Raw genomic sequence first — 113,899 nt, 5'->3', positions numbered from 1 at the left:
CCCCCCCTCTTTCCCTTTATCCCACCCCCCCATGCTGTAAGGGGGGACCACTAGATCAAAGAGAAAGGACACAGAAAAGGCTTATCTGTTGTTGATTTTAGGCTTACGCTCAAGCACAGGGTTCTAGAAATGTGTCAAGGAATTACAGGGTTGGATCATTGAATCTCCCCCTTTTCATCCTTTTTTAATGCGTTTGTTCTTCCAGGTCTTTGAAACTGGGGGGTGTTCTTGTACAGTTTTGAGGGGTGCTTTGAAAGTGAAAGCAACAAGTAAGAGCAGATAAGGAAAAAAAAAATGTCAGAGGGTGTTAAGTAAACAAACGCACCAAATGTGACAGAGAAGAAATAGCAAACAGGACTGTGGTTTCTCTGGTGGCATTCTGCAAGTTTGCTTCCTTGCTCCAACAAAAACCCAGCAGATTTTAATCTTTTCTCTTCCCTCTCTGCTTGGTCTTTAACATTTCAATTTCGAACTCTGCAAGAGGTACGATTCTATCTCCATCTCCTTCAATGGCAGTATTATGCCAAAGGGGAAATTGGACCTTAAGGGCAGGCACTTTCCCTGCTGTAGATCTTATTAAGTACGTCCCTCCATAATACAACCCAGCTTGACTCTCCGAGACCACACCCCTTCATAGAAACAGACCTGTCAATCACAGCTTCCTGGCAGGCGCTCTGACATGGTCAACTATGTCAACTATGATTGGCACCTCGTAGGATGTGTGCAGGCTCTGAGGGAGTATACAGAAAGGCTGGTGTACCACCGGGAGAAATTCTTTTCCGCACCGCTGCTCGGCCAGAGTGTTGTGTGTGCATGTTTTAAGTTGCTGAGGTCTGAAGGCTGCTGTTTGCCACACAAAGCAGTTTCAGTGGAGAGAAGCGAGGCTGGATGTTCACCATTATAATATTCAGAGTCGTAGTATGCAGATACGCAATCCTGCACAGCATCCTGTGGAACAGATACAACGCTTCAGTGGTTTCCAAACGCTCTCAGTGGACCCAAATTTCCAAAGTAATTTTCCTTGCAACCCAAAATTGTTGTTGTAGACTACTGTGCAGGCCGGTCTAATCTTTCCAGGTTTTAGAGGAGTAAATCAGCAGCAGATAAAAAAATGTTTAATTTGGCCTTCTGAACCTCAGGAAAGTTTGGCATAAAGGGAACTACAGTATGTAATGTTTATCTTTTTTTTTTTTTACTTTATTATAAATGAGGTCAACATAAAGGTCGATTGAATGAATGAAATGAATGGTGGGACAAACTTTGGGACAAGGCCAAAGTCGTAGACGACAGAGGTGTTTACGTTTTATTGTACGTTCAGCCAGTGGGGCGGCTGACAGTTTGTTTGCCACGGACAAACTTTAGCGGCATTTGGTTCTTCGTGGGTGGTGATTTCACCGTTGACACTCTGCACGCTACAAATGGACGCAGTGATGATGTGAAAGTCAGTCCACCAATTTGCTTAAACTGTCGTTAATACCTGAATTTACAATGATGTTAGTTCCTGTTCATAGTTTCAGCTCCAACAGGCCCAACAGAACTGCAAAGCAGATGGAAAAAAAACGAGCTGTCACGCAGAGGCCTATAGCTTTCCGTCTGCATCTGTTCCCGGGTCCCGCTCAGGAGACGGCCAGCTGTGGAGGCCGAGTGAGAAGTTGAAAGGAAACTTCAGCTGCCCTGCGAATCTCACACCATTACTCAGGATGAATCAAAAGAGGAACACTTTGGTCGAACAAAAGGAAAAGCGAGAGAGTGAACGAAAAAGTGAAACCAGCTGTCTGGAAGTGCCTCATCTTTACAACGGTGCGGCGGCTAAACGCTCAAGTTTGACCACAATCAAACGCTCAATTTGCCTTTACAGGAATATCAGAGATGTTCCGCCAAGGTCCGATTTTTTTAGGGGAAGGGGGCCGAGTTGGGCTGCCCTCTTGTATTTGTGCCTTTAAAATATATATGAGGTGTAGCTAGTGCAGACAACAAAGGCCCCCTCTAATTCTTTCCTTTCCTGAGGGGTTGGAGCACACACTGCGCCCACATCAAGCCTCCAGACTTACCCCCACCACGCTATACAGGTGCAACTTTAAAAGAGCTCTCGTTCAAGGCGGGCTGGACGCCTGTAGTTAAAAAAAAAAAAAAAGAAAAACTTCTATACGTCTCTCTCCCTCATGTTTCTTTTCCCAGCACTCTTTTTTCTCTCGTGTGATCATTTTAAGGTCAGGGGATTTTTTTCTTGTTGCATCTGATGCCAGAGCGCTATAACTCTGACTTTTGCACTCCATGCTATCGGTTGCATGTCATGATGATGATTGAGGAATGGAGCATGCAGGTGCTCTAGCTCTGAAGGAGAAAGCATGCAGGTTAAATGTGAAGAGAGAACAAAAATGATTGAGCCAAGTGTTCAGTATTGTTTTGTTCCAACAGGATATTCTTTTAGACGTGCAGTGATTGACGCCAATCAAACCATGATTCTGAAATGCTGCTACCGATTACACTAAACGAGGAGACAATGCAAGACACTGATTAAAGAATGGATTTGGATTCACCATCAAATATTTTATAAACCACTGGACGTCGAACTTGAGGAACCCTGCAAGGAGTCAAGAGTGCAAATTTAAATGCCTAAAAATGAAATAAACATAAACAGACCCACTGTCCTGCAGTGAAGATGAGAACAGAGACACAAACAAAGTGAAAGACAGACAGAGACAAAGTCAAAGAACATTTAGCTTCACAAAAGACTTTTCACGAATGAAGTTCAGCTACAGATGAAGACTCTGAAGACTTCAAACACTAAACAGAGACAAAAATTACCGTCCGTCTTCTCCTGCAAGTGCTTCTCAGCCTCCCCTCGCTTCGTGTATGTATGTATTCGCGCAGGCCGATGATGTCAGCCAATGCTGCTCTCAGATATTCTGTGGACTTTGTGACTTTCCGTCTACGATCCAAGTCACAGATAACAAAATTGTCAGGATGCCATTAAAACAGCAATAAATCCCCCCCTGATTAGGGGAAATTGTAACTCATCATGCTAAAGGTTGCTGCTCTTCTCTGACTCTGTACCAGACAAGTTGATCTAGTATTGACCCAAATAGGTCTATAAAACAGATAAGGGTATCTTGCATCCTCAGGAAGTACACCCCATAAACGCTCTAAGAGTTTACAGCCCCTAAAAGTGAATAACAAACTTGCAGAGGTCATGGATTGAACTGTATTGTTGAATTTAGTTGTTTGTGTTGTTTTGTCCAACAGGATGACTTCCTGAGGAAGGGAAGTGGGCCAATGTGTATTTTTTATAATGTACTTGCCAACATTTATGAAAGTGTTTTTTAATTCAAACCATCCATTTGAGTGCCTGGAGCTGGATTTTATGCTACTATGGATGAGGGCACAATGTTTTCCCATTTAAAATTACTTATTATTATTATTATTACCCCTTCAAGAACACTAGTTGGTGTAGGGGACACCAGAAATGCTCCTTTTATAATTTCTTTTCAAGCCGATTTCCTTGTTTTTGTTGGAAAATGGTTAGAATGAATCACCTTATGTCAGCATGGAGTCTTTTTACCAGAGCAGATATGGTACATCTCTTTTTAAAAGACACATCACGTAATAAACTAGAAGGAATATAGGTATTTATACCGGCTTCAAAAAGACTCAAGATCACCAAGAACAACTAAATAAGAAAAAAAAACTGAAGGAAAACAAACACACAGAGAGAGAATAGAGTAAAATAAAAGTAATATAAGAGTCAAATTTGAGACAGATCATGTGACCAATATATTCACTGTAAGAGAAGTGCACCCATTTCCTTTTAAAGAGGATAATTTCCTGATGCTGAATTTAATAACTTTGCAATCCATCATTTTCCCGACTGGAAACCCAGTGAAACAGGAAAATAGAGCTATAGCCTTGAATGTTAATGAGACAGGCTAATCAACGGTCAGCTATTATTCAAGCAAAGGTCGCGCTCCCTGCAGAGGAAGTGCACCGCTATCATCAATCTGCTCAGAAGGGCCCGCATGAGAAAGGAGCTGGAGGTCGTGGGCGGGGTTAAAAGTTTAGTGCACTGTAGGTGCCAAACAGTACATTCAATCCCTTCACACCCCGCCACCACCACCATCTACATGTCAATGGACCCTACGTGTTGACTTGGTATGTTCCACTTCCACAGGAGCCCATTGTGGCCTCGTTGTCATTTATCATTTCTTCTTTGTCATCCCACTTTTTCCTTCCCTTCCTCAGTTTTGACTAAGTTGGCTGTCTGGTTCAGGAGAGGAGGGAGGTCTGCTGGTAGGGGAGTGGGTGACGGGGAGGGGGGGCGGAGGAGGAGGAGGAGGAGGATGGGGGGGGGTAAGACACATTGAGTTTGCCAAGTCAGGCAGAACGATCGACAGGAAGCCAGGCAGGAAGGAAGACGAGCCTCTCCCCATGAAGTGCCATTGTTTATGTGACGTGACTTGAAGCAGCCAAAAGTGACTGGTGGGCTCCTCGGCTGCTCTGACCCACTTCTCAGAGTGGCACAAAACACTCACAGATGCAAAATACAAAAGAAGAACAGCTTTTTTCTCTTCAAATAGTGCAACACAAACTTTGGTCTAATGATAATGAGTTGGGTAAACTCACCACATGGAGTTTAGAGGAATATAGCATTGGTTTACAAATTTGCAGGTCCATATATATTCACAGTGTACTTTACATCACAGTGTGTTGTACCAGATGTGAATTATGTGTAAGTTCTCTAAAGAAAAAACTAATTAAAAATTAATACAATTAAAAATTACGATAAAATATTTTATGACCAAAATATGAAGTCTTAATTTTTTTAGTTTGCAAATTAATTTTGCTACATTTTGCATGATTTGGGGTTTAGATTTGATTTTTATTTTGAACATGTAAAAAAAGTAATTAAATAAGAAGAAATACAAGTAAGACAACAAAACAAGGATACCCAGCAAACATACATGCAAACTCTCAATAAACAACATAACTGAGTATTTCATGTCCGAGGAATAAGTGAATACTTATCAAGTCCTACCCCTTTAAAATATTTTATCAATAAACTTAATGTTAAACATAAATATTCCAACTTTACACCCCAGTGTAAGTTACCATATCAAATCAATCATATTAAAACAAACAAAACAACACAAATGATCAAACATGTCCTATACGTCCGACGTGTGGTTATGGTTGGGGCTACTGGAACATTTCGTGAAGGTTTGGTAAAGATCAGGGGTTTTGTTCCTGAATGAAAGTAACCTTGAAGCATCACAAGTTGATATTTAACATTTTGAGTCTGCTAACCTTAACCATGCTATACAGTATGTGCATATCTTAATTGACATATCTTTTAGAGAAGTTTTATATTTACTTTTACTTGTGTTCATGCACCACGGACTACATACATCCTTCAGGTGAAGTCTGTCCTTCTCCAAACTTCACCTTCCACACCTTGGATATCTTAACCATGTATTTATCATTGATATTTCCCAAACCATTACCAAGTGCTTTGAGTTGTTTAAACATAACCATGAAAGTCTTAATCTTACTTTTGTTGCCAGGATGGAGGAGACATTGAAGAGTAGAAAAGAAAAATGCTGGACATTTTTTGCAGATATATTAATTAATAATTAATAAACACAATACCATACAACATCAAACTTCCTACAAAATCCCCAACAAAATGTCATTTGCAAATGCAAAGTAGTTGGCTTGCTTTGTAACATACTTTTTAGCCTTTTGGTCAAATTTGGCACATGCACTTCACTTACACACAATTCACTCACAAACTGTCACAAGTTGGCTTAAACAACCAATAAAGCATCACAAAGGTTTAAGCCCCGCTCCTGTTCATCTACTACCAAATCAATCAGCTTCTCTGTCCCAAAGTGACATTCCATTGGTTCACATTGATCCCTCACTGTTTTATGTCCCGCCCCCCAACATCCTGTTTAACCAGGAAATAAGATTATCTCAAAGCTTCACATGGCACATCACTGTAAAATGAAATGCCACCAAACATTTCTAGCCCTTGTTCACCCTGCTAGTCATATGAAGTCATATGAAGTCCACTCGTTTCCTGTAGAGTCAAAGCAGTGAAGGGCATGTAAGTTTATGTGAACTCAGCAAGCTCCTTCACTGAGAAAAGTGATTTTGCCAGTTGCACCTGCTGATGATTTTAAAAAATGGACAGCAAATTGACTCCAGACATTTAAATCATCCACGTTCTTTGCAACTTTCAACATCTCAAGAGACACGTCGGAGAGTGATTTCACCTGTGGAACTGCACGTAAGATCTAAAGTCAATCATTGTGTTGGAGATGGTTTTGATTTTGTTTGTTTTTCAAGTGAGTCTTACTGAGTTTGTGCTGTCTCACTGTTCATTATGAACAAAGTACCTTTATGAAATGCAACTTAGTGTTAATGTGTGATTATTGTTTCTACTGGTTGTTTATTGGTTATCTGTTTACTTGTAGGGGACAGGGCACATGAATCTACATTGACAGTTAGCTAAAGATCTAATTTTGTACCTGTTGTCTCAACTAAAAGCACACAAAACACAAAGAAACAATCATTTGACAACAGAAATAAGAATAAAATCCATTTTGATTGTTTCCTCTGCAGGTTTTGTGAGGGTGAGGCGGTTCACCTGGACCTCCACCTGCTCTACAGGGAGAAAGATGTCTCCATCTGCTCACCAGTCCACCGCTGGAATGCTCTCCAGCTCCCGTCGAGCTCTTGGCCTCATCCTTCCCGACTGATGATCATCCAGATAACATTATACCCTCCGACCAATCAGACGCCTGTATCCGCACGTCATCCCACAGGTAGGCTTTCCAGCAGACGAGTTCGGAGAAAGAGCGCTGCTTTTATTAAGAGCCAACCAATAGGAGCGCGGAGATGTGATCCAGGGCTAAAACAGGGCCACCTGTGTTTTGTGGGGTTTGTTGAGGTAAAGTTGAGTGAGGATACAATGTTCCGGTCTGCATATGGCTCCTGTGTCTGTTCTTTTAGCGCAGACAGACAGATGTTGTTTTGCGTGAAGAAGGGCGCTTCAACTGCCTCACGATGAATAGAAGGCCTGTCCGTTGCCCACAGAATACTGACTTTGATGAAGACGCAGTTGGCGTTGAAACGTTAGGCTTTAAATAAAGTTTACTGCCTTAAGTCCGTGTGCTCCAGTGTGCTTTGGACCTGCTCTCTGAAGTCTCTCCTGTTACAAGATGTTGTTTTGCACTTGTGTATGAAGCTGGTTCTATTCTATCTGCTTTATTTCAAAGTATTCAGTTTATAGGAGGTGTTGAACGCTGAATGTATAGAGGGCAATAATAAGTTGCTGTTGAATTATTATCATGTGTGCACCACAAACAGAATCCCATTCACTTCTATTGTATGGGAAGTAGTAGTGGGTTGGAGTCTGATAGCTCAAACCAAAAACTGTCTGAAAGGCTAAATCACAATACAGGCAAGTGAGACAATTAGGGCTGTCAATCGATTAACATATTTAACTGTGATTAATCACATGATGGTCCATAGTTAATTGTGATTAATTGCAAATTAATCGCACATTTTTTATCAGTTCAAAATGTACCTTAAAGGGAGATTTGTCAAGTATTTAATACTCTTATCAACATGGGAGAGGGCAAATATGCTGCTTAATGCAAATGTATGTATGCATTTATTATTGGAAATCATTAACAACACAGAACAATGACAAATATTGTCCAGAAACCCTCACCTGCATTTAGCGTAAAAATATGCTCTAATCATAACATGGCAAACTGAAGCCCAACAGGCATCAACAGCTGTCAGTGTGCTGATTTGAGAAAATATGTTTTTTCCTTTGTGATTTAGGTGAAACAACCCTTTAAAACATGCCTATCCTCTGCAAAATACATATTGCACTCTAATTTTAGGCTGTTTTTGACTCTCTGATGGGAGCAGTATGTCCTTCAGATAGTGAGTTTAATCTTGACAACTTTACTTTCCTGTGCTTTTCTGAACTTTCTCTCACTCCTTGTATTGTCCCGCCTGGTGCACCCTCTCCATCTGGCACCTAAGCAGTATATAACACATCATAAAATATATTTGCTAATATTATTTGACCCAGGTCAGTGTTGCGAAACACTAACCCTTGCAGTTTGCTGTTAAATATTGGACTCTACTCTTTGGAACTGTAGTGCGAGCCCACTCCCTCCCGTCCCTTCACCACCTCCACCACCTTCGCCTGCCTCCTCCTCCTCCTCCTCCTCCTCCTCCTCTCCCTCTGTGTCCAGTAGGGACCAAACAGACGGCCTGTGTTTGTTTCCCCTCTGGTCTTTCCTGATTGCGCGACCAGGCAGATTCCGGTCGGCTCTAATCTAGCCGTTAGACAGCCACCGAATTAACGAGAAAACCCATTTGACACACATGCTTCCACTTTTCTGTTGTTGCCTCCCCCCCCCGAAGTCTGCTTAATTCATACAATTTCGCCTTCATTAGGCTGCATTTCAAGCTGCGGGGCACAGGTAATGCAAAGCATTTCCCCCTTCAAATTGTAGGCCCTAGCTTCGGTTGCTAGGAAGTGGAAGAGCCTCAATTGCAGCCATTTCCTCGCCAGTGTACTGAGAGGTCCTATTACAGCGTTTAGGTCAGGGCAATTGGTGTCATTACAGGCAGCCAACTTCCCTCCACCAAAGTAATGAATTAGCCCGAGCTATTTGGGCTGTATGATTGCAGTTGCCAGGGGAGATGAGTATGAAGTGGGGGGATAATTATGGTATGTATCCCTGAGCTGATGTGTGCTGGTGTGGGCCAGCCACAGGGGCGGTTTCCACACTCGTGTAATGGCTTAATGTAGCTGCTGACAGGCAGCCGGGCAACATGGAAAGGTGCTACTGTGCTCTGCTTGTGGACTGTGACTGACATGCCAAACCATGCCAACCTGTTTCAACCCTGCGGCTCATTTACTTTAAATGGCTCAGTCCAACGTCCAAGAGCCATGTCTGCTCCGAAATGTCCATGAGGGATGAATAAAGCTGATTGAATATAATTGTTTACAGAGCCCCTTTTAAAGATAATTTGTATGGTAATAGAGTGGAACTTTATATTATCAGTTTTTGTGCTCAAACTTCATTAAGAGCTCTAGTTTTTTTACAAGCTGTTTAGACAGGCAAGGAAACCATTAACTCTTGGAACACTGATAAATTACCCCCGTAATAAAACAATAGTGAACTTTGATTGCACGATTTCATAAAAAGCAGCGAAAACAATAACCAGGAGGTGCTACTTCATTTACACCGACGGCTCCTGGAGGGGCTCTGTAATAAAAGTATCGATGATAAATATGCGGTTTGTATGCAGTGGATGCTTTAAAAAAAAAAAAAAAAAAAAATGAAACAAATACAAGCTGAATAAACTTTGACTAATTTGAAGACAACAAGGAGGCTAAAAGCCTGGGGTTTTGCAGCACACAGCTGAACTGCGAGTGCCGTGCTCGGTGGCGGTGGCGGTGTCGGGAGGGTGGAGGGGGTTGCTTGTTTTCTCAATGGGAAGTCGAGCGCTGCAATAGGAACACTGCCAGAAAAAAGGCTTCACCAAACAAAGAGGCCGGTAGGAAATAATGCTGGTCGAGGCTTGTTGGGCCATCTATGGGCTTCTTTCCAAGCTGCTGTAACCAGCTATAAGTCTTTTTATGGGGACACCCCGAACAGGGGGCCCCACCGAGGACAGGAACTTTTACATTTCTGCTTGAATGGGACCTCTGCCAGGGGCTGAGTTCAAAGTGCACTTTCCAGTCATTTCATTTAACTACTTTGTGTATTTGATAGGCCGGCAGTGAAGCACAGGACCTGAAGTAATATTCCCTGATTCTCAGTCTGAGGGGAAAACGGGACAAAACCTCGTAAAACTGTGGGACTCTGTCTCTTTGTGCACACACACATGCACACACAGGCATTTAATTTTCTGCCTTTCAAGCCTTCCCTCTGCTTTTCCTCTCCATCCTGCAGATCATATCTCATGTCAGTGAGAGCAGAAAAAAAAGTGCAGCCTGATTATTTCTCAATACAAACACCATGTGTCTGCTGCATCCATACGTCTGTCATTGTGTCTCAGTGCAGCTGCTTTTTACTTCAATTTTCATGAAATTTCCTCTCTTTTGGCAAAAAAAAAGTAGTTTTTGAATGATAACAATTCGATATAATGCATTATTTATCTTCAGCAATCTGATTCTTTCACACAAGTTCATTCTTTAAAGGATATGTCCTTTTGTTTTGGTTATGAACGCTGACGTCTAACAATTTCACCTCCTTGGTTAGAGAGGGATTTTGCACAGAAGTCCAACTTTATCCACAAAAACCCTTTGAAACCAAACCAAGTTTTTTTTACACAGCCTTCTCATATCACAAGCCCACCGTGGTTTTGATCAACACATGTAAGAAATTTGGTTAAAAAAAAGAAAAGTTACTGCTTCACACTGTGGCATAGTTACTGTAGTTTTCCTCTGTAGAACGGGCCATTTGCTAAGCAGCTGCATATCTTGCCAGCGATCAGCACTAAGCCAAACTTTCATCCTATCTCTGCTGGTAAGCCACTGTCGCTGGTGTTCTGCCAAATGGCACCAAAAACAGGGAATCTGGACAACGCCACCTGGTGGTCCATGAAGCTCTGGCAAGAACTTGAATAAAATGACCATCATTCACTACTTAAAGCAAAAATTAATGTTTTTCAAAAGCAGTATCGGCTGAGGAAATGGCACTCCACAATATGTTTAAAATGTTTTCCTCATGTTTATTCAAGTGTTTTTGGACATATCTTTATTCATTTTTTGTTCCATAGAGCACCAAAGTGCTTATCACATGACAAATCCAAAAGCTTAACATTCTTTTTAGCTGCTTTCATTGCATTACAATCTGAATATTTTTGTACACATATCACATTGGATAATTATTGAATGCCTCGATTAATTTTAGAAAAATATATAATATCTGCAATGAAAAGTATCCATTTGATCGTTCCACGGTCAGGCGGTTTAGCAACGCAAAAGCAGCGCAGAAAAGGCTTCATGCTCATTGAAAACAATTACAAAAAGCCTGCTAAAACACGCTCTGCCTGATCAGGGCCTAAGAACGGTGAATATTGATGCAGTTGAGGATATCTGTAAAACATATTCAAATTCTATTCACAACTAAATTTCCTGTTCTAATTAGGCTACTTAACATACTTGCCTTTGGGCTGTTTTTCTTATTTCTTTCAGATGTGGTGTTTTCATACAGCGCAGATATGGTTTTACTTCTATTATGTCGTCCTTTGATTTAGTATTTTCAGATGCAGTTAATATATAGATACTGTCAAAACAGTGAACATCTCACGGATAACCTCTGATATATGATTACATAAATGAAAAACGGTTCAGACGGTACATCCAACTCATTCTTGCCTTTTTGCACCAGATGGAGAGAGTATTTCCACAAACACAAAGAGTACCAGCGACTTCAGCCAGTGTAAACATCAAATCACTGTATTCTCCTGTGGCTCACAGCGTATTTGGAACAATTCAAGCTATCCCTCCCGATGCAATAAGAATGAATGAGTTTGTGTCATCTCGAGCTGTGGCCTGTAATGGATGGTGTGTTGTGAGGATGAAGTCATACTGCTCACAGTGTGAGAGAGAGAGTTTCACTTCCTACCTTTGGAAGAGTATGAGGTTAGCGTGACAGCTTGATGGATGGGCTTTTTTTGTACACACTGCTTGCGGAATAAGATGATTTCATGTGGTTGTGAGGCCGCCCTGTTCTTGTTGCTTTGGAGGGCTGCAGCAATTAGCACAGTCACCCATTACATCCACTGTATGATAGGGCTGCAGCGTGTCTGAGTGGGTGTGAGCATGTGAAATAGAGAGCTGCAGTATGTTGTTTTGGAGATGTGAATGTCAAACCTCACGGGACATAATTTTAAAACCACACTTAGTTTCAGAAGACTACTTTTGGCAAATGTTTGCAGTGACAAGTGAAATACGCGTTCGAGCTTTGCCAGTAAACAATTCCGAGATGTTCAGTGCACGAAACAAAGCAGCATACCATGAATTATTGGATTTCATTTTGCTGTATGAAATTAAGAAATGGAACTGTCCACTCCCATAATCAATCAAACTTTAGGAGGAGGATTACTGCAGTTTGACTCATTCAAAATATGATGTGATCATCATAAGGTACAAACAACAACAAGCTCATATACGTTGATGTACTAATTTCCTAACAGGAAGTTGTTTTTGTACCTCTGTGTAAAGTCTTAAGTCAGGGAGGATGGACGGCCAAGAAAAGTGCGTGACTTGAACGCCCAAACTTGAAAAAGTAGTGACATTGTGTCTTTGTCCTACTGGGGCGACAGATCAACAAATACTCATATGAGTTGCAAAAAAATGCTGTTTCAGTACATTTAAATAATAACACATCATCTCAGACCTTGCCTGACAAATTGATCTATGTTATAATGACTTTTCTCTCTCAGACGCGCTGTTATACATCTGCCAAGCCTCCAAGAAAGGATGTCAAGATGGATGTTTGAAAGTGTCTGACTTTGACAGCTTTGACAGATGGATCGACAGTTTCCATGAATATATAAAAAGACAACAAATAATCAAGTCAACTATAACTTCCTCCGATTTGTCTTCTTCTTCTTCTTCCTCCTCCTCTTCTTCCTGGGCCCTTGCCACCATTCCACCTATCCTTTAGTTATTTGACACTGCAGGAGACGCCAGGCATTCAGGGCATTCTTTGTCCCTGGAGAAAGGAGGAGGGAGACGGGGGGTGAGGCAGTAAGGGGGTGGGGTGCAGGAGGGGAGACAATGCGAGAGGTTCCACTCCGTTCGGCTTCAATAAGAGCCCCCCCCACCCCTAACACTTTCCACACACACACATATAGCCACACACTCCTCGACCACCTCCCAGCTCACGGAAGGGGCGGAGTTGAGGGCAGCGAGGCAGTGTGGAGTTAGAGGAAGGGGGGGAAAAAAAGAAAGAAAACGCACCCCTCCACCACCATCCGCCCCCTTTCAGTGTTCCGTGGGATGCCAGCATGTCCTGAGCCCCCTTTTTTCCCACAGGGAGCGAAGAAGAAAAACACTCCTCTTCATAGAGCCCACCTCTCTTCTCCGTGCTTCAATGACTGAGTTTGACTTTGGCATCAGAAGCCATTCGGTCGGACTTGTTGTGATTTATTATTATCCTCACCTGCTCCGCTCCACTGCTTAACACAGATGGTGCCCAGGCTTGAACGGCCCTCCAATTGTGTCATTTCCTTCTCGTATTAAAGAATGATTCCCGCTTATTACAACTTGGGTCTTACATCCGTAGCTTTGGCCATCATTCATATTGGAGTAATGACATTGTGCTCACCTGCTGTGTGCTCACTTTTGGTTTAACCTCTGAATAAAGTTGTTTAAAGCGCCAGTGTATAACATTTCAGAGGATGTATTAGCAGAAATGGAATATAATACTCATAACTATGTTTTCTTTAGTGTATAATCACCTGAAACTAAGAATCATTGTGTTTTTGTTAGCTCAGAATGAGCCCTTCATTTCTACCTAGGGAGCTGGTCCTCTTCAGAGTCTGCCATGTTTCTACAGTAGCCAAGAACGGACAAACCAAACACTGGCTCTTGAGAGGGCCTTTCATGTTTTTACGTTACCTGAAGGTCACCGTAGTTCTCTGAATTGTGAAACTGTGGTAACGTGAGCCTTAGAGTGCAAAACTGTGGTACCGCCAACCGCCGTCTGACTTCCGTTGCTCCTATAAAGTAGTGTTATTATGGTAAGGATGGCCTCTGAGTGAGGCGAGCAGAGTTACCACGGTTTTGCACTCGGCGGCTCACGTTACTGCAGTCTTGGAAAGGGAGGAGTGAGGGGAGGGGTACTCAGTTGGTTGCAATCTGCAACCACACCACTAGATGCCACCAAATCCTACACACTGTACCTTTTTAAATAAGCTGTTTTTAACTAACTTTATGTACGTGTTTGCGCTGTAATATCATTAGCGCAATATCCGTTGTGAATCGGACCTTGTGACGGGGCAGATAGCGGTTGCAAATGATGCACAGTTCAAGGGGCTATCAGCAGCCGCAATCCATTCTTTGTGAATTCACCCCTCAGTACGTAAAACTTTAACACCATTAATGATGTCCTGCTCCAGAATCACCAACTGCATGGCGATCACACTTCTTGGTGTAAAAGCACAATTCATGTTTATTCTGCTTTCCAGAGACTGTTGTTGAGACACTGTTGTGTTGGTCAATATTACTGCCTTCTTCTATTTAGTGTAGCAATTGTTGTTGGGATCGTCTGTGCCGAAAATCATTGGTGCTCATTGTTTTCAAAAAGCCAGTCAAGCTGTATGGGTGGTACTGCCTTTGGACTTCTTTAATTGATAAAGTTTGTATTCCTCTCTGTAAGAAGTGTTACTGGGTGGTACTGCCTTTGGACTTCTTTAATTGATAAAGTTTGTATTCCTCTCTGTAAGAAGTGTTACTGCTGTAGCGGTTGCTGCTTAAGCAAACTTTGCAGTGTTTTCTTCTTTTTGTACCCAATAAATCCGGGACATGAAGTCACTTTCTTTGCCGCAGAGGGCTTTAAGAGGATACCAGTTGCTGTGTGGGAAAATGGTGTAGTCATGGTTCTTGTGTGTACTTGTCTGACCCCAGGAAATGTGAAAGCTTTCATTAAGTGATGATCAGCAAATCAGTAATGCAGGGTACTTATTTCCAGATCAAAGTTGGACTACTTCTTTAAATTGCTCCTGAAGTCTCTGGATATACATGATGTCTGTTTTTCATTCATAGATGCTGAATGTGTTGTCTAATAACGTCATGTGTGGTTTCTCATCTTCCCGACATTTCATATAGAAAGGAATGTTTGTGTGGAAAGATAAAACCAAATGTTTTTTATTGATTTTATCTGTGAAAGGGGAAGTAGCATTCATATTTTTCAAACCACACTTGTTCTAAAGACTTCCAAAGAGCAGCAGTGCACTACCTTTACAAAGGAAAGTCCCAGTAATGACATAATGGCCATCTTGGCTGTTTACACGGTTCTCAGTACTGACGTAATGCAATTTGTCTCTATATATTAAACTGGGCAGACTTGGAGGCAGATGCCCACTCTTATTACAGAGAAAGCAGAGCAGGAACCAATAAGTCTTTTTGAAAAGAAGAGGAAAATGAAGGAGCCAGCTACAGTTAGCGCTCCAACATGACAAAAAGCCCAAGTAGAATGTAAAAATAATCCAGCATAAAATAATTCCATCCCAAATGGTCTTTTAAAGACATGTTACGGACGGTAATCATGAATGTAAGCGACGTCAGCCAACCTCAGCCTCAACTGGGACATCCAGCGTTACTCTGTGGCGTAAAAATTACAGCCGTGGCCGGAAACGGGGAGTTACTGTTTTATCTGACCTGAATATTAACATTCTTCCGGAGCTGCTTCGTGAAACCATAAACCTGTGTTTAAAAAATATCACTGCTGTCATGGAAAACCCACATATCTGCAAAATGTGTTTTTTTTTTTTTTCAGGAATGAGGAAAAGAATGCTTATTATTGTGTTTTCCCCCAGTACAGGCAGCACAAACACAAAGGTTATAAACCTTCTTCAACATATACAAAATCATGTCACCCTGATGATTTAGATTTTTGAAAACATGGAATGCCTGATTTATTCCTCTACACACCAGCTGCTCGCCTTTTGACCTTAATGACCACACTCACCTGTTGTGGCTTGGCTGAAATTCCTCTCATATAAATATATAAATCTAATAAGGTCTAAAAAAAGAAACTGTACACCATTTTTATTTTCAAATGAAAAATAAAAAGGAGGAAAGGAAAAATGCTTACCTGCTTTCTTACCAAGAGTGACATGAGGATGTATACCACTCTCATGACTGTGTGGAGCTGCCAGTCTTTTTTCCAATATTGGTAACACTTTTATTTTTTAACAATCTTTGTAAAATGAATTATCAAAGGAATGCAACTTGCGTTTTTTCTTTTTTATGATTTATAGCAGGCTGTTCTATTTGCAAGTTATGTTAGTGACGTTTGGGATGTTACATACTTATTTTAAGCCCAACCATTAATAGTGGTTTTGTTGCCTAACCCTAACTGCGGACGTTACCATAGCTTTGTTGCGTGGTGTACTAATGACACACCAGAAGCGGCGTACAAATGACACGCATGCAGTGAAAAACGAGGCCACAGTGAATATAATGTGACCCCCGCTTGAGGTTCAGGGGGTTAAGTTCATAGTTAGACCCAGGAGGTGATTAGCCTAGCTTAGCATAAAGACTGGAAGCAGGGGGAAACGGCTAGCCTGGCTCTGTCCAAAGTTCAAAAGTACACCGGCTCCAGCTCCACACTAAAGCACAGACACAAAAGTAGTATCGGTCTTCTCATCTCATTCAAAGATAAGTAATAAGCAGTAATGATCAAGGTTTGAGGTAAATTATTATAGATGAGGAAACATGTTCTCACAGACACATAATAAACACAAAATATGCATATATATCAACTGATTCCAACAATTAATATTTAAGGTGAAAATACTTGCAAAGAATGTTTCTATTATAAATCAAATTCCCGAGGTGTGTCAGACACTTCTTTGGCAATCATTGCCTATTGGACTTCCTCTTTCTCTATCAGTGTGATTGATGGATCCATAAAGCAATAAAAGCACTACCAGTAGGAAATGTATTTTACATTGCTTCTTTTTTTGTATAAAGGAACCTTAAGAGGAAGCAATGCAAGGAGATATTGTGTGGCTGCATTTTGCACTCCTGCAACAGGACTCTACACACTGCTGCTGTAATGCACCGATGTTTCTTTATGCAGCATTCAAAGAGCACAATCTAGTTTTTTCGTGTTTATGAGTAGTTTAAGATCAGATTTCAGGCATTTGTGGATGATGTGTTCAAAAAATACTGTTGGTGCCGTTCTGTTTCTTCCAGTTAGTCACTTTTGATTAACTAGTGCAACACGTTGCTCAGTATTTTGCCAGAATCTGCATCAAGCTAGACTGACTATCCGAGCTTTGGTTAAACATGTTTTTAGTTTGGTTGTATCATCTCTATATTTAAAGATGTGTGTGTGTGTGTGTCTGTGTATAACTGTATGTGTGTGTGAGAGGCAGAGAGGGAGAAAGACGGAGTCAGTCCCAAAGGCCTGCAGATAATAATAATGTTACAGGAGGAGGACTGTGGTCTGCATTCTGGAACAGTTTATTAGGGGGAAGTCTGCAATTACATATTTTCTGGGTAAACATTAACTAGCTCTGTATCGCAGGCCTTCACAACAACAGCAGCTTGGACTGTAACATGCACAGAGCGTATACTGGTATGATTCACTTTTAGAACAGTTGCCGAGAAAGGGGCCGAGCACGACAGTCTGCTTTATTTTAGCAAACTATTAATCTGATGCTGGTAGTTTCCAAAGGAGTCTGTTTTGACAGCTTTGGGGTTTAACCCAGGAAACCTCATGGAATTAAAGGATAGTACTAAATTACTGCTAAAAATACTGTAAATTAGCATTTCAAGGATTTCTTTTAATGATGTGAGTCTCCTGGATAATTTAATGATATTATAGCTTTACGGTATGGCCATTGGCTATTAATGTCCCAACTAATTTTGGAGAAGTTAGTGTTTTACGTCAGTTTGGTGAATGTCTCCTAAAAACCACAGTACCCGTTGACCACAGCGGCTGTTGCTATGGTGAAGATGTGTGAATCAGAGCTGCAGCATATTCACAAAAGAAAACACTGAACCATAGTAGCTAAAAGTATCTAACAATGATCCAGAATCTAAATGTGAACTGACTTAAGCCTTGATCATACTTCAGTACAGACACAGATGTGGACAGCTGCAGACTTACCTGCAGCCATGTTCCACACATCCATACCAGAAAACATGATGTCGTCCTCCTGACAGCAAGAAGAGCTCGATCCCGACCTCCTATATGGCCATGCATAAACCGTAAATTGGCCTTTAAAGTGTTATATTAAATGGTAAACTTGGGTTTAATCTCGTAGCTCCTGCCATCGGTTCTATCAGTAATGATAATATTGCACTCACCAAAGTTACAAATGAAGTTGTTGCCAGATTAGCTACAACTTCATTTGGATTTAAAGGCATAATAGCTTACAAATGTCGTCTTTCTCTTTCTCCCTCTCTCTCTCTCTCTCTTTCTCTTTCTCTCTCTCTCTCTCTGTGCCCATCTGAGGGCAATTTCCAGACCGGGGCGTTTGTGATGGATCTCTGCCTTTCAGGTGTAATTATTTTAAGAGAGATTGAGCTGTTAAGCACTTGAAAAACATCACAGAGGCTCAGTGAGTCTTTACGCTTTCCGTTGCGTCTCTGAGGTCCCTAAAGGGGGACGGACTCCCCCAGCAGGTCCTGCACCCGGTGACGTAACACATTACTGTATGTGACAGCAGCAGGATGTAAGAACTGAGTACGGAGTAGTCCGAAATATTGTAAAAAGATGCATGCAAAAAGCGAATATACCGCTGACCATCATGTAATTCATTAATGCATTACTGAACTAGTCCGTAGTCGTGTCAGGCCTCAGTTACACTAATGCCTCCGTCAGTTACCATGGAGCTGCTCTGTGCTCTTTTCAGCAGTTGCTCACCCTGGGCCTCAGGACAAGGTAAAGAAAAAAAAAAAAAACATGCTGCCGTTAGTGGGCTGAGTTCCTCTCAGTCCAGCTAACATATTAACCCCCTCCACCCGCCCAGACAAGCTTTCATTTGACTGATCTTATCTCACCAGAAAAGGAAATTGGCTTTGATGACTTCCATAAGTGAAAGAGAGTGCAGGATAAATGTCATGTTCTTTCTCTTTAACCCCCAACCTCCACCTCCACCATCCCTGCTGTCACCCTCCTCTCCCCTCCACCACTCCTCCTCTCCCCCATTCTTTTATTTATCTACAGTATTTTACTCTTAACTATTTTAATCCTTCTTATTTTTCTCCTGTCAGGTATTACATAGACAGAGCAAATGGATATATGACATGGCAAACATGCAGGCCTGATAAATGAATTAGCAAGGCAGATGAGTGAAAAACCTTTTATGAACATGTCATTTGTCTCTGTTTGAAGAAATCCGGCACCAAATTCATCACTTCACTTCGACTGTGGCTCAGAAGTAGAGTGAGTTGTCCACTAATCGGAAGGTCGGCGATTCAATCCCCGGCTCCGCCAGTCCACATATCAAAGTGTCCTTGGGCAAGATACTGAACCCCAAATTGCTCCTGAATGCTGAGACATTTCTTTGTGAATGAGAGTTAAGATTAGATCCTGATGGGCAGGTTGGCACCTTGTATGGCAGCCTCTGCCAACAGTGTATGGATGTTTGTGAATGCTGACATGTAGTGTAAAGCTCTTTGAGTGGTTGAAAGACTAGAAAGGCGCTCTATAAATGCAGTCCATTTACCATTTACCAAATCATCCTATTAGACATTTGTGTCAAATTGACATAATTAGCATGTGAATTCTTTAGTTATGGCCAAAAATGTGTTTTGTGAGGTCACAGTGACATTGACCTTTCACCACCAAAATCTAATTAGTTCATCCTTGAATCCAAGTGGAAGTTTGTGCCAAATTTGAAGAAATTCCCTTCAGGCGTTCCTGAGATATCGCATTCACGAGAATGGGTCAGACGGACGTATATTTATGTTCTTCTCCAAAACGTAATCAAATAAATCTCTGAGGTTTGCTTGTCCAAGAGGTCAGAGGTCTGGTTCAGGCACAGAACAGCAACCCTGGAGCAGGTGGATTCATAACCTGCTCAAAGGCTATACGGGACGGAGAGGAAACAAGGTGTGATTCTTAATGGAGCTAAATTTAGATGCTTGTTGACAGTTCAGCATCAAACCATTTCTTGTTTGGGTGTGGTCTAGAGGACTATTCGGATATTGTCAGTCATGTAAATCAGTCATTAAGTTTCAAATGCTTTTATTGTTATAGCTTCCTGACAATCAGTGCATTGTCCTAATGTTTGCGGTTAACCCCGCCCATCTTGGACCTGAGGAGGCTAAAACAAGCCATGTAAAAAAAACATTTTTACAAATGCTTTCTGAAACAGGTCTGAGCAGTGCAGCACAAAAGAGCTCACTGACAAGTGGCTGGAAGCAACATCACATTGTGCTCAATGCAAAAAGCATCTTCAGTCATTAACTCTGTTCTCTTGCAAGGTCTGTGCTGTATTTCATCATAAATCCCCTCTTTGCTTTCATTACAACAAAATGTGTTACGCTCTGCTTCTTCCTATCTTGAATACGTGTTGCAGGATTGTGAATCCTTAACAATGAACGTTTTTGTAGTTTTTTTCATATTGGCATCATTTTGATTGTCATTTTTGGATTTCAGACAGCTGCTAGTGCGGTGTGGCAGAAAGACATTCAGTGAGTCCAAATTCCTAGAACCACATTAGATCAGATGAACACGATGTAATAATATAAAACAAAGGTTTTTTGAAACTGTATTGAGTGTAGCTGTGGTTATAAACTTTCCTCAGCGTGAAATGGTTGTGTGTATACAAGCATTTTCTGTGTGCATGTGTTTCATAACAAAAAGTATCACAAGCTTTGCTCAATTTGACAAAAATGATATCTAAACCTACATGAATGAAAGTAATCCACATTATACAGTTGACCAATAATGATATATATGTAATTTTAAAACTAACAAACACAGGACTTTAACCCAGGACAGCACTGTTCCCATGTGAAACTAAAAGTAAACATTGACTTTACACTTGTTACGTAAGAAAGTCCGCTAGGGGCGGTTGTGATTTATTTACGCTAGTTACATTGTTACGGTTACGTTGTTCGATTCGATTAGATTGTTTATTAGCCACACGACCAATGCTGGTGGAATTTGGTTTTGGTAGTATTATGTTATTCTCTGCAGCACAAATACATAATCAGCTAATCATGGTAATGCATGTCAGTGGTATGTCGTTATGTTATGACTTTAACACAAACCATGATCTTTTTTCTAACCATAACCAAGTAGTTTTGTGGCTTAAACCTAAACAATCATTTCACAATGTTAATCACGTGGCATTGCTAGCGTGGTACGAGGCTGATATGAAACTTATTTATGAAAAATATTTTTATACCTCCGTGCTGGCGACGCATTATTTTTTTGGTTTGTCCATACTTCTGTCTGGTCCATTCTCGTAAATGCAATATCTCAGGAACGCCAGGAGGGGATTTTCCAAATTTGGCACTAATGTCCACCTGGACTCAAGACAGAAGTGATTAGATTTTGGTTGTCAAAGGTCACTGTGACCTCACAAAATATGTTTTTGGTCATAACTCAAGATTTCATATGCTAATTATGACAATTTCACACAAATGTCCAACAGGATTAAATAATGAAGTGATGACATTTTGGACAGACATGGATGTAAACTGCAACTTTACTGGTTGGCGGAGGAATGCAACTGTGAGGCGGTAATTCTAGTTGCTTCAGAAACGTTGAAATTCAACGTATCTGTGGTTTACAGAGACGTGCAATGCCAAAAAAAAATTCTGGCAACTTATATTTCAGTTCTCTAAAATCTCTTTAAAATGGATACACACCATTTTAATTAATATTTCTTTGCGTATCAATGCATAAAGCCTTGATGTGTACACACATGTCTGTCTTTCTTTGTCCTTCCAAAGTGGCCTTTTCTGCCTGTAGACTGGAAACACCTTTCCTCCTCTTTCACCCTGGACAATAGCAAAGAGAAGCAAAGAATTTCTATTTGTCCACATCCTTTGTCATGCTGTATTAGTGTTATTTCCAACCACCTGAGCCCATCATACTCGATCAAGGGCAATCTATACACACAAGTCAAAATGATTCCATTAATAAGTCAGCTCCGTGGTATTTAAGCGAAGCTTGGGATTTAAGACTTCCTCTTTGCTCGGTGGAATTCGCCCGGCCTTTCGAAGCTACCTTTGTGTGACTTATGTGCCTCCGGTGGATTAGGAGTACTCAAAACCCATTTAAATCACAATCCTCTGCGTTCCAAAGCAATGCTGGAAGGACAATGTAGTGTAGAGAAAAAAAAAGGCCCAACAAGTACTAGGCTGATAGTTATAAAGCAGCCATATTCCAAAGAAGGGCCCATGAATAAAAGTGCAAACCCCTCTATTAGGGGGATGTGCCTGAACTTGAGCTGAAAGGAATGTTTTGGATTCACAAGGATCCTGTGTGTGAGACTTTGTGTATGTGGTTGTATGTGACTATGAGGTTTAAGTGCATGTGTGTCTGAGTGCATGAGTGTGCTGTAAAGCTCTGCATGAATAGATGAATTGACCTCAGGTTAGCATGTTCCATGTATACGCAGGGATTCAACATTTTAGTGCAAAAACTAAACTACTCATGCACAGCTGCAGATTGCTTCCAACATCATCGACTTTATGCATATAGCTGATATCATCATGGAAGATGGCTTCTGTGTAAAAACATCTGTGTAATAACTCTATATAGCTCTAGCCATATATGTTCTTATCATGAGAGACTGTTTGTGTGCCTCCTCACAAGCAGCTTGTGTTTGTGCGTCGCATGCGCGGTCAAAAAAAAAAAAGCGAGGCTGTTTCCTTCTGAAAAATGCTGGGAAAGGGACATAAATCTCCCCGGCTCCCGGTGGGACGTCACGGAAAACGGAGACCTTAAAGGCAGGCAGGCTAGCAGCTCGGGGGAGGAACGCAAACATCAATCGTGGAATCCAAGGAGAACGTGTTCTGGGTCCTGTCGGATGCTTAAGACCAGGCCAGGAAGTGTGTGTGTGTGTGTGTGTGCCTGAGCATGCTTGGCTTTTCTCCCTCTATGTGTGTGTGTGTCTTTGTGTGGATGCGCACTGAGAGTTTAAGTGTGTGTGTGTAGACTCCGCTGAAAATGCCTTCCCAGACTCCCCTCTTCTGGGGTGGAAACGGGCAATAAATAGCAGGGTATCTCCTGGCGGCGGTCCAGCAACCGAGGCCCTGGCAAGGAAGTGACTCATTTCAGCGGAGAGAAAAGGAGGGGGGGGGGATAAGAGGATTTTTGTGTCTCTTATTATCAGTCAGCCAAGGCAAACCACACTGGCAGGCCAAAGAGGGGAAGAGAAGGGGAGGAAGTGTGGGGGGGAGAGAAGGGGAAGGTGGCCGGTGGAGGTGGAGGAGAGAGGAGGCACTGCCAGTGTGATAGGGCCTCTGCTGCTGCTATTTGGCTCTTTTTAGGAACTGACTTGTGACCTTCCGTGTGCTCCGAGCCAAGAAGCATGCTGGGAGAGTTTGTTTGCTAACACCTGAGCGATGAATGCTCGCCATGCAGATTTTGGGTGCGTTTTGCTTAATTTAAAAAAAAAAAAGCTTTGGTTAAGGAAAGTGTCTCTTCCTTTTAGATTTGAGTTTGTGTTTTCAGCTGGTAAAAAAAAAAGCTCTGACTGAGCTGCCTCTGTTTTCTAAGCCAAAGTGTTTCAGGTAGGTATGTAAAACACCTGAGTAGACAGTGAATGCTGTTTTATGTGATTGTGGTCATTGCATTGCATGTGTACGTGTGGATGAGGGGCTCAAAACTGGGCTGGAATACTTCTAAAGTTAGCGGTGTGTACATGTATAGTCAAACTTTACATTTTTACTTTAAGGATAATTACTGATGAGGTGGTTCTGATGAGATTTTACTCACTGAAAAGACTGTATATAAGAAGTGGACAAAGTCACTGTAACGTCACCCATTGGTTTGTGCACTATGGTTTTGAAGCCTCGAGTTCGGCATTTTGGCCGTCACCATCTCGTTTTTTTTTGCAACCAGAAGTGGAAAGGGTGGAGCTAAGTACAACCGAACGCTGAATAAGACATTTTTAGGTGACCAAAACTGGACAACGCCGTAGTAGCGAACTGTCAATCACTAGGTAGCCACACCCTAAAGCATCCCCTGCTTTATGGTTTATTTGACTCTAAATGGGACCATAATTTACTAAATGAACATCATGCTGTATTGAAGAAGACATGAAACTAGTGATTGAGACCATAAACTCATGTTTACAATGTTTACTAAGGTAATACATCAAGTGAGAAGTATAGCTTCATTTTCTCAATCATACAAACAATACCCAGTCTGTCCACTATGAATGCCCATTCGATTTTGCAGGGATACTTCCAAATAACACATTAAAGATTAACATCAATTAGGAAAACGAAATGCAAAGAAACTTACATAGGGAATCTTGTTAAAACTAATTTGCAGCTCCGTCAAACACAGCAGTGTTTTCAACCAATAACCAGCACCACTTACTACTGATAAGCTGAAACTGAAAGGACAGGCACATCACAGTAGTGAGACACAGAGATGGAGAGAACATTAAAAAATTAGTATCTGGCTGATTTCTATCTGGCTGTTGTATCCACAGCAGCAGCAGCAGCAGAATGAGCCTCCTGTTCCCATTATCGACATTACACATCCGGTCTGAAGGGGCCTTTCAACTGCATAATCACAAGTCACACAATGAAAAGCCACCACTGTTAAGCAATGAACACCTACCTCCACTCTGTCCCATCTGAGTTCCCAGGTGGGTGTACAATATGGCAGACCTTTGTTCCGTGTGTGTGTGGAAAAGCACACACTGTCAACACGGGAGAGAAAAGCTAATATTTACCACGTATGGCCTCGGCTTTAATATTAGCTAGAGGCGCTAGTCGAGGGAGAACAGAGGTCTCACTCTGGTCCCACTTCCTGCCCGAAAGCAATATCCAAAAATGTGTTTTTTAAGTTTGTATTGCTTTATTAGACAAGATAGAGTGGAAAGTATCAGGTAGGGTAAGAAATAGGAAGGAGTAAGGCAAGGCAAGTTGATTTATACAGCACATTTCAGCAACAAGGCAATTAAAAGTGCTTTACATAAAACATTAAAAGCATCTAGAAACACATACAAATAAATAAATAGAAACAATAGAAAAGGCTGGATCCGATCCCAGCTGACATTGGGCGAAGGCGGGGCACACCCTGAACAGGTCGCCAAATTAACACACTTAAGTTGTACATAATCCGTAAACCACTTTTGAAGGTGCTGTGTGTAGGATTTGGCGGCATTTAGCGGTGACGTTGCAAATTGCAACCAACTGAATCTCTTCCCATGTGCCAAAGGTGTAGGAGAACTATGGTGGCAGACAAGAAGACGGCATCTGATTGGTTCTTTCCAAGCGGACCGCGAGGCAGTGATTGGTAGACGTTTTTACAGGATTACAGCAGCTACAGATCACAGCTCTTTTCCGGTCCTTTTTCAGAGCTCATAAGTAATGGATCGCTGTCGGGGTGTAAAGACCATTTCAACCAATATAACAAATGGTGGAGACTGGATAACATCATCAACCCTGCCTTTAAGTAACACATATCATGAGTTGCAATCAGACCCACAGCATTACGCAGATCAACCAGGAACTCCTGCTTCCTTGTATTGAGGTTTCTGTACTAATTAAGTCTTATATTGGGCCTAAATTGTACTATTATGATTTGTAAAATTCACTTTTACCTGCTATCAGCTTAAATTTCACAGTGAAAAAGTGGGTAAGAATCATTAGTATGAATCTCCCATCAGTTGCTAATCAGAGTATCTGCAATTCAGACAGGGGTCTCAAACAGGTTGAATTTCTACAATTACATGATATGTAATGTCTCTGTCCCTTCGTTTGTACAGTACATACGGCCTTACAATAGCTTTGTCGTAATCCAATCCACACAGCAAACAATCTGTGCATATTTTCCCCCTCTCTGCTCCTGATCCCAGTTCCAAACAGGAAATGATCTCGGGGCCATTTCTATCCTCATGGCCCGGACCAGCGGAGTGCATATTCAAGACATACTGGCTATGTCCCCCGTCTCAGGAAAGAACTCCAGACAAGTTCTTGTCCAAGCATTTCAGCTAAATACCGCATGAAATGAGTCAAGCTGTGGGGCTCTGGCTCGGGACCCACATCAATATCCTACTCATGCCGGTGGCCAGGTGTTGAGGGGAAACTCTCAATTGAATATTGTATCCAGCTTTCTGGGGAGCTCGGGGAGCTGTATCTTGTGTGGATATTCGTTTCTCCGCCTCGCTATGCGCCCCCGTCTCCTCTCCTTCCGTCTTGTTTTTGGCATTCCTCCGATCCGGGCCGAGTGCAGTCTGCTGTGGCTCCCACTTGCACACCTGCCACGAAGAAACAGCTGTGGTCCGGCACAACATCATTAGTGCAGCTGAAAGAGAAGGAAAGGCCTGCGTAGCCGTTCCCCCCTCTGTTTACTCTCCCGAAGAGTTCAACTCCAGGGCATCTGTACAATGGACAAACATTTTTACGATAAAGACGTGCAAAAAAAGTCACACCCCCCCCCTCCCTGAGCTCTTACGGCTAGGACGTGTAACACGATCGTGACGAAACCTGTGGGAGAGCAGGGGTGTTGAAAGAAAATGTTATACCTCAACACAAATATGTCCTTTTGGGGTGTTCACTCCCCACAGCTGTACAGTGCATGGCTTTAAGGGCAACCCTTGTGCATTTATCCCTACACAGCTTATATTGCTCCATAGCCATGACCAGGGGTTTTTGGTAAAGCGTGAAAAATGAACTCTCTTAAAATGAGCTTTTGACGCTCACAGGCTTGCCTCTTAACACCAGACCCGAAATCTCTCATCAAGCTGCGTATTTACAAGCAGTCAAGAAACAACGGGCATGTATCGCATACTGTATATTGCTGTAATCGATACGTCCTCAGTGAATGCGGAGGACAAGGAGAGAGGAAGTGCTTCCATTGATTTGTAAAGATACTGGAGTGTAGGCCTCTCTTAACAGCCTCTGTTCTTCCAGAAACGGAGGAGGGAGATTTGACCCCTGTGGGTACCAAGGGCTGCTCCGGAGAGCAGACGCCAAGCCACAGACCCAAGACTCCACTGTAAAAAATATCCGTTTTAACAAGTCACTTCACTTTGCTTTTACCCCCTAAGAGTGATATTTTAAATGCAATTATAGAAATTACAATTAACGTCTCTGATTCAAATCATATAGTTAAGTTAAGCACAAGGATTTGTAGGCACTGACTATGTAGTTGGTTTGTACCAATGATGCAACATTAAGGCAATGATCGTCTTCAGTAAATTCTGTTGTGTTCAGTTTGGTAAAAAACTAGACCTATAAGCACAATTTAAAAGGTAAATGGCTCAGCAATACTTCTCATAGCAGAGTTCAGGCGGGTATTCTTGAAAAGAATTAAACATACGATGTGTCATCCAAACGGGTCGGAAGTCAAAAGTGTTTATAGCTGTTGTGAACAGCCACATTTGAAAGCAGGGTGGGAAGACAGCCGTCCTATAGAGGGTCGAGATGTGATAAACATTTAAATTTGGGAATAACGCTGCCATGCACACTTTCACATTGACTGATGAATTAGCAAAGTTGTGCTTGAGGATTCTGTTAAGGATTTATTTGTTCACGTACTGAAAACGACTACAACTCTTAACAAAAAACGACCACAATGCAAACTGCAGGGTTACAGATGCTGCTTCCATTAACTTGCCAATGGTAGTGATTAGCAATTATTTCCATTTGTCTGAGCACTTGAATGACTTCTCACCTTTTAAAAAAGAATGCATAAAATTGAGATTGAAAGTTCATTCTTGACCTTGGAAGCCAGCCCTGACTCCTAAAAATGACTTTCCCAACTGCATTGTGAATTGCATTGTTCGAGGGAAACATATTTTGTCCTGGATTACGTTTGTTTTTGATGTATCACAAATGTTTCTAAGGATAGTCCATGAAAGTCTACGTAGGAAGGAGGTCGGCTGTTCGTGTCCCATGGGAAACCAAAAGTCAGCGTCCAATGTTAGGTTTGTTTACTTGTTTCCTCCTGTTTTCATTGGATTGATATGAAAATATCATTGAACAACCATTTAAAGCCATTTATGGTAGTGATGCACTTGGATGGCTTGGTGTCATTAACCAGATAGCTGCAACCCAACAAATCTGATCAACAGTTCTCAATAGCAGAGTAAGGAGAGTGAATGTACGCTTTATTAGTGTTCCACTCCACTCCACATGGTTATGATAATATATAATTAAGAAAAAAAACAACACTGATTCCAACTTTAAATTAGTTTTGCAATTTCATGGTCGCCATTAGAGGCCGATAAAAGTTAGACGACTTAATCCCATTTTTAAATCATATCATTGAATGAAGAAGTTTGGTAGCGTGATATGATTTTATTTCTTTTCCAGTGCAACTTTGCTTATTAAAGAAATACTAAATTATTGGAAAAAGTGATAACGAGGTTGATTACTCCACTTATTTCAAGGTGATGTCACTTGGCTGACGGATTTTTCTGGAAACAGTTGTAGAAAAGTGAAATCATTTCTCTTTCCTGTTAGCTGGTTTTCCTCCCGTAAAAAAAGGAAAAAGAAAAGCCATTTTAAGACTCAACACAAGATTAAATAACCTGTTTAGATGAATATTTCTTGCAGTGGATACCTACCGGAGAAAATCAATCCGTCACCACGCGCACAGGAAGGAAGCCTGGGCTGGGGAGAGATACTGCTCTTAATGACATGTCTCTGTGTGCCTGGACCAGAGGGGGAAGTAACCGGATATTTAAACAGAGATAAGAGTGTGTGCCAAAGGGGCCGGGATTGGATATGACTGAAACCCCATGGCAACCGGCCGGGGCTATCGGATATGGAAAGGTAAATAGTAATGCAGCCGTAGCATGTTTTAATGCTGTAAATTAAAAGCTCGTGTAACATTCATGCGAGGGTGATATATAGGTGGTTAGCTTCTGCCAAGTTTTCATTAGTGATTTCCTCCGTGCTTTTAGCAGCGGGCTTGTTTTAAATCAAGATTTGGAACATGCGTTTTGGCTCATCAGGATCTGTAAGCAGAAATCAGATATGCTGTATTTCCAAGCAAGAACGTTCACTGCCATACTGTGATGAAGGAGATGAAAGCATCATTTACTTAACCCCACTCAGACAAGAGCAAGAAAGGGGATGAGGAAAATGTGTGTTGGTACATACTGGGAAAGAGACCTTGAAGAAAAAGAAACTTGGAAGTTGTGTGTTTATCTAACCGATATCTGTGGCGGTTAAAGTCCACCCCCCTCACTCTTACCTTATACTGTATATACTGATACCATCTACTCCTACATCTCCCAGAATGGCTTAGACATCTCCCAGAGAACAGGCCTGAACTTGTTCTATCCAGCTGTGGGTTATAGGAGTTACTCACAGCTTAACAGTAACCTGTGTTGTGGCTGCATTGCATTCTGGTCTGTTGAGGCTACTGTGGATGGAGGAATTGGTATCTCTGCCTCTTATCTCACTGTAGGACCAGTGAAGACTAGAACCTCTTCTTTCTGATTCTTTGTCCCCGTCAAAGTTGATGTTTATAATTGATTTTCTGTAATCAAACCTCTCAGATGATGTTAGGTGATGTTTTTTGACCAATGAAGGCTGTGATACTACAAGGAAAAATACTCCAAAACGGACAAAGACGGACACAATGGACGAAGACAGTGGTCAGTGTTTCCCATTGATTACCTAGACTGTGGCGGCCCAGACACAGGTTCATAATGAACCGAAGATATCATCTTCTCCATTGAGAAAGGCCTTCAGTGCCGTTCTCTGCTCTTCTTTCAATGAAGAAATACTCTCCAGTTCTGATGTACAGTAACTGCCATTGTTGTTTAGAACGAACGGTCGCCTCTCCGTGTCGTCACGCAGCATAAGCCAGGCCCGTAGCTGCCAGTAGCTCCTCACAGGATGCTGATTGGTCCGTGGTCTTGCTTGCTGGATACAAACGCATTACTTGAAGCCTGACAAGATTGATTTTTGTGTGAGATGTGATCCCGCGATTCTTGCTTCTTGATCTCGTGACATCACGAGAATCCAGCTGCCGTGCAAGGTTAGGTCCGAGGTCCACCCGCTACAGTGTCACAAAATCCTGTGGGAAACACTGGTGGTCATGTGTTCATGGTAACCATGAAGTTGTTGAGTACAGTTTGTCTCAAATAAAGTTGAATTTCTTTTATTTCTTTTATTCACTCTCATTCCCCTCCTCTTTTTTAGACTCTTTTATAAATGTCAACAACATAAATCTCATTTAAACCTCATATTGATACCTCCCAGCAAGCAGCCAGTAAACTGTAGTCTGTCTGTTCCAGCCTCTATAATGGATGGGAAACTGAAGCATGTATACAGGATGAGTAAGACTCTCCATTCTCTTAACCACCAACACTCAGATGCCCTTGAGCAAGGCATTAAACCCCCTGACTGTTCTAATGGTAAAACCGGTCATGGCTTTGGGAAATTCCCAGGGATGAAAGTGAAGCAAATATCAGCTGAAAAAGAGCAACTATGTAGAAAAAAGGGGCATAACAGCAGTGTCATCTTTGCCTTTTCTTTTCACTCCCACACTGATCCCTGTATCAGTCGACTGTTCAACGTTGGGTCTTCATAACCAGATCAGATTCCCTCCCAAGTTACCGCTCAAAACGGCTCCAGTAATAGGAGCAGCTTAGTGTTGCAGATAAAAACATACACAAGTTTGTCTGCTCTCTTAGCGGTTGGACCTGAAAGCATATGGAACATATCTTTCACTCGCGGTTTGATGATAATGCGCCAAGACAATGCAGGCTTCGCCAGAGGAAATGATTAAACTGTATTTTGTGTTTGTTTTAGTTTTGGCCATTTGAATCATTAGTCCTTCTGGAAAACAGTGAGATGTATTTTGTCAAATCTCAAGTGTCCGAGCGTCTGAACATTGTTGTTGACATTCTGAGATTTTATCTTTCATGAATCCAGCTCACACTGTTATTCAGAGAGGCTAACTATGAGTCTGACTGTTGAGTAATCTAGTAAGTCATTCTAACATTACAAACCGTCCGGTGGTACAGAGTGTGAGGATCATAGCTAGCACACCCTGCCAACAGTAACAAAATATTCCTGTGATGCGACGATGATCACGTATGGCAGAAATTCCAGGGACGGTAACGGGAGCTTGAAGAGCATATTAGAGGAAGCAGGGGTGGATGTGAATCAGGGGGATGAGGGTATGAAATATTTGCTCAACAGATGGGTTTTGAGCCACTATTGACTGCCACTAACCCCCCACCACCTCACACACACACACACACACACGCACACACACATCTGTGTCCATGTTTCAAGCACCTCCAACCATTGGCAAGGCCGCAGTCTTAACCTCCGCCGGCCTCGGGATCAGGTGATGCTCCGCAAAAGGATTAGCGGCAACTGGATCCTTTTGGCAAAGGCACAGGAATTTTCGTTACAATGATCTTGGGTGTGGTGTGCCAGGAATGCATCCTCAATAGGAAGGAGATGGAATACACCGAGGTGAAGTGTAAGGGAGTGGCGGGCAGGGGGGGAGTTTTGGTGGGTCACGTTTCTTCCCAGTTCACTACCTTGTCTCATCTCCCCTCGCTTGTGGTTTTATTCACATGTTCCTGTACGGTTTTTGAAAATGTGTACACCTCCATTCACTGGTAGGAAGGGAATGTTGCTTGATAAGTTTCTTATCGCAACCTCAAGTGTTTACTGTTGAAAGTGTATTTGCATTTTTAACGGTTTTGCACAGTGTGGCAGTATAAATATATTGTTCTTACTTTCTGTACCACCAGGTGCCTTTTTCAATGCACAATGTGTTAAATATTTAATAGTACAATTTTTGCGTTGTCTTTTTAATTTTTTTTTTTTTTCTGAAATAGTTCGACAAAATAACTAACTCGAGATCCACTTAATATTTTTATCAGAGCTGTCAACCTCATTTCACAGTCTTCATCAATCACATCAGGGCGTTTGCCCGGTTGCCATGGAGGTGACTCAGTTGTCATATACCTGAGAATGAAACTTTGGTTAATGTCATAACCGTTCACATCCAACACGAAAAAGCATCCTTGACCAGAGACAGGAGCTACAATCTACGCAACCTCCCACTCCACCCTCAAACTGAGCAAACTTGATAGTGAGATGCAGTTGAAAGCTGTAGAAAAAACTACCAAGTGGACCTCGATTCAAAATCAATTAGTCAAATATTTTCCCAGTTTGTATGATCACGTCATTGACAATTGAAGTGAAATTCAAAGAATAATTTCAACCCATTACAGGCTACACAATAACATAAACACACTGCATGAAAAGGTGTAAAACGCAAAAACAGAAAGGAAAAATAAAACAGAAATATAGAAGAACAGACTATGTTTTAACAAATTTGACAAAAAAATTTGTCAATATGAGGTCTTGAGCATTTTTATCTCATTAGCCAAGATTAATATAGATGTTGAATACTGTAACTACATGTTGGCGTCTACTACCTTTTAAGTTTGACTGAGGGTTGTGAAGCAATTCAACCATATTTACTGACTTTAACCTTCTCTTGAGGAGTGCACATTTGCTGCTACTTAACACTCTTTTCTATTGTACTCTATTGATTTTTTTTTTTTTAATTCTGCAAAGAGATTGTCAGTCTGTACTATAAATTAGCATTCATGTAAACAGAGTATATGGCTCCTCATGCAATGGGGATGAGACATTCCTTCTTATTCTTATTAAATGCGGTTTTATATGGAACTCCACATTTCACCTGAGGGCATGTTGTACCCATATCACAGGAAATAGCGATGTGTTGATTATCTCATTTTCAAAGTGCTTGAGAATTGACATTTTGATGTTCATGTCTTCCTGCAGCGAAGCCTCGACATGTTTCTGATAATTTGTTCAGACTGCACGCATTGGATTTGTGAGTTTTTTCTTTCTTTCTAATCTCCACTTGAGTAATCAAACAGGTGTCTGGTGTTTAATCTGGCAACTGAACCTGCATTTAACAAGTTTTTCCACCCCGATCCCCCTGCATTGAAATTTCATTCCCTTTGTTTAGTAATGCAATGCTATCATTGCCCTGTAGACTCACTGGGAGCTGACGACCAGGCGACCATGGCTGAAAGGTCTTTCCGATTGCAGGTCACGATTTTGGCAGAGGGGGGGAGAGAGAGAAAAACTCATGGGGCACAGCTCTGGAATTACCTCCACAATTGCAAAGTGAAAGCCGTTCTTAGAGGGGGGCAACAAAGAGCTCTCTGTCTGGGCAGCGCCTTTTGGCCAAGGAGAAATACTATCTGCTGCCACGGCCCCCCCATCCTGCCTCTTGGGCCGATTACGACAGCGGGGCAGGGTGGGCAGAGTGCCGCGCCACTGCCACGTCCCACAGTCCCATTGACAATTGTTGCGGTTGGCTTCTTCCATTTACATGCGGAGGATGAGAAGGAACAAAACTAGCTGTTATACAAATCTTTGGTGTCCATGCGTGAACCGTGAACCTGTGACTGCCCAATGCATCTCAACCAGTGTTTATTAGATTCTGCTGCATTTCTAGAAACAGCTTTGTTGATCATGAGGAGATGGTTATTTGTCTTTGACTTGGCTCATAAGTAAAGAAAGAAAGACAAAATAAACAGTTATAAATTTCTGATGCCTCCGTACAGATATGACTCCTCAGCCCGGTCTCACCAAATGGCACAGCAATTTGTAAGTCATTTTAATGCAATTGATTTTTGAATCAATTTGAGTTCATGCAGTAACAGCGTCGTCGTTGCACTTGGCGTGTCATTTCATGCCATGTAGTCTGTACTGACAGCAACATATATGCATCTGTGTGAATATGCCACACTCAGAGCTAGTGACGTGGAATAAAAAGTGCTTATGGTGGTTGGAGGGGAGGTGGATGGGTCCAACAAACACAGGACTTTCAACCAGGAGACCGGTGTTTGCGTCCCAAAGTGTTGAGTTATTTTGAAGTCACGTCAGTGATATTTGTGACGTGTTTTCCGTACTTATGTTATGTTGTTTACATACTTATTTCAACCCCAAACACAATGTTTTTCCTAAACCTAACTAAGTGGTTTTGTTGCCTAAACATGACTGCGACCGGTTCACGGTAATGACGTAGCGTTAATGACGCACTAAAAGCCTAAAATGTCTTATCAGGACATGCGGAATGTCCTTAAAATGTGTATGGGGAAAAAATGTGATTTGGGCCATTGTGAGTTAATCTAATGCTATGTTCATTCTACGAGCGACAAAAGCAATAAATAGGCCAAGTGTGGCGAGTTACATTGTCGAAGAATATGTTTTTCTTCCCTTTTTTTTAGACAGAATGGAACAGGGTGAAACAAAAACATATGATTTGTTGGCGCTTCACTGCGTCATTGAAGTGCTGGAAAAAGTTGAGACCAGCTCAACTTTAATTTGTGACACGTCACACTCATGTCATGCAGCGACAAGTGTCGGGCATCAGTTTGTAGCTTCATGTCACTGGTTTCCATTGAAAAAAATTGTTTGCAATAACAACTGTGCTACAATAACATTTACAATGCCTATAATATTCCATTTTTTACACTGTCGTAGATGTGTTAATTCAATTACATGTTTTAGCGTTGAGGTCATAGTTAGTGGTGTTCACAGGTGATCTGTGGAAGAGCAGTCTGGGATGTTGAATGTATTGGTGTCTGCTCTGAAGTTCTTTTGGACATCTTAAGGAAAAAAAAACCCTCAGTAAATGGCCAGATTACACGCTCTGTACTGGTGAGAAGTGCAATATATGTCACTGGCTCCATTTAATCCAATTAGTAATCCTCAACCTTGCTTTCAAAGGCATTACGTGAAGAGAAGAGAAGGTGCTCCTAATCGCCGTGGAATCTGCGAAGATCCAGCAAAACATCTCCTCCCCCTTTTTCCTCCATATGCTTTTCCTTTTTCCAAATGTGCAGATGGCAACAGCTGTCTGCTGAGGAGTTTGAGATACTGCAGCAACTGGAAAAGCATTTTAATTTCTGCTATGTAAGGTGACGTCTGACGTGTTGTCCAGAGCCTCTCAATGCAGCCGATCTGTGGGATAAAAGATCTTGTTTGAGGACACATTGAGGACTATTACAGTCATTTTTTATATTTGATTCAAATCAAGCCTTTGAGCGTGTAGGCATATTTATACTTTCATTTATAATGATGATGCTGCAGTCTAACTTTGCTCAATAATCTGCCCACAGCATCACCACAACCATGACTTCATATGGCAAAAAAGCCTCTGCAGGCTTCCTCACGCTTCTGCGTTTTTGGGCCCATACAGCATGCACTTGAGTCCTTGATGGGCCAAGTTGGTTGAGAGCTTGCGTCCTAAAGACGTTTTCTGCGTGATCAAATCTGATAATATAAAGAGTAATTTCGGGCTGTTTTTCTTGCTCAAAATAAAAAAAAAATATCCATTTTCTAGTCACTCCTTTTCTAATAATTGGTTATGGGTAAAAATGCGTACTGTATTGCGCCAGTGTGTGTTACGTGATGCTGCACTAATAAGTGTGGCTACTAGGCCAAAGTCGCCTCTCAGCCCAGAGCTGTTGGGTTTGGCAGGTTGACATGTGTAGCCTACAATTAGTCTGAGAATAACCGTGCAGCTCCCTCCTGTGGAGCCTCTGCAGCCTGCGAATGGTTAATGAGTTTTTGAGTTTCTAACAAGCCATCTTAAAATACAATCACACAAAAAAAGCGTGGCGTTTATTCTGATATGGATACTACTTCCTTGGTTAAAGAACTCATCAAATATATAATAAGTAGGAATTTAAGAAGTCATAAAAACTATTTAGGACGTACTATCATTAACATTTACTAATTCCACAACAAACTGATTGTCTTCATTCATTTACTCCTCCTCCTCCTTACTGAATGGGACATTTCTGCTCCTCCTACTTGGGAGAAAGAAATAAGTAAATGAAGAGGAGTAAACGTTGAGAGCAGGGTTATACCGGAGCAAAGAGCAGCAGAAGGACAGGAGGAGCAGACCACTAGAGAAGAGGAGCAAGTGAGCGAACTTCACCACAACAACACAACCCCAACCACCCTCACCTCCCCCACCCAACTGCACCTCACCCTTCGGTCCTGAATCGCGTCCAAATCTTATACATTCACAGGCCGGGGCTGGCCAACTTTCACAGCTGTCACACATTTTCAACAGATTCCACCAGCCCTAGATGAGGCTGGGGAGAAGACATTCCTGCGCCATTACACATTGGCTAAAAGGAATTACCGTTAACATCTGATATTGTGGAAGTGGGAAATTTGCCACCCTGACCTTGCCCAAAGCACTCCGGAACTCAGGGTCATGGATTTATTATCTCAGATGGCCCTCAGAGGTCACAGGGGGGCGTTTTTTCCCCCCTCACTGTTCCGGCAAAAACCCCTGCAGCCCCAAGTGTGCTATTCATTAAGTACACTGTGCAGCTTTGTGTGTGTGGGGGGGTGGGATGGGATGCTGGGGGGGTTTACTCGGAGGGGTGGGAGACACATGTTACTGTTGCTCTACGGGTATTTGTCATAGGAACGGCATGTCTTGTCAGACTGAGAGGCCATTCCCAGCTGTTGGGCTGCAGCACCGTGATGCGGCCTGAGCCAATCCCTCCGGAGCAACCACGGCCACATAAACAGGATGCCTCCGATGTACAATTGCACAAGTGTGGGAGACAAATCCCCGTTCAGCGCCAATCTTTTTTATTTTCTTAGTTAGGTTTCATGTCCATCCGAAACATCTCTTCACAGTTCTTGTTTCGATTTCTTACTTTTTGTGCTTAGTGTGTGCCGACTCACAGCACAGAGTGCTAGATGTTAAAATAGTTCCATACTTTGCAGGTTTTTAAATTTTCGCTCAGCAACGAAAGCCAAAACCAAGCTTTCCCCTTTGCATGTTTACTGCGGCTCTGTGGCTGTACCATGGATGTATAAAGAGAACTGGATACAACGTTGGAGCCTCGTTCATTCCTATGAAAGTTGCTCAGTGGTGCATGAAGCCAAAATGGTTCGACTTCCGGGTATAAAAATTCCCTGGATCTGCATCCATTGGGGCCCATAGAGCAAGCACACTAGCGTTTCCTTTAACCCCGCCTCCCAGTCGCTGAGAGAAATAATTCTAGATTTGGCTATTAGTGCATTTTACAACTTTTAGGACCTGATGTTTTGAATAAGGGCTATTCAAGTGTTCGGACGTTTATTTGATCTGCTGGGTTACAGACGTCTCTTTCCCAATGTAAGTCTATGGGAAAACTTATTTTTGGGCCCAACGGCATCACGTGACGGACACGGAAGTTGTGTTTCCAGGGTTTGGCCACTACGAAAATTGGCTTCAAAGCCCAGCGCTCTTCCTTTGGGCTTTGGGTGTACTTAAGTCGCGCTAAGGGCTAATGTCTGCATTATCGTTAGTAATTCACAGTGCTTTATAGATGACTAACAAGTTGATAAAAAGACAGTACAAATACTAACAGTTAAACCATTTCGGACCACTGCAGACATGAAGTAGAAATGAGAAAAAATAAATAATAAAACCAATAGAACGGATTAAAAAAAAAAGTAAAAAAGAAAAACTGAAAAATAAATAAAATAAACAGATATATACTAAATAAAAATAATGAGTGAATAAATTAAAATACAATAAAACAATGACAATACTAACATGTCACTATTTGGCAGGTGCAATGTTTACCATGGTCTTAGTTTAGCGTGTTAGCATGCTAACAATTGCTAATTAGTACAGAACTCAAAGTCGAGCCGAGGCCGATGGGTTAGTTAATGTTGCAGTTGTTTGCTCGTAAACTAAAGTACTTGACAAATTAAACTTTGACCTGTCGATGACGCTACATAAAAGTCAGAGTAACACCACAGTTGCTACAATTCATCCCGAGGGGGGCATGATTGTGTGCACCACATCTCATAGCTGTGGAGACATTTCACTTCAAACCATAAATATCAACCTCACTTTGGCGCGAGAGGAAAAGTCAGAGCATCACAAAAGTACGCAGGCTTCATCGTCAGCGAACCGTAAATCTGTACAAAATTTCAATAGTTAAATAGTTGTTGATATTCCGTCTAGACCGACACTGCCGTCTCTAGAGTCCCGCAGTGGATAACAGGCCCACGTCCTCATGCAGGGTTCAGTTGAATTTTCTGCTTCTGACAAACGTGTTGACACAGTTTGGGATGAAGAGTTGGACAGACGAGATTTGAAGCAAGCTGCGTCTCATTATGCGCTAAGCGGAGGGGAAACACTATAACGAAACTCATTCCTGCAATCTTACAGACGTTCTAGGATGGAGAGCTCTCATGCAAAATCTACTGTTGCTTCTAAAGTTATCAAGACAAGAAAATAAATCCAGTACCATTTCCAAATATCTCAAAGGCATTTTCTTTTCTTTTAAGATATTTATCTTAGTATGACAATGTATTCTTGTAATTTTCTGCAGCTATTTGAGTAGTTGTAGCTATATTCAGTGACCTCTTAAAGTGTGTCATCAGTTAGTTTTACAATTTGGATTCTGTTTCAAAGCACCTGCAACGTTGGCACATTTAAAAACCCTTCCCTCTTAAAACATCTTTTTTCTGAATGCTCATAACAGCTAAATATTTATAGAAAGTCACGCTGCCAAAGTAACCCACCACATTTTCTAAATAAGCCCTCTTTGAAAATAAGGTCCAGATGTTTCACGTTTTTTGGTGCACGATGTAGACGACTGCGAGGAGTCAGCGTGTGTTTTCACCGTTTCCATGACTGGGAGTACGATGATGGCCGTCTTAGTAATTTCAAGGCAACCCCAGCGCTCCACTTCCAGGAAGTAAAGCAGAACTATGCCGGAGCCTGCGTCATCCAGTGAGTCAACTAAACAGTCTGGAGGGATATCTGTGAGAGAGTCCAGACACAGTCATTCCTCCTTCCTCTCACTTTCATGACTGTTCAATTTCCTCACTGGCGGTACACTCGGTCCAAAAGCATTTACACTTCATATTAAAGCTCTTTTTCACCACGTCACTGGATTTGTCACATGGAATGCGTACTCCCAGGATCTGGAGTAATATAGCAGTATATGACAGGATCTGACTAATTTAATATTCATGTAGCCAGGTCAGTCTCTTGTGTGGTCAAAAAGGCTGCATAGATTTAAGGTAATGGTAATAGTTGTCAAGACTGTGGGTCTTTGTTTTGTTGCTATGGGAAGTGTATATTATATATTTTGAGAAATCTAAATAAAATCTTAATATAAAGTGATGAATTTGATAGAAGTGATATATTTAAAGTGATAATGTTCTTGTTGACTATAGAGATGGCACTGTCATTCTGTCAGTCTGGTGGCCATTGGTCCACCAATTTGGTGTGGAGTTATTTCATCGCAGAACGTACGTGGTAGTTGGCTGTCAGCTGTAGTCTTTGCGGTGTGTTCGAGTGCAACATTTTGGTCAAAACATAGGCGACGTGAGGCGACGCAACTGGTGGCCTTCGTCGCCGCTTGTTCTGTGATGTCGGGTTGGTGTGTCTGGGCCTTTACAGTTCTGTGAGTATGTAGAGATTCAACTGTGGGGAGTGTTTTGCCTATTACTTTGGATGCCTTGTTTGATTGTCAGTGCTGCCGTACCATACTGTAAGTGAGGATGTGATGGACTCAGTGATGGCTGAGGATAACAGAACAAGAAGTTTGTTGCTTTAATTCTGTATTTTTTAAGCTGTCTAAGAAATAACAGTCATCGTTGAGCTTTTGCAATGATGTGTTCAGTGTTAGTTTTCCACTTCAGGTTATTGCTAATCGTTTTGAGGAATTTAAAGAGTCAGTGGTGGTGATGGGGTCTCCATTATTTGTATGGGTATTTTGGGGTTTGGCATGCAACGAAATTCAATAATGAGTTCTTGGGTTTTGGCTGTGTTAAGCATGAGGTACTTGCTTGCGCACCGAGTGACAGCTTGGGCCACCTCAGTGCAGTACTGGGTTTCATCATTATTGGAGATGAGGCCTACAATGGTTGTGCCATCTGCGTATTTAATTGTTTTCACAGAACTGTTCTTGGATGTAACGTGGGTGGTGTACAGTGAGAAAAACCAGGGGGAATACCTGTGGTTGGGGAAACACTGCTTTTAGTCTTGTTTTGCTAATTTTCTTTCTTTAATAATTGACTGACACACTGATGGTGTTTCTGCTGCAGCCACAACATGAAAACATATCACTTACTGTGCACTATATATCTGTTTTTCCAGTGAAAGTCTACCAGAGGTGATCAAAGCAGAAAGTATCATCCAGAAACGTCTAAAAAGAGCTTTAGGGGTAGTTGGAATAACTGATTAGCAATCTGATATAGACACTTTGCCAAACAGCGATACATTTGTATTTAACTTTTATGTGTTGTTGGGGAAAGTCCCATTCACATCACAATGCTAACTGTATCAAATCTAAAGATTAAAACGTTAACATGAGGTAAGAGTATCCTGTCCACCTGTGTTTTCCTCTTGCAAAGACTAAACACAGACGTTCCTCATCGGAACGGGTTAATATAAATATGCACAAAGCCAAATACGAGCTTTGAAGCCAGCCTGGCTGATATCGATATCTCATCACTGCAGTACCTGATATTAAAAGGATCCCTGCCAGATGACTGAAAAGAAGAAAAAGAAAAACTTGTCAAGTTGCTCTGCCGTGCCTCCAGGGCAAGGTTCTTAGTTTTCCTTTTGTCTGAACGAAGATACGGACGAGTCTGTCATTTGACCGTCTCCCTCTGCTGTGTACACTTCAGATCTAGTCCTGACAGACTATGAATCACCTGTTAGGAAACTAGGTTAGAGCACAATAGGCTCTTCATAAAGTAAGGCAAGGCCAGGTAGTAAAGCAGGAGAGAACATATGCGCAGCGGCCATCTTCGAATTGAAGTCTGAGGAAACACTGGATAAGGGCTGAGTTTGTTTTGCTCTCTGCTCTGTCACTTCTGAAATCCCCTTTACAGTAAGATCCATTTCAAGGTGAAGCAATAAAATCCTTGCAAAGTAAGCTGGGCAGGCAATTTAATGACAACTCCAATATTAAAAAAGACCAGTTTTCTCTGTTAACATACGCTTTCCACGGCCTTCTCTGGCCATGCATTATTAAAAATACCATCAATATTGACACTGTAGGCTTAGAGTCCAGAGAGGCTGGGAATTTTGCCTAAATATTTTAACAACCTCTCTTCAATTTATACCTCCTTTTCCCCCCTCGACTCCGCACCTACGTGTTTCAAGCCCTCTGTAATATGGAGTTGCTGGCTGTGCTCTGTGTCCGGTCTACCTTACAGCAAGGAAATTAAATGTTAAATATTTACCATTCCCCTGGTATGTGACCCCGCAGATTCCAGCTGTGATGGGTAGCAGCCACATTCCTCCCACAGGAAGTTTATCCTTACTCGTTTTCTTTTTTTTGTTCACCTCCTCCCTGTCCTGACGGTGCTTTTGAACATGGCCAGTGGCTTAGGCATCAGCTTAAATCTCTGTCATGAAATACACTAACATGTCACATGTGTCACTGCGGCCGGGGCGTGAGGCTTTCCAGGACTAACGGGGTGTTTTCAACGGCAAAGTGAAACCTGTCCAGCTCTGTCCACCACATATCAGACCCATCTGAATACTTTATTTTCTTTAGATTAATAATATACAACATTGTCATCCTTTGCTTCAGACAGTTAATTAACTATTTTAGACTTTCTGCGCTAACATCTGAGTGTGAGGTTAGACTTTCCTGGGATTAATCATTTAGCATACAGGAAGTGATACACTTTATGTTTTTGGCAACAGCAATGAGAATTAACAAAAGCCAACTGGATAGTTATGAAGAGAGCAATTATACGAATTCTGTATTTTTGGAGGACTATTTGGAGGATTATTTACTACTACTTTTACTCTACTTTTTGAGGATGTTTTGAACAAGATTTGGTGAAAGCTTTGCCATGCCACCAGCAAAAGAAAATTCAGAAATTCTGTGATACTGATATGAGTGTCTGAAATAAATTTGAATTGAAATTGAAAGAAATTAGTATAAATATTAATATGTATTTAAGGGATCACATGGGACAATTTCTATACAAATATAATGGCATTTCTTTGTATAGAAAACCTCAAGTAAACAGAAAAATGTTTTTAATAGACCTATTGTTTTACCAATGATTACTAAGGACGGTTGTGTTGTCTCCTCCACTTATTACCCTTTTACAGTACAAGTAGTCTACTGATGCATTTGGATGCTTGATGGTCAAGTAACCCTTGATTCGCCTGCATGAGTCTCCCTACAGCTAGGATGAACAGTGATAGCCAATATGGTTGAAAACCGAATATAAAGTGCTGAATCTGAGGCCTCTTTGTTGACGTGCTTTTTAGTTTTGGACATATTCTTGCTCATATCAACACAAATGAAGACTTTGAAGTGTTTAAAGGGTATCTATACCACCTGGGTGTTACTGTTTTAAACTGTTAGTGCAGAAGTACATATAAATAAACCTAAACGGTTGCAGCCGTGATACAATACTGATTAATACACTGCCTGCATGCACTAAACTGCACACAATGCAGCATATAAAGGAACTAAGTGCTTTGCTTTGTCTTACTGTGCTTTCATGTTTATGCCGTCTTATGTTACCAGAAATAACGATATGGTCCTTGATATTTCCAGGCTTGATAAAAGACTAGGTCCACATGGACAACATCTGTTGCATTTAAGGCATCTCTTTGTTTCCACTTGTAATCAACTGATCCATTAAAATTGCATTTCGGGACTAATCCTTCAATGGGAAAACTGCACTTTTGTCACAGCAAAGAATACAACCAAATTTCGAACATAGCTCGAGTGAAAAGAAATGGGAGTCGTCTGATTTCACAATATCCCCAGCACAAAGCATCTCTTTACCCCTAAGACCCCAGGCACCCCACCCCCTCAGATGTAGCCTTTTGTTGTGTGCATGTGACTGTAGAAATGGCTCAGTAGGAAATACCAGACACCCACAAAAAAAGCGAGAGAGAAATAGTTGTGGGAGCCACCCTCTGCATCAATTCAGCTGCAACAAGAAGCATTTTACAGCTGGTTTATTGTTATTCCTCTGCTGTTTAAGCTGTCTTTCATGTCAAAAGTCTTTTCCTGCTTACAAATCACCGGGAAGCAATCCCTTTGGCCGCACTGCTGTGCCCTAAGCCCCTTCCTAGGGTTCAGTCCTTTGATCACCTGTAACGTTGGCCATCAAGTTAAAAAATAGAGAAACGGGCTGCTGGGATAAGCTTGTGTTCTTGTCTGGAACAGAGGAACCCCCCCTCTCCTTTTCAGCAATTCCTTTTTTTTCTTGTCTCTGCTCTCTCGATGAGCCTGGGAACAAAATCTCAGCAAGGCGGGGGGGCAGTTGCGGTTGTTGAATTGTTTGGGAAATGATTATGCTTTGGCTGCATTAATGAGGAGTCCTCACGGTAAACAAATTGATTAACTAATTAGCTTAGAAATGCGGCGCTGTGTCCCCGAGAGAGACACACAAGCAGTTCTCACCTTTGACCCTCGGCTTTAGATTCAAGGTTAAATGTGCTGCAGTGTCCTCTGAGTGAACACCACTGTCACATCGTGGCCCTCAGCCAGAGGCCCAGACCAGTTGTCACCGCTCCTGAGTTTTAAGACGTGCTTAATTGGCTTCCCTGAGTGCCCGAGGAGGGGAAAGGGAGAGAGCTAGCTTGTTACGAGCCCCTCTGTTCCACAGGAGGGAGGGAGGGGGGGTAGGGGTCCCTTATCAGCCATCGTTGGACACCTCCGGTGGCTATTAATCAGAGCCAGAGCCCGACTGGAGCCAGAAGAGGATCCGTGGAGGGGCGGGAGGGAGAGGGAGCCGAGCCTGGAGCCTTCCCTGGGCCTCACGGACACCCTCGCATAGGGAACCTCAACAGACAGACACAAACACCCTCCCTCCTCAAGTCCAACGCCATACACAAGTACATCCCCCTCCACTCCTCTAGCCTCCTCAGTCAAATTGATTTAGGTCCCGTTTAGCCCCCTCTGGCCAGGGCCCATCTATTTCAGCTGGTGTGACAGGTTTATGTTGCCCCCTTACTGTGTTATTATATTGGTGCTGTGCTGCCAGTTACTATTGTGCTAATGAAAATTTAGCACCAGACATAATATTCTTTTTCAGAGGACGTGCACTCAGCATGCAAAATATCTCGAGTGCATTTATGGGATTGAAAGCGCTCATTATTTTTAACGTTTGCGACAGACCGGGCTGAAAACCGGTTTTATGGACAGGAAAACAACTATTAGGTGTTGTCAGTGTTGGGCTGTTTGGTAAATTGATTTAATCTTCTGTACATGTTAGCTTGAGCATGGCCTTTGACTTTTCCTCTTGTGCTCAAACATAAAGAGGTATGTTTGCACCGAGGATAAATTGCTAACAAAAGCCTACCTAGACTAAGAGTCTGCACCCATGCTAGCGGATCTGTGAGGCTGTAAAGCCGGGAGCAAAAAAATGACCTGATCGTGGCACTAAATAAAAAGTAATGCCAAATTCGCACCAGAGCAGCGCTGAGCTGCCATGCAATGTCTACGAAAAGCTGCAGTGGTCGCTCTGTGACCTGCAGCCATTTGATTCTGCTGCAAAGTGCAGCCAAACTAGAAGTTGGAAAAGTTTAACTTTTAGCAGCGAAGTATGGCCAGAGAGGACCCACAGCCAATCAGTAAACAGATCCTGTGACTCCTGTGACATGTTGACTGACGTTACAAAGAATTTCTTCCTGCCTGAAACACATGAACAAGCCTCCTGCCCGCAGAAAATTTTATTATTGCGGCGAGCCTCACTTCTCTGCTGCCAATTGTGAATTTGCCATGAACGGATCACCTAAGTTGTAATCTCTAAAAACAAATTCTGCATTTGAATGCAGAATCTGTAGTCAACGAGACAAGATTTTGGAATCTGAAGTGTTCTGGTTTCCGTTTGTAGTCTGAGTGGTATTGACCAATCACATTTGAACGGTCCATGTGGAGAGCAAAAGAGGCGAAACGCATTGGGTGACATGCAATCTCGGAACCCATCGGCTTTCATCTGACGAAGATTTAGTTATATATTACCTTAAAATTAGCTTGTAAACGGGCTATTTGTGAAACAATCCGGTTGTAGACATTGTCTCTGAACTCCATTTGTGTGTCTTAAGTTGCTAATCGGACTTTAAACAATTGACCTGTGCACTGAAGAGGAAGTCTTGGCCCGGATACACGCTGGCTACACCGGAACCCCAGAAGTATTGGCTGTTGACCCCAGAGGTTAAATTGTCATCTGACCGACAGCTGATTGGTTTTGAGATGCAAAGAGTTGTTACAATACATCCTGAGGGGAACATGAATATGTTTATTTCATGGCAATCCATCGAAAAGCTGTCAAAGTCACGAAAAACCAAAAATGTTAACCTTGTGGTAGCGCTATAGAGGAAAAGTCAGAGAATCACAAAAGTCATTATTCTTCATTGGCAATCCATCCAATAATTGTAGAGACTGACCGATATTGAGCTACACCACTACTGTGGCCCAAAAAGTCACATACTGAGTTAATCTAATGAGTAATTCTACATTGTCGAAGCCACCGGCGGTCCTAATCTGCAATAAATTGCCCAAATTCTGCATCATTTCCAACATCAACCACAGTGAAAACATGTTTGTAGATTTGGTATGCAGACCTTGAAATGTGTTAATGACCAAGAATGCTTCCATCCCGCCCAGAGTTTCAAAAGAAACTACCAATCACTACGCCATTACCAATGGTGCGACATTCATTATTACAGCCGTTCCCACAAGATGAGAGACGCGGGGGAACTTTCTGATGAATTTCAAGTTTAAATGGAAAGCTTCTGTGGAGTGCACTACAAAGCGCCATGTGTAAATATTGAATAATGAGCCGCTTTCAAGTCCTCCACTTTGTATCTGCCACGAAAAATCAGCATTAATGACAGCTTTTGGTGTGGTTACATCACACGGACCCATGAAACGCATTCCCTAGAGATAAATTTGTTAATATTAGTCTCTAAAGGCATGAGATTTACAAGCCCCCCTGCATTTGCGCTCAAGATGTGCTGACACAATTTCTTTGAGACACATGTGACCAACATTAATGAGGCACTCATTTGCTGCTAATGCATGACGCTCGGAATTAGTCATCATTTTGGCACACAAACAAAATCTCCCAACAAGAAGGTGGCCGAGATTACTTTGTACATACTGCAGATGGTGAACATGTTCTTATAAAATTCTATTGATGTTTACATCACAGGCAGTTAGCGCTTTCAGCACGAGCACAAGAGATAAACTACAGTTGCTATATGACAATGCTTTACACGTAATCAACTGTAAGAGCAATGTTACGGGTCAAAGTGCCTCCACAGTACATGTAATATATTCCTGTAACTTTACAATAATCATGAATGGTAGAAATCTTCTGAAAAGATTTCACTATTTTTGATGGTCAAATGAAACAGTTCAGCATATTTCCTGCCTGAGTCACACACAGAACATTAGAGTTTAATGTAAGTTGAGGTCAGGATTTCTCATGAGTAAAAGAACCGAGTCATGTAAACAATCAGATGCTTTTACACACGCTCATTTTGGGACTTGCGTACGTTGCCAAGGAAGTTGACTCAGTGTTGCTTGGCACCAGTGTTACTCACCAGGACTCTTGGAAATACGTGTTGAAAGTTTGTGTTTCAGTGGGATTTTTTTGCAGAGCCTTTAAGTAATTATTTTTCTCGTCCCATGGTCAACTGAATTCAGATGAGTCATGAACTAACCGCCGTAGAACACTTTTGATGTGTGAGTAACATAAACACTCGCCTCTGACAGCTCCTTATGAGTAAATGGGGCAGATCTCAGATATGAAAGAAAAGTTTGCCAAATAAAACACAATGTGAATATGGTTAACGTTACTGCTTCACAAAGACATAACTTGCTGTGCCAGTTTGAATTGACCTGGCACACTGCGAAAAGCATCCACTTTGTTATTTCATATTGCAGTAAGAAATAATACAAAATCATTTCTGTGATTTCAATGCAACTAGGTGGAGAAATGTCCAAATTAACTATCTTTAAGAGAGTGGAGCAATCAGTGATGTTTCTAGACATCATGTTGTTATAGTGCATAGCCACTGTATGTCCAACCTGGTCTTATGTAAAGGCGTATAAATAGCACAACATTACACTTGTCATGAGTACGTATGTACATTTGTGCGCAGCGCAAACGTTTGCAGTTAGGTTTAGGCAACCAAGCCACTTAGTTAGGTTTAGGAAAAATATCATGGTTGGGCTTTAAATAAGTATGTAAACTAAGTAAAATATGTTCGGAAACAACGTAACATCAATACAGAAAACACGTCACAAACGTCACTAAAAATAACGTGACAAACGTAACATAACTTACAAAAAAACCCACCATATATCATGTTTTATGAAGTAGGGTAGTCACAATTTACTGGAGATTCTAACTATCATTTGAATATGTGAAAAAAATGTAAAATTCAGTCAGTAATTATCTATTCAAATCAAAAAATTGCAATGTATAAGCACAACAGGCTGTGCATTACAATATGGAGAAAACTAAAACCCAACACCAAACCATCTGAGATGTAAATGCAAAAACATTTTATTTTCAACATCATACAGCTGACTTTTTAAAGTGCGGCTGCAATACAGTAACATTAGCTTGTCGCACAAGTGAGGCAGTGGAGGAACCACAAATGAACAGAACGTCAATGCTAAAGCGTATTTTAAGATAGGCCACGAGTTGAGTTCAAATCAATTGAACTTGATTTTTTTGAAGAAGTGACTGCCCTATTGTGAGGAGAGCGACTGACTAGAGAACGATCTGTAATGAAGTTATTGGATGCTAAAGATTCACCATTTTTCAGAAAGTAAAAGTAACTATTATGTAAGATTTGAAAATTTCTTATTTTGCTGCCATCCGTTGATAACAATAATGACAATGTGATAGAGCATAATGCAATGTTTTTTCTTTGCTTTACTCGTGCAAATGTGACCCGTGTGCTGTTTTTTTTTTCCAGGTTGCTCTAGCTATAGCTTACAATATGCACCAGTGTGGGGGCAATGCTTCAGAATCAGACTGACTTCAGAACTTGGCAGTAAATCCAGCTGTTTCTGTTACTTTCCTCCACACCTCCTCTTTTTTTTTTCTGCTCGTCTCTGTGCATCACTGAAGAGGAGTCACACAGTTCAGGATTGCTTTAACCTGAGCTAATCTTTTGCTAAGGTGGAAATATCAAACATTAATTTTAATTAACGTTGCCTTGCATGAACCTGCCTCTGTTTGCATCCGATCGTGTCTTCCCATTGACTTTGTATGCAATTGCATCACCTCTAAAATGTGCTTTGTGTTCAGTCTAAACACACCTTTAGGGCTATGAACAAACCCTTTTGTTTGTAGCACATCTTTATTTTCCACCTCAGATAATTCTCTTTTTTCTTGCCTTGTCCTTACTAATTTAGATATTGATAGTTTTCACAGCATTGAATTACACTTATCACATATCACATGTGTGCACACTCACACAGGCTACTTGTGAAACCTAATAATGTGACAGATATTAATCACTATTTGGCATATGAAACACTACAGAATACCTACCCCAGGTGATTTCACCTCTTCTGAATGCTTCAGCACTTTACCTGCAGGACCTGCCAGGTACGACACACTAGCCCTTAATCTGTATTATCCAGACAGAGGAAGGCAACACACACACACACACACATACACATACACACACACAAATCAACAGAGCATTAAGACAGGTGAACAGTTGCTCATGAGTGTGCTCCATGTATGATTAACGCAGCTAAATGACCTGAACAAAAGGTGTGGTTGTTTGCTTTGATACTCTCAGCAGCAATGTATGGTGAGCCATACAATACACCTGTCTCCACCGCTACAAAGGCCTCCTTCATAAGAAATATAGGACAGGTAAATAAAAAAGTCTAACTGCAATTTGTTCAGTCTTTACCACAAGTTTTCTTCTGTTCCGCCTTTCAAATGTTGAATTAGCCTTAGCCTGTAGCATGCTCAGTTTACAGTCGTGTCCAAACAAGTCATTCAGAGTAACGTCTGCCTTAGCTTTCTCAGAGGTATACCTACTCCTTTGAATCAATATCTCATTTCACAAACACACCGCTGGTTCCAATAGTCAAATGCCCTGCAGCTTATGCCGATTCCAGGAAAAAAAAAAAAAGGGAAGCGGCTATTAACTTTGGCTGTGCTACAGCGATAACTGGAGGGCAATGGTTACACAATCAGCTCCCTCGCTAGATATGGTCATTGTGTTGGCTAAGGTTCGGAAGTAAACCTGAAAGCACTGTATGACATGCAAACAACAGGAAGGAAATAATCAATTTGGTGCTTTTAATGAACAACTCTCTATCTGGCCTCTTTGTCAGTGCAAAATTGCCACACGCTGGTTAAACATTAGCCCCGTGATAGTACAGTTTTAAGGTAGTCATGAGCAGCCGGGCGAGTCAGCACACAGGAACTTAATACGGTGAACTCAGGTTGAAGACCCTGTGTTCAGCCAGGATGAAGTAAAAGCAAACGTGACCCAGTGAAGATGCAGAGCTCAATCAATTTAACGGCTGAAGCAGTATTTCTGTCTTTGCTAGAGGTACTTTGGTTCATTTGGGTCATGGTCAGGGTTCTTTTTGTTCAGGAGAGTGTTTGCCTAACAGAAACACATTTTACACTGAATTAGACAACAAGTGGATTAGAGAACATTTAAAAGATGCATTACGGAAAAGTTTGTGCCGGAGTGATGAAGAGTGTGACAAACCCAGAGTCGGATACTCTACTTTATTGCTTGCTTATGCATTAAGAGTGCACTTAAGCTGTCCAATTCTTTAATTTAACCTCACTTTTCTGAGACAGATTTTGAATTTACAAGTTCTCCAAAGTACAAAGTGTTCGATTGGAGTGTTTCTTCACTTTCTTAGTGATGGAGGCTGAACATTAATTCAGTTTTTTTGTATGGGAATTTTTTCAGAAACTGCTGTCTTTTATGTATTTATTGACACTTAAGGGGAAGCGATAAATGTGGAAAACTGCAATTCCTTTCATGGATTGCACCAGCACTGTGGGGTTTTGTCAATGTGGAAACACTGCTGCTGATCTATTTAGTGAAGACCCCCGCTCTCCCAGGGGGTTTCCCTTTGACTTCTGCAGTGATGGTCTAAAGATTCCTAGAGGTACAAAGGGGGGAGAGCATCCGGGTATAAACCTCATTTAGCTGGAAACCCTGCATGTCATGGCAGGGGAGAGGTGGTCATGCTGATGTTGAGAGGGCACCGTGAGAGGTCAAACTGACAGGGGAAAGAGGATGGGGGGTGAAAACGACACTTAGAAGTTATTGCGGATGTTGTCCCCCAGATGGATAGGAAACCGTATGAAAAATAAGCACACTATCTTCTTATTTTTGTGGGTAACTGACGACACATGCAGGATGATGATGCTCTCATGAACAGATGTTTTCCAGCACAACTGTCATATAGAGTATTATGGCAGAAAACATTTCAGGGATTCTCTCTCAGATATACTGGTCTATGGGGATTGAGTCTTTTTTCGAGCCAGTCTCAAGTGGCCATTTGAGGACCTGCAGTTTTTGGCACTTCTGCCTGGACTACATGCACACACATACTGCACGCCGACACTGTTGTGTTAGACGCCACGCCAGCATGAGTGAGTTCCGGTCAGTTTATACGGAAGTAGCCCGCAACGTTCTTTGCAACAGCACATATAAAAATGGCCATCCTGCTATGTTGATTTGAATGGGAATATCCATTCTACTCCTATATTCTATTTCTATGGTCCATGACCTCTTGGATGGCACTATAGGAGCATTTTATTTCCCTATAGGCAGGGCGACATCACTTGTCTGCAACTTCCAACACCGTTACAAATCACAGATGAAGAATATATACATTTTGTGATGATACAATGCCATGGTTAAGGTTTGGTTTGGTTCAGGCACAAACAAGACTTGGTTGGTTTAGGAGGAAGGTCATGGTTTGGGTTAAAGTTCTTGTTAAATACTCGGCTAACCAATAAGAACCAATCAGACCGGTGCGAGACAACAGTCTGTTGCACCTGTAGGTGACAAAAAACTGGGCCTTCATAAAGGAGCAGCAATAGAAAAACACACTGAATCTATCACCTCACACATATTCAGTCAAGTACTTAATTTACGCATATTATCCTGAAAGGAAGCAGTTACAGTACAATCCAGTTCCATCAAGATATGTTGCTTTCGGTGCGACGGGGAAGAGGCTGTGATGTTACCTACAACTTCAGTAGCTGCATATAAATGTCCATATACTTAGCTTTGATTTAAAGCAGCACATTAATTTTCTCTTGGGGCTGTTTTTAAAGAATATTTTACATAATTTTGCCCATATTTGATAGGTTACAGGACACGGATACAGAAATGGTGAGGGGAAATGAGATGGGTATGACATGCAACAAAGGTCCCTGGGCGGTATCAAACTGGGGATGCCCTGATCCCAGTATTGCATCCTAACCATCAGGCCACCAGACGCTCCCTGTTACACTGGTCTTTGTATTTTTTAATATCTGGACTGGAGTAGTGATTATTTTTTTTTAATTCAGGGCATCATTTATCAAGTTTAACAACAATGTAGAAATACATATTAAACATTGTCTTTTCCAGGTCTTTCAGACTACATTGCAGTTACGTGGTAGGATTTTCTGCGCTTATTTGAGTGTTTAAGCTCAATTAAATCAACAGTAAATCATTCTACTTTCTACTTTTATCAGTGTATTCACATTGCAAAGTATTTTGAGAATGTTTTCTTAAAGCTCCACATCGGTCCCCGCATGATCTTGTGACCTATTGACATTGAGGTATTTGTTTTGTAGTAATAAAATATTTGAGTTTGTCGTAAAAGCAAGTGTTTTGTCTCCCTACCTCCATGTAAAATGTCCTTGGGTTTCTTAAAAGGTGCTATATAAATATAAGTTGTTATTATATTGTTATTATTCCTTAATGTAAGTGCTGATTCCCATCTGGTATGTTTTTTATAAGCGGTTTCAAAGTTGAATTTCCCCAAAATGGACTGGAATCTATTTTGCTACCATGATATAAATTACAAATACCGTAGAATATTTCATCCACATCACCCACTTCAAAAAAACAACACTGTTGTCTACACCAAAATGTGCTTATTTTTGTGAATCCTCTTATGTGGCGGGTGGATAATTTGACGGACTATCAGACAGTTAATTTGCACTGAAATCCAGTATAAACAATTCACTTTCAAGTGGCATAATTACCGATACAGTCATCACAGAGCTTCAGCATCAGTTAAATGAACCAGCCAGGAAGTGTGTTAGAACTTTTTTCCAAAAAAAGCGCACTCTGACACCCTGGAGCATTTGAAGTCGTGGAGAAGGAGCCTCATTACCGCCAGGGCCCACACGGGGGGGTGACTCCCAGACGCGGTTTAATGGCAGAAAAAGGAAAAGGCTTCAAGGTTACGAGACGTTGAATAGCTTTGGAGGAGACGGCCTGCTCTCCCTTTGCCCCGTATCCCACGTCACTGGAGCCAGTGGAGTCATAAATTGCTGCTAACACTAACAGTAAACGGATATAAAAAGACTCCCAGTTTCCTTTATATGACCCATTCCCCATTGCTCAGGGGGGTTTGTTGACGGGAGCCGGGGGTGTCGTGAATGAAAGGGGATGGATGGAGCAGCTTACTTACTCAGTGGACGAGATGTGTTGAAATTTGGGAGACATTCAGGCAGCTTCGGCAAAAAATAAAGAAAGGACAGAAGACTTGATGTGTGGATTATTCTTTTAAACTGTGAGGAACGTTTACCTGCTTATGAAACAGTCTCAATTGAATACTGATGCCTCTATATGACCTACATAAGCAAACAAGATTCCGGCGAAATCCGAAAAAAAACATGCAGAGCTTTGCCTTGCTGCTCCGCTGGTCTCCACTGAGAGCCAACACCGACACCATGCTGCTGGAGGCCCAGAAAAACATACATTTTGCTGGGCCCGCTCGAGGGAAGGGAGAACCAGAACCAGGACATAGCGGGGCAGATTGTCACGACCCTGCTGCAGTAAAATGAGATGATTTCTAGAGGGAAGCACTATAGCTTTCGTCCACAGGGACCGCCAAAATCAACACAAAATGAAAGTTCCTCGTAGTAGCTTTAAGTTGACATCTTTAAGAGTATTCGTAGTGTCCAATATTATGTAAGGGATAATGTACAGCAAGTCGGTCATTATTCTAAAATAAACTGTGCATCGCCCTGAAGGGGTTTATTTCACAACAATAACTACTTACTTAAGAAATCAATAATTTGACACAAACAGTCCGCTGGAGTCCGACATCAGAACTGCGCCTATAGAAACGGTCTGTTATAAAGAAATAACAGACCGTAGAACACTATGATTGACCAATCAGAATCAAATATTCAACAGAGCCGTGTAATAAATATTGAATACTGATTGATTGATTTGAATACTGTATATACTATACAACACTGTTGTCTGCTTCAAAGGAAGCCCCCCCCCCCCCTGCCAAATTGACATGACTGCAGCAAATACTGTGATGACGTCAAGTGTCATTATTCTGAGATAAGTGGAAAGATCTGACTCATTTAAAGCAAATGAAAGTAATTCATCCCAAATGCTGGTTTTTGAAAGACTTTTATGAGAAAAAAAAAAGATTTTAAGAGTGAATAAAAGATCAGAGGACTTGTTAAGATGTACATTTGTACGGAGGAGAGAAGAGTAGCTTCCTACCTCCCTGTCAGCTGCTGTGGACGTTTGGGTCAGTTAGGAAACATCAAATAGATTTGTAGGAATGGTGATTAAAGCTTGCAGTTAAAGTACACTGTATGAAGCACAAGTAGTACCAACATCTCAAAAACCTGTAAATGTGATTCATAAAAGTGGCTGTAAACATCTTCTGTGCAACAGCGATACCACTGTTATATGTTTATTGTCAAATTAACTTCATGGCAACAATTGCTGTATTTCATAAAACTAACTACAGTAATTTCAGCATACTGTAAAATGAAGTACAGTATTATATTTTTTAACATGCTGAAGTACTGTATTATGAATTTATACATTTACAGTTTAACCTACAGTATATACTACTGTATTTATTAAAATAAAATACTGTTATTTATCTGTTTATGTAAAATAAGAAAAAGCAAAATTGAGGACTTAACTGCACAAAAAGCATAACATGTACTTTACAATTTCAACAATACGATAATAATAATAATATAGAACAATAATACAACAATATAAACCGATCTGTATTTAGATAAAGCCAGTAATTTTAGTGGGCCATACTAAAATAATGGGCCGAAGGTATGGTAGTTAGCAATAATAATGGACATATGGTGCCAGCGGTTGGAATCCTGAAGATGGTCTTTGTCCCACAAAACTCCCGCCTTGTGGACGAAAGGGAACCGACAGGCCAGTTAAAATAAAAAATAAATTAGAAAATAACATACTGTACACAGCTTATACAGTAAGAAAAGGTTGAGAATATAGTAATATTACTATGAAAAACAAAACAAAATGTTGAGAATACAGTAATATTACTGTGAAAACAACAGTCATTTACATCGATATTGAATATGTAGATTTAACAAAAAAAAGAAAAGAAAAACCCCACTCTGATCAGTTTCTGTAAAACGTTTTGTTCCAGACAGACGTACTGCCCACATTCAATATACACTGTATAACAGAAAATCTAACAAAACTCCACTTGTGAAGCCACTTTCATTGTATGTAGTGTTAACTTTTGACCCCTGCTCTTGTCACATGATCATGAACAGAGAGTGTCTTTGCTTATCTCAAAGCGAACATACCCAGAACCCTATAAACCCAGATTCAGTCTCTCAGCGCCACAGATTAGCTTGCCTTTAGGTGGTACTTAGCGTAGCCCTGAAAATTGATATGCATCAGCTCTATAATTTAAAGGTAGTTTTCAAGGAGGGAGGGGGGGGGGACTGCTGCTCCTTCTCCACCAGTAATGACCATAATGCCTTGTTAACCCCTTCACCAGAGGTTACATACCCCTATGACGTTGGCCTTAAGTCATCCAAATGGTCGTGAGCCAGGAAGGCAGTGGCTTCTTATCTAGTTTCCACTCTGTCAGTACTCACTCTCACCTGTAGAATGTCTAAGAACACACAAACGGCTTTAAGAGTCATATTTCTCAAAGGTTAAGTATGATGATAAGTAATTCAGGTCTTTATTTGAACACTTTAAGAGCAAAATTTAGAGAATCCAAACTGATTCTTGGACATTTCTGGTTTTCATATGTTAATGTCACAACATCCAGAGATTTGATAGGTGAAGTAACAATCCAGATTAACTACAAGAAAACCAGTGAGTCATTTTGAAAGGATAAATTATTACAATCTACTTCCTCTGTGACCTTTTCGTGCACTTTATGCTGAGGCTGTCCCCCTCACCTCTCTCCAGCCAGCTCATTTCGGAGGCCCCAGGCCCGGTGCATGAACTCTGACCCCTGAACTGGAAAGGGAGAGGCTTACGCTAGCTAGCCCGGCTGATGGGGAAACCCAACACCGGCATCCTTCGATACAATTTTCAAGCTTTGCATTCACGTCTCCCCTCCAAAACCTTCTCCCCCTCCTTCAGTGCTCACTAATCCACTGACCCACCAAAAACACCTATCGTTAAGACTTCTGGAGTCAGAGGGGAGTCAGTGCAATTTCCATATATTTTTTGGGATGACAAGAAATATATTTAACTCCGTTAAATGTCTGCAGTATTACACAATATTTTGGAATTTTACAGCCACTATACAGTATTTTTTTTTATCAGTTTTCAATATAAACAAATATGCTTTTGTCAGAATACATGTCATTTTCTGTCTGACAAATTCAGGTGATGTGTGTCGTCTAAAACAGGATCTCATCTCATCTCCAGGCCTGTTTTCAAAGCACTTCCAAGTATCTGTGTTAAGTCTTGTTGATTTTAAGCCGATTGTTCCAGGTCACTTCCTTAAGAAGCAACATAAACAAAGAGAAAGTCAAGCCGAAACAATGTCAAGTATGTCTGCGTCCTCAAGAAACGGCGTGAAAAGAATGCTACCTTTAACAAACATGTGAACTCAGATAGGTGCGGGGTTATCTTACCGAAAGTGGTAGGTTAAAACTGAGCTGGATGCTCTTTGGAAAGTGCAGTCACCAGGTGAGACTGGATGATGAGAATTCAGCATGGAGCCACACCTGCAGGTGTTCTAATGGGACGCGATAGAGAGGTCATAGGGCGCCATATCATGGTTGGCTTCACATTTTGTACTATGCCGTGACTAAGGGAAAGAGAACACCTGCTATATTGCATGGGAACGGCCCTGCTATGGCCGAGGCATCAATGTTATTAAAAGGCTACGGAGCATGTCTCCGTTACCAAGTGTATCCACAAAATTACATTTTTCATGATGAAGAAAGTAAGGCTCATTTGCTTGGTAGCAGACACATTATGCTTGAAAGAATTAGCTTTGTTAGAAGTTTCAGTGGGCTACGGGTCATAAAACATCACAAAAAGATGAAGCAACGGCTAAATTAATGTAAGAAGAAATGCCGCAGCGAGCTATTTAAGTGGCTACGAGCTGGTGGTGAACTGCTGCCACTGTGACCGTGATACCTGTTAAACCACCTAATATATGCATTATAAATGTACAGACGGTGCAGCCCTCCCTCTCTCTGTCTCCTTCTCGCTGACACATGGCACACACAACCAGACATCAACCAAATTTTCTGTCCTTTTTTCTTCTGGGTTTCCTTTTATGGCACGTTTTCATGCTTTGCCACACATGCACCGAGGTCTGACAGACTTTATGGGCCATATATTTCCAGTGCAATTTGTCTTTAGAGCAAAAGTGACGTTGCTGTAACATTCAGAGGCTGAAAGCCTCATAAAGCGCTTTCCTTCTATTTCTAACCATAACCATGTCCTGACTCCCATTAACCTCCACCTCTGTGTCCAATCACCAAAGACCCCCTCAGTAGGAATTGTAATCATAATCATTTACATTTCGCTGATTTTAGGTAACACGTCTAACCACAAAGACTTACAGTATGTGCAACAATAGAAGGGGATTAATTCCCTGATCACCATAACCTTACAAGTAAAGAGTAGTATTATTATTATTATAGTAGTAGTAAATGTCCTTGCATAGTTACAGTACATATAACACACCCTGGGTCCCTGAAATGTTCCTGTAGCTATAAGAAAAAAGCTTTGTACAGGAATAAATGCCAGCAAGAGAGAAAATATTACACACAGTAGATGACAGCTGTTTTCTCTTTGCAATAACAATGTCAGTACTGTATTTATTTGTTGTTGTGGAGCTACTTTAATGCCCCAGTTTTAACACTGCCACAGACCCAGGTGAGAATTCAAAGACTACTACCCTTCCAACAACTTAGCACTTAGCACAACTTTTTTTTTTTTTTTTAAAAGCATGTATGTTTGTGTATTAAACTGGACTCCAGTAAGACAATCAATCACATCACCGGGAACTAATGGTGGGTCTTATAAACAATAAACTACTAAGAAAGACATAGCAGTCATTAAGAAAAACCTTAGCAACACTGTAGCAACCTTCCAGAACTGTATTGGCCCTAGCAACACCCTAACAACACCCTAGCAACACCCCAGCGACCACCTTAAAAGCCCTACTAACCATCTTGTAACCTCTTAGAAGCCACTAAGCAACACTTAACCCAGACTGGTCTCCTACACCGTTCGTATAGCTACGAAAAGTAATGCACTGTAATTCGTATATATGACAAAATCAATTTGCGTGTAATTCACGTAATCGTGAACCAGGAAATATAAGAGCAGTGAATGCCGCATAGGGAGGAGGTCAGGGTGGATGGGTGTGTCTAAAAATCCCTGATTTTCGCCCAGGAGACCGGCGTTCGTGTTCCGTCTGAAATCAGAAGTCAACGTTGATGTATTTGTCACGTAACTTACGTACTTAAGTAACACCACTTCCGGAGTTATTTTAAGCCAAACCATGATCTTTTCTTAAATCAAACTAAGTAGTTGTATTACCTAAACCTGAGGAAACTGTTTCCTGTGAAAACAGAAGTTTATTTTGAAAAGACTGTATGCTTATAGCAAGCGGAAATTGACACATATTGCTGGACATTCATAAGAAAATGTACGAAAAAGGAGGAATAACTTAAGATATCTCATGAACCGTTGCATGAGGATATGTTGTAGTAACCACAATGCTCCCAAACAGCGAGCCGCATGGAAGTATAAAGAGAACTGGATACGGTGTTGGAGGTGGGGCCTTGTTTTTTCCTATGAAAGTTGCTCAGGGGTGCATGAATGCAAAATGTTTCGACTGCCGAGTATAACATTACCCAGATCTTCCACATCATTAGCACACTAGCGTTTCCTTTAACCCCGCCTCCCAGTCGCTCGGTCTCGGCTCGCTCACATGAACGGCAGTTCATTATGCTGAAGAAAACAATTCTGGATTTGGCTATTAGTGCATTTTACAACTTTAAGGACCTACTGACTTAAATAAGGACTATTCAAGTGTTTATACTGGGAAGTTGATTTACCTGAAAGAAATGATCCGTTGATTTACAGATGTAAAAAGTGTTTTTGGCCCAATGTCATCACATGACGGACGCAGAAGTTGTAATTATAGGTTTAGTCATTACGAGAATTGGCACTCATCCTGTGGGCTTGGCTGGCATATGCAATTTCTCCCTGCCTTTTATTTCCTGATCATGTACATAACATGCCTCTAGCACTGTGGTGGGGATATAAATGTGTGAAACCTAACGCTTCCTTCTAAATCAAAACCTACTCCATAGTCCTCTATGGCAGTACTCCTGTTTTTAACCCCTTGAGTTGACTCTAAATTCAGCTTTAAGAACAAAGTCTGACTATTGAAAATATTCACAACACGTTATATGAACTCATACTCGTTTTAGGTTTGATTTCTATCGTTTTTTATTTCACAGGATATACTTTTGGGACACACACCGGTGTCAGACTGTGCCACATTCTTTATTAATAGATTCTGTTTCAAAATGTTGCCTCCATCAAAAGCCAAACCATTAAACTATTATTCTTTCAACTTTCAAAGTTGAAGTAAAAGACTCAGGAGACGAACGGTATGTGGATCCCACCACTGTACTTCGTCTGGGAACCCCATGGTACACGCTTCTCCAGCCCCGCCAGTGAACATCAACCGGCAGGATTCCTGCGAGGAGGAGTCCTATTAGCATTTGAAATAAAGCTCTGTCAAAGTAGAGAAATGAAAGGTATGCTGGGAGGAGTGAGATGGGATACGGGAAGCGCTTGGTGGTGAGTGGAAGGCAGAGATGGAATGTCAGGAGAGGAACCTGGCTGTCATCGTCAGGAAGTGGGAGTAAAGGGTTGTGGGGAGAGCAGCAGGAGTCAGGAGGGAGAAGAGATGGCACTAATTTAGGAACACTTCCTGTATCAGCATTACCACCCAGCACTTAGGACTTTGGACTGACAGGTTTGTAAGATTTGAGCTCCCCCTCCCCTCAGAGTTGGTGCTGACACACTGCTTCAAGTTGCAATCTGCATTTCTTTTCACATCCAAACCAACTTGTAGAATTGCCATCATATTGGTGCACTAGATTGCGTTTACATATGGCAAGAATAGCAGAGTGAACAGTAACCGTTGGAGGTTCATCGACACTGCATCATTCACTTTTTAACCTGTTCACCTTGGCTTCATATTTTCCCTATTTCTCCCTTGAAATATATAAAACTGGCCATCTGTCAAAATGTCTAAATCTAGATAGACCCAATATTAAATAGGTAGTCTCCAGTAACTAAGTGTTCAGTTTGTATTAATAGTACATTAACAAAGGAACAGACTTCATTACCGAGCCAACATTGTGGTTAAATAGATTGTATCAGAAAACAGTGATTAATGTAAAAACAGGAACTTAGTAGTGAAACAAGACTCCAAAGAATGGAGACTCCTATTGTACCAACCCGATTTTCAAGGGAAGGCGTATAAATAGTACAGCATTACAAGGACATTGAGAATGCACTTTAGCCATTTTGGGTCATTTGTACGTCTCTTTTTGTGTGTCATTTTTACGCCACTCAACAAAAACAACGGTAATGGCCACAGTTAGGTTTAGGCAACAAAACCACTTAGTTAGGTTGAGGAAAAACATCACGGCTGAGCTTAAAATTCGTACGTAAACAACGTAACAGAAGTACGGAAAACACATAACACACGTCTCTAACGTAACTTCAAAATAACACTTTGGGACACAATCACTGGTCTCCTGGTTGAAAGTCCTGTGTTTGTTTGACCCACCTGCCATAAACAGTTCTCCCTTTTTATTTTATGTCACTACTTCTGAGCGTAGCATATTTACGGGCATGCATTTACATTGCAGCCAGTACAGACTACATGGCATACAAATCGCACGCTACAAGCAAGAACAACGATCTTATTGCACGCAAAATGACTTGCGAATTTCCGTGTCATTCATGTCTAGTTACCTGTTGCTAATTAATCACAACGTGGAAACACAAATCATTGCATCACAATCATCATATAGTATGGCTTTGTTTCAAAGAACAGCTTTATTATTAGCACCCACTGCTGTAAGAATACCATGGAAAGGACAAAAGCTCTCCATTTACAGAAGAACAGTAGCATTTCTCACATCTTGTTTATCAGCAGATGAAAGCGTTTGTTCCCATTCCAGCTATTTCAGGGACTGTGATGGGTTTACACGGATGTCGGTCTACATGCTGTTTCCAAGTCATGAGTGACAGGTGTCATGGTTGGAAACTCGGAATGCAGGGCTGATAATGCATTCTGCTGCTTTAGGTGAAAAGCTGCAATCCTTGAAAGAAAAGCTGATATTAAAAGTTGAATATGTGTGTCAGATAGAGAGAAAGCAAGTGAATTACAGAGGGAGTATGAAGAAAAGAGAGGAGTAAATACAGAAGAGTACTGAGACTGACTGTGCTCCTCAGTGGAGGCTTTCAGAAGAGAGCCTTCCTGTTTTTTAATGCAAAACATCTGGTTCGATTCGGAGGGAGCTCTGGTTTATGTGTGCCCGTTAGCGTGCGTGTGCATACATGGTGTGTGATCTAGAAGAGAGAAAAAAGAGAAGCAAAGAGGGGAAGATAGTGGTTGTAAAACTGAGGGATAAAGTGTGTGTGTGTGTTGAGGGCCCGGTCAGGGGACTATGAATCAGGAACTGAGAGCACTCCTGGAAGGCTTCCCTCTCACTCTGTCAAGAGAAAACATTCCACATGGTGGCTAATTTCTCTAATTATCTTCACGTGAAATGGCTGCCAGATGACAACAACAGGAAATCAACACTCACACGACCGTGTTATCACTTCAACGTATAGAGTTTCACAACGATTAAAGATCAGAACTTAAACATAACTGCATTAAGTGTGTCTTAATAGGATCTTCTCAGTGTTGATACTTCGGGTCTGTGGATTCAAGTGTTTCTTTCATACTGTAAGTGATTTCTAGTGCATTTGTTGCATTAGTGCATAATGCAACCTCAAACTTTCCCTGAAACACGGAGCACCTGCAACTTTTTTTGAAGGTGCGTATAAGTCAGAAAAGATTCAACTTTTCCATTAACATTTATCAGAAGCTCCAGCAGTCTGCTGCAAACACAAATGAATGCCTCTTTGCTGAGAATAACTCACTCCGAAAACACTCAGCAAGCAGACAGGTGCCTTTCCCAACCAAATATGCCAAAATACATTTACTGCGGGGTCGCGACCCTCTGAGGGTCAGAGCAATGTTTTTCAAATGTGCCTGCCTGGACTGGAGCAGGCGGGCTCGGATTGGGCATTCTCAGTTGCAGGCCCTGTCTGCTAAGCAGCTGTTTGGGATCAGATGCGAGCCCCGTGTGTCCATGCGAGGCTCAGCAAACCCCAGCGATTAGTCCCAGTAGAACCGAGACCGCTGGTGCATTCCAGCAACTTGATCTCATGCGATTTCATCACCAGCGGGGGTAGACGAACGTCAGAGGGGTCTCATCTGGAAAAATATAATTGTTTATCCGCCTTAGCATTCGCCTTAACGTTTGAGCTTATATAATGTGCTATTGAAAGTGAGTTTCCCAACTGCAGATGGAATGGACAGACTCGAATAGGCCCTAAGAGGACTCATTGTACTGCATTAGGTAATGTAATAATGATGGGAGACATATACAAAGTAAAACGACTCTTTATGCATTAATTTAAAATAAATTAGATAACTTTTTATGAGAGAAGGTAACTTAAGTCCTGGTTTAATAAAATTATCTTTCATGGACAGAGGTCTAGTCTGTCTGTATTTTGGAATAACAGACTGAAGTATATGAGCTCCAAAATGATTAGCCCGTTCTCATCCCCAGGGCGCCAAATAAGGACGCTTTGTAACGGCCGTCGACGTTCGATACGGCCGCACAAGATACCCTTTAGTGCCGGTATGTGACGCATCGGGCTTTGCATTAACTACAATGTAAACCCATCCACAGTCTACCTGCCCGTGCACTCATTGCCCTTCACCACAGTCTTCCACAAGCTGCTAGCCTGACAGCAGTCCGTACTTATAATAGCCATGTTTGTTGTTAACGTCATAATGATAAATTTGGGGGAGTGGCTTTAGAGAGAGGCCTGAAGGAACGGACTGTCAGTGTTGCCGACTTGACGACTTTCTCTCTAGATTTAGGTACTTTTGGAACTAGTGCTGCGAGCTACTGTCATTGGGAAAGAGATGGCAACACTAGGCCGTCTTTTTCGGTTGGATAATTTCTAAAATCTACCGTACTCTCGCTAGTTTCTCAACATTACCGACTTTAGCTTTAACTTGAGGTTAAGATTTAGACTTTTTCTAGAGCTTTCAACTGCATTTTACAATCTCCAGGTGATGTTTGCTCAGTATCTGTTAATGAAAACCATGAGGTAACCACGAGTTTACCTTGAGGTAAGATTTTGATGTAAAACTACTATTTCCAAGGTCAAGAATGACATTTTACACACAATCATCTAAACTTTTAAAGATTTGCATTTCATTTAGCATGCCTTTCTGAGGTTCCAACCACAAGCATTTGGGTAGCAAGTTCATTTTGCACTTTTGACTTAGTGTTAATCCATCTTTGTAGCAGCATGCGTGGTGCAACTAGAGCGCAGAAGATTTATAGCTGCAAACATTTGGAGCAGGTGGTGCCTCGACCCCACTTCACTTCCCCTCAAATCTCTTTTCCTGCCTGTCTCCCTTTTTCACTTCTCCTCCCATCTAATAACCTTTTGTAACTTCCTTTTTCACTTCTCCTCCCATCTAATAACCTTTTGTAACTTCCAACCACAATCAGGCAACATATAGGAATTGAAGATTATGTAAACATAGAATAATTGATGGGAAGAGACACACATATTGATGTTACATTCTCAAATGCTTGTATCTGTTCAGTTTTACTATTGCTTACTTCTTTTGTTGGTGCTATTAGTCTCCAACAACAAAGATTATGTAACACTGACTGTCTGTGTCTATGATCAATATCCAGATTTTTTTTTTTATACTTTAAGCATTTTGTTTTCTGTTATGATTAAAGCTGAATTAGAAGGGATAGTAGAGAAGAGGAACGGAGGTGAGGAGTGGAAAGAGGAAAGACAGAAAGGAAAGAGAGGAGGAGAAATGGGAATCCGAAAAGCACTTGAATGCCGAGCGCAGCTGCAGAATGGCATTTCATTGGGATCTGTCAGCTCAACTCTGATTGGCCTGACATTGCTAATCCCTCCAGATGTTCAGCATTAACTGATGAGTGCGTGACTGTGTCGTGCGGGAGAGAGCAGGGAGGGGGTCTGAGGCTGCCGTGGCCGGCGGGCCCAGGGTAAACAGGGGCCTCTCAGGGACCACTGTCCGTGGGATTTGGGGAGATTTGGAGGACAGGATGATCCGGCATCCGGGAATTAGGTGGCACAGAGCGCAGATTGTGTCAACAATTTGGGACCGAGGCTGCACACGTGACTTCCCGTGCCCCCCCCCACCTCCCACCATCTACATTTTAGAGATGTTTGTTTGCTCACGTAAAGAAATGTCAGGCTCTGGTTACTCTTATAACATGGGAAAGCATGTGCTGAAAACAGCAAACTCAACACGGTTCACACATTTATGCAGCACTTCAAGTCTACTACAACGACTTGAACTGGATATAGCGAAAAGTTTGGTCCTGTTTTTCCACATGTATTACCTTAGGGATAGTTGACACTAAATCATATTTGTGTTGTCTATCTATTTATCTTCATATTCTCGTAATTATGAATGGCCTCTGGGGAAAAAAACATCCACCCCTCCCCTCTCTCTGTGCATTGTGTATGTATACTATCGTTTTCAAGTAAACAAACCTATGTACCATGCAAGCACATTATACATCTGTTGGTAATCCAGCCTTACAATAAGGGCTGCCAACTGTTTAAAAGCCTAAAGCTAAAGTGAAAAGCAAGCATTTCTTAAAATGCCCTGCCAACTGTTAATGACACTAGTGGCATTATTCAAGTATAAAGCCAAATGTGAAAATGAAACAAGTGAGCAGCAGACTGCAGATACCAGTCGCTGGTTATTGAGGAAATGCTTACACTTATACTGCATACAGTAGGCTACATAATACATTTACAGCAAAAAAACTCCATTATCATAACTTGTATATATGTGATTATGCAATCACAAAGGAAATATGGGTATAATTTTTAAGGGGGGTGACTATTTGAATTTGGGATATTCTGAAACATGCACTGTTATTTAGATATTTACATACATAGTAACAGAATGTATGCCTCTAACTTTTAAAACACATGATATAAGACCGCAGCATCCAACGCAATGTATAGGCAACTACTGTACATATTGTACCGTTTATACATATGTGCATAGCGGCAGCATGGTATGCTACAGTATGGATGAACTGTGAGATGAAACTGCATTGTCTTCATGTTAGATTCGGGGTAAAATGTGAAGGTTTCCAGAAAGTGGTCGTGGTCGTTGTTCTGGAGACACAACCTTTAGACCCCTGCTTGTTTTTAAGCAACAGACTTCATATGGCTGCCGTGACAGGCCTGGCCTGCCTGCCTTTCTTTCTCCAAAATAGACGAGCAGAATGGACGCAGCTGCACTCGGGCCCCTCTGGGATCCATGCCGAAATGAAACTATCAAATGCCTCCGGACCGAGGACAGATTTCTTAATGTGTGAAAGCTGCGCTGTGTTCACAGACGTGTTTTGTCTGCACTTTTGGACTTGTTAATACAAAGGCTTTTTTCCCCTCTTTCTTCATATTGGTGCGGGGTTATTAAGCAAAGGGGAGCTGGAGGGGGTGTGTTGGTCGTGCTGTTGGGAAATCAACTGGTTAAAACAGCTCTGCGAGTCCTTGGCAAAGCTAATGGGGTAGGCTGGTTGGTGGAGAGGAAGGCTGGATGGCGAGAGGGGGTGAGGAGATGCTGTGAGGTGGGGTTGTGGGGGGGTGCAAAGACCTTCCCGAAAGAGCTGGCGGGCTTCCGGCCCCCGTCTGAAATCCCGCCACAATTACTCTATTAGCATGCTCAGCTGTGCCTCTGTTTTTCTTTATTCACGCAACTTATCACAACCGACAAGGCACATGAGGCCATCAGAAAAGGAGCCTGTCAGAGCCCCATTGTGTCCTCAGCCCTCAACCTCCCTGCCTTCGCCCAGCCATTGACTCTCAGCTGTTGAAGGGTGCCAGAGAAAAGCCAGAGGCATCATGGGAGCTGCAAGTGCACTTGTGGCACTGGTTGTGATTGACAAAACTTTGGCAAAGAGAATAAATCACCATTGGAGAATGAAAACTAAACTTCTGATAAAAGCCATCTTTTAAGGAAGGAAGAAAAGAAGATTTTATTTTGAGAATGCTTTCAGATAGTAGCAACTTTACCAGGGCCATATTCAAATTATATGTGTGTTGCAAATTAGACTCTCTCAACCATCAAGTCACTGGATAACTTCATGCATCTGACAGCTGAAAAAAAAATTGCAAACATTTCCCTTAGGAAAAGGAATGCAGAGTGCAAAAGATGTAAAATAAAAGCTGCCTAACAGGCATGTTTTTCTACAGTATATCTGCGCATAAACATTTATTTTTTTTGAAACTCGACTGATGGTGGACTGAAAAACGGCCTCACGTTTTGGAAACAAGGCTGAACGTGGTTTATGTAGCAACAATTGTTGGCAGTGTACTGTAGTTTACACAGAAACATGTTTCCACGATGTCTTTTCATTCCGGTGTTCCTCTCAGTGGCATCCAAATAATTCACCGTGATGAATTATATTTGTCCCCCGCTGAATCAAAGAGAAGCTGTCATGGTCTTCATTGTTTGAGCTTGTGCACATTCTACAACTGGCTCACATCCATTCGTCACTTTTTGCTTTCCAACATCTTGTGATAAAAACACTCCCCTGAGTTTTTTCTTCACTTTTTTTTGTAACCAGAAAATTTTTCTGAGCTGTGCTTGTCGTTAGGAACCTTGTTTATGTCTGAAACAGGAAACTAAGTTCAGGATGGTTACTAACAAATATCATCAGACTAAAAGGCTTTATGTCAAAGCAATATAATAATTACTAAGTGAAAAGTAAAAATAACCAACTATCTCCCTTTTCTTCTGTAGTTTCTTTTAGATTATTGTAGATATTGCAGGTAAGGTACCACCTGTGTATTTGTCTGTGTCCTGACAGTGTTTATATACTGTATGTGTGGGTGTGGTTTGCTTTGCTTGTGTGTGTGCATTGCGTCTAAGCTACCTGGCAATAAGACACTATTTAAATGGGTTTGTGTATACACAGTATGTGATGACCCCAAGATGAAGGTTTAAAGTCATCATGATAAAGTCTAACCAGAGAGTACACATTTGTATGTCCTTTAATTCTTTTAGTGCTTTGTGTGTGCTTAAGGGTGTATTCAACTTAGTATTTCCATGGCGATGAGAGCGGATAAATCTGATGAGACATGTTGGAGAGGATCTTTTTGTTGTTGTTGTTATGGAGAGGAGTGCACTGCTCGTGCGTTCTCTCTGTAAAATGAGTTTGTCTCATGCACAGTAGGAAATGCTTCTGACAACTGCAGAGCCCGGAGGAAGAAACAGAACACCGAGCAGCTCCACAGAGGGCAATCCACGATAGGCTTCTTTATTTAGGAGTAATAATGGGATGAGTGGCATGACGTGACTTGTAGATGTTGAGAGCAGAGAGAGAGAGAGGGGGGTGGAGGGGCAGGCAGATAACTACAGGCTTTAGTTTGGATCTAACATCACAGGTCAGAGAAGAAAGAGGCAGATTGTGCACGGTTACACTTTGTAATTCTGCTGTGAAAAGTGCTGCACAAGTATAATCGTTATTACTTGTTGTTTTGTTGCCTACACTTCCTCAGGAGCAATGAATGCACTTGCATGTAAAAATGTATTTGTTGGGTTGAGTTTTATGCATTTAAATTGATAATCATTCAGTATGAAGCAACACTGTAGACGCCGTTGGCTCTTTTCCACTGTAGGAGGAACCCAGGAAACTTTTTAGGAACTCCTTTGGTTCCTGAGCCAACCAGGGAGAAGTCTGCAGTACTGTATGTCACTCAATTCTCATAAACAACCTTCAAACCTCTCATGTGTACATCATTCATAACACTGTAAGCGGGCAAATGTTGTCACTAGTAACGATAGGAATTGGGTTGGGATTTTTTTTTTATGTTATTGATGTTTGAATAATGTTATCTGGATTAAAAGAAAAGTAGGCTAAAATGACAGAGGAACCAGGCGGCAACCTTCAGGTCTGAAAAGTGAAGCCAATGCTAGAGTGCCTTAAACTCCTCTGGTTGCAAAAAGAAGTCTGATTGTATAGAAGTCTATGAGAAAATGATCCTACTTCTCACTTGACTTGTTACCTCAATAAACATTGTAAACATGAGTTTATGGTGTCAATCGCTAGTTTCAAGTCTTCTTCAATACAGCATGATGTTCATTTAGTAAATTATGGTCCCATTTAGAGTCAAATAGACCATAAAGCAGGGGATGCTTAAGGGCGGGGCTACCTTGTGAGTGACAGGTTGCTACCACGGCGTTGTCCGATCTGGGTGTTGTCCGTGTTTTCGTCTTAGAACTTTAACCCTCTCGTGTCACTTCTGGTTGCAACAAAACAATATGTCGACAGCCAAAAACCAAGATGCCAAATTGTAGAATATATGATTTTGGTACATTATAAGTTTTCTTGGAGCCAGCATGTAGTGGTCATTTCAGGAACTTGCAGCTGTAGCATCCCAGGCACTGTTATCAATTCTCAGTCATAGCCATTTGATTTAAAGACGGATAACGTGATGATTATGTCCTGACCCTGCTGTGTCAAGAACAAATTCAAAATCAAAAATTTCTTATTCAGCATTCGGTTGTACTTAGCTCCACCCTCTCGGGTCACTTCTGGTTCCAAGAAAAAAGATGGCGATGGCCAAATACCAATATGGCGACGGCCAAAGAACTATTTATTTGCAAAATGTTTCAATGTACTTAAGCAGAAAAAAAAATAATAATAAAAATAATAATAGCAGATTGCCACTATCCTGCAGCTAGGATTCTATAGCTTCTATATCCATTTCATTTCAAACATCGCATACAAAATTCTCAAACCAAGCATCACTGTTCTTTAAAAGTGTTGGAAAAGCAACAAAAAAACACAAAAGAGACTTTTATTTCATGATTTACAGCTCCTTAGTTAGTGGAACTACTGTATTTGGTCACAAAGCAAAAGAAAAACAAACATCTGTATGCAACTACACCCAGTTATTTTATCTAACCTAACCAAACCATACTATGTTCTACATACTCAATATATTTACTGTCTTTCAACATACTTTTGTGTGAATAAACACAGTAGTATGTATCTTTTTGTAAGTACTGAATTGTAATTACCACGTCACTTCCCAGCCTCCTTGCCGGTTGGAGACGCAAAACCATTGTTATGAACATTTGTCATTACTACCACATTGCATTGTGGGATATGTATATCGGTGTAGTGTCCAGTGTTCTTTCAGACATACTAAAAAATCTTGGACACGACTCTGGTCACTTTATTGTGAATGTCACATGAAACTAAATAGAAGGTTTTAGTGACTCATTGTGGTCAAATCAGAAAGTTTTGTATTGGTGTGAAGAGAGCCTGATTTATGTTTTTTTTCATAAAGTGCGCCTTTATCGCAGTTTCCAAATCATGATTGCAAATTAGTGTCCACACAGAAAATAAAGTACTTCCTTCACAACAGATTAGAAGATTTTATAAAACAAATGTTGTGTTAATCCCTGCCTTGCAAGCAATAGCTGTTCTTAACCTTATAAGTGCATGCATTTAAGAAACTTCAAAACAGTATCTGAGTGTGTTGGTGGTTTTTGTTGCAGCCTCTCAATGACTTTAATGCTCGATTTAACTCTTACATCATTAGCTGGAGCCAGACAAAGTTCAAAAGTTGAAATGGAAATTGAGCAATCTCGACATGCACCGTATTTCATTAATGTGACAAGCTGATAAAATGCCAGCGGGCATGCGCTTGGCTGACAAGCAACACTCGTTACATTCCAACTGCATTAATTAACCCTGCCCGCAACAGAGGCCGATCGCAGTGCACAATAGTGGAGCCAGTCGCTGCAGAAAAGCCACAATGTGGCATGTGAAGCACTATCAACACCTCCCTAAGTACAACCTCTAGCTAAGAAATAAATAACATGGCTGTCTTTCCTCATGGCAGGGCCAAACATGCTGGTTTTGGACGGGGTTCAATAAGGCTTTGATTCTGGAGGAAAAAAAAAAAACTTGGGGAAGTGAAACAAAATCAGCATTTACAGCCTCTGACAGCCGGCAGCTCTTTTTTTTTTCTTTTTCATGTTTTCGCTCCCCACGCCAGTAAAAAGCTCTCGTTGGGAAACTGTCATCTTGATCCTCAAAGCCCTGCGAGTGTCAGGGCTCGTCAAATTGGCTCCCATCGATGACATGTGTTACCTCGGAGCGATGTAGCGGGTTTAGCAGAGGAAGGGAAGTGGAGGCCTGAGGAGAGATACCTGTATCCCCAGCACACACTCCTAGTCAATGTGCATCACATACACAATCTGAAAGCATAAGGGTGTGCAGTTAGTTAGTTTATTCACTTCAGTATAACAGCCTAAAGTGGTGAAAAACTCAAGTGGTTCTCTCTTCCATCAGCTTTAGGAAGTTGTGGCACCTCTTTCCTTTTATCCAGCCACTGCCAGAACAGCTTGAAGGGCCAAAGTTTTCCAGGAAAGTGTGCTGCTTGTGAGAACTTCTAGCCTTCAAAGTTTGAAATTTGGCCATGAAAACTATTTGCCTGGTTATAGAAGTAAGGTTGAGGCAGTTGAGGTAACAATGCAAAGGTTCCCTCATCAGTCTGAATTCTCTTGGGGCTGCTGCTTGGATGGCGTCTTCATCGTTGTCCCATTCAGAGCTGTGTTGTCTGTGCTAGCTTCATCATTCTCATGCTCCAGTTCTGCTTTTAAATCATCTCATTCATAAATGTCACAAAAAACGAATTCATCATTGTCAGTAGCCTCAGGTGTAACTTCATTTCAAGAGCAAAGAAAATGCTGTGTTGCACCATCATGTTACTGTGACAGTAAGCTTATATAAACTTTTAAATTATTATCTCTGCCAGGCACAGGTCTAGGCTAAAAACAAGCCTGACCTAGTCTGTTGCAGGTTACATTTTGGCCTTTGTTGTGGCTCCAAAACTGACATACATAGAAAAGTTTGGTCTCATTTTGAACCTGTGTATCTGCAGATTAATTCTATACCCGATAGGTTACGATCCACTAAAGTTAGGCAAGATACGAGATGAATAAATCCCCGTTTTTGTTATCTTCAACAGCATCTTGACTACAAGGGAGCCAGGAGGGACAGTTGAGGGAGACGCACCTGGCAAAGATCTGCTGCCAGGTTTTAGATGATATATTCATTGATTGAACAATCCATCAAAATGTTGCCCACAGTTTGTCAATCACTTAAGTGCTTATACAGGCGTTAGAGCTACAATTAATAGTAATTTACTCCTATCACTCTACCAAATTGCATCCAGCATAAGTCTACGTGCATTAAAGGAGCAGAGCAAACGGTGTGATTATCCTACAACATCTGTATATTTGGTTGATGATGAAAAGAGGGAAAAGAGCAGGTCAACAGCTCCGGTAACTAACTGCTGTTGACAGTTCAGTGAGACACAGTATTGGGACACTGACGGCAGGCTGGTGAAAGCTGTTTCTCTGTCACACTGCTGATGACCTCAGTGACACCAAGTAACAAACACACACACACACACAAACATACACATGGATCCTACATACTGTATACACACATACTCTTCTAATATAATATAATCGAAATAACTTATCAAAAATGACCTGGAATGACAGTTTGAACTGTGTTTCCAGATGTAACTGTCTCAGTGTGGACACATGCCCTTTTCATTTGCCCCTCAAAATCAAATTGAACAATATTCCAGTTGAGATGTAATTCCAAGGTAAACCTTATTTGTGATACACTTCCAGTTGGTGAAGTCCTTACCGCTTCCCTCTGAGTGTAATATTTCCTAAATTCACTTGCCGTCTCCATCTGGGAACTTCTCATTTATCTTCAGCGGTGGTGACACAATGAAAACGGCTCCATGCGGTGCAGCCTGCCACACACAGCAAGAGCGCCCAGCCAGTTTATTGGGAAAGGTGCTCCAGTGAATTAACCAGCCGCTTTTGTTCCTAAACCAATATTGCGAGACTATAAAGGGGTCAAGGGACGGCAGGCACACACAAAGGCCTGCTGTGAAGGTAGAAGGGCCTGCAGGCGGCTCTCCATGAATGTACAGAGTTTGGTTTAGGTCAAAAGAGAACTCCTGATCTGGAAATAACAGAACATTCCAGAAGAACACAGCTGTCCCACCCAGCCTCCCAGCTGCTCTCGCTCTGTCTGTCTCCTGACTGTCCGTCTCTCTGTCTCTCTCTGGACTGGAAATGTTTATTTGACATCACACTGCTTCTGTCTGTCTTTCTGTCCAGTTACCAACCAACTGTACCTACTCAGGATATGACTGACAGGGTTAATGATGTCCCACAGCGATACTGTAACTTACAGTCGTCTACATTTGAAAGGAAGGAAAAATGAAACATAATGAAACAATAATAAAATATTGTTTGGGCACGAGGACCAAGAGACCTTGTGAAAAAAAAAATGTAAAACAAAAATAGCAAAGTACTCATTTATTCTATTCTATTTTTAGCGTACTTTTAGCTTATTTATTAGTGCTCTTAATTATTAGTTAATTACTTTATAGTTTTCACCAATTGTTTTGCACTGAATTTCTGAGTGGTGGATGTAAGAAACACAATTTTGTTTTTATGTGGAGCATATAAATGACAAATAAAGGAATCTTGAATCTTGAAGATATTGAATATTAGAGCTACAACGATCAATTGATTAGTTGTCAACTATTAAATTAATCGCAGAGTATTTTGATAATCGATTAATGGGTTTGAGTAATTAAAAAAAAAAAAAATCAAATTTGGATTCTAGCTTCTTCTGTGGGTCTGATGTTGATCTCGTAAATGTGTGACTTTAATCTCAGAGAATTTCTGATCTTTTTATCTCAAATGTATGACTCTAAAATCATCAGAGGATACAACTTTTTTCTCTTAAATTTGTGATTTATTTTTTTTCGCGTAGATTTACCACTTTAATCTCAGAGAATATGCAAATTTTCTTTCTTGTAAATTCAGACTTTTTTTCTGAATATTACCCTCCTCCCCCGGCTCTGTATTTTCTCTTTTTCTTTTACCTACAATAATAATAACACGCCATCGTATGAATTTTTAATATTCTCTCAGCTAAAAGAAAAAGATTAAACCGAATGACAACCAGCCTCGGGGATACACTGCACACAATTTAATAGTTAGTTTCCAAAACATAATCACACGTCAATTCGGAGAAAAACGACGCCTGAAGTTCACCATTCATGGAAAAGGACGATCATTTTGTCATTCACGTCATTTGATACTTGAGATAATTCCTTTTGCAGCTTTTTAATCCTTTTTTGACTGTGACATCGTTGCTTTGATGTTTTCTCATCCTTTAATTATAGTAAAGGATTACTTCATCTTTTAAACTGCGGGGCCTTGTGAGCGAGCACCTCTCCGACTGTTTTCCTGTAGGTGGCATTTTGGACATGAACTCGATAGCACCACCAGTAACACCCCACAGGCCTGGACATGCTTTGGCATGTATATGTGTCCCATGAACTTTCTATGTGCATTATGCAAGAGCCAAATGATGAGATCCAAACAAAGTGAAGGGTATTCACTTCACTTACAGCTTTTGATAAAACCCAAATGTGTGTTATCACATGATTGGTATTTGTGTGTGTCTGTGCTTTCCCAGTGAATTCTTATCAAGACTATGGAGGCGTCTCTCTCTCTCCACCGAACCACAGTGTGTAAATTCTCCAGCAGCCGTATACTCTGTGAACAAAAGGATGTTAATTAATGATTTGATCTCAGTGATGGTCCCACATCACACAGCTGAAGATAAGTCTGGAGACGGAAGGCTCCGGGGCCCAACATGTGGGTTTCCCCCTCCTGTTTAGTGCTGTCAGAAAGGGAAAAGCATCAAAGCATCAGAGCCAGGCTGTTATCTCGACCTCACTGAGGAGCTGTCGTAGATAAAGGAGGAAGTGGTTAAAGTGGTCGAAGGCGACTGCGTTCCTCCTCGACATCCACCACACACGGTTAGAGGCACAGGTGTACGCGTATGTCGGTATGTGCATGTAAAAACAAGTAAACACACTCACACACACACTTCTTCTGCTCTTTCTGATGCTCTATCTTTACAACATGGGGGTCAACACGGTGATAGTGAACAATATGCTGATTTGTTGCTCAGTTTCTTGTGCATGCAAAGATCTGCAGCCTGATTTCATTTTGCTGACAAAGGCCACCTGTTTCCGCCCGTATGATCCGCCGGAGGTTGATCTGTTGGATCGTCTTCCAGGGCATCACAGACCATAACAATACCTACAAGATTTTGAAAGTCATGAACACCTAAAGGGAACATTTTGAGAGGAAAAAAGTAAGAAGTATAATAACTTTAATAATAAAGCACATTTCAGAATCAAGTGCTTCACCCCATAAGAAATAAAAATATAATATAAAGGGAAATAAATAAAAGAATAAATAAGGAAATACAAAAAAAGTGGAAATGTAAAGAGAGAAAATAAAAACAAAGAAATGTGGAAATATAAAGACATAACAAAATATAAAAGAATGTTAGCATTTTCTTTAATTTTCACATTTATTTGTTCATTTATTTCTGTATATATTTTTAATATACAGTATATATATTTATTTTTTTAATATACATTTTATTAAATTTTTCAGATTATTTTGTATGTATTTATTTATTTCCCCATTGCTTTTGCCTTTCCTTTTGGCTTTTGCTATTACTTGAAGGGCCAAGCTGTCAATCAACTGGCTTTGGGCGGGATTTCCTGCCCAGGCTGCGAAGTCAATTCCTGCACACAAACCTTCATGAAACAAAAGTCAAAAATAATGTTTCTTAAGAGTTTTTTTAGTTTTTGGTATGTGACCCCTTGAAATATCTACTTGTTACACCTCATCACAATATGGCCTTGGTGTTGACATTAGTGGTGTGCAAATTTCCCCTGTATTGTTTCATTTGAGACATTTTTAAAGGTTAAAGTATCCCGGGTTTCACAAAGAAAATTCAAACTTTGGAGACGAGTCAGTTTTATGTAAAAAATAATATAAATTTTTTCTTTTTTCTCATCCCCTTAACAAACTTTATTCTGTTTTTTCATTCCAGTCTGTCCTTTTTTCTCTTGTCTCTGTACTTTCACGAAGTCCATGGATACGTATACATTTTCTTCCCACGTATATGTGTCGTTTCGCACCACCTCGGGCTAATCGCGACTCTATATGCAATCTCTCCTTCTCTAAAATTCGCTTCGCGTTTTCTCTGAACACAGATTTCTCTTGGGAGATTCTCCTGTTAGATCTTGTCGCTAAAGTCTTATGGTAGCGTTGAAGACTGGTCATACTGATGTAGGAAGGAATATAAATTTGCAGTAATCCAAGCGTGGATGGCAGTTTTCATGTGTTTTGCAGATAAAAAAAAAAAAATCTAATTTGGTAAATTTACAAAAGTAAAAGGAAAGAGCTGAAAGTGACGATCAGGGACAGCCTCATGTATCACAGTATCTCAACCAATGATTATACATTTTTACACCTGTTTGCAAAGTTTTTCTCATATATGAGAAATAATGTGTTTTCTCCCCTTTACTTCGTGTGTTGGGGGTGAAAATCTACTTAGCAATCACATATAACCAATTACACAATTAATGACCCCCCCCATTCTCCCAAATAGAAATGTATTTTGAAACAGATCCTTTTTTATTTCTCAAAATCTCCTCAAGTTCGAGTAATTCGATTAAGCACGCTGACAAATGATCAGTGATTGATAAAAGGAGGGAAAGCTGTGGGCATGCACCATCAAAAGTAACTTGGATTTATTGCGAGGGAGCATTATGGTAAGCTGACTGCCCGAGAAGCAGCATCCCTGAAGAGGGAGAATGAAATAAGGGGATTTATCCACAGACACTAATCATTCCCAACTTAGAGCATTGGCACAAAAAGGAAAGAATGTGTAAAGAGCCCATGGGACACAAAGGCTTCTGGGTGATCAAAAGGAGAATTAAGGGTGACTTCTTCCACTGAGCCATTGTCTGTGTGTTTCATGAAGTATCACTCTCGGCAGAGGGAGGGAGGGGGGATCAAGGATTTCTTGAATTAAAGAGCCTCTACGCTTTTCTCTCTCACCTTTTAATCCACCACCTCGCTCTCGCCATCCCTCGCCACTTTTTTTTTTTTTCATTTCTCCCTCCACAAATAGATCCCCCTGTGCTACAAAGTTGGCACGATACACACGTTTGTGTGTGTTGGGGAGATTTCCAAATTCAGCTTCAAAAAGCTGAGTGCACGGGGAGGACTGGGTGGGCTTCGCTGCAGATGTGTGTATGCGTTTGAAGGGGTTGGTTCATGTGTGTGTGTTTTTTGGGGGGGGTTCAGAGCCACCAGGATAATGACCATGACAGCCGCCCAACAGACTCACCCCCCGCTGTCCTTTTAAGTCCTTGTTTAAGGTTTGGCTTCGGCACCCGCTTTGAACCGCGACAATGATTCCCGATCGCAGCGGAACTCCCAGGATTCTTCATCCTCTGGGCCGCGATATACGCAGAGCCAAGAGGCTTTTGGCTGCACAAAGTCTTGTCCTTCTGACCGGCGGACAATAAAGATCTACTTGATTAGCCAGCCGCTACATTGAAAGACACACAGACCTCACACCTGCCTTCATGATCAGCCCACAGCAAAGCTCCTATTAGTTCACATTTATGGAATTAAAGCAACATATAGCTGACTCTGGGGACGCCTTTGCACGTCAGTTAATTATGGTAGCACATCCCAAAATACATGTCTTGTGTTTCACATCATTTATTTGCATATTTAGGCGGTAGCTTTTAGCCAAGTGCATTAATTTGGTAGCATGTTGAACATCTGTTTGCATGTTTGGCTTTTAGCATGGATGTATTAACAGAGCTGTCTATGGCACATCAAGTCAGCCTTTGGCTCAGTGGTCAACTGTGGTACTGCCTCAAAAAGTCCCATGAAGAACTCTTTTCCACATAGACATTGTAAGAGAGACATCTGAGACAAGGTATTTCTAATATGAATATATAAATCAAGAAGATTTAATATTGGTATGATTTTCTTAGAGCCTATAATACCTATTTTTTATCTTTGAAACAATGCAGTGGCTCTTAACATGGCGCTTTATCCTAAACTATTCTAATGTTGAACTGTGGCCAAAAGTCCAAACAGTAGCCCCCATGTAGTAGTCTATATGTGATGTTCTGTGTGAAAGCATCCCTCTCATTCTCTGTGAGCGCTCCAAGTCTGTAAGACAATGCTAGTGGTCAACATTCCCGGTCAAATAAAGGCTAAATAAAACAAACTCGGTAAGCATGTATTCCTACACATGGGAACGTCTGCACAATTCAATTTTACTTTGGCAAAGTGTTTTTTAAATGTGCTTACAAAAGCCATATGTTGACTGCTGGATGTCTGACAAAGATATGTAGCGAGAGCACAGTGATCTCATACGGGTTTGTAATTTCCCAGATGCTCCTTTCTGATGGCCAAATACGTTAGCAGGAAGCTGCCAAAACAATTTTTCAAAACATAACAGCTTTAACATATTTGCCTTTGACAGCTGAGAACATCTCTGATGAGATACGAAGAGGTCTCTCAAGGCCAGAGTGGACATCTTGCGTTGGCTTTCCCTGCTGGTATGCATTTTAATTACACCTTAATAATTACAACGGCCCGTTTAGTGCAATTTGTGTTACTTATTGTGCATTGAAAAAATAAATTTATTGTATTTACTAAAGATGATTTTACATAAGAAATAAGGCCAGTGTAAAATTATCAAATGGACTATATAGTGAGTTTGCCATTTTGTAGTGCTGTCTGAATGTATAGTGAGAATATCATACTCTATATAGTGAACTCAAATTATCCCACGATACATCATGAAAAGTACTGGGCAATGATGGTCACTAACCGAGCACTACATACCATCATACATCAAAATGGCGGACGGACGAGAAGAAAGACTGCAGCGCGATTGAGACAAATTCATGAGTTGTGGCGCGAAAATAATTTATTTAATGTGAGCAAAGCAGCATCATAACTCAAACAGCCACAAAGTACTTTGTATTTATTAATTTGGGAAAATACGCTTATTGCCCCCACATTCACAACGGCCATTAATTCTTAAAGTTTGGCCACTTGGGAGCAGCAGAACAAGATATAAACACAACATGGACATATTATCACCTTATAAAGTTGATATGGCTCATGTGGGGACTATTTACACACCCAGCAGACACAGAGCAGCAATAGATTTAATTGTGTTTCTGGCTAACCGATGATTGTAACTCCATAATTTACTCAGCTGGTCGCTAGACGATTTTAGCCCGTTTCTTGCCCGAAATTTTTAGAGTCCGATCAAATTTCAGCTTCGTCGTGTGTTGTTTGCCGTGCAGTGTACAGGAGGGACCGAGGACCGATTAACTCCTCCTGACCGGCCGTCGGACAGTCGGATGAATTTCTGACATGTCAGAAATTTTGGTCGGCCGTCCATCGGCTCTCGCACAGTTGAAGCAGAGCCACGAGCCGATTCCCCAACGTCAGTGCATAATTTCTACTTTTACTACTGTAATCAGAGCATAGCTATCAAGATAACAATATACTATAGATATAGTAAAACATAGCTAGCTCACCTCCAATTCTCTCTGTCTCCCTAACCACCTGGGAGTCCATATCTCGCAAATGATCAACTCGTACAGTAGGAGTAGTAATTACACAACAGAATGTCTAAAATCATGCAGTGTATGCCCAGTTTAACTTTGTGCTGGTGCTGAGCAGGTAGCGTACAGGGGGTTTATGAAAAGTTTTATCAGTTCTATATTTAATGGGAAGCCAATGAAAGAGGCCGGAATAGAAAAACTACACAACAACAAAGCACACTGGTATTCAACTGCACACCAGCAGCTCTAAATACTCCACTCAGTCTGCTTTGTGTTGTTTGGATATACTGTATTGTAGTGACTCATAGTGTAATTATTTGCGAGCAGAGAGGGAGGAAATCCCCTGCGTCGCTGCTTCTAGTCATGTAACAAATTGGCGTAATTGCCATTGTGGTTGAATAGAAATTGTGGTTAGGCAAACAACTTTTTTTTCCCTGTGCCAGTGCCATGCCCTATACTGCTTTTCAAACAAACACTTGTCTCTGTGGTGAGTTTGCAAAAAAAAATGGAAATTGTCACATGCTGCAAGCCTCAAGGGGCAGATATGAAGAATGTTAAGCATTGAGACATTTTTCAACTACAAACAGAGGATGCAATATGTGTGATGTAGTATTTCACCACTCATTTATAATGAGTGTTAATTAATAGATCCTACGATGCACTAAGTGGAAATGGTACAAGTACAAACGTGCATAAGCAAAGACACCGACGCATTCTCACATTTCAGAGACACTGTTGTGATTTCCTTTCAGTTAATTTGAACTGATTTCATTGTTTGAAAAACAACATAGCAGGAGAGGAATTTGCTCCAGCAGCCCTCTGGACGTGAACAGGCCCCTCGACAAATCACTTCCAGCTTCAGACGGAGACGTTTCCTGCCTGTTTTGAATACAAACATGTACACAACCGAATTGGGTTGCGAGGGGCGGAGGGCGATCCAACGTAAGAGAGACAAGAGACACGAAGAAGAGGAATGAAAGAAGCGATTGAGAGTGAAAACCGGAGTGGTCGAGAAGTGAAAAATGAAGGGGAGCGGTAGCATAATCCGAGCAGGATGCTGATGTGGTGGTGGTGTTGTTGAAGGGGTTGATGGTGGGGTTAGCAGCGGACTGGTGGGGATTGACACTGGATTAGAGCTGTCACTATCAATCAAAGGCAGCCAAAGGCGGCTTTTCAGGTGGCACAAACACACCTCTGTGTAGTAGCAGCAGCAGCCAGCAGTAAACCGAGGGTTATGGTGCAGGTGAAAAATTCCACTACAGCTTTTATGGCTGTGGTTGTTTTTAGACTGGGACCGTCTTCAAGGAGTAGTTTGACATTTTGGGAAATAAGCTTATTCGCTTCCTTGTCAAGAATTAGATGAGGAGATGTATACCTCTCATGCAGTAAAAATGTGGCTTGTGCCAGAAGCTGGTTAGCTTAGCTTAGCATTAAGACTGGAGATGGGGGGAAACGGCTAGCCTGGCTCTGTTTGATGTTCAGCAGTACACCTATTACCACACAACCTGATCTCACAGGAATATTAATAGTAAGATATTAAAAGGACATTCTGTATGACACGTTTTAGCCTTTTCGCGTGTCATTTATCCACAACAAAACTACGGTAACGTCCGCAGTTAGGTTTAGGCAACAAAACCATTCACTTAGGATTAGGAAAAACATCACGGGTGGGCTTCAAATTACTACGTAAACAAAGTACAATACATACGGAAAGAATGCAACATAAATACGGAAAACTCGTCACAAGCAACACTAAAAAACACGTGTTAATTTGGAAAAGTCCAGGCTAGCTGTTTCCCCCTGTTTCCAGTCTTTGAGCTAATCTACGCTAACTGGCTGCTGGCTCCAGTAACATATTTACTATACAGTCATGAGAGTGGTTTTGATCAGCAAGGAAGCGAATAAGCAAACTATTCCTTTGAGAGAGAGTATTCGCTGCTTGTTCTTCTCTGATGTTTGTTTCCACCATTAGTTTTCTCAATGTCTTGAATCTTATTTGGAAGAGGCAAAGGCGAGAGTTAACTATCGTGCAACCTGTTCTCTGTGAATGTCCTCATATTTTATTGGTCGACTTCTTTTGACCTACCATTATGAGTTAATTAGTTGTGGATTATTATACCTGACATTACAGGTGTGCTCACTTTTAGTTTTACTGTCAAATAAGTGGTATAAATAATATGACTAAGTTGGAGGTTTGTCTACAATGTGTGTGATCGTCTAACTGCTTGTGTCCATTGCTCTGTTGGACTCTGTAGCCATAGCAATGTTGCCATGATGTCCCAGATTTCAGCAACTGACCGTTCACTAAACCTCTACCCTGAACAATTACCCATTCATAGCTTAGCAACCGTTACCATGCACAGAAGGTCCGTCATGCATTAGAGTTTTCAACATGCTGAAGCAGCGTGCTTTAGGCACTACTAGTAGGAGCGATATTTGGATTTATACAGTATATTATTAGCGATTAAGATGGTGGTTATTTTCTTGATTGTTTGTTTGGTCGATAAAATGTCAGAAAGCAGTGAAACATTGTCGCAACCATCCTCAAGCCCAAGATGATGTCATCACGTCTTCGTCAACAGTCCAAAACCCCAAAATATTCCATTTACAAAAATGTTTGGCTAAGAAAAGCAGCAAATTCTCATTTTCACTTAAAGATTACTTTAAGGAATACTACAATCATACCAAAATGACCATTTGTATATCAGTTACCCTTGTGTTAACTTGAATTGTTGAAGAAAAAATTGTTTTTTCCTCGCATGCCTCCACGGGGAACTAAGAATCCCAAAACAGAGAAAAGTCTTGATGAATTTAAGTAAATGGTGGCCGCTTTTAACAACACCAAAACTATATCAAAACATCTGTTTACAAACTCTCACACAACTCATGCAGTATAATCCAAGTCTCATTTATCCAGTTGTGTGCTCACTGCTTCCCAAACACATCCAGTACTACAAAAGCAAGTGTGGACATTAGGGCTGCACAATTTATCAGAATTTTATCAAAATAGCAATATGGCCTATTGCAATTTTCAAATCACAGTATTTGTTAAAATCACAATATTTGTTAAAGATGAAATGTATGTCAAAATACCAGAGATGTCCTGGCCTACACATCATATTCTACAGGCTTAAGAAAACCTCTTTGTTTGATAAAGAGCTCTGCAACAAATTACACCATAATCATTTTAATGTTTTTCAATGAAAATGAGAATAATGTTGTAAAAACTATGCAATGGACATCCCCCAAAAGTAAAATATAAACTTCTTCAATTTACAGTAGGAGGCTGCTGATCATCAGCTGATTATCACCTAAACGCACCACAACATGTAGCTACACAATCACAACTTCAGCAGCCTTCTAAAAGATGTGAGTAAATGAGAGCAACTATTTTTAAATTTCCTGCAAGCTGCAGGTTTTGACCTGTTGCTAATTTTGTCCGTGTTCCCGACACATCCCGACACAACCTGCACTTCCTCCTGATCCCATCTCGTCTGAAGAATTTCCCAACCTCCTGCACTTTTTTCGGATGTCTATTAGATTACATTAGCAGTAGCTTTTTTTCTCCCAGCCACTCACTTCCTGCCCTCAGGAGAACGACAGATAAGAGCCAACTCTCTCAAACACACTTTTGTGGATATAAACTGAACAAATTTGCCTCCTGAGCATTGTCTGCAAAACAAAATCCACTACCAACAAAAGATAGCGCTTCATAAAACAAACAGTCGTGGCGGTAGGGGACGGCGGTTGCTCCGGGCGGTGTGTGGAGGAGCGTTGTGACCAAACACTGCTGGGAAGTGGAGATAAACAAAACAGACAATTTTCGGTTATCTGAGAGAACTCCATGAAACAAAACAATCTTCTCCACCGCCATGTCCTTGAAAAGATCCAGAGAGATGTCCTGAGGAAATGCCATTTCCTTTTCGCTGGGAAAAGCCCCGGGAGCGTTCCATCAGCGGGCCGCTCCAGCGGGAGTTTACAATACGAGGAAAGAACACAAGTACAGAAGTACAGACGAGGACACGCTGTGTGGCCTCGCATCCCGTAACTGACGGAGATGACGAGAGCATTCACTTTAAAGTCTACAGTACAGTACATCCATTCAGAGTGAAAGACTTCACCTTGAAATAACTTGTTTCAATGTATTAATAACAATGGTGGAAAGTAACACTAAAGTGCTGCACTTAAGAGCAATTCCATTTATGCTACTTTATACTTCTACTCCACTATGTTTTAGAGGGAAATATTGTACTTTGTATACGCGTTTTGTTCAGCAAGATAATGTTAGGCAATAAACAAACTACACCACAGTCACATGATTTCAACGTCACCACCACTAAGATAAAGGTGGATTAGTGTTTGGCAAGTCTCATTTAGCCACTTATTAGCAATCGCCTTTTTAAAACCCATAAAAGCTTCATAATTCACGAGTGCAATGCATTGTATGTTGTCGAAAAAAAAAAAGGTTCAAATCTCTTCAAGGAACAGTGTGTATTTAGGGTGATCTGTTGGCAGGAATATAATATTAATAAGTATGTTTTCTTTAGTGTATAATCACCTGAAAATAAGAATCGTTGTGTTTTCGTTGCCTTAGAATGAGCTGTTTATATCTACATAGGGAGCGGGTCCTCTTCATGGAGCCGGCCACTGTGTTTCTACAGTAGCCCAGAACGGACAAACCAGACACATGGCTCTAGATAGGGACATTCGCATTTTCATATTTTTGCATCGGCCACCGTAGTTCTCCTACACACGTGGCACATGGGAGAAGTTTCAGTTGGCTGCAATCTGCAACCTCACCGCCAAATCCTACACACTGCACCTTTAAGCTTGTTTTAACCACAGACCTTTTTTCAGGCATCTAACTAAAAACCCAATTAAAAAAATAAATAAAAAATATTGACTTTGAGACGAGGAAACTGGGAATGCTAAAATGCTAACTCATTCCTGGGTTTAGGACTCATTCCTGCAGCTCTATTACATTACATTGAAGCTGCATCTCAAAGTCAAGGTCAAGTCTCCATGGTAACAAACTCCATCCACTAAGGAAGACCACGGGATGCGGTTGACAGTTCTGGAAAAGCTATTAAAGCTGCAGTGGGTAGAAATGGAGCAAATGTGATTAAAAGAAGTTATTAAATAAATTATTCTAATCTTTTTCAACCTACTGTATGTATGTATGTATGTGATAAAAGTCCTCAATACCAAAGCATTTCTTGTTGATATTGTTATGTTATCCCTTTTTCAGATTCAGATTTTTACAGCTCTTATTATAACAGAACAAAAGTCTTATAGAGAGTGATTGGGTCCAACAAAAACAGCTGAAATTAACCCTGTAAAGTACAAATTCAAATAACACACACAAGTATTTGTCCATAAAGTGTAGTTTTGTGTGTATAACAGTGATACTAGTGAAGCCTTGTTGACCGGCCTGACTCTCAGCTTCCTCCCTCATGCTTGTAGTTTGGTAGGAACACCATTAGGGGGCTCTTCAGACGTTCTTCCTGTGTGAGCTGACTCACAGTAATGATGGTAATCGCTGCTGGGATAGAGTGTCAGCCTGTTTGTTTGCCTCAAAATGTTGTTTTTGTTTTTTTCAGTTTGTGTGTGAATGAGTGAATAGCCGAACATTTGCGTGCAGGAACGAGCTCATTTGTGTTTGTGTGAATGTTTCTGGGGGGAAAATGTGCTGCCTGTCGGTGCATGTGGACACAAGTGACTCCATCTGTGTGTGTGTATGTGTGTGTGTGCAGCTGGTTGTGTTTTGTGTCTGTATTATGTGTGTGTGTGTGTGTCGGGCATTAAGTCCTATCTATTTACAGAGCGGGTATGTTTGGCCAATACTTCCTGACTTCCTTGCTCTTGGCAAACAGACAGACAGCCACAGTTTGTGTATTGTTTTAGAACGGTGGAGATTGTTGGTACTTGAAAGAGATTCGGGCCTGCTCGTGTTTGATTTATGCGGCGTGTCTGTTTGATATCGATCATAAACGATAACACAGCTGAAGGAAGGAAAACGCATCTCCTGTCGAAGCTCCGCGCTTTGATGTCAAGGTTGAAAAGAACAATGCTCCAAGGTACACGGGCCTTTTCTGCATTACGCTTCCAGATTTCTCTCATGTGTCAGACAGACAGAACGGGTAAAACTTTGCCAAGAGGAGGTCAGATTTTTACTCAGAAGCTGATGATGCACATTTATTTCATTATGCTAAATGAGACATGGTGTAAATCTTTGTGTTTCCAATTTCTCTAAAAGCACAAATGTTTTTTCAAGCATGTGTTTCATTCTAAAACTCTTAAATTGAAAAAATACATTTTGTATTTGTTTTCAGTGTATTGATCCTTACATCCACAAACAAATTAGAACTTATGTAACAACTTACATTTATCAGGGGAACAAACTGTCTCACTGCATCTGATTTATTTAATTGAGTTGCTTAGGAATTAATTATTCAAAAAAGCAGCATTATTTTCTAAAAAGCTCCGTTGGCGAGTTGTTGACTCTCACTGTTCTAAACAGTGTTTGTGATATAAATGTTGATCACGTGTATCAGTGAGCACATGTGAGGTGACCCTGCGTCTGCATTTACTGTCACCATACTGGCCTCTGCTGGAGCTTGCTGAGTTTGCATGTGCAGAAGAGTAAAGTTCCGTAAACTCAGTGAATGCTCTTCTTTATGGAATACAGTATCAATCAATCAAACTTTATTTGTAGGCCTATAGCACCTTTCAGAAATGAACTTTGAACTGCACTAGATCAAAGTGCTTCACAGATGACTGAGGAGCCGAAAATAAGACAGAACAAGTGTGGACCATGAAAACAACATAAAAGACAAAACAATTCAGCAATTTAACAATGAGATAATTTGAGACTAATGCACGCAAGACAATTAAATTATAAAAATGTAATAAAATATAATCAAAAGCTATAATGACAGTAATAGTAGTATGAAGTAAAACTAAAATGACAATAAAATATAATACAATTTTGCACCTTAAACATGATAAAATGAGTGAATATAATAATAACCCTTGACTTTACTCGTTGTCTTGCATTCCTCAGTTCCGTTTCTCTTCTCGTGCACTGATTCGTTTAAGCTGAACAGCCAATCGGAGTGATTTCTCTCACTGACGAGCTCCGCCACCGATTCACCATTCTGTAATCAATGATAACTTGGATGTGACGGGGTACCACAATGCACAGAAGGCAGTAGGTGACTAATCCGGCCATACAAAGGTATACAAAAAAAATACAATCCAATGACGTTTTTATAGATCTGACTAATCAATAATCAATCAAATAACAAAATTAGGAATACTCAGGAATAACTGTTGCAGTGATCAGTACAAGGTTTGAAATGAAAGATAAGTGAAAGATAGCTTTACTGTATTCAGACAGATTAGAAGAGATTTGTAGTGTGTTTGTCTCAAATCTTTGAGTACAGAGATGGAAGGACAGGAAATGAAATGTTTTACATACTGCAGTTAAAATTTATGATGTGGAATTTGTACAAAAAGTGTGGTGTTATTGGCTCCTTTTCAATGCTTGCATTACTTTAATGGTGAGATGGTGTAAATTTCCATTCAGGGATTTCATTTTTAAACCCAATACAAGATGATATCTGGCGTTCATGTCGAGCACGCTGCAGAGGAGTATTAAAGTTATGAGTCTTCTTAACATGCTTATACAAAATAGCTGCTAGTCATGTTTGACTGATGAATTTCATGGAAAACATTTTCCCCAAAAAGGCCATGGAGCGTCTCGGAATGAAGCCTTCCGTTCCAGTTCCTGTCCAGCTCTGAATGTGTAGTTTTTCATCGGTTGCATAGCAGACATAGCTGAGACAACTTATGTTTTATATGCACCGTAAAACCCTGCCAAAAAAAGTCTCTAATCTCAGGTGCTGTAATTCTGTTAGCACTTGAGCTGCAGAGTTAGCATTCTTCAGCGCACCGCACTGTTGAGCTATGCTCTCTAGTAGTAGTTATCACTCTCAAAAATCCCAACAAAAATCTGAGGAATTTCTCCAGGGGGCTTTGTGTATTTGTGTGTGTGTGGATGTGTGTGTGCTCGGTCGACCCCTGACCCCACCCTGCTGTGCCCCAACCTCCTCTTTCCTGTGTAGCTAAAGCTTTGACTCACAGTTGTACTTGAGGAAAAAAGATAAAACAAGAAAGTAGAAATCTTTACTTTAAGCTGTTCTCATACGCCATTCGCAGCCATACTTACGGAAAACAAATGCACTGTAATTTGTATATATCCCACAAAATCACTTCATAATGTAATCCATGTAATTGTGAACCAGGAAGTATAAAGATAAACAATCGTCCCATAGGGAGGAGACGTGACTTTCGCCCAGGAGACTGGTGTTCGTGTCCCGTGTGAAACCAGAAGTCAACGTTAATTCATTTGTTACGTAACTTCTGTACTTATGTGACGTCAGCGACGTAACTTAAACAGGATTTTTTCCTAAACCTAACTAAGTATTTTTGTTGTCTAAACCTAACGAAGTGGTTTCCTGTAAAGATCAAAGTTTATTTTGAAGGACAACTCCTCAAAAATGAGGAATAACATTTTGAAAGATATCATACAAATTGTTGTATGACAATATGTTGCTTTAATATATGATGAGTCTTTTTTATTTTTCAGGAAAGAGCTGAAAAACAGCCCTGACTCTTGGGTGAGATAGCTATTTTATAATAATGATTGTTGGAAGAATTTCCCCAAAATAACAGATGAAATCTTAACTGAAGGTAGATCACTCTGCGAGTGTCTCAACTGCTCTTCTTTTTAAGATAGTTTAAAGTGGTAGATTTAATGTCTAAATACTCCCAAAACAGCTCTAAGCATTTGGTGTGCAAATTTACATCTTATTAAAAAAACAATTGAAAAATTCTGCCAATAGGAAGAGATAACTTCAACGGATCAATGGAAATCAAATTGTATCAAGAACACCTTTGACTCAAGTGACATTATCATGATTCACTTCCAGTCATCTGGCTTTTTTACTGTCCTTGAAATAGGTAAAACTGCAATTAGGGAGATGATTTTTGGACTAAATACTGGTTTTATTTTTTTACTTTAGATCCAGGTAGCTAAAATGGCTCGGCTCAATGGTGGCTTGGCTGCTGGTCACATACTGTACGTACAACAACACACCAGGATCAGTCTTGTACCACCAACATGGTGCAGTATCATGTACTTGGGCCGATTCCAACGGCCAACTCTAGCCCAAACTGGCCCAAGTGCTGTTAACTAAAGGCCGAGTCCGAACCCCCAACAGCTTCCCAAATCTGGCAGCCAGATATGGACCAGAGCCCACTCACATTTGGTCCTCAGGTGCCAGAATACAGCTGAGTGCGCCAACATTCAGCCAAAATTGGTCTGATTTGTTTAGCAACAGGAGGTTTGTCTACTTAATAATGTGCCAGTATGCTTTAAATGAAGTGTTTGTCAGATTGTTGAACAGCGTCTGAAAGAAAACCCCTGACGAATCTGACAAGCATGTCCAGATCTCACAGCAATTGGTCAGGTGTGTATAAAAAGTACATACACAAAAAGTAATAAACTGTCTTTCAGATGATTTACAGCTACAGATACAAAAGGTGAATAAAATATTATGAACGTATGTACAATATCAAGTTGAATACAGTCATCCCATAATCCTTCTCATTATGTGCAGTTTTTGATGAGCAAGTTGTTGATGTGTTTTTGTGTCTTGACTCTGTGGTAATTTTTGAGGCTTTAGTCTGGTGTTAATACAATATTTAATTACACTGGGTTTTGTATTATGTAAAGGGACAACCTGGTCTCATGGGAAGGCATACAACTAGCACAACATTACACAGAAATTCCGTGTGTCATGCGGATGCATTTAAGCCTTTGGGCATGTAATTTGTACGCCGCTTTTCATGTGTCATTTGTACACCACGCAACAAATATACGGTAACGGCCGCAGTTAGGTTTAGGCAACAAAAACACTTAGTTAGGTTTAGAATAAATGTCATGGTTGGGTTTAAAATAAGTACATACAATAAGTACAGAAAAAAATTTACCATAACTACAGAAAACTTGTCATAAACATCACTGAAAAACATGTGACAAGCCTGACTTGTAAAACAAAACACCAGTCTTGAACACCGGTCTCCTGGTTTTCAGTCATTTTTGTTGGACTCATCTACCTAAGCCACCCGCCCGCCATGAGCAGCCTTTCTTGCTTTTTACTCTAGGTCACGTGGCATATTTACACGGATGCATTTACACTGGACTCAGTACAGACTACGTGGTGTACAAATTACGTCAATAGCAAGAAAGGCATTTGTATTGCATGCTAAATGCCTTGTGCATTATTGTGACATTCATACGCTTTTCTTTGTTTCAATGGGCTGAAAGGGAAAATGCTTTGAACATCTCACAATATCATTACCAAGATGACACTAGATTAACTAGCCGTTATTTTTTTTTTACAGTTTAAATTGCACAGATGTGTGTATCCTGCTCCGTTCATGGTTCCTGACTTTCGTTAGCACAGCAGCCAGTTTTTTTAATCCAAGTTCATTTGAAAAGAACCCACCTACTGTCTGCTGGGTGAAGAATGTGAAGTCAAAGAGAGGTCCTGATGATGTTTTGGCTGCAGACTATCCAACTTACTGCACATCAATCCTGCGGGCGGCTCTGCTGAGTTTTGACTGGACAGCAGACCCCAGACTCACCCCGGTGGGAATGCTGAGGGTCTGGCCGGCCCTGACATCCAGGTTACCACATGCTGCTCAGAGGCCTGGAAGCTGTAATTATGGAGAGGCAGAGAGAGAGACACACACGTATACAGACACACACAGAAACTGACATAAATGGACAGAGACAAATGCGTAAACAGAGACACACACTCATGTATAAGTCCAGGCATTTAGAAGCAGAAATACACACTATCAGACTCATGCAAGCAAACACACACGCACACAAACACACAACTCACCAAAAATATACATTTTGCACTGACATGAACTATCTGCATAGAGAAGATACACACATGCACAGACAGACAAACAAACATGCAGGGACACACAAATATACTTGGACCAAGAGGAGACACACTCCTAGGTAGGCTACATACACACACACATGCCGAGGAGCTGCCAGCGCCGTCATAAATCCGCCAGCTCAATTAATCAAGCGGTTCCCCTGGGGGGCTGCTGGAGCCAGCCTCAAACCCTGCTGACGTGCCCCCAGCGCCGCAGAGCACTCCCACAGGGCTTTAGAGCCCGTTGCTCCCCGGAGAATGACAGGAGGAAATAACTGTCTCAACTGCAGAATGCGACCAGACTCCCATGTGTGACCTTTCTGCTGTGTGTGTGTGGAGAGAGAGAGACAGAGAGAGGGAGATGGACTGAGTGTTGAGCTTCTTTGCATTGAGTGATGTGCTGTAGTAGTTAATGGTGGTTTTTCATTTTCATACACAGCGTGTATCTGAGTCCTTGAAGTTTAATTACACAAAATATCTACCAAGATTCTTTCATCCTCCTCCAAATAAAATTCTACTTGTTTCAAGTAATTACTAAAATCAAGTTTCCTATTACAGACTCTCATTTCTGGTTCATATCAACTGAAAACATTAGAGGTGGAAATCCTTACTCCCTTTGCTTATTCAAATAATTTCAGTTCAGTTCAAAGATTCACAGTCACTGGCTACAAAAATGAAATACATATAATGCACAAACTATTCCGGTTTTTGCCCTTATTCCAAAAAAGACAATATTCCTGTTAAGCTGTTTACATGGCTAATGAAAATGAATATTCCACTAATATTCCTGTTTAAATACAGCCATGCATACTCTGATTAAGGTTACCGGTGGTGGACTTGTTCGACAGTGTGAACACAGCCTCCCTTTTTCATTCCTTCAGCCACCTTCTTGAAAAGGTCGACAAATGCCAAATTTGTGCTTATCCAAAAATCCTGATCCAAGACTTTCTTAATTTTGGGCATGCATCTCTGCAAACTGTCAGCTAGTTGGTTTGTGTACAACGCACAGAGCTGGCTGTAAACAGGCAAGAGGCTGTGTGTCGCAAACTGCCATAAAAACCTCAATTGAGACGCATATTCTGAATGTGCTGTATACATGTCCAAAGAATGCTCCTAAAACCTGAATAATATCCGGATTTCCCACATTTCTTTATTGGAAAATGCTGCATTCAGAATATCCCTCTCTAGAGCCATTTGTTGTAAGAGTAGCGTAGGTCATTTGGAGCAGAGCCAGTGTGTAGAGTGTGTATGTACGTGGGAAATGAGTGATGAAGCAAGAGAGAGAGAGCAGCGGTGACGGGAGCGAGTAACGTTATCGTCTCCGTCATTCTGCATAATAATTAGCCATGTGCTTCTGTTCAAGAGTTTGTATTTTTGAAGCAATGGGCCATCGGAACATTGGGTGTTTGTTTTCAGGATAACGGGCTGTCGGACAAATGGAGTTTCGGTCCAATGGGACATTTTTCGGACTATGGCACCCCAGCTGGACCCCAACAGCTGGAGTTCGGCCCTCTCCTTTTGTCAAGTCTTGTATTACTGTGTGTAGCCCTCTGACATTTCCATAACAATTGTCTGTCCTGTTTGTTTTTTGTTTCCAGAGTATCTCCTGGCAAAGTTCAAATGTATCTGCCAGGGCTCCAAACCAATAAAAAGAAAGTTATGTACAACATGCAGACGTTAAAGTATGAGAAAGTATTGAAGTAAGTTTTTCAGTTTTGGCGTCGAGGTTCGGTAACCGTCAGCGTCCCTCACTGCCAAATTCGTAAATTTGTTTGTTCCTTCCTATTTCTTCTTTATGTTTCAGGTGGATAAGGATGCTGCAAAGCACCACGGCCGTCACAACAGTGAAGAACTTCCTTGTGTGAATGATGAGAACAGGTGAGAGACATATGCACGCTAAAACAAGCTTCCGATAATTGATTGTTGATATTTTTACACACCAGTGGTTACTCACTTTATTTCATAAAGTAGCATCAAGAGACACAGACAGGTTCCTGTTGACAGATCATCCCTCTGCGTTTAACAATATCTGCTTCACATTCTTTTAGACAGATTCCTTGTTCATCTCAGACTTGATCTGGACATTTTGGACTTACTGACAGAATGTCTGACATTATTTGCAGCTCAGTGGTTTTCTGTCATCCTCTGGCTCCCTCCAGGGTCGTAGTCTTTCTTCATTATTTAACATTTTCTTCTAACGACTGCTGCAGCAGAATGTTGTCAAGCTTATTGATGAATCGACCTTCTTACTTACTTACCCTGTAGGAAGCATATGGACGTGTTATTGCAACGTGATCTCATCCCTACCGGTCATATTTTGCTACTTTGAGAAGACAGAAGCCTATAATGATGCTGGGGGCAGTCTATTGTGTAGTATCTAGACACAGAAGGTTTGCACGTGGTTAATGTTGTAACACATGGTTAACGTTATGAAACGGCCACAGTTAGGTTTAGGCAACAAAACTACTTGGTTAGGGTTAGAAAATAGATAATAGTTTGTACATCTCTTGAGGACGTAATGTCATGTGACTCAGTGACGTAGCGACATGTGACAGAACGTCTAAATTAAAAATAACTCAACTTTTGGTTTCACACGGAACACCAATGCCGGTGCATGAAAAAAAATGCTGCCGGTGTGTATAGGCCTTTAATTGAAAGCCTGGCGCGTCTCATACAGACGCTACAGGTTGCTTTGTGCATCGGTATCAAGACGCCAAGGGCTACTGCCCAGGCGTCAGTTTGACTCACTGGGAGTGACACCAGGCTGGTCATTTATGTCTTTATGTTGTGGTACAAATCCTTTATTAAAATTAATGTTCTGAAAGGTTTTATTTGTTCTTAAAAGTGGTGAAACAGAAATCTTTTCATAACCTTTACTCAAGTAAAGTAGCAAAACCACAGTGAATGTCCTGCATTTAAAACGTTACTAATGTAAAAGCAAGCGAGCATTAACAGTAAAATGTTCTTAATTAATAAAAAATGCTAGTGCATAGTATTCAATTATCAATGACCTTATTATGTAAGTAGTAACTCCAGTTAATGGGTAAGAAACAACATCCTCCAAAAATGTGAAATATTTCAGTAGTACCTCTAACTGCACCTGAAGACACAATGTAAACATTATGTGGGGGGACCCTGCAGGATTCAGGAGGCCCAGGAACAGGCCGGGGATTATATGTTGTGTCTGACCTGTTGAGTTGTTGTCACGGGGCCCACAAATTCTAGTGAGGCCCTTTAACCCCATAACTAAAACTGAAAACACACGACTGGAGTCTTCTATCATTCCCAAGCTGACTGACAGGTCTATCAGTCTAAAAGACAAGCAGTTAAATGTGACTCATTGATGTTTTCTGACAGTAATCGTTGTAAAGTAATGTTTGTAACCAAAGGATCTGCATTTAAAATTTGAATATGTGTCTATTCTGCTTTATTCCTCTGTGATTAATCCTTGAATATCACATATAGAGCAGATTTGCAGCATGTTGGCAAAAAAACGTAACGAAGAGCACAGGGAGCAAAAATCGTTTCTAAGAAGGAGCCAGAGGGTGCTGTTGGGCAGGTTTTCATCCAGCGCTCACTGAAAGTCATGTTTTTACTGTCAAAGCTCTGATCCCAACAGATACTCAGTGATGAAAAAAAACTTCTGTTTTAGTCACCTTTCCACAAAGCACATGTGAAACAATAATTAAGATTTTTTACTACTGTGCTTTGACTTCCACAGAAAAGAGATTTTTAGATTTAAGGACATTCTATAATTGATGGAAGTGAACAGATCATTTACTGGTCAGGATCGTCAGAATTGTAGAATAGAGTTTTGAATCCAGGCTTTTATCACTTATTCCAAACACCACCAGACAGGTGGATTACACGTCAATGTGATGAACTGAAAATCCATACAGGGTATTTTTCTCTCTGGGAGAGGAAAGGCTCCAGCCTGAAGGCGGTTGAATAAAATGAACCGCAGAAAGTCGATGAAGAGCTCAGCATGACAGCCTTTGGGAAGTTATTATTATCAGCCTTCATGAACAAAGTCAGAGTTTTAAAGTATTATACCTCTGTTTCTATATCATATTTTTGGCTATATAGGGACAGGATGTCCCAGAGGTTAAATGTTCTCTATGATATCTAGAGCATTAATATAGCAGCAAACAACTAATGTCTATGTAAAGATATAGAGGAATAACTGAGCAGAGAGTGAATTTACTCTCCCTCTCTGTGTGTTGTAATCCGAGTTTGTCCATGTTTTGTTGACATAGCCAGGCTAGCCGGGCATGCATGTTAGTGCATGTGAGCATGCCCCATGGGCTAGCTCACGGGCACCGCTCTGCAGTGCGCATACGGCGGTTAATAATAATAACTTTATTTACAGCTGATAACGCCGTCCCGACTGACGGCACCGTTGAAGAAAGCGTAGCACCTACCCTCCAGTTCCCCCTCAGGTTAACACTTTTAGCTCTGTCAGCACTGTTGCCATACTTTTCATTGTTAGCACTGTTAGCTGCGAGCTGCCGGCTCAGCCGTCGCCATGTGGAGAGCCGTGCGGAGGCAATAGAAATGCTCCCAATCTCACATTTTAGCACCTTTAAGGCACTGACCATGAAACTCAACATCGCTAGTTCTGACCACAGTTTAGGCAATAAAACATGTATGCCTCAAGCAAACGGTGGCACAGGTTTATGTGAATTTGTTTAATGACAAAAAATAAAGCATTTGATGGCATAACAAAAGGTCTCAGTAATACTGCAAATTGTTGCTTGTATAAGAATAGTTTCTGAGGGATATAACTGCATGGTTTCTGGAAAAATACATGAGGCTAGTTGGCATAATGGGTCAGAAAATGCACACAAGAAATTGAAAGGTATGTTAAAATTGAGCATCACCTTTGTTTGTCAAATCTGCAGCACAGTTTTACTGAACCCCATCCTGATGAGTTATATAAATTGTGTTTCAATACACAACATGCGGGCACATTTTTTGCTCACAATAAACAAAAAAAAGACCCTTTATCTGTGAATGCCGGTGCTTTTTTCTGTCCTTGCCACTACCGTGCACCTGATACTGTTCAAGATTTCTTTGTATGTAAAATATTGTATAAATCACTTGGAAAGGTGACAAATGCACAGTGGGAAAACTGGTCTTAGAACTGGTCTCAGTGCAAACACACTGAGTTCAAGCTGGACAATCTTGTCAAATGGCCAATAATTATTTTTTATTTTTTTTTAGACTGAATAATGAAACAAATTTAAAGAAAGATCCAGTAAATCAGCACTAAAATGTCTTCACATACAGTAATACCAAAACATATTTCCTCTAGCCGTAATAGAATTCTGTGACTAGTGAAGTCTGTTTAAATCCCCTAAACTGCTGCAGCATCTGTCACAGTAAACAAGAAATACTGCCAATGTCCCCTTGAGTAAGGCACTTAACCTTTGTCAGTGCATGGCTGCGGTTGAGCACAGCAGGTGGATTTGCAAGTGTGTGTGTGTTTGTGAAGGAGGGAAATGCCTCGGAGATAAACTACAGCAAATCTGACAGCTGAGCCAAGAGGATGTCCTGACCTTTTCTAACATTTGCGTACAGCCAAGTGGTCAGGTCAGCTGTCAGTCTGCCGTGCGTCGGCTCACGGAGCTGCACGTTCACATCCGACCAGCAGATGGCAAGAGTGCACTGCTCTGAGAGCGGCCGACTTCCTGTGCTGAAGGATGTGGGCACAGTGCCTGACTGCCAACTCAGGCATTATCTCAGCCCAGTTTGATTCCATTACACAGGCAGAGGAGGAAAATAAGGCTGACTCACAGTGCTGCTACTCTCCCAGTCGAAGAATTAAGAGTTCTCCAAGACTGAATAAGATCGGGCTCCACTAAATCTTTACTTAGTGCCTCATGGCCTCTTAAAGATGATAATCACAGGCTGGCTGAAATTCATTAATAGAAGGTCATGGCTGCTTTGTGCAGAAACCTGTCTGCAGTAATCATATTGGTTCTGGAAAAAGCTTCTGCTATACTGAGTTTTGTTAATCAGCTTGTTCAACCTTAGTTCACTGTTTTTGTCTCCAGTGAATTGAGTGTCCTGGCTTTTTATCATCTTACGCAGATGATTCAGGGCTCTGCTGATGTAATTTCTCACTACCGTGTGTGTGAGGGCTTTAACATGAGGTCCAGCACTCACTGAGGTGAATGACAACTGGGTGTATGTGCAGAGAAAAAGACTGAGAAATGAAGAGAAACCTCCAGAATAGTCAAACTGCATGGACAAATAATACCTTTTCCTGCCCAGGGTAAAATAGACATTTGTTTTGTCTACTTGTGTGGAAATTTGTCTTTGGCTTCACAGACACGCACATTTAAAAGCTTTCTTTGCCATTGGTTAAATTACATGAGATAAAGAAAAAAATGATTAGGCAATCGCTTAAGTGGGCCAAGCGGTTGGGATGGAAGTGCTAAAATATAAAATAAAATAAAATCCAGTACATAACATAGGCTATGCAACTGGAGTTACGCAACAAAAATATTTATTTAACCCAAACCACGATCTTTTACTAAACCTAACCAAGTAGTTTTGTTGCCTAAACATAAGTGACCTGACCAAGCGTCTGTATGTGACGAATGAGAACGGGTTGGGTCGTATGTGGCTGTTTTGGGTAAATAAATGAAGCAAGGTGAATATTTGCTTTGCCATCTGTCTGAACACACCTTAAGCAGGCAACACATTCAGATGCATTTGGTTAATAGAAAAACTAAAGAACTTACTGTCCATGTTTTTAGCTTGCACTTGTCTTTAGCCTCTCTGAGGGTTAAAGCTCAAAGTATTGATACACAGGGATTAGCCTACTCTCGATCTGAAGAGCTTAGTATTTTGTATTTTATTCATATTCGTTGTCATTCCCTATAAAGTTACTAGGTATAGAATATCTTATAAGATATGGCAGTACCGTAATTATAGATGAGTTATATATTATGTTCTTCCGCACTTTAATCCCAAGAATTCATTCAGCCTATTCTTCATATACACTGTTTCTTCCCTCACTTGCAATCCATGTCTAAAATTGCCCACTAGATAAATTCCATTATTATGCATCATTATCAACCACCACACATGAACAGCATTCCACTAAGCGGACGGCTTACTGCTTTAAAAAGTCATCAGCCAACAAGTGGTCTCTAGTGGAGGAAACTGGTTCTTAGAGCCAAATTACAACTTGACAAACATAGAAAAGTACCTGCCTCAGAGTGGCATTAACTGGCATTAGCATTAGCTGGGTGAGGAACCAACCTACCTACAGTACACTATGTTACAACAACGTGTTTTTCACACAACGGTTCGTATGATATCTTATGAAAAATGTTTTCCTCCTTTTTCGTTCGTTTTCCTGTGAATGTCCAGCAACACGTATCAATCTCCACTTTAAATGCATACAGTATTTTCAAAATAAACTTCCGTCTTCACAGTAAACAACTTCCTTAGGTTTAGGCAACAAAACTACTTGGTTAGGTTTAGGAAAAGATTGTGGTTTGGCTTAAAATAACTTAAGTATGTAACTTACGTGACAAATAAATCAACATTAATTGATTCTGGTTTCACACGGGACACGAACGCCGGTCTCCTGGGAAAAGTCCGGTATTTTTTGACCCACTCATCCACCCGACCTCTTTCCTACGCGGCGTTCAACGCTATTCATATTTCCTGGCTCACAATTACGTTCAATACACAAAAATTGATTTTGTGGGATATACACAAATTACATTGCATTACTTTTCCTATAGTATAGCTTCGAACAGTGTTTGAGACCAGCCTGTTTACAATGATGGTCTGCGTGTCTGCTGAACATTTTGTACAGAAAATGCGGTCCAAAGGTCATCAAAAATAATAAATAATTAAATAATAATAATAAAATAAAACTTAATTAAAACTAAAGTAAGTCAGAAAATAAAGAATCAAACAGGTGAAAAACAATAAATGATCAAAAAAAGACCAGGACAAATAAAAAACAAAGCTCAATAGTACATTCTTTCCCTGACTGTCAGGGTGAGGTCACCAAATACTTTCCATCCTTAAAACAGTTATGGCAAGAATACACTGTATGATTAGAAACAGATACCCAGATCTACTGCTGCCCTTGATTAATCTCAGTGTGTCAGCCCATACATTAATCTTCAGTCTTCGTGGCTCTTTACGGGCCAGCATCTGTACAGCTGCACATGGAGAGAAGCCCATGTCACATTCAATAACGCTGCGGTGACTTCTCCCTCTTTCCTGCACAATGCTCCACCGCGCTATGCTGTCATTATTGACACCCTGTCACGTTACGTCAACTCTACAGTTTAACATTATGGGCTAATGTGGTTGTGTATGTGAGGGGGCGTCAAGCTGTGCCAGTCCCCGAGTGAAATAACGTCCATGACTCATTGTTTCCTCTGCCAGTTTCTCTCTGACTAATATCTGACATTAGGAAGTTGGTAGCAAGATTGCTTCCTATTGGTGCAATCAGAGCGCTGTGAAATATTCTTCCCCTTTTGACCGGTTTACTGAGGAGCCATATTGTATGGGATAACTTGAATAACATCTCATATAGCTGTGTAAATACAGCGCTGGAGGTTCAGGTTTACATACTGAGAGTGAGGTCCCTTGAGTCCCTGAACAGCTGGCTTGCATAACAATAAAATTCACATGTGAATCACTGAGAAAATGAACTTTTGGAGTTTGCTGATATCTGCCAAACAGAATAATAGACTTCACTATATCAAGTAAAAAGAACAGGTGTCAGAGCTGCACTGGGAATAATAGAATGACAATATTGTCATTGTTTGTTTGAATCACATCACATCCAGTACACTATAGAAACAGGCAATTCGGGACAGTTTTAAGCTGAATGCTAACTACAACAATGGTAAAATCTTGTTTTTACTGACCTCTAGTGGTTTAACTTTTCCCCTTGCTGCATGGATGTAGAAGTGTACCCAGGGTGTGTTGGTACACTGTGACAACACTGTGGTTACAGGTGCAAAAGAGAAGATCACACCTAACCAGAGAGGTGAAATTGAATTGAAACTTTCAACCAGAGAGGGCAGTAAAACACTGCTTTTCAGCCTGGCGTTAAGTTGCTCTTTAATATTTTCCTACAACCAGCCATCAGTGTGGCAACCTGTGCCCCTTTGCTAGCCCTTTGTGCCCCAGGTGAAAGACATTTAGACAAGAGCAACAGGGTTGTACATTCTATGGCTTTCCTGGGAATCCTAAATGATTCAAAGAACGAGGGTTAATAGGTGTGTGATGTTTCCACCGTGCTTCTAATGTTCCCTTATTGGACTGTGGAAATGCATTGTGGGTATTCTGAGTGATGGCCACAATATGCTTAGTAATTACCTTTAAGTGGTTTGGCCAAATAAAAACAGCCCAGATCAGACTTTGACCCTGTAAGTTTAACTGCAGCGATTTAAACCACGGACCTCCAGGACTTTTAAATCCACAGTCCCTTTAATGAAGCCAAACCCTGAAGGAAATGGTTGTAACGGATCCAATATGTGTAATTACAAGCCATATTTCTAAACTTAATGGATAGTGTCAAAGCTTAATGAAACAAGCCATCTTACTTTCTTAAGAAATTACTTTTATCGTTAAGCCAGCGTGTCTTTCAGGCGGCCCTGACACCTACATCGTTTGTCAAGCCGTATTGATTGCGTGTCCGTCCGCAACCAGCATCTGATGACGCCTGAAGAGACAAGAAGTGTCGCCACCTTCCTTGTGACCTCTCTACGGGGAGGCGAGGTGTCGACCTGTCACTTTGCGCCATGCGCCTGTCATTATGTCTGAGTGGGAAACTGCCACACGTCTGCTGGTCTGACCAGCTCTGCAGTGGTTCAGAGGCTTCAGGGAATAAGTCATTTCAGTCCACCAAATGGATTTCTATAATAGAATTTTCAAGGGCAGGGGAATATTGAATAAAGCTTGCTGCGGTACGAGTGTTTGATGTGAGCTGATCACAACTCAGCAATATGAAGAGTTCTAGCTTGCCCAGTCTAATGAAAGACACTGAAATGAGCACAATGTCTTAAAATACAAATCATACAATATATGCTCTGTGCATGCCAAGTATGAGGAGTACTTTTTCCTACCAGCAAAGATAATACAGTAGCAAGGGGGTTATTTGAGGCGTGCTGGGGTCCAGAAGCAGAAGTTCTGCATTTTCTTGGATTCAGTGAATATGAAATTCTCCCAGTTAAATTATTAGTACAAAACATGAGCAACCTCGTAAGAAAATATGTGGTTCTTTGCACTTACAAAACAGAAGGAAAGAAGTCAAGTACAACTCCCACGAAGATCTTGAACATCCAATCACAGAGCTTAAAGTTGTGTTGTGTGTGCCATGCCGTATAATACATTCAGCAATTTATATCAGTTCACTTATACAATATTGGGTTAATATTGATCATAAATACAGTTATGGGGATAACGTAGCAGCTAGGTGGCTAACGCTAGCAAGCTGTGGCCGTGCTCTGTTCGTGATTGGCTCGGGCGTGTGTGTGGGCGAGACCTCAACACCGCGGCTCCAGCTCCCTGATCACTACTGCGCAGACTCTGGCTCCAAATGACGTCAAAATCTCTAGGTTTCGTTAACTGTAGTTTTCTGCATGCTGAGTGCATAATTACAAGTTCCTAATATTTCTAAACATAAAGTAAATGAAACTAATTTGCATGTTGCTCTCTCTTAAAGGAACAGTGTGTAACACCTGAAACTAAGAATTGTGTTTTCGTTAGCCTAGAATGAGCCCTTAATATCTACATAGGGAGCGGGTCCTCTTCACGGAGTCCACGATGTTTCTACAGTAGCCCAAAACAGACGAACCAAAGACTGGCTCTAGAGAGAGACTTTCACGTTTTTTTACGTTACCTGAAGGCCACCAGTTCTCCGACATGCTCATGAAACTGCGGTAACGTGAGCTGCAGAGTGCAAAACCGTGGTACCGCCAGCCGCCGTCTGACTTCCGTTGCTCCTAAAGTAGTGTTATTATGGTAAGGATGGCCTCTGAGCGAGGCGAGTTTTGCACTCGTCAGCTCACGTTACCGCAGTGTTGGAAAGGGAGGAGTGAGCGGAGGGAAACTCAGTTGGTTGCAATCTGTAACCACACCACTAGATGCCACCAAATCCTACACACTGTACCTTTAATACAGTAAACCTCACCCATGTGATAGATAAGTGAGATAAAAACGGGTAATTTCAATTTCATTTTTGTTGATTATCTTTCCAGTTCATAAATAATTTATAGTCATCTAGACAAATATTAGTTTACACAGTTAAAATTTACATAAATTTCTTACTTATGGACGTCTCTGGTGTCGAATACATCTGTTTGGAGACATTTCTGTTCCTTTTAACTGCTGAAAACACGCTCTTATTTAAGATTATTAATTAGACAAGAAATAGATTTATTTCAATAACCCGGAGAGTCTCATTGTTAAGATTGAAGGCCGCTCCCTGACTCAGGAAATAATCTTTCTGGTGAGCTCAGACGTGAGTTTTTTTTAATTACCTTAATGCACATCCAGACGGAAGACAAAGCCTTGACTGTGCAGTCTCTCCTGGTGTGTTTAGGAGAGTGAGTAGGAGGAGGAACAGATTGTATAAATATGGAGTAATCCAGCGGTAACTGGTGCTCAGCAGTATATCAGACCAGTGTACTCAGAGCCGTACAGTGTATGATCAGTTGGCGTAAAACACATCCAGCCTGCGGTCACACCAGTTACAATTATCTTTGTCCATTTTTAAAGGTTTCGAACACAAATTAGGAAACTCACTCGTCACGACAGACATAAAGTCCATTCACTCAACCGCCTATTGCCAGCATACTCCTTGACTAAAGAAAATGACATGAGCGACTTTGACACCAGTCTTTATATCACTTGCACAGAAAAAGAGACACTTTTCCGGGCACATCATCGCATGTCGGCCCGAATCACTTTCCTCTCACTCCATTTGCTGCCGCGCTTGGATCAGCTCCCCATCTTGACACTTGCTAATGTCCCCGCTATCCTCACAGAGGCTGCTCTCCTTCGGTGAGGGGAGGATTTTTCCCCCCCTTAGGCACACGGTAATGGCTGCTCTCCAGCTTGTGTCAGCCGCTGAAGTGAGGACCCTCTGGCTGCTGTAGTGTCGGTGTCGGCCCGAGTTAGCTGGGTCTTCAGAAGGGAGCAGAGGGCTTGTCCTCTTGCCTCTCTGGGGCTACACAAGGTGCTGCAGTCTGTGTTTAACAGAGTGCTGTGCCCTCTGCTCTGCACGCTTTATCACACACTGCTCAGCAGGCTTGTTCTGCTGCAATGTCTGTACAGCCCTGTTTATTGGTGCAATATCTGACACCTTTCAGCTACAGGAATTCCGGTTCTACTACACACGATCCATTATTGTTGTCATCTCAGTCGCAGGTGGAATGAGTAATTGCAGATGCTAACTTAAAATCAACCCAGACATTTCTATTTCCAATCATTTTTATCTTGCAATGCAAAAACGAGAGTTAAATTTCAACTAAAACATGTTGAAAAAAAAGCTTCCAGATTCTTTATTTGATGGATTTTATAGGAATGTTTTTTGCTGAGTGATATATTCTAAAATATTTCCTGTTACTACAAGCTACTAGACAAGAAATTATGAATATTAAACCAAAATGGGTGTCTTTTTCAAGTCAGTGGTAATACACTCCTGATAATACAAAAATGAAATGTTATAACATTTTTCTCATCCTGAGGCTTTATGACTCAAAGTATCGTGAGGCATATCAAGCAGGTCGTCAAGGACAGTTGATTACTAGCTAGCCACAGCTAACATCTGTACAGCTGGTACATTCACACGAATAACGCAAGCTGAACATTTTCTTTGCATTCAGTCTGAACACACTAGCAACTGTTGCAAGTACTGCTGCTGAGGTTTACCTGCAGTTTAAAACTCCTTACAACCTGATTTCGGTTCGGTGGTTAAACTGTTGACTTGCTCTATGTTTGAGGTCAGCGTTGCCAGGTGGGAAATGTTAAGGCCATAAACTTTATTAAATAAATAACTGGGCTTACTGGTGCGTTCAAAGCTATCTCTCGTGCAAACTCTCTTCAAATGAGCGTTGAACAGTCATTCTCTTGAGTCGCATTCATCAACATCATAGTCTACACCAAGCATGACTGGCTGGAAAGAGGTCACATGAGAAGAGATGCATGAACATAGATGTAGGATTCATCCGGAAATGATTTGAAATGAGATAGTGCAGACTATAACCACACTATGAATTGTAAGCGTCACAAAATGGTCAAATTATTGTACATTATGGAACTTTTGGTCATTATGGAACATGCATCATACAGCAGTGGAGCCTTTGAGTCAAAATATACGTATAACTGCTGGTCCAAAAAAGCTAAATGTATACCTTTCTTATTTTATGCTTGACCACTTCTCTGTTGGTGGCTGCCTACACTTTGCCCTGCAGCTGTACTCTGTGATGTGCTGCTGAATCACCCACAGCTTCAGACTGCTGAGTGTACTGTATGTGGAGTGAAATACAATGTATGATGCTTCGGTTTCACACCGTCTCATTGCACACTGTTGTCTCTATATCATCTCAGTATGTACTAACCTTGTCCAAATATTCATAATATGTGACAATCAAAAGTATTCTAAGACGCATAAGTCTCATACTAAGTCTGGACAATAATTCAATATTATCATTTACTGTCTGCAATACATACTCACTCCCAACTGATCAAATACTGTAGCTTGATCAGTGGGCCCTACACTTCCAAACTATGACGCTCTACAGTAGCTATCCTCTAGCATCACTTTTCAACGGCGTGTCAGTTTGGTCTGTTTCCGCTCGTTACATGCACACAGTCTCTTTTCAAAATAAACTTCCAACGTAGGTTTACTTAGTTTTTAGGGTTACTTACGCAACAAAACTATGTGGTTAGGTTTAGGAAAAGGTTGTGGCTTGTGTTAAAATAAGTATGCTAAATAACTACATATTATGTAACTATTTAAGTACGAAAGTTACGTAACAAAACTGTGGTAAAATCTTGACCCAAAGGACTAAAATTTAGGATATCTTGGCCTCTGCTGCTTCGGGGTTAGGTTTAGGCAATACTAAAGCACTGGAGTACTCTTTCATAACATAACAATGGAACACAAGTCACTGAAATGAACAAATTAATCAATTTGCCTGTTGTATTTGTGATTTTACATATTATTTTGCCATATATTGATATAATTGGAGGGCGGCTGTGGCTCAGAGGGTAGAGCAGGTTGTCCACCAATCGGAAGATCGGTGGTTCGATCCCCGGCTGCTCCGGGTCACATGTCGATGTGTCCTTGAGCAAGACACTTAACCCCAAATTGCTCCCGGAGGCATAGCCATCGGTGTGTGAATGAGTATTTAGATTAAATCCTGATGGGCAAAGTTGGCACCTTAGTAGCCTCTGCCATCAGTGTATGAATGTGTGTGTGAATGGGTGAATACTGACATGTAGTGTAAAGCGCTTTGAGTGGTCGGAAGACTAGAAAAGCGCTATATAAGTCCAAGTCCATTTACCATTTACCATCTCAAAAAAAAATTCTCAATCGCATAGCCCAATGCTAATATCCCAGCCACCAGGATCTTTTATTTATATAACCTACTTTTAATTTCCTTTACTCTGTCCACTTTTAATTCATTGCACGTATGCAGAGTCAAGTCACAGTTTTGCACATCTGCTTAAGAGTTTAGACACTGTAGAAAAGTGGCCAAGGGGTTGTTTTGATAAGTGATATTGCGCGGAGTTAATGATCTCATATAGCGATCAGTTGCTCATGGTTTAACCTGCAGTCATGAGGTGGCAAAAAACTGATGGCGCTCCATTTTTAACTGGAAGGTAATACCTGCTCTTATATTGTTATAAAAGCACTTTGAAACACTAAATCTTCTAGACTTTAAGAGCACTAACGGCTAGCTCTGTCTCACTATGTTTTATGTGATCCCTATAACCAAAAACTGTATGTTAATGAGGTGTATTAGTATGCTCAGTCAGATTTCCTAGAAGAGTTCAAAGACAAAGAACCCCAATCCATCAGTATGCATTATGAACTACTGCTCAGCCGCCTTCCCAGGCGAAGACACTGAGTTCAGCCGGGGATTGTTTATGAATGTTTTATATCACTTTATAGTACAATGAATATTTCCTGAACCGGACCCGTGTGCTCAGGATAAAGGGTGTCTCGCACAGTCAATTAAAAGAGAGAAAACGTAGCGAGGCAGACTGCCTGGGGTTTAAATCAAAAAATTGAAAAGTGGTAATTTTTCCAAGAGAAGTAATTTTTTGAGTCAAGAGAAGTTCAGTTGCTTTAAAACTTTGGAGATTTAGTGCAGTTTCTCCAACCATGCCACCCTGTCAGTGGGATTATTTTACTGTTTTCTATCAATATTTATAAAATATTGGGTCACACCCATATTGTGAAGGCATAGTGATACAACTGCAACTCATAAATATACCACATCTTATGCAACGCATTATCCATAATCCAGTTTAGTCTCTCGGAGTTGGCCTTTTGTGGGCCTTTTGCTCTTTTTTCTGTTGAAAGACATCTCTTTGTTGTGTGGAAGGTCCGGCTCCTCATGTGATTGCTCTAAATAGAGCAACATGATACACTCCTACACTTTTCTGCACTTTGACAAAACATAAAGAACTAATCACACACAAGCTATCGCCCATAATTGCTGCCCACAACTACTGCACACATCCTCTGGTGCTGCAGATGCCCGCATTGTAAACAGAGCTCTGCCTTTGTGGACGGCCCTGTGCTGCTTTGTGGGATTGGATCAGTGCCATGCGGTAATGGAACAGGAGAGTCAAAGACCACTCCTGTCGTCTGCAAGGTCTTTGTTCCTGCTATTGTCAGCAAATGCCTGCCGATGATGCGGGGGCCACATGCAGTAATCATTTCTGTCTCTCAAGGGCACGACATTGTGGCATTTCACTTCGAATGAAGATCATTTTTTTCGTCTTGGTTCAATATTTGTCATGCGGACTGTCAGCACGGTGGCACAGCACAGGCCATACCTCACAGAGAGATTATTGTTCCCAGGAGGAGGAATGGAAGGTCCTGACACCAGGTTGGGAACCACTGCGCTAAGTAACTAGACTGTATAAAAGAAGTGGACGTAGTCACCGTGACCGTGGATTGTGATCTGCGGTTTTGAAGCCTCGAGTTCAGCATTTTACATGTTTTAAATGGGGAATATCAACTTCTGCCCTCCAAGAGGCGATTCAGAGTCCCTCTTTTTAACCGCATCAGGCGATTCTACATTTAACCGCATCAGGCTAAAGAACGCTCTTGTCCATCAGTCCATTTTGTTGCTAAATAATAATTAATGTGCTGCTAAAGACATGTAATTCCAGAGGACAGATGGTAATTTTGTAATGTGTTATGTATGAATAATTGTGATGTGTTTTGTTTTTTTGTCTGTCTGTTTATGGTAACAGTATGTCTATTGTATGTGTACTTTTTTTCAAACTGAGCTGCCTGTGGATGCAAAATGAATTTCAGTGCAAACTGACAATAAAGTTGTATCGTATCATATCGTGTCGTATTTTGGCCGTTACCGTCTTGGATTTTTGGCAACCAGAGGTGACATGAGAGGGTGGAGCTAAGTGCAACCGAATGCTGAATAAGACAATTTTAGGCAACCAAAATGTTCCATTTAACTGTCATGAACTGAAAACACACTGTGAAAGGGTTAAATTTCTAAGACAAAAATGCAGATAACTCCCAAACCGGACAACGCCGCGGTAGCGACCTATCAATCACAAGGTAGCCACGCCCTAAAGCGTACCCTGCTTTTTGGTCTATTTGACTCTCGGAGAAGACTTGAAACTAGCGATTGAGACCATAAAGAAGCCATCACCAACTAGCTCCTTTCATCCCAAAGAAGCAGTGGCTTTACTCTGACGTCCTTTCAGACGTCATCCTTTCTGTAAGGATGGGCCCAGAACCCTTCCAATGAAGCTCATTTTTGGAGTGGCCTTTGGGAGTCGCCCCCTGCTGGCTATTAGAACACATGCAAGTTGAAGGCATTTCCGCATTGGCGTCACTCTTCAGAACTGGGTGTTGCTGCCATACCTTTTTTTAAAAAGGTAAGAAATTGGTAAACTATGGAGTCTTTTTTTGTTGCAAAGATATTTTTAAAATCTGATTTTCCCCTGATTTTTCTATCTTTTTTATAGTCAAAATAAATACATAACAGCACTAAATGTGAGTGTTTCTGTTTGTGGTGACACATGTTATTCACATGTCAATATGTGATGACAGCCATGCGACAGCCCGCCTGCCCCCATGGAGTTAAATTATTCATTATGTGTTACATCCAGTTCCTGCCAATTACATGACAGCCGTCTTTAAAGTGCTTTGTTTTAAGGTACAGCAGCGGTAGGACCACCCCTTAGCCTAAAGCATCCTGCACACTACCCCCTCTATCCTCACATAACAGCACTGCCATCTCATCCCTTATCCTCCTCTGCTTGGTATTTTTTCAGTCTGGGTTGTTTTCCAGAGCTCCACACTGTTAGCGATGGAATGCTTTTCATCCAGATTGGTGCATGCCAAACTTCCCTTGGACTGGACGTGTTCGGGTGGCGGGTGTCTTTGTGCTCGCTAATTAGAAGCAGCTTGGTCCAGCATGCCTGTGTGCACAGCGGATCCTCGCAGAATAACCTCTTCTTCCCCACCTCCCCTCATGGCACACAACACTGTAAAGAATTAAAGGTCTGGCAAGGAACTATTAGCTAAGAGCCAAATTTGTCAAGCAGGCCTTTTCAGGATTCTCATACTGTAATTATCTTACTGGGCAAGCAGGTAATGTTGGCTTTGTCTACAATGACAGGCCTGTAACTTTCTTCTATTTACAACAACTATCTCAGCTGCTTTGTGATCAATTTTAAATAAGTTGTATAAACAAATATGGAGTTAAACGTGTAACTATCGTAACAATAATTAACCAGTAAACCTTAGTTGACCCTTTTAGCTTCAGTCTGGACCAGAAAACCTCACACATTTTGCCAGGTGGAGCTATAATGCTGCATTCATACCATGTCAGTAAAATGGGAAGAATGAGAAAACCTCTTGTTATTCAGACTAGAGAGCGTTTATGCATCATTTTAAATTGATTAGCCCCATTGCTGTCTGCTAAACGCACCAGATAAATGGCTTTTAAACCTATAATATGTGCTTTTTGTCATGTCACATATTTGTATCAGTGTGAAACTACATGCAAATAGTCTATAACCCCATTTGTAATTAACTAAATCAATTGTAGTAGTATTAATATTGTATTTAATTTAGATCCATCCTTTTTGTCACTGGTTTATTGATATTTATGTAGTTCTCTTCACCAAGTTGGAGATATTGATGCTTTCAGAAATTCCTGATATACTGTATCTGACTTGAAATTACAGCTATGGAAAGTTTTTTTGCCACTTGGCTGCTTGTATTCAAGGTCTGTGTAATATGATGCAAATTCAGTAAGCAAGTAGAAGTAGGTGATCTAATCCCCTGTCAAACTCATCATTTTTTGCATCAAAGGACACGGTAACCTTTAAACTGTATGAATAGCTGCCACTGACCCGTGAAGCACATTAGATTACAGGGGATGTTGCTGGTGAATGGCTGTGTTGCCATGGTCTTGCTATATGCAGTAGAAGTATGCAGCACACTTAATTACTGATATTAGTGTCACCTTTTTTTCAAAGGAAGATGGTGATGATCTCTCAACATTTTTTTTGTGGACATGCGTCGCAGTACTATAGGAGGCTGTCCATATGGTATAATTTGACTGAATACTTTCACAGGATGTTTTTCTAATACATTCAAATATTAAATCTTAATCAACTCATTAAAATGTAATGCAGTGTGCATTCACTCAGTTCCCAAAAGCCTGAAGGAACATATTGTTATCAAAGAGCCGACAGAATAACAATTAATTGCACATCCTTATACAATGCAAATTCCAAGTCAACTGATTTGGGTTCATGCAAGGGCTGAAATCACGCTCAACTGAGAAAAAAACATTAAAAAAGGCACTTTTTCATCTTTTGTGGGTCAAGTTTGCAGGTTTTATGAGCCCAGTATCTGGAGACAAATATTTTACTAACTGACAACAGTACCTTGGAAAACATCTTGAGTGCAGAAAGGCTTTTGGATGCATGAAGCTGTGAGCTGTGACGGAATTTGTCTGGATCCCTCTTGTCCACGCATTACTGACCAACTTGAGCCAACAGGGGGAGGAGGAGGGAGAGAGATGGGGAGCTAGAAAGAGAGGAAAACAGAGAGAGAATGTACTGCAAAATAGAGTCGCCCTGGGTTTAATTGGGAGAGCTTTGGCATTTTTCCGAAATTAAACAACAGGGAAACAGGAAATGCAATTACACCCACAGAGAAATGTGTCAAACAGGTTGCGAGCTCTCTCGCCACGCAGTCTCACTCCTCTGTAATGAACAGTTCTCGTAGCCAAAGGCACCGAGGGTGGCTTGTTTCACAAAAGGTGTGAAGTGAAGCCTATGTGCTGTGAGGTTTAGAGAGAGATGCTAGAGCTCCCCAGGCTCGGTGAGGGCGAGATAAATAGCGAAAAAGCCAAGCTATCTTTAACAGACCTCGCCATCTGGGCCTGTCGCGTGGAGGAGACGAGATTGGGACGCTGCTAAAGTTGACAACGAATCTCCCTCACGTGATACGGTTCATCACTGGTGTTAATAGCTCCTTTAATTAATGTAAACATATCATTTGGCAGGTGATGAGATATTAATAGCTGTTAAGGGATACAGATTAGACAAAAATGGCTCTGTCAGGGTCATAGAAAGAGCCTCAATTACACATTGTATGCACTGTATGATTGTCTCTTATCTCTAAATGGCATGTTGCATGCTGGGATGATGAGCAACTGCCACTCAGATGAGTTTGACACAAATGTCAGGGTAATGAATGAGAAGGTTCGGAGATGACAGCGGTGCTAATGGGACCTTCACAACACTCGCTTCTTGTTAATGGCTTTTTCAAAACAGAGACAAAACGTATTCCAAATGTAAACATCGCCTCATGTTTACAAATTTAAACTATGTGATGAGTTATGACTGCACTGTAAAATTGTTTCGCCTTCATTTGGCATTTAGAATTTGCTTAAAACAAGAGGAAGAAACTAGTTGCAGTTCAGTTTGACTTGCCCCATCCACCAGCTCTTCCTGGGGGATCCCGAGGTGTCCTTTATGCATATGTAATCCTCCAGCGTGTTCTGGGTCTGCCCAGATTGTGCCTGGAAAACCTCCACAGTGAGGTGCCCAGGAGGCGACTCCCTAACGTCCTAGCTAACCACCAGTCCTTTCAACCCAAAGAAGTTTTACTCTGATGTTCTTTCAGATGTCAGAGCTCAAAAACCCTTCCAATGAAGCTTGTTTTAGCCACTTGAATCTGCGATCACCTTCTTTCGGTTCCCTATTCACCATGACAGTATGGTACAGTGTCTGCATAACGTCTCATTTGGCAATGATGCATTCGTCTATGCCATTTATCGTCTATCGTAAACAAGATACATAAACTCCTTCACTTGGGGCAGTGAGTCACTCCCACCCCGAACCTTGATGGAGCTGCAACTTTGAAATCAGGCTACTGTGTCTGGATTAGGAAGACCAGGGCCCCTTACTGGAGCCAGGAGTGGACGACCCTGTCACACTCCCAACTTGCTAAATACCGCCGATTGGGCAGTGCCGATTGGACAGCGCCAATTGGTCAGCGTTGGGCAGCGCCCCTGGGCATCGGAAACCGGCGCGCGGAGGTACCCTTTAACAACAGTATGTGACGAACCAGGCTTTCAACTAACTCCAATGTAAACCCATCTGCAGCGTTATTCGAAGGTCGGAGCAAGTGACGTAGTATTAATAGCGTCAGAGTCCACTCTTAGGGCTGGTGGATGGGTCAAACATGAACATGGTCAACATGGTTGTGTTGCCTAAACCTAACTTCCTGTGAAAACGGAAGTTTATTTTGAAAGGACACTATGCATGTAACCAGCTTATATTGACACGCCGTCCCTGGTCCATTCAAACGTAATGCAAGAGGGGAACCCCGTGCGTCGGTCTCCAATGCCTGACCAAGCGGCAGTATTTGACGTGAGAATGTGTCGACATTGAAGGAGCTCATCGGCGACCCGTGGGGTCCAGTTGGGCTCGGCCCAGAGGAATGACAATGGACCACCACGTTGTGGACCTTGCCGTGCTGAAACCAGGCTATGGAATAAAACCTTACTTGACAATGCGAATGTCTGTTCAAAACAGATCCTGCATACTGGAAGTAATTTTCACACTACGTTTCTATTGTCACACATTTATAGTATCAGTATATAAATCCAGTAGGAGTGTCACACTTTACTGGCTGCCACATCGTTTTCAAATGAACATCAGGCTTTCCGCCTTCGCTGCAGTTTGAACTTTGATTTTCTATCACAGTTGGAGTGAGCGGCAAGTTACAGATTTCAGCTTTAACATTGAGTATATGATTAACTGAATTTTTTAGATTTCATTTTACAGTTTAACTCCCTTCAGATGAAAAGCTTTAAATATTCTTTTATCATTGTCACAGCATGTCAAAATGCTAATTTTGATCAAGATGCATTGTCATCATCTCATCAACCATCATCACTTCTACTTTAAATGGAGGCACGAGGTTTTAATTTTCTAATTTTAAGACAATTGAATTGAAGTGACTTATTGTTTGGTTGGGGTTACTCGGTGCAATCAAAGTCCTCATGAATTCCCCTTGGATGAATAACTGAAATTAAATCTTGTTCATACTTTGGTCATTGTCCCAGCATGTCATCACATTCAGTTTTACTCAGATTTATTATCAGTGCTGCGTCCTTGCTCTGCTGCACGGCTTGAAAAGGCCTGGAAACGCCTGTTAGTCTTTCCTTGTCAGGTCACACAGTCGGAGGGTGGGCGCTCCTGGCTGGTGCACACAGATGTGATATAGCGATCTTTCCACATGATTATAGTGTTGCAATCAGTCAGAACGTGCTACAAACCCAATTGTCCTACTACAGGAAGGTTCTGCTTTGATATTTTCCAAATGAGTGGAACTTTGTGTCAGGAGGGCAACAGCTTACAAGGCTGATTCACAGTGTGTGTTACATGTTATCACTGTTCGCCTGGATTTACAGGTTGCCCCGAGGTCACGTTGCCCGTGTTAACCCCCTCTCTCACTCTGCGGGACACCCAGGAAACATCTGGAATTGCCATTGGCTAAACGCTGGTCCAAAAAAAGGAATCATCGTGAATTTTATGAGTGTATCAAGCGTTTGAGCCAGGGTTTGATCAAAGCCCGGCTCACTCCACTTTGTCTGGTTCCTCCCCCCGAAGGCTTTTCATCACATCACAAGGACAAGGAGAAGCCTTGGAAGGGTGAGGAGTCAGAGTGATTAAAGCCGCGAGGCAAAGACACAACGTGCCAGGTGAAAAAAGAAACACCATCTACAAAATGAGTGTTTTTCAGGAAAGATATGATGCCCTGATATTAGGTATGAAAGCAGCAGTTGGTAGAAATGGGGCAAATATGATTAAAAAAGATTATTTTTTATAAAACAGTCACTATCATGACAGTAATGCATGAAAAAAAAAAATTGTGTGCCTCTGTGTCCTCCGGTGCTCCTAATGGCATCTGCAAGATTTCACAGCAGGAGGAAAACAACCAATCAGAGCCGAGCTGGAGCCTGCCGTCTCTGAGCAGCTGCCAATCGCTCACAAACTCCGATCAAACTACGCAGCGTTGATCAAATATGAATCAATATTCTGTTACTGTAATGCCTATTTCTCGCATGAAATGTTTTCAGAAACATCTTATAGTGTGCTGTTTAGCTGTAAAATGAGAAAGTTTGTGACCCGGCAGCCATGTTGAGATCAGTTGAGGAAATACCAAGCACTGCCCACCAGCCAGATCAGCTTTGACTGGTTGTTTTCCTCCGGTATGTGAAATCTTGCAGATACCATTAGGAGCACTGAAGGACACAGAGACACATGATTTATTCAGATTACCTGTCTCATACACTACTGTCAGGATATAGTGACCGTTTTATAAAAATAACTTTTTTTAATCATATTTACTCCATTTCTACCGACTGCAGCTTTAATTCATATTTGATCAGCGCTGCATAATTTGACTGTTTGATGGGAGTTTGCGAGTGATTGACAGCTGCCTCCTTTGAATGAACAGCCAATAGAAATGCCCTCTCTCTGAAATGACCTGTGATTGGTCTTTCTCCCGTCATGGGCTTTTTTAAAGCCTGAAAACAGAGCCATGAGGAGTCTAGTTTTCTCTTAGAACACATGAATTACAATATGCTGAAAGGTTATGACATTTTTGCCCAATGATGCCAAAAACATTCTTCCTACTGCCACTTTAATAGCCTCATCAAAGGGTCATCAAACACACTGAACACGTAACTGTCAGTGTAAACCTTTAAAGAAAAACACCAAAATCACAGCTACGTGTTCTTTTCTATGGGAACAACATCCTTGGGTAAAAATCTTTAAAATGTCAGCTTCTCAAAAACAACCTTGTTTTTGAGTTTCAGCACAGTGTAGTTTAAACGTTATCCGTTTGGACTTGAAAGGGCTTGAAAGGATCAAAGGTTGGGTTGGATTTTCTCAGCCCAAAGAGGAGAAACCTCTTAATCCTTCATCTGAAATTAAAAAAACGGAACTCGCCAAAAGTGAAGGAGGAACTTTATTAAACGTTAAAAGCAAAAATGTTAATGCAGATCATTAAAAGAAATCTATGCCCGCGGTTTCTGTTCGACTTTGCCCTGATTCAAGTTCAAAAGGATGTATCTGAAGTTAATGATGAAAGTTCAAGAGAAGGCTTCTCATATAACACTGATCTATCTTCCATATGCACACTGCTCCCCTTTTTGCATGTCAGGAAATTTTTCTCACATCCCATCATGCAATTATCCAGTCTTTGCACTCCCCATGTGGGTATATCACCTATTACACACTTATGGCTTCACTCGTCTTTCATATCCCCCCTACTGTACCTCCCTTTCTCCTCTCGAATGACATCAGGCATCACATCCCCGTTGTCCTCTCAAGAAATATGAAATACAATCCAGCTGTGGTGTTTCAACACAACCTTGAACTGCGATCATGACTTCATTGCTGTGCCGTTGCGGAGCCAGATATGTTGCACAAGCATTCCTTTTCGCTATACCTAATGCTGTCCTCTCTCTTGCCGCAGTGGTAAATTATGAGAATCTCCAACTGGTCAATTGCAATGTAAGTGGGGATGAAGTGTAGCGGTTGACCTTTCCAAGTTTTCTGATACTGGAATTTATTTCCCTCCTGCTTCATTTTCAAATCTGGCATTTAAAACCTCTATAGTTTTAATGCTAAGTGTTGGTGTTTCTGCACTGCACTTTCTAAAGATCATCTGTCAGACAATGCACCATA

The 113,899-nt window shown here is 41.2% G+C and overlaps 1 long non-coding RNA gene across 3 annotated transcripts; it reads left to right on the top strand.

Moving 5' to 3' along the window:
- Positions 1–5,939: 5,939 nt before the first annotated feature.
- Positions 5,940–105,923, top strand: LOC141775575 (uncharacterized). 3 transcript variants are annotated; one of them, XR_012595623.1, is made up of 5 exons: positions 5,940–6,286; positions 6,622–6,824; positions 91,012–91,113; positions 91,218–91,291; positions 105,501–105,923. It is a non-coding gene; the product is annotated as an uncharacterized LOC141775575 (long non-coding RNA). The 3 variants fall into 3 exon arrangements; XR_012595622.1 differs by lacking the exon at positions 105,501–105,923 and adding an exon at positions 91,537–92,113; XR_012595621.1 differs by lacking the exon at positions 105,501–105,923 and having other exon boundaries at positions 5,941–6,286; positions 91,218–92,113.
- The last annotated feature ends 7,976 nt before the right edge of the window (positions 105,924–113,899 follow it).

The sequence above is a fragment of the Sebastes fasciatus genome, chromosome 10 (assembly GCF_043250625.1).
Source record: "Sebastes fasciatus isolate fSebFas1 chromosome 10, fSebFas1.pri, whole genome shotgun sequence".
NCBI classification, from domain to species: domain Eukaryota; kingdom Metazoa; phylum Chordata; class Actinopteri; order Perciformes; family Sebastidae; genus Sebastes; species Sebastes fasciatus.
The sequence above is the reverse complement of the archived record's forward strand: the minus strand, read 5'-3'. Positions and strand labels throughout refer to the sequence as shown.